The 144179-nt window shown below is 38.1% G+C and overlaps 1 protein-coding gene across 1 annotated transcript; it reads left to right on the forward strand.

The window, feature by feature from the left end:
* The first annotated feature begins 1389 nt into the window (after positions 1-1389).
* On the forward strand, positions 1390-96892 carry Dkk2 (dickkopf WNT signaling pathway inhibitor 2). The gene is made up of 7 exons (XM_048333371.1): positions 1390-1871; positions 2442-2611; positions 2723-2898; positions 2976-3401; positions 93390-93540; positions 94729-94884; positions 95993-96892. The coding sequence occupies exons 1-7, from the start codon at positions 1390-1392 to the stop codon at positions 96241-96243; spliced, it is 1812 nt and encodes a 603-aa protein (XP_048189328.1). The 3' UTR covers positions 96244-96892.
* Positions 96893-144179: the final 47287 nt, after the last annotated feature.

A 144179-nucleotide genomic window follows, 5' to 3' on the forward strand; every position in this document is an offset into this window, starting at 1 on the left:
GCAGCTCAGGAATTAAATTAGATTTTGCCTCCTTTTTAGTCGAAAACATAATTGTGTATGCTTTAGCATTTGACTCCATGTGTGTCATTTTGTTCTAGATGGTAGAATATGCAAGTAAATTTCATGTGAACTTTGATTTTAAACATTTTATAAATCTGCATTTGGAGCATTCAAGGTGTTGTGTTGGCCTCTGAGATTACGTCAGTGTCCAAATGTGCTGTGATTGTTTAAACTTTCTGATTAGCAGCACAGATTATTTTTCCTGTTAGATATTGTTGTATGTGGTATATAATTTGAGTTAGAGGTATTTAAAGAGCTAAGACACAGAACTGGCTAGGCAAAGCATCTTCAAATTTTCTCACTATCTACTTGATTTTTTTCTTGTTTGCTTCAATGTAAGGATCAAAGTCATTGTCTTTTTCAGTGAATGAGTACATGGTGAGTTCTTGCTTATATATTTAGCTATAACTTATCTCTTTTCTTTGCTCTAAGATATTCTTCAAACATATCCAAGTCTTCCAGGCACCAATGGCTCACACTTGTAATCCTAGTTACTCAGGAGACTGAGATCTAAGGATCATGGTTGAAGCAGCCTGAACAGAAAGAGCACATGATACTATTAATTAACTCTTAATTACAAATTACTTCTGGCAAAAGGCCAGAAGTAGATGTGGCTAAAGTGGTAGAACACCAACCCTGAGTGAAAAAGCAAAGGTACCACATCAGGTTCTTAGTTCAGGACCCAGTACACACACACACACACACACACACACACACACACACACACACACACACACAATCTGAACTTGTGAAACGCCCTAACTTAATTTTCTCCATTTTTGTTATTTTCTCTAAATCAAAACAAAACATGCAACCCATTTGTAAAATCGAAGTGCTGAATCTCCCGTCCTTATTTAGAGTATACAGATTGGTTTCTTACTTTTTATTAGAAAATTACCTTGCTTATCCTCCTAAGTTTGTAAATTCTCCGTGTATATGCATAGATGCACATGTATGTACATGCATCTATATTACTGTATAAATTTATATATACATATATATGATTGTGGTAAGAACATTTAATCCTCTAACAAGCTTCAAAGCGTAAACCACATTACTTTTTATTCAAGGTACTCTGTATGTTTGTGAACTACCAGCTCTGAATCCACACTTTAGATCTCAGAGGATGTAGCGTCCTCACCTAGCCCTCTGTTAAATTCAACTCCTAGACAGGCTACTATGAGGCCAGATCTGGTGAGAAAGCAGAGATGTTAGGTCTGAAGATTGGTAAGGATACTCTAGATTCTCCTCCATGCTGCTCTCGACATCATCGTCTAAGCCTGAATCGTGGCTCAGTGCCTCGATTTCTCTGCTGGAAGACATTAGTGCATGGGAAAGAGAAGGGTCCTGGCGATTGAACAGCTGCCCACAATCCTGCACTGCTTTGGAAGCCTGTGGATTGAAGGCCAAACCTCCCCAAGCACAGAGGCCCCCTGGGTCTCTTATCTCCAGCCACATTTCCATCCCCCGCCCTGGGGGAGCCAAGGGCGCCCCCCAGCGCCAGCTGCCCACGCGTGCCAGTGGCTCTTTGTGCCGCCCTCTAAGTTGGAAGAATTGAACCAGACTTGGGGAGCCTCGGGGACTGTGAGAGAAAGGCGTTCCTCGGAATTCGCCGGGGTTAGGAGGCAGAAAGCCAAGGAAGACAGTCTCTCAAAGGCGCCCGGTTCATTCGCGTCTGGGATTTCCTTGCCACAAAGGGGGCATTTGCTTGGCACAGTAAAGATGCCCAGTGGCGCTGTGAGATCCAAACGCTTGGAGCACGCCCGGGATCTCCTCATTTCCTCCCAGTCTGCCAGAGACACAGACGCGTCGTGTGTGTGTGTGCGTGTGTGTGTGTGCATGCATGTGTGGCAGAGTTGAGGATGGGGAAGACTTTTGAAGGGGAAGAATAGCTCCCTCTTTCTCCTTTGGATCTCGTCTCCTGCAACCCACTCCGCTCCTCGGGTTCCTGGGACACCCCGTGGCGCACCTCTGTGGCACTAGCCACACTCTCATGGACAGGACAGCCTAAAACCAAACGAGCGCACACGGAGCACAGATGTTCCTTTCTCTAACGCATCCTCGGGGCTTTGCCAGCCTCCCTTGCCCAGTCCGGAGAAGTCGCCGGCTGAGGATGGGTGGGAGACTAAGAAAGGTTGGTGGCCCTCGCCATGTGTGCTTTGGCTCCCTGTCTGTTTCCTCTGAGCGATGGTCAGGCACCAGGAATCCCCTTGTCCCTCTGGGGTGTGTGTGTGGGGGGTGAGTTCCCCGTTTCCCAGTTGTCGCAGGGGTGGACTGGAGGAGATGCAGGAGCTGCAGCGAGGGGGAGGGGCGGGCAGGGAGGAGGGTGGGGTGGGGGAGAAGAGTTTTCACTCTTTGTCACTCTTGAACTGGGGGCGGAGGAAAACACCCACAGTGGAGAGCTATAAAAAGCAAAGAGGGCTGCAGGAAGAGAGCAGAGCGAGCCAGAGCTGGCGGGTGCCGAGCGCTAGCCGGCTGCCAGGGCATCGCTGCGACTCGGGCAGTGTTGGATGGCCCCATGTGAACGAGGGGACCACGCTTCGGGTCGCGAGTGAGGGGCTCTGCTTGCCTGGGATCTCCAGACTCCCCTCGGGAAGCAAGTCCAGATTCTAGCATCTACCTTGAGAAGAGGGACTGTGTCCTGGAAACGTGGAGGCATAAGGGGCCGAGGGGGCCAAAAAAGTAACCGAGCCCGAAGGCAAAGGAATTGGAACGGACGCCCCGATCTTAAGAGGAGGACTGAACCGAAGAGACTCGGGCCGTGACCACAGAGGTGCGCAGGGAGCACAGCCGCCCGCGGTGCGCGCTCCGCAGCGGACTCGGCGCTCGGCACCCTGGGTCACGCCTCCTTGGCGAGAAGGCCTTTGAGTGCAGAACTTCCTGCCCCGTGCCGAAGCCGGTCCTCGCTTGGGTAGCGCTTGCTCCTGGCTGGACACTTGAGACTGAGTTCAAAAAGTTCCTGGGACCCCCTCGGCGCACCTGGACGGGTTGGGGGAACAGTATCTGCAGGGATCCCTGGCGCCCCGCTTGAGGGGCTGCGTGGTGGGGGGTCTGCCCTCTCCTCTCACATTCACGTCCTTCGGGGGCTTGGCGCCTCTGCGAGACGCTCTCTCCAGGAGACGGCCGCGAGGATGCGGGGCAAGGATTCGTCCCGCTGCCTACTCCTCCTGGCCGCGGTGCTGATGGCGGAGAGCTCCCAGCTCGGCAGCTCGCGGGCCAAACTCAACTCCATCAAGTCCTCTCTGGGCGGGGAGACGCCTGCCCAGGCTGCCAACCGATCTGCGGGCATATACCAAGGACTGGCTTTCGGCGGCAGTAAGAAGGGCAAAAACCTGGGGCAGGTAGGAAAGTCCACCCCTCCACACCACCCCTTGTACTCCAGTATACTCCTCCGCGTTAGAGACCAGCGCTCCTGCGCGCGCTGGGCCTGGGCGCGGGGCAGTGGCGCGCGGTCTCCGCCAGGTGTGCGCGCCGCTCCCCCCGGCAGCGCGGTCCTGCGCGGCGCCGGCGGCGGGGCGCCGGCTGGGAAGGAATGCCTGGGGTGGGCGGGCTGCTTTTCTACTTTTTCTACTTCTCCTTTGTTTGGGAAGTAGGCATGGCACGGGTGGAGACCTCGTGCGTGCCCGCGGGAGAACAGTGGCCGCAATGGTCCGTCCCTGCCAGCTAGGGATGCGATGATGAAGATGTCCACCGCCGCTAACCCTCAGCGAGCGCTCCAGGCGCGCGGCCGCTCCGAGCGCGTTTCCTCTTGTGTAATCCTGCCGACGTTGTAAGATTGGTGCTGTTCTTTCCCATCCTTAAAGGAAGGAAGGAGTAGCAGAGAGATTCGTGATCTTGCAAAAAGGAGCACAACTCTCTCTCTCTCTCTTCTCCCCCCTCCCTTTTCCTTCCTTCCTTCCTTCCTTCCTTCCTTCCTTCCTTCCTTCCTTCCTTCCTTCCTTCCTTCCTTCCTTCCTTCCTTCCTTCCTTCCTTCCTTCCTTCCTTCCTTGTTTAATCGGTGGCAAACTAAGATTTCAGTTTGGGGAGTTAGACCCCCGGTCTTGGGGCGCCCTTTCCGTTTTACAATCTGGAGGCAGGACTCGCCCAAATGTCCAAATGTCGCAGTTCTCCTCTCCCAACCACTTTTCGCAGGCAGCCACCAACTCTTGTAGACGCTTGCGCTTCTCATTCAGGTAGAACTGTAAAGAAATCTTCCAGGAGACTGGAAATAATGAGGTGACAACTGTCTAGGCGCCAAGGGGCGACACCGCAGAGGACAGCAGGGAGGAAACTTGCCGCTGGCGCCTCTGTTTCGGGCAGATGTTTTGACAGCCGTTCGCGCAGGCTTAAAGAGATACACAGCCAGGCTGGCGCGCACACGCTGGGCACCAACTGCGCTCTGGCGGCGCTCTGCGGCCAGGAGAGGGGGCCCTTTGGGCACTGGGAGGCCCCACAGCTCCACCTTCCGCTCCTTTTATGGGTGGCCAAAACCAAAGGCCTGTTTGCCAAACGCCACGCTCACTTCGCCTAAGTGTTAACCCATGGTGGCAGTCCCTGGCCAGCAGACGCAATTTCCATGTTTGCTCAGAGGAGGGGCAGCCCTGGCAGTGCGCGCGCGGGCGCCCACCACACAGCTGCCCAGGGCAGAGGCGGGCAGAGGCGGGCAGAGGCGGGCAGAGGAGGCAGGGAGAAGGTCGACAGGTCAGTCCCGCACGGATCTAGAGCTCCGAGGGATAATTGTGTTCGTTTTGCAGTTGGAAAAAAATGCTTTTCCCAGGGCTTTGAAAGGCCAATCAATAATCATTTTGGCTCTTCCCTCAAGGCATCACAAAGTATGCCATCGCAGGATTTTTTTTTTATAAATTACTCAAGGAATAAATTTTAAAGAGGTACATATCTGTAGCAATGGGGGTGTGCACACATAGCCACGCGCGCAGAGGCGCCTTCCCGATTCCCAATACCTGGACAGCTTCAACAGCGATGCACTCCACAATGTGCTACAAGTCCATCGTGAGTTGGTGCAAGGGTTAGAAATGATGTGTGCTTTTGATCCAAATAGAGGACTAATTTCACGCTCCTGACTTTGACTTCTCCATTGTCAGTGGAAGAGAACTCAAGGTGGGGACCCTCCAAGGACAGAGTTACCAAAGAATCTTTTGAGATTCCTTTGGTACTAACTCTTCTAGGAGTTTCCATGAAGCACTTGTTGATCCTGTTACACTTGTTTCTTTCCTGGTAGCTGATGGTCCTCAGTGAGCTAAGCACTATCCCAAGCTATGTCATTACAGAGAGAGAAAGTGGTCTGCAAGACGTGCGTGGCCCAGAACCTAGCTTGTATTTTGCTAATATACTTGTGTATAAATAGTTACAAAGAATAGGCTTTTAATTTGCCATTCTCCAAATACCGACTTAATTATGCTTCTTAAGGGGACAACAATTCTATGTGCATCTCCTCAAGTTGAAGATTTAGTTTACAAATACCTTGAATTTCTGATATGCTTTCTATAAAGCATAGAAATGTGAACTATGTACTGTACTCAACCACAGTTAGTAGATCCTAAAATTTTGACAGTACAGCAAATTGTATCATATGGAGTTAATGGAACAGCAAGTCCAAATGCTAGGTTGAATACCAAGCGTGCACTTCATGTCTTCTATGTCATACTTTCTCAGTTGTCTAGTAGAAAACCTAAAAAGTTTACTGTTATGAAGAAGCAAATAGATTTACTTTCTAATATATATTCAAATTGCAATTATTTGGTATCTATTATTCTATCTTCTGAGAATATTTAAAGAATTTTTCATTGAATATGGATTCATTGTCCTTTACTCCACCAATTATGTGGTTACTAATATTTTTAGTATCCTTATTTTTCAAAACAGGGTGGAGATTAGAATGAGGTTAAGAGAGAAGATGCCCTTTCTTTTGTAGAGAACTCTCAAGGATTGCACTGAATTTTTATTATCATAATAGCAAAGCGTGATTGGGAAGATTGGATACAAGCACGAAGCAAATCAGACTAGCTAGTTAATATATAAGGCCAACCTATGCCTAATCACTCTGAGTTCCCTCTCCTACCTTTATTCAATACCAGCGATGTTGAAATATATGCCTTTCAGAGATAAAAGAATAAAAAGAACTTTACAGTACAATTTCAGGTGGGCCGATTAGAAACAATCTTGGATCTTCTTTGTCTTAAATGGAAATTTAACAATCTCCTATTTTAATTTTCCAGGATTGAAAATTAAAGTAAAAAATTTATAGTTATTATAGAAGAAAATCATTGAAGAAATTTATTACCTATAAAAGCAAAAAATAAGTTGAAATGTGTGCCATGGTGTACTTGATGAATGACGGCTTGCTTTTATCAGAGAGAACGATTCTTATCTATGGTGATTCTTATTGTCCCATAGCTGGGTGGCTTACATGTAAAATATGCTTAGAAAATGTCCCCTTAACTTTTAAGAACAGTTTTAAAGATGCATAGAATAACACACGGTGCTCAGTCCTCAGAACGTTAGGATTTTCAGTTCTAGATCTGTTTTCCAAGGCACAGCTATAGATTATGGTGAAAACTGATAAAGAAATTGAGAGTGAGCGTAATCAGAGGGCTTGTATGGGATTAACTATTACAATCTTTCTTGCCATTTAACAAAGCACATTACAAATACAGTATTTCTTGATCAGTGTCACCCTTTTCAACATTCTCATCCATCCCTTCCTTAGCCACCCTTTTCACATTCATTTTCATTTGAAGCAATTGCCAGTGGGCTTCATAAGGTAATAAATGTGTGGATAAATATGAGGTAAATTAAGTTGCTGGACTGTTGCTAATATAGGGCATCGATGTGTTTGGATATTTATAGGAGGGAAACATTCTAGTTCATAGCAATTTATATATTTCAGTTCCTTGAGAGAATATTTCATGTTTGAAATCAAAGCAGTTTAAAAAAATCTTCACTATTATTTGGACAAACGTATCTGGATTCGATACACTGTTGTGTGACATTGCATCTGGAGTTTACCATACAGAATTTTATGGTCCATCTTTAAAACAATTTAAAAATAATGCTCAAGCAAAACATCATTAACCTTTTTACAATTCACAAAGTTTGCATATGTGAATAAAAACCCTAGATGCTCAGTGTGTTTGTAAGAATTTTTAAGAATTACCTTGCTGTCCTTACTGAGACCAGCATGTGAATTTAATTTGAATGTTCTGTGTTAGTATTTTGAAATTCTCTCCAAAGTGATGAGTAGAACAGTGACAACTAATTATATTTAAAATGTAGATAAGTTTCTTGGCATGTGTCTCCAACGAGAAGCTGAAACTGGTGGAATATAATTTCAGACTCCATGGGTCTTTATTATAACTTGGACTGGAAGGTCAGGTTTAATTTTAAGTTCCACTGTGAGATTAAACGTCAAGTTGAACTTGAAAGAGTTGGTTTCCAGGGCATTTAGATTTCAGGATTGTATTTTGTTTAACAAGAGGCACTCTCTATTTGCACACACAACAGTCCATGAAGGTACTCCTTGAAATAAATTATATATTCCAGTTTCATAGTAGGCGATCACTTCATTTTCTGAAATTGTCCATGACTTATAAAGCAAAATAAGAGCCCAAATTTCCTGCACTAGAGAGTAAATTAATTATTTCTGGGTAACAGTGGAAAAGGAAATCACTTTTCAGATTACTTTCTCCAAATAGTTAAAAAAAATTTGAGATGGTTTATATTACGATTCTTTTTCTTTTATGATAAATAATAAGAATTGATAGTTGATCCAAGTGGAAGTTTACCTATACTATAGATTTAAACAAAACATTTTTACACTAATCTAAGTATGGGCATCCGTCATTTTATTTTTGGTGCTAGACTAAAAAGAGGAAGAGGATAAGTTGACTTTAACTCGTTCCAGCTGTGGCTCTGACCCTCTTGTAGTCTTTAGTAGTCCCTCAGATACAAACTTTTGCCCTTCTCCCCCTTTTTACCGTATTTCAAGTCCACGGTTTCTAAAGATATTGCAATGTCATAGAACGGTATTTTGTATACTCTGTTTTAGGAAAATATTGTCCCTTGCTCTTCTCTGTGCAATCATGTTAAATGTCCAATGTGAACTCATTTGTAAAGTGGCAGTAGAAACTTGTAATACTTAGTATTTTGACCATTTTAATCATTCTTTGATATTGAGCTAAGGTCAAGATACATTACAATGTTGTTTCTATCTGTGACTCCCTGACAGCCTGTTAAAAGTTATTTTTACATCATTATACCTCAGTTCACTTGTTATTTAAGCAAGAAACCTGCTTCTAGTTATTTTCTGATCACCAAAAAGATTTATGTGATATGTGTGGCTGCAAGAGTATCTTACTAGGTCATTTTAAAACAGAAATCTGAAGTGAGAGCCACAAAGAAATAAGATAAAGAGTAATTAGTATATACTGATTCTTACGTCTGCAGCATTGCATTAAGATGACATAGAAAGATGAAATATGGAATACATAATGAAAATATAGTATTTCCATTTAAGGTAAATAGAAGTCACTGGTCTCTTCCTTCTGGATCTACTCTTGCCAGGAACTAGAACAGGACATCATATTTTTCTCTAATTGTTGGATTTGTTGGGACAAATATAAACCATTCTCTCAAACAGAGGTCAATTGATATAAATTATAGGAGTTTTTTTAATAAGAACATCTGTACACAGGAAGAAAAGTCACCATCCAAATATTTCAAATAGCAGCTTTCCAATGTGTGTCTCATAAAGATGACTTTGGGTCATTGCCCACTTTGGGTTAATACCAATGACAAGACCGTGGATGACACCACTATCCAGTCAGATGTCTTTCTGGAGAGCTTATCCTATGAACTGTTTCTTGTATAATGGTAAACTGAATCAGAGAAACCTCAAGCCAGAAATTTCACCATCATATTGAAATTGTTTCATTTTTAACTCAGAATTGCCATTCTTATTGTTAATCTACAACATCAAACCTGCAGAGCTGGTTATACTTTATTCACTGATTTAGGTTTGTCTGTGATCTACAAACTATAGATATAGAAATATAAATTTAGTAAAAACACAAAAGTAGTGAATTCTAAGAGTTACTGATTTTTCTCACTATCAAATAAAGTGGCTTTTGTACATGAGTTATTCTTTTAAATATTTGGCAGTACCTCTTTTAGTTAATTCACTTGTAAATGTATTGCAATTTGTTACATCTAATAAATTAAATTTGAGTATTTTATAACCATATTAAATTAACATCATTAAGTACATTAGTACATTTAATAGAAAAATGAATAAAGCATCATAATTAAAAGAAGTATCTTCTCAAGATGAGCAATCTGTGAAACTCATCCTAAAAGATGTTAGCTTTATCATGTGAAATAAGATAAAGCACATGTTCTCTCAGGATCGAGAGAATAGAGTTATCTTTTAATGCACTCTTTCCTTTAACTGGCTTACAAAGAGTTCTGGTGCACATTAAATGATAGTAAGAAGTAGTACGGACTGATCACATACTTGGTGTCAAACTGGACTCCAAATGTTTTACACACATTAACTCTTGATGTTTCAGGTGGATTTTTAAGTTAGTCTTCATATTATCCTTACTCTTACAAATGTGTTGAAATATTTAATAAATAATGAAAACAGTCCTAACAAGAACACAGAGAGTTTATGCAATGTGTACAATTCACCTACTAGTAAGTGGGGAAAGCAAAAACACACGATCTAATGGTTGAACACGTCTATTTAACCACTTGAACACGTCTATTTAACCACTAAGCTATGACGCTGCTACACTGTTCTACTGTTCTGGATTTTAGAAGGAATAAGGACTTTTTAAAAAAATCATTCTCTCTTATACCTTGTAACAACCCGGGTTTAACTCTAGCATCATTGAAATTCACAACAAAACACAAAACCTTCTCTTGCTACCAACAATGCTGATGTGTTCTGGAGATTAGTGTGTCACAGACACACAGGCTGGCAGCATATCAGTACATTATTGCCTTCTCTGCCTCTTCTTACCTTCCTGCTATAGAAATTTTTTGTTATCTAGGAAAATATGCACCCAGCTCTCTCCCATAAAATATTGTATTGCCTCAGTAGAGAGTGCTGCTGTTGGAAAAGTTCTACTTTCCTTTTATTTTTTCATGCTGGTAACACTCTCCCCTGCCCCAATATCCCTGAATCTAGCACTGCTATTTGGGCCTTCCCAATGTCTTCTGTATGATTTGCCTGGTATTTCTTATACTGTCATTTCTTAGGGGGACACAGTCCCCGTATATACCTTGTTTTTGCTTTTGGGTCTTCCATATATGCCTTTCCAGAACCAGACAGTATCAACATCATGACACTGTAGTTCCCTATTAGGTCTTAAATACCAGCTTACTATTTACTAATGTAATGTCCTTGGAAAAGTCTCTAGCCTTTTAAAAATTATAAAATAAGTATGATGAGACTCACAACCACTTTTACAGTCAAAAGACTTGAATTACTGTGAAGTGATGAGGATACATATAAACATATAAACATATAAAACTCTCTTGTACCAGGTGCTGGTGGCTCACACCTGTAATCTCAAGAGTCTGAGATGTGAGGGCCACAATTTAAAGCCAGCCTGGGCCGGAAAAATCTTGGAGATTCTTTTCTCCAGTGAATCACCAGAGACAGATGTAGAACTCAAGTGCTAGAGTGCCACCCTTGAGGGGGGAAAAGCTATCCAGGCTGAGTTCAAGCCTCAGTACCAGCATACACACCCATCCATCCTCTCACCCATCCTCAAAGCAGAAAGGACATCTACTGATCAAGCTGATGTCTTCATTGCTGCTGCCATTACTGAAACAAGCAAAGTTCAATGCTCACGGTTTGAAGTTGCTGCTTATTCTTCTCTAAGAATAAGGGAGGGACATTGTGCATGAAGGAAACAAATAAACTCAACTACATTAAAGCTAAGAATAATAAAAACAGAACGAGACAAAATAAACACAGACACACCCATGCTACCATAACTCCCATAGTGTATGTTCATGTGAAGGGGGGGTGGTGTTTTCATGTGTTCTTGTAGAAAATGAACAAAGTAGCACATGAGTGAGTGATTGGTGAAATTAGGGGAAAGACATGGATGTAAGATATTGAAAATACCATTACAGGAAACAGGTGGTAACAACCCCAAGGAACTCAAATACCTAAGCAATATGGGACAGAATGTTGCCAACAACATTCTTCTGATACTTCCCCCACGTCAGCCTGCAGAAGCTGAGCCATGGCTTCCTATGGTAGATCGGAGCCTATGCAGCTTGCTGTGGATTTGGAAGGCTGACTGTGGTCTTTTATGTGTCAGCCATCTCCTCCGGGACTTTGCTATTAGAGGTTTGCTACTTCTATCTTATTCTGTTTATTTTAAAATTTTCATTTTGAAACTTTTTTCATAGTCCACACACCTTGGAAATTTTTTAGTAATGTTAGCCTGAGAGTGAAATTCATCTAAATGAAGTGTGTGATAAATTTCATGTAATGTGTTAGAAACAGATTCCTTTCCTACAAGTGCTTCTATCTGGTAAGAGAATGAAAACTGACATCTAAACAGAAGGCAGAAGGGAAAACGATCACCTAAAATCACCTAAAGTTATGGTCATATTCAAATAGTGGTTTCCACATACCTTCTTGCTCATTCTAACTTCACTTCATTTGAACTCTCTGAATTTTGGTTTGATGGGGGTCCATGTTAGTCTTGAACTCTAAAGTTTGGTTACATAAATCCTCTTCTGGCCTCTACAGTCTTTAGTTTATTCCTTGTGTTTAATTTATCACTTAATTTCTTTAATATTCAATTTCTGTTTTCTTCTCTGGGGCATTTCCCTCCACTGATACCCTTCTAACTATCCACTGGTAAATGCTGGTGTTTCTTCAAGTCCTGTTTTATTTTATTTCTCAATGATTTTTTTTCTTTTTTCTGGAATCCTTTGCCATACAGGCAGCTATCTACATTCAACTTGATAAACTTCCAAAAGCATTTCTTTTCTGGAAACAATAGCAGCAACAACAAAATTCCCTCCATAAAGAAAAGCACAGTTCTTTATGTCTAAGCTCAGATAGTCACAACCAGGCAAGCAAGTCCTTAAGACATTTTATAACAATCAAAACCCCTACAGGTTCGTGCAGGCTATAAGAATCAAGCTTGAGTTTTTTTTCCCCATGCAATGTTCTGTTTCACTAATGAAAGAAAACTCAGTAATTTTCTGTCAAGATTTTTTAACCCTACTTATTAGAAAGTTTGGTGTTTAAAAGACCTACTGTACTTTTTACATGGATAAACCTGTTGTTCAAGAGATGTATGTCTAATTAAAATGTGCAAGTAACTATGACATGAGCACAAAATTTTACATATTACAAAATATGTGGCATACATATTTTGAGACAATCCACACATATTTTAAATACATACAGTATTTATTTTTATAGTTTTAGATTACGTACTAAGAGTCATCTACTTTATAATTTGATACTTATTAAATGACTGCTCATTAGTTTTCAATGTGACAACGCCCTTAAACATTTACTGTCAACTTGATAGACTCTTAAAATGCTTGAATATTTACGAGTGGCACATACCTATAGTCCCTCATAATCACAGGTGAAGGAGGATGATCAGTTGTTCAAGGCAGATCAGAGTCTAAGGCCAGCTTAGACAAAAGCAGAACTAATGCACTAAAAAACCAACTAAAATAAAACTAAAAATGAGCCAAAAGTAAATATGCAAGAGATGTGGCTCAAGGAATAGGCTGCTTGCAGTGGGCCCCCAAGTTTGATCTCTAGTACTGCCCCGAAGTAAATAAGGTGTAACAACTAAGTATGTATGGTGTCTATAACTGTTATTGTTCAAAATGGAAAACTTTATAAATGACCAAGATCACCATTTTATCATCTAATGCTTTAAGGACTTCTACCATAAAACGGACTAAAATAGGCTATTGGATATCACTTGTTTTTTCTGACTTGAGGCCACAAGGACTTAGAGATGTTTCATGTTCTACCAACTGTGCCATAGCTAATGCACAGGAAAAAGGAAATCTCACTTAAACCAGGCTCCTCTGATTCGCCATTCAGCTCTTTCAAATAACCAATGCAACGCTTTCTGTGAAGTCTGTGTTAATAGGGATGTAATAGTGCAAGAATTCAATTGCTTCCAGTTGATTGAAAAGCTGAAGGGAGATAAGTTACATATAGAGCTCTTTGTCAAGTGTGAATTGGTACATGTTCAATTACATTATTAAGATTACAATGTCATGATACCAGTTGCATCAAATTAACAAAGGCAGGTGACTTTGACTGTTGTCCTGGCTCAGTTTCTCAGGCCATACTGTAAGGATGTGACTTGGGAAGAATAGGACAGTGTGCACCAGAATGCTAGAGACACAAAGAAAGGGAAGAGAGTAATGGCGGCTGCTGAGAAGAGAACACAGATTGCTTGACCTTGGTCCAAGCTTTACTAGGATAGAGGCCAATGGCTTTAAAACTTTCCTGCCAGAGACAGAACTACATTTTACATTGTGCTCCAGTACTAACCCCTGTCTCACACGCCTGAAAGAAGTTCCAGAAATAAATGATCTGATGATAGTCAATGCAGTATCTCATTGAAAGATTTTAGTTTGCCTATTCTGCTCTAGGCAATTCTTGTTTCTTCTCTCTCTCTCTTCATCCTTCAAAATGCTGCCATGACTCCATGAATTGTTTGATCAAAATCTATGATTTGAATAAATAACATGGACTTGTAAAACTACTGCTTCTGTATAGCATAGCTTGGAGTGCTGTTTGGGGACTAGCTTTGTTTTTAGGAATATATCAGGGACATTGTGGGTAAGTGGGCATTCAAGGAAAAAAGTATCCATTTTCTCAGAACCCTCCCACTTTCGCTCTGTAATTTTGTCACTGGCCTGGATCTCTTTGCCCCATAATCTGTTCCTCTCTCTGCACTCTACAGTAGAACATGGTGCATTTTTCTTAAAATATTTTTTTGGTGTTTCAGGTGTGTTTTATCTGAATCTGTCACACAATGCTAGTGCTATTTCCCCTGGGCACATGCACTGTGTATCATTCTACTTTGTTTTGAAGAATTTAATGTGGAAGACAGTTACAATTTCTATATAGAACTGTAGATAAATCTGAGAGAGTATTAGGTATAGACTTAGCAGACCTATTCATTCTATTTTAAATGTGCTGAACGTTAAAAAAAATCACTGAACACTTTTACTTTACAGTTTTTTTTTTAAATCATGTTTTAGCCTCGGCAATCTAACTTTTTATGCCTATAAAATTTTTTTATAAAAGTATAAATCTCTTTGTTTTAACATCCTTGAAAGCTATTTTACCAAAAAAAATGTTTTTTCACTCTGAATTTATGGGAACCAAATCTAAACTAGCTAGAATCAACCCAAGAATAATGTATCCTTCTGAAATTGTAAAGATGGTTTGCATATGAGTAGTTATACATTTTTGAAAAATTATAGGCAGAGAGATTGAAAGTGGAAGTATTTGTTTTTTCTTTGTCTTTTTTTGCTTGTTTTGATTTTCTTGAGTTTCTTTTAAAAGTTTAATATCATACTAATACTTTCATATTTCTGAAAACTTGTTTTTATTCTTACAGGCTACAACTGGCCTTCATGCTATTAGACTCTCCTGTTTCTCAGTACTATTGAGAGAGGCTGAAGTGGTAGAGTACCTGCCTAGTGAGGCTGAAGCTCTTGGTTCAAGCCCATGCTGCCAAAAGATTAACAAAATCCTGCCGATGTCATTCAACCTTTTTTTCCCTATTAAGTTGGGGATGTGTTACTTAAATACCATCCTGGAAGATTATGGTAAGGGACTTAGTACAGGAATCAATGTGATTTTAGGGTTGTAAACTGAATTTGAGGATTATATTTTGGAAAAATTGCAGATTATGTGGCTCAAATAGATAAAATTCAGAGAAATGATCAGTTGTAAAGCCAACAATTATTGATGTAAAACCTTAAACTGGGATAGAGGAAATAAGTGGATTTTGTCAAGAACATATCAAGTTCTAAGAATAGGTATTTTTCAAAGCCATTAAAACATTACTTTCTTGAGCTGGAATGTAGCTCAGTGGCAAAGCACTTGCCTAGCAAGGGCAACGTCCTAGGTTTGATCCCCGATACCAAAAAAAAAAAAAAAAAAAGACAAAAAAATCCCCTTGGGGCTGGGGATATGGCCTAGTGGCAAGAGCGCTTGCCTCGTATACTTGAAGCCCTGGGTTCGATTCCCCAGCACCACATATACAGAAAATGGCCAGAAGTGGTGCTGTGACTCAAGTGGCAGAGTGCTAGCCTTGAGCAAAGAGAAGCCAGGGACAGTGCTCAGGCCCTGAGTCCAAGGCACAGGACTGGCAAAAAAAAAAAAAGTCCCCAAAACATCACTTTCTTTCTAAACAAGAATTCCCTAAGTGACAATGTGATAAGTTATTTTCATATTACATGTATAGGAATCTCCAAGGAGAAAATATAGAAGAAATGGTTTGGAGATGACCAGGGTAAAATCACACTCAAAGAATTAGTATCATCTTTTTCTATTAGCCCTAAGTTAATGCTTCTTATCTTTAGGACACTTTTAGGGTTAAAGAAAAATCATGTTAAAAGTTTAAAGTGCCCATAATCCCCCTTACTCATCCCTTTTCAAGTTTCCTGTCATTTATAACGTAAGTTTGTCCAGTATAATTGTGACATAATGGGCCAATATTAACATATTCTTATTAACTGAAATACATTAGAGTTCACATTTTGAACTGTAATTGTGTGTTTTCATAGTGTCTAATTTGTCTGACAAATTGTTTGCATTGCCTTAAAAATCCTACTCATCTCTTCCACCTCTTTAATTTTTTATTTTCTCTTTACTGTCTTTGTTTTTGCTGAGATGTCACAAAATTGAAATTAGAAAGTAAGAGGCCTTTTCTAATTACTTCCCTTCCTCCCCTGTAGCAATATACATTTAAGTTTCCTCCATGTCTTTTTTTGTGTATGAGTCTCATTTTTTAAGCTAAAATTATTTTTCCAAAACAAATCAAGAATCCAAATTTTGTTAAGTTCTGGTGTATTTTTTCATTTCTAGTTTTCTTGGTAAATGAGAAAAAGCTATGAATTTTGTAAATAGTTTTTCTTTAATGAAATGAAGCAAACTTGATTATAATTCCTGGGAAAACTACAACATGGGAGCCTACAGCAGAAAAGAAAAGCAAAATATTATACGTTAAGTGGTTAGATGCTCAAGGAATGATTTACCTGTTTCTTCTAAGGGGTTATAGACACTTGAACATATGTAAGACAAGGAAAACATGTTCAAAATAAAACACATATAAAATTGCTTTCTTATAAAAGTTAGCTTCCTCTTCAAGCCATTTGTCCAATCTAGAAGCATTTTAGTCTCTTTGCTTTCTTTCTCTGCCCCTCAGTCTATTTTGTCATACCCTTTGTTCTAACAGTACCATTATTATTTCTCCATGGAATACTCCAATATTACAAACGTTTTGTACTTCCACAAATCAAGGTCAATAATACTTTTAAACTAAGAATTTTAGGATAAAAGTCTGATTAGTCTATTCTCTCTCACTATGTTATTTTTAAGAGTATGAAGACTAAACTCTCCAACCTGCTGCAAAATTGTATTGTTTCTAAACTTTGTCCCTCAAGGTACATAGTACCTGAGTGGCAGAGACACAATGGCATGGCACCATGTAAGTCCCGGGCCAGAGAAACCATCTGAGCCCTTCCATTGGTTCATTTTAGAATCTGGATGTGATTAAAATTCTCACTAAGCCAATCAACTTGCTAATGGCTTACATCTTAGGGATATAAAGATATACACTTCCACTCACCATTTATTCAACACATAGTCTATGCGGGATCTTTGTTATATGAAACAGTGAAACAATGACAGTATACTTGAGAAAACCAGTTGAAATTTAAAGATTGAAAGAGATGCCCAGAAACTGTCTCATTCATGCTTCTGTCTTACAGAATACTAACGTTGGACAACTTCATGAGTTTTCCTTTTTTAATAAAGATTTCTAAAGATAAAAACACTGTACTTCTTATCTAGCTAACTTTTTGTTAAAATTAAAAGCATTCTGATTGCTACGCCATACTAATAAATGAGTAACACAAAACTAGATGTAATTCTCCTTGCCAAAATCTTGCCTTTCTCATTAAGAAAAATGCAATCAAAGTTATTTTAATTATACTCCCCTGGCTACAGTCTGGCTGGACATTGATGGATTGTCATGATCAATTGCAGGAATAAGATCAGCTCCACACATAGTCATGAAAAGAGCTGATTGCATGGTGATAAAGAAACCAGGTCTGCCTTTTATTATTCAAATGTTCTAGCAAGAATTAAAATTTGAGATTTTTTTTATTTTAAAATAACTTATTGCTCCCTGAGGAAGATTACAAAATTCATAGCTTACCAAGCACTAAAGAAAAACCAGAGGGGAAGAGGTAGGCTTACAAGGAATGAGAAGCATGGGAAGAAATAACAAAGAGGGCATATAGCAGTCATAGCCACTACATTGTGGATTGCTGAAGAGAGTCAGGAGAAGTGGAGAAGATCTCTCACCACTGGGAGGCCCAGGAACAGCTTATGTACTGAAGTATAGCGAAGAAAAATTTGATAAAGACCCAAATCTAAAAAATCACCTTCATATTGTATTTTCCCAATTAGTCACTGCTATATTATAACATAGACTTTTCAGGGCTGTTTTCTGCTTATTTAATTTATATGACTTGTTAAATCATCTTTAAGGAGTTGTACAACAGTTAAAAGTGAACACTTATTGCACTTTTTTCTTACCTAGCTAAATTATTGTTAAAATTAAGAATATTCTGATTGCTACAATGCTTTAGTAAGACATGGTTAACACAAAGCTAGATATAAATTTCAATTATAAGGTCAGCTTCAATTTAGCATGCCAGTTTCTAAGCACGCATCTTGATCAGTGAACTTCTTCCATCTTTCTAGACTTTTGATTTGAAACTAACTTCAGAAATAATTCACATGTTTACTTCTCCTAGACCTATGATCATAAACAACATGATACCTACTGATTAACATACCATATTCAAAATACTTGGATTTTTTTTGTTTTCTTAAACCAAATATTCCACAGAAGATGAAGATATAAAAGAAACATGATGTAGTTTCTCAAAACAACTTCAAAAATGGCAAAAAGAAAAACACCTCCACTTGGAGTCAAAGCAGTGTTGTGATTACAATTTTTCATCTTTCGATGTCTATTACTTTATAGTAGAAACACTCAGTTGGATAGCAAAGCCTTAAAATGAAAAAAAGGAAAGCAACATTTCAAGTCACTTTTTGTTAATCTGGTTGGTTTTCTCCATTGGAAGAAGCCTCAGTTCCTGTTTCTGAGAAACTCTCCAGGCTGCAGAAGCTACTAATAAGTGTGGGCCAGCAATGTGTTCCCCAAACCACACCCCCACTCCTTTCCAGTGCAACTCCCTGCAGTCCAATCTGGTACCATGCAGTACCTCATGTGTGACTTGTTAGTTAAAATCCGTGCATGGAGATGGGAAAAAGCAAAAAAGAAAAACACCCATCACTAGTTATTTTTTAATGCAACATATCTGCTTGAATTTTAGAGAAAAGCCTCAACTTCTTCACTCAAAGAAATTTTTTAAAGTGCAATTGTTCATATTAACACAATGCTTCCAAAATGTTCTTGGAGGGCTGGGAATATGGCCTAGTGGTAAAGTACTCGCCTCATACACATGAAGCCCTGGGTTCAATTCCTCAGCACCACATATATAGAAAAAGCCAGAAGTGGCGCTGTAGCTCAAGTGGTAGAGTGCTAGCCTTGAGCAAAAAGGAGCCAGGGACAGTGCTCAGGCCCTGAGTTCAAGCCCCAGGACTGGCAAAAAAAAAATGCTCTTGGAAAAAGGGATACATTTCCTTGCTTGCCTACTTGCACGACTCTTACCTTTCTCACACTCTTTAGAAGGAAATGGCTTTTTAACAAGAAAAGTCTTTCACTAGGGGTTTCTGGCTACAGCCCCTGCCATGCATTCAAATTGGAATTTAGTCTCCATTGGTTATTGCTGGAAGCGCAAGTGCCAAAAGCATAGGTTTCAGGCCACAGCCACCCCACTGATGGATGATAAATGAAACTGGAGTGTGAGCTGTGGGTTTTCTTGTTACAGAATACAAGCTTTCAATGCAAAAGGAACAAGTGTATATGATGGCCTCTGGCTTACCACTTTGAGCTTTCTTTCTGGTCAATTGGAGATTGGAGGATCTCTTCTCATGAGTAGTGAGGATTACAGGTGTAAGCCATCAGTGCCTGGCTTTTTATGAAGTCCATATCTTGTCAAAACTCAGAGACTAACTGGAGTGATTGCTCTGTTGGTGGGATTGAGGGGTCTTCGATTTTTATTTAAAACATCTTAGGAAACCCAGGGAGAATAGCCAAAGTAATGAACAAATGATAGGTTTGAAATCCATGCTAACAGATTTCAGGGTCAAAATGTGCCCGTGATAGCTTGGTTCAAGGAATGATATTCTTCAGTTCAGATGCCTGGAAAGGGAAGGAAGAAAAGAGCCAATAGGGAGTAGGGAGTAGTGACTCAATCATATGCAAAAGGATAGGATAAATACAAGCCATAGTAATTGTTTACCCATGGATAATGAAATCTGACATTATAGTAGTTTTGCCAGGCTGGGTCAACTAAGAAACCATTTAGTGTGTGTGTGTGTGTGTGTGTGTGTGTGTGTGTGTGTGTGTGTGTGTGTGTGTGTGTAAATAAGATTGTTTCTCCTCTATGTTGGGTTTTCTTTTAATTTGTTTTAGGAAGTTAACAACTATATAGAACTATCTGTAAACTTGTGAAACATTATTCAAGTTCTTTTCTAGGTAGAAGATTCTAAAAGGGGCGTAGGTTGTATCTATTAAAAACAAAGCAAACAAAAATCCCCTTCCAAAGGGCATCCATAAAAAGCATTTTATTTTATTTTATTTATTTTTTTTTTTGGCCAGTCCTGGGCCTTGGACTCAGGGCCTGAGCACTGTCCCTGGCTTCTTCCCGCTCAAGGCTAGCACTCTGCCACTTGAGCCACAGCGCCGCTTCTGGCCGTTTTCTGTATATGTGGTGCTGGGGAATCGAACCTAGGGCCTCGTGTATCCTAGGCAGGCACTCTTGCCACTAGGCTATATCCCCAGCCCCCATAAAAAGCATTTTAAATCTCTAGTAATTATGAAGAGCCACTGAAAGAAAACTTACTCAAGACTTAAAGACTGTTCGTGCAAACTCTAGCCTCCTAACATTTGAAGAAGTGTGAGTTTCTACTTTTCTAGTATCCATTTGGTGGTAGAAAAAAAGGCAACGAGTACTAACTGTTCTACGGAGTCTCCTTTGTCTGCCATGTTTTCTCTGAACAGATTTCCATTGACATGGAAGTGAAGGTGCAAGTCAGATGTCTGCTTGTGTTTTCAGAGAGTTTGAGTAGAGAAAGAGTCCCTTGCTTGTGTGATGGCTGCAAAGCAGCAGCAGGAATACAGAGCATTTTTGGAATGTGCACATGCGCAACACCTGGAATTTTTTTTTTTCAGCATTAGAGTCATACTTCATCCGTCACCAAAGTGAAAAGCCAAATGCTGGTGTGAAGGAGAACTTCTGAAGCAATTCTTCTGGAGCTCACAAGTCTACCCTACTTGTCATCTCTCAGACATAAGCCTTTAATCCCCTCTTCCTAAAATTGTTTATTTTAAAATGTGAGAAAGTTTAAGGATGTCACAGCCGAGTTGTGTGAGCTTTCTCTTTAAAGAATCCCATCTTTCAAACCCATCTTCAGCAAAGAAAGTGGCATGGCATGTGCTGAGCAGATGGTGTTGGGTAACACGGGCCTGCCCTCGTGTGCAGCTGTGGTGGTCTGGCACACAGGTGGCCTGATTTGGATCTTGGTGAAATTCTGACACCACGTTCTCCTCCATTGGGATGCATGACTTGGGTCTACTAAACTGCAGTGACAACAGATATATGGCTTTCACCCTCATAGCTCTGCCCAAGGTGATCACATAACCTTCTGACTCAGAACTGGGACCAAATGCTGGATATAGTTGGCTCTAAGAGTCTGGGCCAGCATTTTGGTTTTGATTTCCCTTTTTATGTGGTGTATTACTCCTCCCTTCACCTCACAGAATTTTGGGTACTTCTCAAGAAGGCTGGGAACGTTGCACAGAGGAAAGCAATGGGGCAGTTTTCAATCAAACCAACCAACAAACAGGCAAAGCTCAAGATGGTACTGAAATTGGGGTGGTGGCATTTCTAATCTAAATATTGAGTGACAACTTGCCAAAGCGAAAGAGGATTTAAAATAAGGTTCGGGGTGTGTGTGTGTGTGTGTGTGTGTGTGTGTGTGTGTGTGTGTGCGCCGTTACTTGGGCTTGAACTGAGAGCCCTGAGCTGTTGATTAGTTTTTATGCTAAAGGCTTGTGTTCTACCACTTGAGCCAACTTTCTAGCTTCAACTTTTTTGCTATTTAATTGGAGACAAAAGTTCTTCAAATTTGTCTGCTGGGCTGGCTTTGAACCATAATCCTTAGATCTTAGCCCCTTGAGTACCTTGGATTGCAGACTTGAGCAGTGGCTCAAGTGGTACCCAGCTATAAGACTTAGTTTTAAATAAGACTATGGAGACAAATTTATTGACTTCTTACAGTACTTGGAAAATAACTACTGTGAAAGTAAAAGGAGATTTTTTTCAATGTAGGCATCAAGAAAGAGACTTAGTTGCTGTTCCTTCTACATAATCTTTTACATAATCATTTCAGTCTTACCAAAAATATTTCCCAGTGCAGAGCCCAGATGTTTTGGAGTTTGGCTTTTTATTTTTCAGAAAGCAATATTTAAGAACTTTCCCATTCCTTTCTATCTTAGTAACAGCTGCTTCTAACAACTGCTTATAATGAATATGGCCAAGTAGAAAAACAATTGTCCACATGTTGAAGGAGAATAATTGTACCACAGTTCATAGCTTGCCATTGTGTTTTGGCCTTTTTGTTGATCCGCTTTCACAAGAACACAAATTTGAAAATTATGTCTCATTTAGGAAAACCTGCTCATCTTCACTCAAATATGCCCCATCGATTGGATTTGCTCTGCCTTTACTTTACCAGTCACAATTACTCAGCTCAATAAGGAACTACACATTTATCATCTTGAAGTATTCCATTATTATTTTATTAACTTAGAAGGAATCAGACACCATTGAAGAGAGATTCTGATATTTGAAATATGGAGGCTTATTCTGGAGAATGAACAACTCGATTCTAGAGCATAATACAAAGAAGATGATAAAATCAAATACACAGAGCAATAGAGATCTCCAAGGTCTCTACATGGAGTTGGGGTTTTGGTGTACTCCTATAATCCCAGCACTCAGAAGGACTAGGCAAAAGAATCTCAAATTCAAGTCCAGCCTGTGCCATACAATAAAAGAAACGACATAGGTTGACCAGAATCAATCATGACAAACAAACTCTCTAATTTCTTGAATCTGGGGACTGGGATCAGTATGATGTTTATTTATTGTGACCTATAATCACTGCTTTTGATGGCTTAATCACCTCCTACTTTAAAGTATTCTAAGCCAATGACACTATATGTATGCAAAAACATGTTGTTGGAACTTTAGTAGTTACTTAACAGTATGTTGCAGTGCTTACTTAACAGTTCTGCCAGGAGGCATTTTGTATTGACCGCACCCAGCTCATCTTTTCCTTTTTCTAAAACCACACAACATGGGTTTCTGGATCCTGGTTGATGATAAGACTATATTTTAAAAATTCCCTACCCCGGGCTGGGGATATAGCCTAGTGGCAAGAGTGCCTGCCTCGGATACACGAGGCCCTAGGTTCGATTCCCCAGCACCACATATACAGAAAACGGCCAGAAGCGGCGCTGTGGCTCAAGTGGCAGAGTGCTAGCCTTGAGCGGGAAGAAGCCAGGGACAGTGCTCAGGCCCTAAGTCCAAGGCCCAGGACTGGCCAAAAAAAAAAAATCCCTACCCCAAAATCTTGGATTTATCTGTAACTTTGCTCTTTCCCTTCAATCCAAATTTAGCTAGTCAGCAAAGATATCAATGGTTTAAGAGGTTTAGCTAAACCCCTCAACTCTGTCTTCAATATAGATACTTATAATAAAAAAATTACTTTAAATTTTATAGTATAAAGATAATATTTCTTACTAAGTGGCAGGAAAGCAAAAGGGATTTAAATTAGAATGAATAAGTATGCATCCAAGGCAAAGCACTTCTTTCTAAGAAGAGAGCATCATATAAATGTAAGAAGCGTCTTTAGAATGTTTACACTAGCATCTGTTTTATTGTCTACATTTAGAACATTTTAAAAATTGGTATTCTAGAAACCAATTAAATCATCAAGTCTGCCACTGCCAGGACAGAAAAACATGATTGAAATAGCATTTGTTAACCATACCCTGTAAAAAGAAAAAAAAATGAAGTATATGTTCTTTGCTTTAGTAAAACTGGGAATTCTCAAACACATTATGTGACTAGACTATGTCAAAACCCATATGAACAGTTTTATTTGTACTTTCATTTTTTCTTTTTTCTTTTCTTTTTTTAGTTTCCCTGTGCCTAAGTAAACTTATATGTAGCATTGAAATGCAACAGATTTTCCATGGTGTTCTCTAATGGTCTTGTGGTAAAATGTTACTTAGCTTCCTAAACCCAGGTTTTCAAATAACTTTACTCTAATTTTATTGGTTGGAGCAAGACTTATATGGTGTTTAGTGTTAAGGAAATATCACACAAGGTGTGCAAGGACATTGTTATATTACGTTATTTATAATAGTTTCCAATTTTTATCATAATTCTTGAATTTTGCTTCTTAAGTCTCATTAATTTTGTCACTATGATGATTGACCTACTACATTGGTATATATATATGTATATATATATACACGCATATATATGAAAAATTGTATTTCAGTTTATCAACTAAGAGCATCTTATTTTGCCCTAATCTCAGGTAATTCTGTGACTCTATTTATAGGAATTGCTATTTGTGCCTTAAAAGAGATGAAAAATAGGAAGGTGGTATTAACATTAATAGAAGAGATTATGAACCTACATATGGATTGTGATGTAGATCCTTGAGGAAAGAAGCCACTGTTTAACAAACAAGGCTTTAGAAATCTGTATCCATGTGAACAATGACATAGCTTTAAAATATTCAACTGTCAACTGCAAATGAAAGTAAGAATACTGGCTTATCTAATGCACCATAAAGAAACTATAAAGAAAGTAGGAAGCAAGCCACTAACTGCAAGGTACAAGGAATATATATATATATAGCCAAACCAAATCTTGTATGAGTACAGATTAGTCTCCATAATGGGCAGCAGGTCTTTATGAATTAATAAGGAATTGACAGAGAGACAAATAATCCAGTAAAAATGGGTAAAGTACATGAACGAGCATTTGACAGAAGATAAAATATGACTAATAAATATTTCATTAGAGACAATCATATCAGAGACAGAGAATGCAAGCAATACATTGATCTTCCAACTTATCACATTAAATTATAACTAGAAATGTTGGCAACAACAAATATATAAGTGCACATGTGGAATGTTAGCCTATGGTTCTTGAGAGTTGAGTCACTACAACCAATTTGGCAGTATCTTGTATGCCTAAATTGGTAAACACTGTGACCTATCAGTTCTTCTAAGAATATAACCTCGAGGAGCAATTGACCAAAAGACATATAAGAAGAGGAAGATGATGGAAGGGTGACACTGATCAAGGTATGTTGTACTCATAAATGGATAAGTTGGCCCATAAATTGACAAGTTGAATTAAATTTCCTTTGTATAAGTACTTAAGGGTAATTTTAAACATAGACATACAGGATAAGGACCATAGTAGTGCTGCTTGTGAATAACAAGACAGGAAACAATCCATATATCCAAGAGACTATGTATAAATGGTGGCAGATGAACATATGGAGTGTTAAGGGGGAACGAAGGTAAATAAATGAACAATGACTCTGAGTATTTTAAATACAATTCCTTTTTAGTTACCCAAGCACGGATAAGGTAAATAATATTGTCACGTTAATTTTGGAATCAGGATAAGGAAGGTATACTAAATAGAGATAAGTTATGGATACTTTTCAAGTTCTTGGATTGGATAATGGGTTCATGGTTGTATTTAATAAGCCAAACAACTTAAGCTTTTAAAAACAGGAGAATGATAGAAAACAAATACCTGAGAATCTCTGGGTGAATTGTTATCTCCATCTGGGTGAGATCATTGAGAGTTGAGAAGTGAATCTTTCTCTGTAAGCACTCTAAATAGCACGCCCTGCCATAACTTTTAAGGCATTTCTAGAAGCCATATGTTAAAATCAGAATGGCACACAGTATGAAAGTTGTGTAAAAGAACTTGGATCTTAGAGAAAATAGTTAAAGATTTTTATGAGTTTTTTTCTCCCTGACCAGAGATAAATCTTTCTCCCACATTCAAATCTCTCTACGTCTGGAGTATCCTCCTGATTTATGAGCCACATTTCCATTTGCTTCTTCTTCTCCAGCTCTGGGGTATTTTCTACCTGTTCCAGAAATAATTTCAAGGTAGAAAAAAACATGCTCTCAGAAACACCTGTTTGTGAGAAGCATGTGTCTATCCCACTATTCTAACTTCCTAGGAGATTGTATAAACATGAAATTACTTAAAATGGATGAGAACAATGAATTCTAAGTTCCCAATATGGGCACTGGCACTGACACATATAGTGGTAACATTTATTTTGATCATATTTAGAAATGATGTAACAGAATTATTCTGCTGCAAATGTAAAAGCTCATTTTTGGCTGGGTTCTTTTCTTATATAAGGTGTATGGTACTTCCTAAGGCATGATGAGACAGGTTGAAATCTATTTAAAAACCTGTTTAAACTTTCCCTCAATGATATGGTGTACATGGAATATAAGTTAGTCTACAAGTTTAGCTTTTGATTACTTTCAATGAGAGGTTATGGCTAAAATGATTTTGTTAAATGCCAAGTTATTATCTGGTTAGGTGCTTCCTCTAATAAATATTGTATTGTTATTTTTAAGTGAAAAGTAAAAAAAATCATGTTTTCTAGAGTATTAAGTACACAGTTGTCTTACACCAAGTAATTTTCAAAGTTTCACAGATTCTTGGGTGTTTCAGGGATTTTTTTTTTCAGGAAAATGAAATGATTAAAACTTTTTACTCACATTAGGAAGTTATCTGCTGCCTTTTCTCACTCTTGATATTTACAAAACAATGTTAGGTTAAATTGCTAAAGCCTTAGCAGAAATCAAGTTCATGGCACTGATTCTACATTCTACATATTGCATTCATCACACAGGATCCTAAAATTTTATACCCGTTCGTGCACTCTCTTTCACTACTTACTCTTAAGAAATATTCTTGTTGAAGCGAGTTTATTATATCTTGATCCCTGAGTATGTATCTTTTAAATGTTTGGTATGATGAATAGGAAGCACCTTTGTCCCATGCATCAAACACTTTTCCTTTTGTTGCATACCGAAATATGATTGTGCAATAACTAAGCACTAAGCCAAGTTGGTGGTTTTTTCCATTAACACCATTTTTGCATGAAAGAATGACTAGCAAACAAGCTATGGCTACCAGACTCGGGTATTTAGCATGTTTGATTTTTTATTTTTTCCCAGAAACCAACAAAGTGAATCCATTGCTTTGAAAACTACTTACAACATTTGTTGCCATCTTGACCTAAGTCTTTCAACCAACAGTTTTGAACTGATCCATGAATGATATTACACAGGGATAGCATGCAGTAGACTGGAGGGTTTAATTGTCAAGAGTAAGAACTGCTCATTGGTTTAGGATTTCATATTGCAATCAATGTTAAAGTAACTTTCTGTCAAGTTTTGGCTTTAGTCTAAAAAGTATATTCACAAATATATATATATGCATATATGTATCTAGGTACACACATATGCACACACACACACACACACGTACCCACAGTATTCAAAGACTCTTCCACGAGCCAAGTATGGAAGTACATGTCTATAATTTCAGCTACTTGGGAGGAGGAGGCAATAGGATTGTTCAAAACCAGCTATCTCAAAACAATAAAAATGACCAGTGATGTAACAATGCAATTGAAATGATAGAATGCTCTGAGTTCAATCTTTAGCACAGTTTTAATAAAAAAGGTAAAGGAACAAACAGAAAAGGAAAACAAAGGAAGAAGATAAAGAAAAAAGAAAAAAATAATCTTTCTTTTCAAACTATGTACCTGTGTGAACTCAGTTTTATTTAAACCAAAACAACACATTAAAAGAGCCTGAATCAGGAAACAGCATCCGATTCTGTTCTAGGAAGTCAGATATTAGCGGATTTTGTTTTCAAAACTATATGAAGAATGTTCTTTTTAGTGCAGTTTTGTTTTTGAAAAAAATGATATTTATCAAAATGCTCATGTTGACATGAAAGTGATTATTATTTTTAATGATTTAATATGTAAATTTTTTTCAGTTTTGACTTCTAACATAGAACTGTGGATCGACAATACACAAACAAAGCTCACTGGAACCTTAATAGTATTTTGTTTTGTTTTGTTTTTTGCCAGTCCTAGAGCTTGAACTCAGGACCTGGGTACTGTCCCTGAGCTTCTTTTGCTCAAGTTTAGCACTCTATCACTTGAGCCACAGTACCACTTCCAGATTTTTCTGTTTTTGTAGTACTAAGGAATCGATTCTTCTTAGTTGGGTATTTTACCTTTTGAGACTTACCTCTTGTTCAAGGTTGGACCGCCACATTTGTTCTTTAGCATTTATTGAGAACGTTTTGTATTTCAGGATTGTCCTAGAGCTAGGACTATGAGAAATAAGTGTCTCCATTTGAAAAAGGCATACTGAAGTTAAATCTTGGATTTGGCTTACATTTAAACCCATAAATGAGTCTATGAAAACACTGAAGTGTCCTTCGGTTATTTCAATGCGCAAAGCAACCACAAAAGTATCTCCTTTTTAATGGCTCTAATGCTTAGGTTTTTTTTTTTTCAATAAAAGGTAAACCTAATTTTGAAAGAGAATCTCTGGGTATTTTAGAGTTTTCAGTTGACAAGGGGCTTGCCCAAGAATCAGGCTTGTAAATCAACTAAAAGCAAACTCCTTGAATACAAATGTCATAGCTTTACTGGTTTTCTATCTTTTAGGAAGGCAAATGAACTAGTAAGTAATTCCACTCATTTAAACAATTTTTTTAAAGCCATGGGCTTTTTGGTAAACTATAAAAAGGCAGCCAATAAGTGATGGTAAACTTCCCAGATGGCCAAATGCTTTGGGGTCCCTAGAGGAAAATAAATTCTTTTGAAGTACAATTTGTGAAATTAAGGAACAGTCACCTGGGCTTACATTCATATTCTGTGTAATTTGAGGAGAATCCCCACAAAATTACAGACATTTTAGCAACAGGTTAGCAAGTACTCACTCAGAGGAAAATCTCTGCTTAGCTAAGATGCCAAAAATTGCCTTTTGCATAACCAAAATGCCTGATTTGACTTTGATATTGATTCAAGAATGTCCATTCCACGACTGTGACAAAGTGAAGCTTTGTGAATTTTATTAAAGTGACTTCCTTAAAAAAATATTGCTGTCCCTTTGCCCTCCCCCAGCTGCAAGTTCCTCTTGTTGAAATATGGTTTCATGCATTTATTCTGAAATAAAACTTTTATTTTTTCCTTTGCTCTACCATTTCCAGCTGCAGATTCCTAGCTGGCTTTTGCAATAATTAATACATACATAGAATAAAAGCTCATCTTCTCCCTCTTTTTCCTCCCACCTGCAGATATCTATCACTTTTGTGTGGTTTGTAAGATTTTCTTTCTTTCTTTCTTTCTTTCTTTCTTTTTTTTTTTTTTGGTTGTAGGGCTTGAATTTAGGGCTGGGGCATTGTCCTGATTCTTTTGCCATAAAAAATAGCATCGGATATAGGGTAGGGAAAGAGAATACTAAAATTGAGAGACAAAGGATAAAAAGACAAATGACTCCAAAAGCAATACTTACAAAACCATTTGGTATACACCAACTGAACATCTCATAGGGGAAGAGGGAAAGGGGGAGGGGCGTAAATGAGGGAGGAGGAAATAAATTGTACAATAAATGTACCCACTGCCTTACATACAAAACTGTAAGTCCTCTGTACATCACTTTGACAATGAGTGATTATTCCAAAAAAAAAAAAAAAAAGAGAGAGAGAGACAAACTAATGCAATAGCAATACCTACAAAACCATATGGTGTAAACCAATGGTACAACTCATGAAGGGAGGAGAGGAAAATGGGGAGGGGGGAGGGGAGGAGGAAATGGGGAGGGGAAGAGGAAATGGGGAGGGGAAGAGGAAATGGGGAGGGGGAGGGGAGGGGAGGGGAGGGGGGAATGAGGGAGGAGGTAACAAGTTGGATAAGAAATATACTCATTGCCTTACATATGAAACTGTAACCCCTTTGTACTTCACTTTGACAACAAAGAAAAAAAATAGTACTCTACTGATTTGAGCCACAGTGTCACTTCCTGTTTTCTAAGAGGCTCACAGACTTTCCTGACTAAGCTTACTTTGAACTGTGATCCTCAGATCTCAGCCTCCCAAGTAGCTAAGATTACAGGCATGAGCCACCAGTACCCCGCAACAATTAAACAGACAAACAAAAAAACTACAATGAGTTTTAGAAGGACAGAGTCTAGATATTCCAAAATAATGTTCTTTGCATCTGATTTCAGCTTGCTATGCAAGATTCTATCGAAGAGCCCTGGGTCCTAGCTAACTTAGACTTTCACAGTTGAGTGGAATCTGAACTAGATGACAGACTGATGTTTGAACTCAAAACCTTATGCTTGCTTTATCCACTGGCTCTCTAGCACTTGAACAACATCTTCAGCCTATATTTTGCTGGTTAATTGGAGATGGAGTCTCACAGACTTTTCTTTTCAAGCTGGCTTTGAACTCTTATCCTCAGATCTCAGCCTCCTGAGTAGCTAGGTTACAGGTATGAGCCACTGGAGACTGGCAGTTTGTAAGAATTTTGTTTGTGGTAACTTCAAAAGCTACAAGGAAGTTCTGATTCTTCAGTTTTTACTTGCAAGCCTACACTGTAGTGGCTGCTCCCAGTGGCTCTGCTGGATGCCAGGGGACAGAAGCACAGACCTTTCCTCAGTTGCCACATTATTTTCACATTCCATTATTTTTTTTGTCAAAACATCCCACATGAGGCTGGACTCCCATGGCTCATACCTAGAATCCTTAGCTACTCAGGAGGTTGAGATCCGAAAAATATCAGTTCAAAACCAGTCCAGGCAGGAAAGTCCATGAGACTCTTATCTCTAATTAGCTACCAAAAAGCTGTGACTCAAATGGTAGAGTGATAACCTGGAGCACAAAAGCTCAGGGACAGGCAACCCAGCCCTGAGTTCAAACTCCAGGACTCGGTTGGGGGTGAGGGTGGGGGAGAAACACAAAAAGTATTATCCCAGGAAGAACATAATATAATTTTCTAGGGTTGAAATTAAGGAAAATTTTCTTTTTGTATCCTTGAAGATGGTAGGACAGTCTGCCTTTTGGATAATCTATAGTAATCTGTAATTCCTTCATTTTAAACATGGAAGTTTAGAAAGATATTACTATTGTTGGGAAACTATACCTTGTTCTGATTATGACAATTTTTATGCTATTTTCATCTGTGCTGTTTTTATTTTGTTTATTATATTTGCAGGCAGAAAATTTCTGTGCTACTTAGCAGTTTATGAGAAGAAATTATGAGTAACCAAATATTTCTGATTGTAGACTGGGGAATTGATAATTCCTCAGTTTGAGTCACATATAGTTCTCATGTTTCTACTTCTGAGTACTGAAAGGCAAATGTATGATACTCTTCCATGTTATCACTACTGCTAGTCATTTTATGTGACTTATAATTTTTATACTATCAAACACTAAAACTTGGATACACATGTAAGCGTATGTAGGTGCTGAATAAATCACTTGATGTGAAAATTCCAATTAATGTATATGTGTGTGTGTGTGTGTGTGCATGTGTGTGAAAGTTTTCTACATGTCTTGGCCTCTCCCTTTCATCTTTATGTTGTGGCTGCAGTGACCTTCCTAAGTGCAAACCTAGTGAGTCTTGCCTCTTTAATCTTTAACATAAGTGTGAACAACATTAGAATTTTTTAGAAGTCCATGATTGCCACAACTCATTATCTTTGCCTAGCACCATGGTAGATTTTGTTTTCCCCAGTACAGATTTTACTAACTCTTACTTATCTTAAAGTCTAAAATCCCAGATTCCTTTCTACTGCACCTTGAATCTATGCTGATTTCTTTTGTTTAGTATCACTCCTCATATCTTCTGTTCCAGCAGATACTCAACAACACTATGGTGTAGCCTTTGCATGCTCACAATTGACACAGGGTAGTTATATCTGAAATACTATTGGGCTAAAGGAAGGATTGACTACTCAGCTGTTAATCTTTTCTTTCTGAACTCTGAGGTAGTGGTTTCATTTTCTAACATAATGCCTACTTAGTGTTTAGTGATGGTGATGAGAGATATCTATTTTCTTTTGACCCTGTTTGTATAGAGGCTGAAATACCATAGGGGCATAACTAGTAGAGAGGATTGCAGTTGAGGCTAACAGTGTTTCCCTAGGACAAGAATACAGGTCAGGGGATGACACAGTGCCCTTAAGGAAGCTTATCTTTAACAGTTCTCATTCTAAGAATGTATATAGCCCAGTGAGCCAGGAAAGCTGTACAATGAGAAGGAATGGGAATCATCTCCGATATCTATCTGAAGTCCTAACAGTAACAAGTACATTACCAAGGTATACATTTATAAATGGCATGGCTTCATCCAATAGGATTTCAGCACCGAGACCTATGTACACAAAGTACCCCCTGACACACAGGCCACACCAGATTTCACCGCTACCCTGTTTGTAATGATGACAATGAAACTGTTCATTTAGAATCACATTCAAATAACTTCTAGCTGTGACTCATGGCACCACAGCACCTATTGTGTTTGATATCCTCTCAAGCTACTTCTCATTTTCTAATGTCGTAGTTTAAAAGTATATTTATATTTTAATACAACCCATTTCCTAATGCTGCTGTCTTAAGTTAAGATGACAAAGAATTTGAAATTCTCATGATGATGTTAATAAAGGAAACAGCCTTCCAGACTCCCAAGTCTGTCTGCACAGAGTGTGTATGAAAGTTCCATACAAGAGATTTAATATAAGCACAAATTTAAGAACCAAAACAATCATCTGTGAAAAACAATAATCACAAGTCTGAGGAGAGCAAACTAGCTATGATAGTTGTTCTTTTGAGATGTAGGTACAAATTTGAAATCCTACTTTGAAGAATGCCCTCTCTTTACATCGGAAACAGTGATGCTTTGAAAACTTCTCTTAATTTTATGGATGACATCAATTTATCATATTACATGATATTATCATTTATCATAGCCACACTCATTATTTTACTTCACTCGGCCTCTCTCAAATAGCTACAATTTATAATTGAGGCAAGTTAAGCTTTTATTCCCAATGTACTTCCCAGTTGAACTTTGAGAATGACACTGGTTCTTCAGTAACAGTTATGCTTTCCTTTGCATCAATAAAGGGCACAAGGCTGTCTTTTCCTCTGACCTTCACCTGAGTCCAACAGATAAGTTTACATGTGGTTGTAAGGAAGGGGAGAGCACAAAGTAAAAAGAAAAAATGCCAGCACCCACCGTAGCTATCAAATGAATCATGTAGAAGTTAACACTTGATAAATACATGCAGTTGCCATGATTTTGCAGTCACTGGAGCTTTTGACTAAATCTGAGAAGTTTGAACTATGTAAACTTTCTCAGTTTCCAAAGATTGTTTACTAAAGCTATTCTTTTTTCTCCCCCAACAGCCATGTGCTGCTAAATATGAAAAGAGGATTAGATATTTGGGAGGACTTCCGCCCTGGGATTTGGTTAGGTATATAAAAAAATAAAGTACTTTAAGATTTTCTTGGAGATGTTGAAATTTTTCCTCCTGAATCATTCTGTAATACTTGAACCCACATTACCAAAATGATATATTAAAACATGATTGTCATTAATAATACAGGAGAAGCTGTTTTTTCCAAGTCATTTTTAATATGAGCCCTCCAAACCATAATCATCTATATCCTTCATTTGGGTTTCCAACTTTATCTTCTAACTTATTAGTTACATTTCGGCTCTTTGATGATCAGCTTGCACTTATATTTTTGCTATTTCCTCAAAGGTGGGAGCTGGTCTCTGAACTCATGGCAGATTTATAACAGAAGGGTGGTAGTTATTTTAAAGTTCAAATGCCATAACAGTCCTAGTTTTAGTGTAATTAAGCTGCTTTCAGACAGGGATAATAGACCTCTCTGAGACTCTAGGGATTCTAGGTGCTTTTGCCAAATGAAGAAATTGACTGTTCTAAAAACAGAAGTGTTTGTGAAATGAAATTGAACAACTTCTAAGCAGGGTCACTAAATCAGTGGGGAAAAAAATAAACTTCATGCAACTCTTTTGTGAATTTTAGAATCTTAATAAACTTTGTAAAATAATAAGTAGATGAGTGCATCAGAAACTTAAAAGAAGATAAAGAATGAATCTCATTTTATATCTCCCTTACAGTTTAAAAAATATTCTTAAAAAGATCTTTAATTTCTAGTTGGGAATAATAAAGTGAATGAGGTACCAGACTGAATTTAAGGCATACTGCACACTGAATGGCACCCAGGGAAGGAAGAATAAAATGACCCTACCTGGTGTCTCCATCTACTTGAGAAGATTGTATTAAAGGCATCCGCAAGGAAGGAGATTTAGATGTTTTTGCTTTTCCTGATTTAAAGAAATTCTACTTTTTCTTTCTATTTCTGCGGAAACAAATGACTCTAAATTTAGTATACATCAAGACATTATCTCACAGTTACGTAGGTCCGAAGGTTGAAACCAATCTCACCTGGATAACAGCATGAGTTAGTAGGATGGAGTTCCTTGCTCAGGGTCCTCTGGGAGAATCTATTTCCTTACTTTTCCCAGGCACCCCACAGTTCTGGCCTCCTGGGCCCCCTTTCTCCTCCTTCAAGGCCAACAGCAGAAGGTTGAATCCTTTTTAAATTCCATCTCCCTAATACTCCTCAGTAACATCTCCTTTTGACAATAGCTTGGGAAATGTTGCCTGTTTGAATGACTCATGATTAGGTTGCCTCTACTCACATATGCCAAACCAGCTTCCCACTAGAATGTCTTTACCTTAATCACATCTGTAACCCTTTTTTGCCATATATGGTAATGTGTTTACAGGATTCAAAAATTGGGATATGAGGGCTGGGAATATGGCCTAATGGCAAGAGCATTTGCCTCATATACATGAAGCCCTGGGTTCGATTCCCCAGCACCACATATATAGAAAACGGCCAGGAGTGGCGCTGTGGCTCAAGTAGCAGAGTACTAGTCTTGAGCAAAAAGAAGCCAGGGACAGTGCTCAGACCTTGAGTCCAAGGCCCAGGACTTGCAAAATAAAAAGAAAAAAAAAAAGAAAATTGGGATATGAACCATCTTCAAGGGCCATCACCTTGCCTTCTATGATATATCAGGCAACTATTTTGTGTACTATACTTTCTAATTTAAGTTGGGTGTGAAATGAAAAGCTGGATCTTCTAGCCATCGCTTCCCCCTGAATGTTCCTCAGGAAAATGTCATATAAAATGACCCAGCAGCCCCACTGTTGGGTATCTATCCAAAAGCCCACAAACAAAATCACAGTAATGCCACCAGCACAACAATGTTCATCGTAGCACAATTTGTCATAGCGAGAAGCTGGAACCAACCCAGATGCCCCTCCATAGATGAATGGATCAGGAAAATGTGGTACATTTACACAATGGAATTTTATGCCTCTATCAGAAAGAATGACATTGTTCCATTTGTAAGGAAATGGAAGGACTTGGAAAAAGTTATACTAAGTGAAGTGAGCCAGACCCAAAGAAACATGGACTCTATGGCCTCCCTTATTGGGAATAATTAGTACAGGTTTAGGCAAGCCATAGCAGAGCATCACAAGGCCCAATAGCTATACCCTTAGAAACACATAAGATGATGCTAAGTGAAATGAACTCCATGTTATGGAAACAAGTGATATATCACAGTTGTAACTACTTTCAACGTCCTATGTGTATGTGTAGTTTCTATTATTGATGATGTTTTGTATCACCTTCCTATGTTTGTACCTACACTATCTCTGTAATCTTATCTGAGTATATTGGAAACCGTGCTTACTGGGATTGGAAATAGGAAATTCAAAGGGAATACCATATTCGAGAGACACAGGGTAAAAAAAGAGAAATAACTACAAAAGCAATACTTGCAAAACTGTTTGGCGTAAGTGAACTGAACACCTGGGGGGGGAGGGAAAGGGGGGAAGGGAGGGGGGCATGAGGGACAAGGCAACAAACAGTACAAGAAATGTATCCAATGCCCAACGTATGATACTGTAACCTCTCTGTACGTCAGTTTGATAATAAAAATTTGAGAAAAAAAATTAAAAAATAAAATTGCATATCATAAATGAAAAAAAAAAATGAAGGCCGAGATCTACAAGGCAGAGCCACCAAAGGTGGCTGGCAAAGCATAGGAACCAGGGAAAAGTGTTGGAAAAACTCCCTCAGAAAGAACCACCCCTACATCAGTTTGATAATAAAAATTTAAAAAAAAGAAATAACCACCCCTAGTTCTATATTTTGATGAAAAATGTTCTTGTAGATTTGAGCCAAAAAAAAAGCTGTGCTTTCAGTCTACTAACAATTCTGCACTAGCTACCATGAACTAGGTACTACTATTAACTATGTATGGAATGTGGCTGCTTATCTGATGTTATGCTCAGTGTTTTGTATATAATAACTAATTTAGTCCTCTTAACAAAGGGGAGCCCTATCCTAATTTTTCCATAATAGGAAATGAAGGAGACATATAATTATATATGTATATATGTGTGTGTATATCCATATATGTATATATGTGTATATACACACACATATGATGTGTTCAAGGGCACAGAATTCCTAAGGGGCACAGCTAAATTCACAAATACCATTTCAGGACCAGCACCATCAATCACTAGAGCATTACATAGACCCAGAATTACAGGTCAGCAGACATAATATCAAATTGTTTTAAATTCTTTTTCTTTCTTTTTCTACCTTTTTTAACCTACACCGCATCATTTGATTTTCACTCAACACTTAGTGACTAGTGGTTTTAATTTCTCTTTTCTCTGTCTCTGTCTCTGTCTCTCTGTCTCTGTCTCTGTCTCTCTCTCTTTCTCTCTCTCTCTCTCTCTCTCTCTCTCTCTCTCTCTCTCTCTCTCTCTCTCTCTCTCTCTCTCAGCTGAAGAATTCATGGAGCCAGCAAAGCAAAGGCATGTGAAGCCCTGCTTTGATAAACATTTTCCATTCACATTTTGAAGAGAATAAAAAATCCAAATAAAAGAACCCAAATGGCAAGCACTGCAAAGCCATTCCTCCATAAAAATAAATTTTCGGTGAAGAGGTCTTTCATTTGGAAATTAGATCCAGCTTCTGCTTATGGAAAAAACAAGTAAAAGGGAGAGACAACCAGTAGGTCTGCTAACTATATAGCCTCATAGTGATACTTAGGGATTCAGCAATACTGAAATGAAGACTTACAAAGATTTATGCAATTTGTTTGCATATCTATGCACTGTGAAACCAGGCATTATGAAGGATCCATCTCGCAGGGAGTTCAGAATGATATAATTCAGGACAGATTTTCTCCCCCTTCTAACACATGGTTTTAAAATAGAAAATTTCTTTTCTTTTCTTTGAAGGAAGATGGAAAAGTCATTATGTTCCAAGTGCAAAAAATTAAGTTCAGAGTAAGTTTGGCATGGAATGTAATATGTCACTTCCTCCTTAACTTTGATTGGGTGAATGTATTTCTTGTCAGTAAAAGAAAGGGTTGAGGTGTTGTTGGGTGATGGAAATGTAATGATGTAACTTTCACTTCCCCCAGAATGATGAGTTATGCCTGTTGTGAATTCTAAATATGTTTGTTTCCTAATTAGTCAAGAAATAGTTGTTGTCAGGTGCTGGTGGCTCAGGCCTGCAATTCTAACTACTTAGGAGGCTGAGATCTGAAGATATCAGTTCAAAACTAGCCCAGGCAGGGAAGTCTGTAAGACTCTTATCTCCAATTAACCACCAGAAAACCAGAAGTGGTTCTGTGACTCACTAACCTTGAGCAGAAGAGCTGAGGGACAGCGCCCAAGCTCTGTTTGGTGCAGATGTTAGTATGTATTAGTCAGGCAATGTACTGAATGACTGAGAGATGGTAGACCATGGGCCTTGCTTCTAGGACTTTCAGATCTGCAAATAATCTGGTCAATGGGGTGAAAAATAGGAAGAAAATTAACTTTACTGGGCATTATATACCTCCCAGGCTGAGGGCTAAGGGCTTTAAATATATTATATTTATTGAATATGATATAACTTAGTTGAGCTAAACTCTTAGTTCTGTCACCTCAAAAAAAAAAACTTTCCTTAATTGAAATCTGGAAGTAGGAATAGTTTCATATGAGAATTAGATTGTTTATTTAGACAATTCTTAGGGGCATGGCATGATGGTGTATGCCTTCCATTCCAGCTGCTTGGGAGGTAAAGATGGGAAAATCACAGTTCAAGACCAGCCCAGGCAAAACATTAGTGAGACCCTATATCAAAACCAAGCTGAACGTGGTAACACATAGCTGTAGCCTTGCTACTTGGTGTTGAAAGTGGAAGAATCAAGGTCTGAAGCTCTCCCACAACAAAAAGCCTTGGATCCTTTTGGAGTACAATTTAAAACAAAAAGGGAGGGTTGGGAAGGTGGCCTCTAGTCACAGAATGCTTGTTGAACCAGTACAAAGCCCTGAGTGCAAACCCCAGGGTAACACAAGCAAATTGATAGAAAAGGTTGGAAGATTATTAAAACTCCTATAATTTTTATAGAGAAACTGTAAGAAAGCACCACAAACCAAGGAGCTGAAACAATAGAAATGTTTTCTCCCATGGGTGTGGAGAAGTCTGAAACCAGGGCCCTTGCTTGTTTCTTCCTGGCCCTTGATGGTTAGTGGTAAGGTTGACATTGCCTGGAATTTCATGTGCCTTTGTATGTTTATACATTTGTGATTCTGGAAAGTTATAGTGCCTGGTGTCACTGAGACTTTCTGTGTGTTGGGCAAGAGGGTGAGTGTGAGTGTGTGTGTGTGTGTGTGTGTGATAACTGAATAAAGCTCTCTCCTGGTAATACGGTGAGAAGTGAATGGAGGTCAGTCCACAGGCCAGCCATACCTACCTACCATTTCCCTCCCAGGAACATTAGAACCAGTAGCAGTTAGTGTAGTTGCGAATTTGAGAATATTTACCTCAACTCGTGGGAGTTTCAAAGGTAGTAAACTCCGAAGTTGCCATTTGTGACTGTGAAACAGAACTTCACATTTCAGGCTCTTCATCTGTAATACGGAGACAAAATCCCTAGCATGAAATTTTCAGAGATGATGTGCTGCACAGTTTGACATCAACCCCAGTACATAATGGGCTGACAGCTTGTTTCCTTTCTTTACCTTCTGACCTAGGTGGGTACCCTACATTTGAAGGGGTTATAATTTACAATCCTAAGGAAGCGCCTTTGATTCACTGATAGGATCAGAGAAACAGTAAAAGGAAGAAAAGGGTTAGCATAGAATGATCCTGAGCTGTTACTAAATGCTTATAACACGCTGAGGTAGAAAACCCCAAAATTAAAAAGTAATGTTTCAGGTGCTCAGATTTCAATGGTGAGTATGATAAACTAGATGCTACAAATTGTGCTTATCTTGAAAACTCGTAATCATGTTGTCCAAATGTTGTAAACAACATTCTTTATTCTAACTGAAATAAGTGCTTGGCTGTGCATGAATTCAACAGAAACATTGCAATTTAATCTCCAGTACTGACATCATCTCCCAACTAGTCAGCGTTTTTCACTCAATTAATACCAACAAAGAGGAAGCCATAGTCAAAGCAAAAAATACCATCAGTAAGGAAAAAGGTTGATTAAAAGTGAGAAGGTATTAGATTTGTAACAAATTTTAGGCCTAATGAATACTTTTGGTGCTTTTAAAAAAATCATAGACTGATGATAAATCTATACATTGTTTGAAATGTTGCCTTACTACTGTTTATGCTTCTATTTTATCATTCTCTTACACTCTTCCTCCAATTAGTCACTCACTTATCACTCCATTCAGTATTTCTTTACACAGGACATGCTTTATTATCCCATTTATTCATTTTTATAGTGATAAGATTTCAGTCTCCTTCCTTTCAGAGGCGGTTCTTGTTACCACAGTTCTTGGAATATTAGAATCTTACATTTTAAATATTCTAGTTAGCTCTGGAAGTTTACATTCTATATGACCATAGATACATCAAAAATTAAAGCAATGAAAAAATAGAAACATTTGATTTTTAAAAGTGGCAATTTGTGTTGTTGTGTCATTTTGCTCCTTCTAATAAAGCAAACTTTGGATTACAAAAGAGAATGTACTTGGGCTGATTGTGCAAATACATACCTATACCCTAGCTAATCAAAGAAGAAGAGATAGAAAGATTAGGGTTTGGGGCCAGCTTGGTAAAAAGTCTAACCACAAACCCAAAGCAAGGAAAAGTCTAGGAGCACTGTTCAAGGGATAGAGTTCTTACCTAGCAAACATGAAGAACTGAGTTCAAGCTCCAGGGCTGCAAAATGATCACACACACACACACACACACACACACACACACACACACACACACACACTATCATCTTCTTTCATTATTTCTTTTTCCATCTTTCCTTTCTCATTCTTTTATTTTTGGTGATACTAGGATTTGAAGTTAGGGATTCGTTCTTGATAGGTAAGAGCTCTACAACCGGATCGATCCATGCTCCCAGGCATTTTGCTTTTTTTTTTTTTTTTTTTTTAAAATCTCTACTTTTTTTTTTTTTTTTTTTTTTGAGATAGGGTATCCTTTTGCTAGCCTGGGCTTCCATTCTCCTATTTATGCTTCCTCTGATACCTGCCATGACAGGCATGTGTCACCATGCCCAGCCTTTTCTGTTGAGATGGGGTCCTGAAAACATTTTACCCAGACTAGCTCCAAACTTTGATCCTCTGGTCTCAGTCTCTCACATAGCTGTGATGATTGTGGGCCACATTATTGGTTTTGGTGGTGCCTCACAAATGGTTTTCCTGGACTAGCTTTGAACTATGGTCTCCTGATTAGCTAGGAATACAAGCATGAGACAATAGCACCTGGATATCAACCACTTCTTATGCCCATTTCAGAGTTTGCTTTTAGAAGGAACTTTAATAAGTTGTCCTTACTGGATACAAATATACATTCATGGCCTTGAGTGATCAAAGTGTTTACAACAATTTGACTAAGAACTGTGGATGCACTTATATTCTCTTTCTAAAGGGAATTTAATCACCATTACTTGTTTGAGGGTCAGATTGAGGAATGTCACATTTTAAGGCAGAAACAGGAAGGATTTGAGGAACAAAACCCAGTACATTCAAGATAGATTAGAAAAATATGATTCATTTATTTTATGGAAAACCAGGATGTCTTGGCAACAGAGAAAAAGATGGAGAAGGCCTTTTGCTTGGGCATTGTAAGCACTCAGGGCCAGTTTCTCAACATCCGGATCCCTCACCTGTTTTGATGTTCATAGGAGGGGCGTTTCATATGCCCAGAGAGCTCTGGCTCTCCTGGCTCTTGAGTAGTTTTGACAGCTTTAAAACTGTAATTCTAGAAACAGGAGCCTGATGTTAAGCATCTGCACGTGTTCTCCATTATTCTCCACCAGAAGCAAACAATACTTGGGTAAGATTACACTCTAATGGAATCCATTTTCACTAAATAGGTACATTTAGTCCGTTGTAATTTGGTAGACCATAAAAGAGGAAAAGAAGAAGCTATTTAAAATGAGGAAGGCAAGTGTAAGCCTATTAAAAAAAACGTTTCTGAGTAACTGATTGCAAACACATGCACAATTATAGATCTGAACATTGATTTAGATACACCTGAAGTTTTGGAGATGGTTGAAAAAAATTCAGTATTTAAGGTACCAAGATCTTTATGGTGATACTTTGGTTTGTAATCTTACTGTTTCCTATACCAGTTCACATTTTTAAAAATGAAATTAAAAATGAAATTGCAAGGAAAATTTTCAGTTGATATGGTAAAAGAAGACTTGAATTGTGAAAGATTTTTGAAAAAAAGTTTGAGTGCCTAAAATGTTGGTTGACCATACACTATCTTGTTGACATTATTGATGCTTTCCTGCATTTTGGGAAGAATTTAATCCATTTTCATATCGAAAGAACAGGCATAAGTATTTATATGATCCATATATTTCAGGCATGTGATCTATACATTTCACAAACACACAAAGCACTTGCTTGACAAAACATCTGACAGTCATTTCATAGGATGAATTTCATTTCAGAAAATTTAAACTTGTTAACCAGGAAAGAATAGCAACATTCTAAGCACTAATATGAAACATTCCTTCCTTCCTTCTTCCTTCCTTTCTTTTTTCCTTCTCTCCTTCCATCTTTCCTTACTTCCTCTTTCCCTTACTTTCCTCCCTTCCTCCTGCTCACCCTCCCTCCCTCCCTCCCTTCCTTTTCCTTCACTCATTCATTGCATAGCCACTTATTCAGAGGTTACTCTGTGTTGGGCTCTCTATATAGAACAAGCTCCTACTTAGCCTTATTAATATGATAAGAATATTAAGTTTTATCTCCATTTATTTGCAAGGTAGTCTAATTTACTTCTACCTAAATTAAGGTTAGATTTTTCATGATCAACCTTAGACTTCTGAAAAAGGTTAAACCAGGTATAAGACATCTTTCAGAGAAGCAGGAAAATGACACCTCTGGTTTAATTCCTGTCACATTCCCTTAGAAGGGAATTTTATGCAGCTGTCTTTTCCTTGCCCTGCTAATTTTTAGACCAGAAAAACAATCTCCAAGAAAATGATGAAAACCTGCCTCCATCCCATGACCTTGTGATTTTGTGCATGAGGTTAATAACCAGGTGTTACTTTTTCTTTGATGCTTTAGGGCACAAGAATAGCTGCGGCATTTGAGTCTCCTTAGCTTCCAAATCTACCTGCTTTGATAGAGTTTACCCAGAACTCTGGGCTCAACAGACTTGCATCCAAAACCCTTCTTGGTTACACACTAACTTTACAATGTGCTATCAACCAGGCACATCTTACCATGCATACCAAGACACAGAATGAAATTCCGATCAGAACACATTAAACAAAATATGCCCAAATGTGTACAGTGATTTTTTTGTTTTGAATTGCATATTCTCTATCTTCCATAAATTGCACTGACATCATTTTTACAATCTGATCATTATAAGTACAGACAGATGTGTATCTGAATACAATCTCAAGGACTTTCTTGCCCGGGAAAATCTCAGCCTTCTAGCAGCTAGGATGATAGGTTAGTGCCACCAGGCCCCCATTTGTTTCTGTTTGAAACAGGTTTCAGATGTATCCCAGGCTGGCCTCTAACTCACTATCTTCCCACCTCAGTCTCTCAAATACTGGGATTATAGGCATGTGCCTCTTACTCTTAATGCAGTCTTCAACAATACTAAGTTCTAGAAATAGTTAAAAGGAACCAAATTGGATTAGGGAAAATTACAATGGAAAGTAACAGTTCTAGGATTATATATAGTTAATATTTGTCTTGTTGTTTACAACCTGGGTACCCATAATTTTATAAAATAATGTGACTGCCCTGGAAAGTTTTTTGTGGTTTATTTCCCTGCCAAAATACATAGGACATTAGTCTTACTAAGTCCCTGAAAGTATTGGAATAGAGTTAGCTGCCTGTGCCCTATGTTCTAATCTCACAGAGACCTTGGGGTGCTTCTGTAGTATCAGGTGTGTAGCAAAGTCCAGGCATCTTAGAACTCCCAGGTAGAGTCACTGAGTTCCAGACATGCCAGCATTGGCAGTGAAGGGGTTAATTGACAAGTTTCTTCCCAGCTCCTAGTTGCTCTACCTTGGTATACTATCCTGTTATTTGTCCTGGTATCAGATTCTAAAAGTCTTCCACAAACTCCTTTCTTCAATAACCAATTCTTTGACTTTTTGGTGGGGGTAAAGAAGTACTGGGATTTGAAATGGGTACCCCATGCTTGCCAAGAGGTGTTCTATGGCTTGAAAGATGCCTCCCCCAACATTTTTTTTTTTACTTTATTTTTCAGGTAGAGTGTTAGATTTCCTGGGTTCAGCTTCAGGTCAGATTCTTCTTATCAATACCTCTCATTTCCCTGGGGTCACAGGGGAACTCCATCATGCTTGGTTTATTTTGTGAGATGGGGTCTCAGTAATAATTTGTGTCAGTCTCCAACTGCTTCTCAAGTAGCTGGATTTACAGGTGTGATCCTTCATGTCCAATATGCAATTTTTTTAATTAGAATTTTTTTCTTTCCTTTTTTTTTCATGGTACTTGAGTTTTGAGCTCAGGGCTTCCTCCTGAGTCACATTTTTAGCACCTCCATTCTTTAATTATAACAATAATTATAATAAACTGAAAGTTTGAACTTGTCCCAAGGATCTGTGTGTGTGTGTGTGTGTGTGTGTGTGTGTGTGTGTGTGTGTGTGCGCACATCATTATTTTGTAAGATTTCTTTTGGAGAAAAGAAGGATGGTTCTGTCTAAATCATGAACTGACTTTACACAAACTGTAAAAAATGATCAAATGTATACAATCAAAAATTTTACATAACATCTTTTTCAGAAATAGTGCATGAACATAGCATGCTAGCTCTGAGAGTTTGGATTTGTCTTCAAGAAGTCATTGTCATTGCCAGGTTTGTCTAAAAACTCAGGGGGGGGGAGAGAGAGAGAGAGAGAGAGAGAGAGAGAGAGAGAGAGAGAGAGAGAGAGAGAGATGGGGAGCCCGAGCCCTCAGTGGCCCTAGTTGGTGAGAAGAGAGGATGCATGTGAATCTACTGATAGAGATCCTACCAAGGCATCTGTTGGTAATTGACACAAATAAAAAAATGCACTTTAAGTTCTTCAAACTAACTTTTACTTCGACCACTAGATAAGGTTACAGTGCATGACATTTTTCTGCGGCAGGCTTCTCCCCCCTCCAAGTTAATATCGTTGTTTGGATTTTGGCTGGGGAAGTTCCTTTGTTGGTCAGCCACAACATTTCCATTAACTCACATGAATTCCTCATCTCCCAGCCCATGCCAGCTTTCTCCCCACCCAAACAGGATAGATAACATTAGCAGTGTGGCGTGAAACAGCTAAAGTTAAAATCACTTTTCCCACAGCTTCCGACCACTGCATTGTGAATAACTCCAGTATAATTTACAGTGTTCATAACCCAAGCAATGAACTTAGGAAACACTTTTGATTTCCAGTAGGAAGTAGCCCTCCCTATGTTATATTAGACATTACTTAAAGGTATTTTTTAAACCAAAGAACAGAGGACCAGAGCCAGTTCAGAGGTGGCTTTCTAATAGTGTGGGATTTATTTTTTATTTGGGATACCCAATGCACTGACCTCAGTCAGCTCATGTGGGTTCTCCCGTCCATCCCTCATGGACTGGAATTATCCATTAGGCCTCAAGGGACCTAATCCTGCTCTCTAAGCCACAGGTGTGACACCCATTTGTCCTTGTAGATACTACAGCAGTAGCTTTATGGGTAATATCACTTTGTATTTCACAATTTGAATAAATCAGCCTTAGCCAGGAGACTGTATTTATTAAACATTTTACTACAGGGGCTGGGAATATGGTCTAGTGGCAAGAGTGCTTGCCTGGTATACATGAAGCCCTAGGTTCGATTCCCCAGCACCACATATATAGAAAAAGCCAGAAGGGGCGCTGTGGCTCAAGTCGCAGAGTGCTAGCCTTGAGCAAAAGAAGCCAGGGACAGTGCTCAGGCCCTGAGTTCAAGCCCCAGGACTGGCAAAAAAAAAAAGAAAAGAAACATTTTACTACATAGAAGGCATGAACATGAACATAAGTAATTCCCAAACATTATCTCTTTAATTCCTGATAACAACCAATGGACAGAAATTTAATTATTCAAATTTTACCTAGTTGTAGCTACTGTGAATAATTGGCCTAATAGAAACTCCTCTCACTAATAGAAAAGCAAGATGAAAGCAAGATCAGTCCACATTAATCATGGAACAAATTCTCCACACAGATAACTGATTATTGTTTTCTTATCTCAGAAATAAGCTGGTGTCAGCTGCGTTGCTCCGGCTGCCTGGTGCAATCAATTCAGTTTCACCCCAGCGGCCATTTTCTTCTCTAGATGTAGAAGGCACAGAGATACTTCTGAATTGTTCTTTGCTATCTTGAGCCCTGAGTAGCTTTTCTCTTACCCTTTTTGCGCCTTCTCCATCCAGTTCAGTGCCCCAAGGGCTGAGTTGTAGGAAGAATCTCAGAGATTCCCACGCCTCTGATAACCAGGGGACCTTGACTAACAGAAGCTTCTAGCAGGAGACTGGATGGCAGCAGGAGAAGATGGTGATACTGCTCAGAGAGTCATTTTTTAATATCTTCCCCACAGTCTGTTTTCAGTGACATGCTGTTTGGTTATCATCAACCACTCCTGAAGAATGTATATTGTGGACATGAACAAATGCTATAAATCAGGATTTTTTTTCTTCTTTATTGTCAAAGTGCAAATCAGGACTTTTTGTTTTCACTTTTGTAAAGTCATAGTTCCCAAAAGCCAGTGGAGGAGCCCAGTTCTAGTCACTTAATTTTTAGTTCTCTCTGTTCTTGGCCATCTAAGTTGGTTGGATTTCTTAGGCTAAGAGGTAAGAGTGGGTCTTTAATATGTAACACTCTTTGGACTTCTATAACCAGAGGCAGGAGATCTTGGTCCTCTGCCCTGCTGTGTCAGGCTACAATTCCCACTGTTTTGTTTCTCTATCCTGTGCCATCTAATACTGTAGCCACTAGCTTCAAGTGTTATTGATGATGCGACTATCACAATAGCATGACTGTAAAAGTTTATATTCTACTTGTATAAGATTAATTAATAAAAATTTTAAATTTAAAAAGTAGTTTTGCTGTACTAAAAGCATGTGTCCATAAAGCACAACTCTGGTGTTCAGATAACACTACATTTTACTTCAAGATTTATTAATAGAAAGGAGTATTTGAGCTTATTAGTTGAATAAATACAGTATTTGAGCTATAAATGTAAGATGTTCCCCAAATTCCAGGTCTTCACATTAAGAAAAAGGAAAGAAATCTCATTTATAACTTTTTAATACTCATTTCCTGCTAAATAGTATTTTGGATATGTTGGGTTATACTAAATGTATCATTAAGATTAATTTAACTTATTTCTTTAAACCAGACAAATTTAAATTACTATGTGTTTCCCTGTATTAGAGAGTCCAACTTTAAACTCTATCCAGATTCCTCTTAAGAACCCTTTATTACACTCTCCTCAAATACCCAGTGGGACTAAGCTAGCAGTACCCTTCTGCGACACTAGCTAAGACCACCAAAACCAAAGCCAAATGGAACATTTTACTGTGACTAATTCATTTCACTCTTTTTGAGCTATTTTTAAAGAGAAGGGAAACAGACACATTTTCTTGGGTACACTGAATGTAGACTATTGGCTAAGCAATATTTGGCTTCTTATGGCATTTTCAAACAATTGGTAGGGGAAAAAAATCCTCAAAAATATTTCCTGAATGGGCTAGGCTGGTACTACCTCTCTGTAATCTGAGCTTTGAAGAAGGCAGAAATCAAGAGAATCACAGGACCATGCCAGCCTGAGCAAAAAGCCATAAACTACATGTGGTAGCATGTACCTGTGATTCCACCTAAAGAGAGACAGACAGAGAAGGATTGTGATCCAAGGCAGGCCCTGGGCAAAACCACAAGAATCTACCTCAAAAATAGCTCAAACCTAGCTAAACCAAGGGCAGGCTAGAAGTATGGCTTCAGTGAAACAATGCCTGGCATGTGTGTTCAAACCCCAGCGCTGTCAAAAATAATTCTGGGATGGAAGGAAATATTAACATTATGAAGTGCCATCATATATCAGATAATCCTTGAATATCCCATTTCATCCCAAGGCATAAATTGGCTAATGAGATATCTTCACTTTACAAACTAGAGAATCAAGACCCTGAGACATTAATTGAGTCAAACAGCTAGTGGACATAGAGAGAGGTCCAAATCAAGACCAGGTTTTCTCTGGTTTACTGCTGGGGATATTTTTGGAATACCACACAATGAGTATTCCTTACTTGTAGGTATTTGAAACAAAACTTACGGAGAAAGTCATTGACTTTACTGGATATTGATTCTAAAACTTTTCTTGATATGTACATGGTCTTTAGCTCTTCTCCCTTCACATCTCGGTCCACATTCCACTTCTTCCTTGGTCCCAGGAGAGACTGAAATATACCTAGCAACATCTACAGCTCACTGACAATACTACACGAGAAGTTTCTTCCAGAGCAGTCAAGTTAGGTCATTTCCCGGAAGACTACAGGTTCAGTAGACTCAGCCTAAGAGGATGCATAGCCTGCATTGAGCCAGGCTAGCCCCAACCCCAGGTGCAGCCTTATCCCACCCTGGCCTCTATTTCTAACCTCCGTGCTGCATGGGTCATTGTTCAGAGATGAAAACAGATACTCAAACATATAAACTGTACGCAAGTAACAAATGAGGTGAAAGTTCTTGACCTTAGGGTGGAAGACTTCACTCATGCTCTTATTTTGAATCTAGACATCATTTGGTCCTTCTATGTTTGACTCTACCTTACTAATGTAGTTCCTCATGTGAGTTTAAAAATGATGTTTGCATGCATATTAGCACTCTTTCACTGGCTTTTGATATCTTCTCTTACTGCCTGGGTGGGAAATGGGAATATTTATTATATTTTTCATGCAAGTGGGCTCTGTACTTCAACCCTTTATACTTGGAGTTGTTCACACTGTGTGACACTAAACATTAAATGAAAAAGATAAGCTTAGATGTCACTGCAAAACTGACTCTGGTTTTGGATTAAGTGCCTAAGAGGTACTGAATGTAACAAAGCAAGCTAAGTGTGTACTCTACTGATTTTTAAAAGTACTGGTCTGTGGCTAACTTGATATGCTATCATTGGAACTCTTGATACTAGAAACAGAGTCAATGTTAATTGGAGTTTGAAAGAAAAAACATGAAACCAGAGCTGATTTAGCTGTGTTCTATTACTGTGTGTTAGCTTCTTTATCTTACTACATTTCAGATTCCTCATCTGCAAGAACAGACTGTAAGGTTTATTAAAGTAAGTAGCCGATAAAGGTGAACACCATGCAATATTCAGGCAGGAGAGAAAAGTGTATTCCTGAACTGCTGGCCTGTGGCTGAGATGATACATGGCCAGAGAGAAGGGCTGAACCACCAAAGGGCCATGCCTTATCTAGGTCAGGGGCAGGAGGTATGGCCAGTTGGACTGGATGTGAACTTAGAGAAGGGGGAGGCAACTGCCTCCTGCCAATTACCTAGGTAACTCAGGGACTGAGCTAAGACTTAAACAGGAGAGGGGTATCTGCATGTAGCCCTCCCCGGGGTGGACCTTACACAGACTAACACAGTTAGGGTTTTTTAAATGTGGGCAATAGATATAAATCCTTAAACAATGAATAGGTTTTTGTGTTTGTTTTGTGCCAGTCCAGAGGTGCTATCCCTGAGCTTTTGTGCTCAAGGCTAGTGTTCTCCTAGCCTTGCTCTTGAGCAATATTTCTACTTCCACCTTTTTGGTAGCCAATTGGAGATAAGAGTCTCATGTACTTTCTTCCCAGGCTAGTTTCTAACTATGATCCTCAGATCTCATCCTCCTGAGTAGCTAGGATTATAGATATGCACCACCAGTGCCCAGTAGCATGGAGTATTCTTAAAGGTTAATTGTTTACAAGCATATGAGATAAGGGAATCAAATAAAGAACAGAACTGACCTTAGAAAGATATTAGGCCATGGATCTATAGTATTGTAGAGAACCAGAATGTGTTAGCAATGTTAAGGCAGCACAAATATAATGCTGGTCCAATTCTATCCCTGTATCTCTACTTAAAATGTATATTTGGCAGGAAGAGTCTGATTGGCTAGTTGGAGTCCTTCAAGGTTTCAAGGTTCTCTTGGTCATGGAAAATTGGGACAAGGTAGTATCTCCATTGATGACCCCAATCAAAATGTAGTCAGGTCTGGTGACTTTAATTTTTTATTTCAAATAAAATATGAAGAGGTATAACCAAACAAAGGTATTACTGTTTGAGAGTTAGATTACCAGGGTCTGATGGATTCATGGTCATGCCAAAGAAAATTCAGGGGCAGACCCACAGAAGAATTTTATAAAGCGATATTTATTAGTAACAAGGTTAAAAGCAGAGGAAATTGATGGCAGGCTGTGGGACCAAGCTGCTGGGTGTGTTAGGCAATGTTAGGGTGGCAGGTGATGAGACACATTGAGTTTTGTTGTATAAATGCGAAATATTCTGAGAAATGTAAAGGTTTTTCCCTGGAAATATTAGCTAGGGAAGAGACTGTTCTCTAAAATCTGTTTCCTGCCAAGACAATGATTTGTAAGGCAGTATACACATAAAACCACAGCTTTAATTACATGTAATGAAATTTCTAGCAGAATTTTGTACAGTCTTGTGTAGAGACTGAACACATATGAAAAAAACCCCACAGAGTGGTGGGTGTACAGAGCTAACAAGTGACAGGATGCAGCACAAAGGTGTGATACCAGGATGTGGGTAGAACATAGCACTAGAGTGAGCCATTGAAGCTATAGGTGTTTCCTGTGCAGAGCTACTGTAGGGCTGATTCTGTCTTCCTGTCTGAGGCCCTCTGAAAGAGACATGGATTCTGGTACAAACCAGAAAAATAAAAGTGTTTTACAGACTCCTGAAAGTCAGTTCTAATGAAATAATCAACATAGGCAAACTTTCAAGCTATTGAGAAAGGTAATTTTAAAACATTACAAAGAGCTCATACTTGTACTGTTTATTTTTCTCTTAACAATGATCCCACCTTCAAAGAGGTTATTTTATGCCCACATATAAGTATGAAAACCATTTATTTTCAGAACATTCTCACAGATTTCACTTAAAATTTTATGAAGAAAGCATTTCAACAATTTGCTGTCTAACTAGACAGAGATAGATGGAAAACAAAATGAGTAATAATTACATCCCAAATAGTTAGCATGCAAATATTTAATTAAAAAATCTGCCTTTGTTATTTCAAACATAAGCCAACAATAAATCTCACACCATCTATTTTAGTTATGGTAAATCATAGTCATATGTGGTCATGATTATGTCTAATTGTGGGATAAAAGGTTTAATTTTAGAATATGAATGAAATATGCTCTTGGTGACATTTTATGCATGACAGTCTTGGAATAATAGGAGGAAAGCTAGCAGCTATGTGATATAAATCCCATACAGAGAAAATTATAAGGAACCTTTAAATCAAGCATTTTGAATTTTTAATGATCATTTTTAGGAGCCGTGGGTTCTCCATATTTAGAACTTGGAGAGGCTATAAAATCTTCTGACACAAATTCAGTGATGATGATGATACTTGGTGTGTGATAAGTTATTACTGCTGTGTATAAACAGAAATCTAGAACAATTCCCTGAACAATTATTTTACACAGGAATATATCATCTGCTGAACTCTCCACTAAGATTGTTAATCTACATTAAAATGCATGATTTTTCAAGGAACAGGAAGAGAGACTGCCATTAAGCACTTGATCTGAAGTTGCTTACAGACTGCATGACAACAACCAGAACTGAAAAGGAGCCAACTCTGTATTAAAAAAAAGCCAAACAGCAACAGCAACAAAACAACAATAAAAACTGCTTTTCCTTCACAGAAATGTCTTTCATTAAAATGAAATGTTTAGTTTAGCCCTCTCTAAGTCAGGACTTAAACAATTAAAGTTACATTCCAAGTAATTCACTTCCTCAGAAATCTTTAGTAAAAAGTATATTTATAAAATATAAAAGGAGCTTGAGTTTGCTTGTGCTTCCATCATGCATCTCAACTCGGAGAAAGGCCAAGCACCTGAAGTTGGCAATTGGCCTGAAGATACGGTGGCTATAAAATCTTTCAGAGGATTCTTTAAATGAACAGGTGTTCTTACCCATCTGTGTCACATTCTTTCCACCTCAGAAATAGCTTAGTGTTTAAACAGTGGATCCGGGCCACCATCTGGGGGGTGATGTGGAGAGGGTTTAACTGATGGCTGGGATCTAACAGTTTCCTTCCTTCCTTCCATCTTTCCTTCCTTCCTCTCTCCCTCCCTTCCTCCCTCCCTCTCTCCTTTCCTCCCTTCATCCCTCCCTCGCTCCCTTCCTTCCCTCCTTCATTCCTTCATTCCTTCTTTCTGTTCTTCCTTCCCTCTTTCCCTCTCTCCTTATCCTTTCTTCCTTCTTTTCTTCTTTCCTTCCTTCCTCCATCCAAATTTTCTTAGTTATAGTTAGATATTTTGTCTCAATATAATTGTAAATTAATATGTAAGTTAACACAGAGTTCTGATGTGCCAATTTTCCCCATTGGTAACATCTTGCAGAACCATAGGATGTAGGAGAGTATACCAACTAGAAAAATAGACAGTGTTATGAGGTGGGACGTATTTCTGCAAGCAGTCTCTTTGCATCATTTGCCTTCTGTCTAATTGGGTTAGACTCTTCCTTTTTCTTGGGTTTTGGAAGTTATTTACAAAGTGGTATTACCAAGAGCATTTCCTACGTTGCCATTCATCATCATTCTCTTCTCTCCTACCCTTGTCTTGTCCTTTTGAATGTCCTATAAATGGAGCCAGGTGGTCTTTTGGGATTGTCTTTTCTCAGTCAGAATTTTCCTGGCAGTTGCAGGCAGTGGAGTGTCTCAATTGTGTATGGCTTTAACTTGCAAAGTAGCATTCCATGTGGTAGATGTGCCAGTTTACTTAATCACTCACATGTTCAAGGACATCTGGGTTTGTTTTTACTTTTATTTTTGTTCATTAAAAATAAAATTGCTACAGCATCGGTGTTCAAATAGTATGTTTGTTTGTTTGTGTTTTTGAGACAAGATTGTTTTGTAGCCAAGGCTGGCCTGTAGCTTACAATCTTCTTGCATCAGTGGCTGGATAATAGGCATGTGTCACCATGCTTGGCTTCATAATAGCACTACCTACACTAACCAAAAATCAAAACAAACAAAATATCTCTTGGAAGGTGAATGGACAAACAATATAACAACATGTAGATAACTGTATATGTGTATTCTAAATATAGCAAATATAATTCTTATATATTTATATATATTTAAAATATATCTAGAATATTCCTCAGCCCTGAAAATCTGACACATGGTATAAGACAGATGAACCTCACAAACATTGTGCTAAGTAGAACAAGTCAGACATATCCAGACACATATTATATGATTCCATTCAGTCATATGACATACCTAGAGAAAGCAAGTTACTAAAAAAAACTCAGACTTAGATAAAATGTAATGTTTTATAGGAAAAACATTGTTCTCAGTCATAGGCTAGAAATGTTTATTTGCAGGGTGTCAACATGAAATTGGAAATAGTAATGGTCATTTCTTTATTCTCTTGTATTTAATCACTCTTTCAAGTATACATAGGGCACAGTTATGCCTTACTCCCATTTTATCCGCTGCCCCATGTAGGCTGGTCTCTGATAATTAAATAGCAAAGGAAAACAATACTTGAAATGATCTTAAAAGAATATTAAGGAAAGAAGGCCAACAATGGAGAGAGGAAGAGTGGGCAAATTCAGTCATTATATTCAAGGTCCATATGTGATAATGCACCCAGGTAACTTGAAGGGTTGTCGGTGCAGGAAGAGATGGGGGAGAATGAAGGAAGGGGTGACATTGATCATAAGGCATTGGACTTACAACCTGCCTTGTTGAGTTAAAATGCTGAGTACAACTACTTAAAAATTTCTAAAGAGGCTATTGCAGATGTTAGGGGACTCTCTATGGGGTTGCATCCTGATGAGCCCATATTAACATAAAGCAGAAAATGTATTCATAAGGCTTCCCTCCCAGCACCCTAGCTTAGCAAACCAATATTCTAGAGTATCAGTTATTTCCCTCTTGTGATCTCATAGCTGATTATGGGCAGCTGTTTGCCATTGCCACCACTGCTAGGAGAGCACAGCATCCCTCTGTTAGTACAAGGAAAGGTCAAAACTCCACGTGTGCTTTCCACCAAATGTGCCATGGTGCCAAAGGTACAATCACATACAGGATTGATGCCAATGTATCTACAGACGAATCCTCAATAAACAACGACATAGTCTAAATTGAATTGCCTAATTCTGGGGTTTCAGAATTTGTTGTTTCAAATTACATTGGTAGAATAAACCAGGGTATGGTAGAACAAGACAAACGTTGTCCCGCCATACAACAAATATCTGATTAAAGTTAAGATCTTCAAGTTATTTCATGTATCCTCTAAGGAAGAAACTGTAGAACATAGACCAGTAGAACATGAACGATTATGCAGAGATGGAATTTTATATGTAGATTTTTTGGTTGAGTAACTTCACACTTAAGGGCAGTAGGGTATTTGAAGTGCCTTGCATCATGAATTGTCCCCACGTGATTTTATCTGGTTGTTTATAAAGGTTTTCTAGGGATAAGGTCAAGATTGAACTAGCAAACACATGGAAACTGTGACATGTGCATAGAACACAGGTGCACCTGTGCTGGGAGCCAGGATCTGAGGAAGCCAGTAATAAGACTGTTAGCCCAAGCAGCAGCACTGCATCTGCACACTTAGAGAACAATCCGGAACATGTGCAGGCCCTCATGGTTTTGGCCATAGTCAGCCGAGCTGTCTAACAGTGATATGAGGCTCCTTCTAGGATAACTCATGACTATGTAATTTACCATGGAGGAGCCTATTTATGAGACACTGGGGGATACCTTGCTGCTTTCTCCCCAAAGTGAGTAAATCTTAGTGGCAGTTAAAATCCAAGATACAGTATGACTTTGTGCACAGTGACAAAATGCTTCCTATACACTTCCTGTCTGAAAAAAAAAGAAAGAAAAAGCAATATTAAGGGGTTTGAGTAGAAGTTAGGACATGGAAAAGAATGTGAATTTTGAATGTGATGCATTTGTCTGCCAATCCCAGCTCCTTGTTTTCACCTTTGGTAGTGTACTTAAAAAAATTAGTGTATCATTTTACATAATAGACCAAAACCGTTGTGCCTTATTTTATCATTCAGAGTATTCAATGGTATGATGTATACAAATGTGCTTGTGGAACACTCCAGATCTATTCAGGGGATTATGCATTCCCTCTCCCTCCAATTCCACACTCTACTCTCAATTTCCTTCTTCCATGGAGATGTGAACAAAAGCATTTCAGGTTTGTAAATTCTAAAATAAGAAAGCGTTAAAAAAAAAAACTTCATGTGGGCTGGGAATATGGCCTAGTGGCAAGAGTGCTTGCCTCGTATACGTGAAGCCCTGGGTTTGATTCCTCAGCACCACATATACAGAAAATGGCCAGAAGTGGCGCTGTGGCTCAAGTGGCAGAGTGCTAGCCTTGAGCAAAAAAGAAGCCAGGGACAGTGCTCAGGCCCTGAATTCACGGCCTAGGACTGGAAAAAAAACAACAAAACAAAACAAAAAAACTTCATGTGCATGTGTGAAAACAAATCATTGTTTGTTGAGAATGGTTTGGGAAAACTGGGGATGAAAGAAGGTGATAAAGGCTTGAGTTTGATCCAGGTACACTGTATGCATATATAGACACATCAAAATGGAGTCCTCCAACCCCTGTGTACAACTAACTGATGCTATTAAAAACATACAAAATAATCCAAATGCTGGTGGCGCACATCTGTAATCCTAGTTATTCAGAGGCTGAGATCTGAGGATCGCAATTCAAAGCCAGCCAGAACAAGAAATTCCATGAGACTCTGACCTCCAATCCATCATAGAAAAAGCTAGAAATGCAGATGTGACTAGTCTTGAACAAAAGGAACCTACGGATAGCTCCTAGACCCAGAGTTCAAGCCCCAGGACCACCACCACCAAAAAGTAAAAAGTAAGATAAACATGGAAACTTTGAATGCTTTCTTATGGAAGATTCATGCTATTTCACATGGTAAGAATAAATAATTTCCCCTCATATATCAGTACCTATGGGAAATAAGCCAGCTATGGTTCTAAGAACTTTACATGTGGGGGTTTAATCCTTATACTGATAAGAATCGTATTTGGTATTATTTGGAATCCTATTTGGTATATTATTATAAGCATTTTGCAGAGACATTTCCTAGTTATCACAAGGGGAAAACTATCAGCTTACTTATACTGGCTTTACAGTAAGAATGTAAACCTTACAATAATAAGACAGCTTAGTGTCCTTGTATTTTAACAGTACCTTACTTTGCACTTCCTAAGTAGTTGAGAAATATTAGCACAGGTTTTTTTTTATTCTTTTTGTACAGGGTATAATATTTCATGCCTGTAATTTCAGCTATTTAAAAGGCAGAGATGAGAGAATCATGGTTAAAGGCTAACCTGGGACAAAATTTAGTACATTATCTCAAAGAAAAAAGTCTGTCATGGAGGTATATGTTTGTGCAAATATTCAGGAGACAGGCTGATACAAGTAAAAATGTGACAGCATATCTGAAAAATAAACAAAAGGGCTGGAGTTGTGGCTTAAATGCTAGAGCTTTGGTCTAGCTAGTGAAAAGCCCTAAGTTAAAACTTCAATAGTACTATCAAAAAAGAGGAAAGGAAGGAGAAGGAAGGAAGGAAGGAAGGAAGGAAGGAAGGAAGGAAGGAAGGAAGGAAGGAAGGAAGGAAGGGAGAACAAAACAAAAAGGAATATCGATGGCAGATTTTTTTCTTGATGATTTCATCAAAAAACTATATTTTGTAATGACACTCTTGAGACTCCTTTGAACTAAGCATTAATCAAGCTCAGCAGTTAACATCTATCTAGGTAAACATACAAAAGCAAGAGTGTGGATTTGTAATTTGTGAATAACCTAGATAAATTAATTTATGCAGATCAATTACTTATTTGTGTAAACATGAAGGGTAGGGAAGAAACATAAGTAGGGAAGAAGAAAGGAGAAAGAGAAAAAGACTTAAGTTTCAGATATGGCATATGATCATTCAAAGGATGAGACTGAGTTTCAGTCAGTTGCACTGGAAAAGATACGTAAAGAAAAATATATTACATACAGGTCTAGGATAGTCATAGCAGAAGATCACAATAGCTCAATAGCTATGTATATATGAACACATAAGATGATGCTAAGTGAAATGAACTCCAAGTTATGGAAATAAGTGGTTTATTGTTGTTGTTCTTATTTTCAACATGCCATGTGAAATTATGCCTTTTTCGTTTGTCTTTCTTCCCCATGGCTTTACCCCTGATGTCACTGTAACTGATTTTGGTACTGTGGGTATTGTATGTATGTTTATCATAACTAGGGAAGGGGAACATCAAAATGGAGAGACAAGGGGTAAAAGGCAAACCAATGCAACAGCAATACTTAGAAGACAATATGTTACATACCAACTGTACAATTCATGAGGGAGGGGGTTGGGGAGGGGGGACATGGAGGAGGTAACAAGTTTGGAAAGAAATGTACTCATGGCCTTACATATGAAACTGTAACCCCTCTGTACATCACTTTGACAATAAATAAATTAATTAATTTAAAGAAAAAATGTATTACAGTATTAGCAACCCAAGGCCCTTCCTTCTGTGAACCCATTTGTGTTCTAAAGAAATTGATGATCTGCTACAATGGACCACAAGTAGTACAGCAAGTGGTTTCATGTTACCACATCTGGATTATTTTCAGTGGTGGAAAAATCAAATAACAATGATGCCAACTGGGCCACCCACTGCAAAATGTGGGTGACCACGTGAGCCAACAGCCTCTCTAATGAGTATTTACTCCCAAGGACTCTATGTGTAAACTACTTCCAGACTGATGTGGTGCCAAGCTTAGAAGATTAAGTCTGTCCATGGCTTTTGTTGATCAGTAGCCAGGCCATCTAGGAACACAGGAGAGGTCTCCTTATTAAACATATCAAGAATATTGCTTTCAGACAAGAATGCCAAGCATAGATCACAGAATGCTATAAAATAGTTGGAAGACAGTAGAAATAAGTAATAACAGTATCACCCTGCTCTGGTGGTGCAGTGATTTTGTTTAGTTAAGGCATTGTTGTTGGGGTTTGTTTTTTTTGCAGAAGACATGAAAGCTTTGCTTAGTACTTTTGTGGTCTGGTCTACATTATAGGTAGCTGCATGCTTGTCTGTAGTTTGATGTTACTAGGGGGAGGGGGAAGGTATTTCTCTGCTTTACTCTTATTCTCATAATTCTTTTCCTTTTCCTTACTAAGGAGGGTATGTGAGGCTGAACACTAGATTTTGAACTATATTATAGTTATATAAGTTTTCAGATATGTTATCTAACGTATTTGAAAAATATTGGAGAGACCACAAGAGTCAGAGCCACCTAATTCTTAAAATACTTCTGTAACATTATAATTCTGAATAATAATTATAATTCAGGCTGGGCACTGGTGGCTCATACCTGTAATCCCAACTACTCAGGAGGCTGGGAAGTGAGAATCACTTTCTGAGTACTTTTGAGTCTGAGTTTCTAACGTGGCCAGTAAGGCTTCTGTGAAATGCAAAGAGTTCCTGTGGAGGGAGATGAATCTGAGCACGCATCTGGGGGCAGTTTCTTTTTACCTTCTCTCCTGTGGGTGAGTGAGTGATGGTAACTCCTCTCCTCCTGAATTGAAGGGACTTTGCAAGAGCCAGATCTTCAGTTTTCTGGAAGCTCCATGTGTGACACCAGCTCAGAAATGTGCCAACACTTTGAAAGCCAGCCTGTGTACTGAAGCCCATAAATTCTTATTTCCAATTAACCACCCAACAAAGCCAGAAGTGGAGCTTTGGCTCAAGTGGTAGAGTGTAGGCTTGAGCACAAAAGCTCAGGGATGGTACCCAGGCCCTGAGTTCAAGCCCCAGGACTGGAACAAAAAAATGTAATTCTGTATGCTTAGCACAAGGAAGAATATAATGTACTTTTCTTTTAGGAGATATAGAGAAATTACATTTCTAGGGAATAGTTTAGTATCATTTAGAAAGTTAGTGTCTTGAGTTTATCCTGACTCATGGATCTGTATATATCTCAGGCTAATCAGATTCCCAAAGCAAGGCAAATGAAAGGACACAGCAAAAATCACATTCTGTATATATTTACCCAGAGAGAATACAAAGCCAAAAAGTATTTATATATTGTGACACAAGTCATTGCTACACTGGATTTTAAGATGAGTACTTCAAAATATGTTTACTTCAGTAAAGCAAAGCCTAGGCAAATAAGACAAAATCTAATTTAGTATACTTTAAAAGAAAACAGCAGTTGTTTGATTTTTTTCTATTTCCAAAAGTTTTTCCAATAGTTAGACAGTTTTCCATAATGCTTATTTTCTATAGGCCCAACAAGCCCTTTATAGATAGATATATCCAGAAACTAGACCACAGCAGTAGCAGTGAGGTGAGATTTTAGCCAGAAGCTATGAAACACCTACCAGTTAGGTCAAACAATGTCTCGGATTCTATAGTAGCAAAGGGACCGCCAATGGAGATTCATGTGAATTGTGCTATGAAAAAAGGAAATGTCCCCAAAGCATCCAAATAATGATAATGGTATTAACAGAACAGGGCAAATTGCCTAAACACTCCTGAAAGACTTGGCTGATGCTCTACCACTTGAACCATGCATTCAACTGTGTTTCTGCTATTTATTTTGGAAGTAGAGTCTCAGGGACTTTTATGCTTACACTGATTTTAAACCATAATTCTGCAGATCTCACCTTCCTGAAGGTCTATGATCACAGGCATGGTTCACCAGCACCAGGCAAGAGCTAATCTTGAGAGGAGAGCCTAGAAAAATAATCATGGATAGGTAAACATGTGGGAAGACCCCAGAGATATATGAGACTGGAGAGGGGAGAAAGGTCCTCAACTGGAGTCTTAAAAATCGAGTGAAAGCAGAGCCAATGGAAATCCAGTTTCAATTCTGAACAAAGATCATAAAACTGCTTCTTGGAGGCAATTGGCTCCAAAATTAAAAACACAACAAAACAAGAAGCACAAATCAATCTTGTTCTCCAGGAACCTAGCATTCAGCTTAATTCCAGAAAGGAGCAGAGATTTCTTTGAGGTTAAGTGCTAACATGCCTTTCTGAGTACTTTTGAGTCTGAGTTTCTAACTTGACCAGTTAGGCTTCTGTGAAATGCAAAGAGGACCTTTGGAGGGAGATGAATCTGAGCACGCATCTGGGGGCAGTTTCTTTTTACCTTCTCTCCTGTGGGTGAGTGAGTGATGGTAACTCCTCTCCTCCTAATTGAAGGGACTTTGCAAGAGCCAGATCTTCAGTTTTCTGGAAGCTCCATGTGTGACACCAGCTCAGAAATGTGCCAACACTTTGAAAGACAAACCATGCCCAGAAAACTGTCCAGACATTTTATCTAAGACATTTTAGACATAAATAAAATAGCTATTCCGTATTGGGTATGCTTTCAGATTAACTTTAGTAAAAATGAGAGTAATATTTGAATTCATTTAAAAAGGATATGAAGCACCAGGTGCTGGTGGCTCACGCCTGTGATCCTAACTATGCAGGAGGCTGAGATCAGAGGATTGTGGTTCAAACCCAGTATGGGTGAGAAAGTCTGTGTGACTATCATCTCTAAATAACGACCAAAAAATGCCCGAAGTAGAGCTATGGCTCAAGTGGTAGAGCAGTAGCATTGAGCACAAAAGCTCAAGGACAGCACTCAGGCCCTAAGTTCAAGCCACTGGAATAGTACACACACACACACACACACACACACACACACACACACACACACAGAATATATGCATATATATATATATTCCCTGATATATACCTGTAAATTTCTATATATCTATATTGACCGATCAACATAGATAGAGAGAGATCTATATTCTGGTCTTACTATGTTGACTCTTATTTTAAATTGATCACAAAACATCTATCAGAAATTCTGTCATCTCTCTTTCATACACATATGCTAATATGCTAGAGAGAGGTGCAGTGTGAGAGCTGGTTGTATCATTTCAGGCAAGTTTCTTAATTCACTGGAGTTTATTATCCTTGTCTATAAAAATAGTACTGGCAACCAAAATAAGTTTCCTTGTGAAGCTCTGGAAAAATGTTTGAGGAGCCAAGCAATAGATATAGGCTTTATTTAATTTAGAAAACTCTAGAGCTTACTTATATATACCCATGTCTACCAATGCCAGGTTTGCTTGCTTCCATTGCTGCCTTCTTACTTCCTCCTTTCCTGCTTCTCTTTCTTCCTATTTTCTTTCCTTTCTAAAGAATTAATCACCTCTTGTGTAACAGGCAGTGTGCTACAAACCAGATTGAACACACTGGGGGTATAGCTCTACACTGGGGGTAGAGCATTTGACTGACTGCAGATTGAACACACATATAGACACACAGACACACAGACACACACAGACACACACAGACACACACACCACAGCCTAGGATCCTGTCCCTGCCCTCCTTAAAATCCTACTGTAACTTCCTCTTTCTTCCAGGGTAGACGGAATTAGGATGTGGCTGAGTAGGGCTGATCTCACACGGGCTTCTCCTTGCCCTCCTCCCTCTAGCACTTTTCCTCTTTCCAGCCATGCTGTCTCCAGTCTCAGGGACTTTCCACGAGCCATTTTCAGTTTCTGAAACTTGTTCTCAGCCCATCAGTTGGTTAGCTCCTAGGACATCCTTCATGTCTTAGCTCAGCTTTTACTTCTTCAGAAAAATCTGTCTGTGATCCTTAAGCAGCATTAGATTTTTTTTCCTCTGTGCCACATTTACACAGAGAGACCCCCTGTACATTTTATTTATTCATGTTTTATTATGTTCCATTTACTCCACAAAAGAGTAATACCAGATGTTGTGTTTGTCATCTCTCATCATAATATAGCTAATGTCTGACGCCCTGCCTGACTCACTCATAATAAATGCCCAATGTTTATTGGTTGACTGACTGACGGAATAGTGAATGAGTGAGTGGCTGAATGGATGGATGAATGGCGGAGTAACTGAGTGCTGGCTGGCTAGCTGGATGCCTGAGTGGATGGGTTAATGGCTGAGACGGTGGATGGACACATGGATGGACTGATGGGTGAGTGGATGGGTGGATAGATGGATGAATTGAACTACTGAGGAAATTTATTGCCACCAATTCTTTTTCCTATTAGTAGTGGAGAAGCTCTCAATAAAGTAGTTCTTCGCTTCAAATTAAAAACTTAAAAAAAAATCTTGTGGGCTTCTGTAATACACAAACAGACTGTAGTAATAAAGATAATTCTTTGAGGGCAGTTCCTAGTTGTACTCTTTCATAAACTAGCAACTTCTACCACAAAGGCCTGGAAGCTGCAAGACAGCCTCGGAGGAATTAGGACTCCCAAGCCCTTCATTAGGATGCATATTGTTTAAAGAAAGAAAGGGCCCAGAGGCTTACAATAAGCTCTTTCAAACATGACTATTTATGAACAATGGTCAAGACGTTTTGTTTACTTCCTCACAAATGAGATTTCAATAAATAACACAGGGATGTCCTTGGGAAAAATAGAATGGTTAAAAATTAGAAAGGATGGAGAGATGGCTCCTAAGGAGAAACCTGGAGAAAATCAATGAAGCTGGGATTTTGTTGCAGCCATGGGGGTTAACGTTTAGAGTAATTACTACATAAATTTTTTCCTATGGGATGAATTTGTATGTGAATTCTATTATGGGAAAGGTACTGAAGGTTCTTCCCTTAATGCAGTCAGATCCCAAAGGGAGAAATATTTGTCACTCTCCTTTAGTGAGGCCTGTTACATCACCAAGCTCCTGTTTTGCTAGACTCATTTAAATAGCTACTGGTTAGTTATTCTGTAAGAATTAATTCTGTAAGAATTAATCGTCTTTGACTTATTGCAAACACTGAGACCCGAGATCATTTGAAAAGAAAATTGTGTTAAAAAATGTACCCAAATTATGATTTAACTCATATTCAGTGACCCCCTAGGTTGTCACTGGAATTTAAATGCAACCAAAAACATCTCAGAACAACTAATATGGTTTGGGATGAGCCTAGAAGAATTCTATAAAAGATTAAAAATAATTGAGGTGGGTTACATATGTTAAAATCTTATTGGTGTGGCATTGTACCTGCTATTGCCTCTTAATTGGGAAGAATTGTGTAGTGCTTGGCTTTGACATTTGGGGAGAAGCATTTCTGCCAAACATTTAGAAATAACTCATCAAAAGATGATGTTGTTATAGTTTTAACGCAATGGCTGTTATTAGCTATTTGATGAAATATGATATATTAATTCTCTGAGTATTTGTAGAACAAGGGTACTTCTATTTTGTGTCTTCAAAATTGCCATCTTAGCTTATATCTATAGATAAAGAAATAATATGTATACTATATAAAGAACGTAACAGTACAATAAAAATGCAGGAAAAGTCTATTTTTATTTTACCCTTATTTAAAATCTAATATTTTTGTAACTATTTTTAATTTTTGTACTTATACCTGAAGTCAGGGCCTCCAGAATCCTAGGCAAATACTCTACTACTAACACCTCATTTTCAACCTTTCTGTTTTTATACTTATTTTTTTAAAGATAAATCTCAATAAATGCCAGGCTGGCCTATAACTCAGCATCTCCCTGCCTCTGCCTCCAGAAGAACTGAGATTCCATGTGTGTGCACCATCATGTTCAGCTCTGTCTCAAACTGTATTAATATTTTGTTCCTTTTCAGCCATTCCTTCTTAAACTTCTACAATATGCAAACTTAAAAAACTCTGGTACCTAGGGCTAGGGATATGGCCTAGTGGCAAGAGTGCTCGCCTAGTATACATGAAGCCCTATGAAGCCCTATGAAGCCCTGTGCTCAATTCCCCAGCACCACATATACAGAAAATGGCCAGAGGTGGCGCTGTGGCTCAAGTGGTAGAGTGCTAGCCTTGAGCAAAAAGAAGCCAGGGACAGTGCTCAGGCCCCGAGTCCAAGCCCCAGGACTGGCAAACAAACAAACAAACAAACAAACAAACAAACAAACAAAAACTCTGGTACCTGTGAGACTTTTATCTTTACCTTCCTTAGTTTATTATCTTAATCATTTTCTTCTCTCCTGGCAAATCCTCCTAGAATTCAGAGGGAAGAGCATTATAAAAATCAGTAGGATGGGGCCCAGAAGGGTGGCTCACACTTGTAAACCCAGATACTCAGGAGGCATTCAGGAGGACCTCAGTTCCAGACTCAACGGTACAGAAAGGTAGGAAGACCTCATCTTGACAAACTGGGTATGGTAGGACAGGTCTTCAATCTCAGCTGCTAGGGAGGTAGAGGTAGAGGCATCGTGGTCCAAGACCAGCTTGAGAAAAATGAAAGGACCTATACTAAAATCAACTTAGCAGGGCATCGGTGGCTCATGCCTGTAATCCTAGCTTCCCAGGAGACTGAGATTTGAGGATCATGGTTCAAAGTCAGCATGGTCAGGAAATTCCATAAGACTCTAATCTCCAATTAACCACTGGAAAACCAGAAGTGGCACTCTGGCTCAAATGGTAGAGCACTAGTCTTGAGCAAAAGAGGGTCAGGGACAGCACCCAGGCCCGGAGTTCAAGCTCCACAACCAACCAAAAAACGAAAACAAAAACCCAAAACCAATTAAAGCAAAACGTAATGGCTGTAATTGTAGAGGGCTTACTGCACAAGTAGAAGGCTCTGATTTCAAATCCTATCCTGGAAAAAAATCAAGGTCATTAGGTCAAGTACAATAGGGCATGTTGGCAGTGCGGTATAGCTTAGGCTTTTGGTTGTCATAAATAACACTTGCATTAATGACTAAAACTACCATCAGCTCCACTTACACTGAAATGCATCTAGCCAAGTTTGTGATGGAGCAAGTCATGTATATATTTATTCATGTCCTAAATACCAAAAATGAGCCATAGCTTTAATAGTGACTATAACTTTAAGATGGTGATGAGTGGAAACAATATTTTGAGATTCAGAAAGAATCTGAATGAGACGTAGATACATCTGTTGTTGACAATATCACAGATACAGCTAATACCATGGTGACTCCACCGCATACATCCCCAGTCGGAAGACAGGTCCTTACCATTAAAGAAAAATAAAGATATCATGTCCAGTCAGGACTAGGGACTTCTGGTTGAGAATCTGTCGAATGTTTGATGAGAAAATAAATGATGGTTTGAGTAAGGGAGACTTGAAGATTCTCTGCAGACTTACTTTCTTAAGCCACGCTCTAATGACAAGAAGAATAAAAGCGGGAACTAATGTTTAGAGCACTCTGCTCTGTATGTCAGCAAACTCACAAAACCTCTGCGTGGTCAGATTTCATAGACACAACAGTGAAGTGAAACAAAGCCTGGAGTCAATAAGCAAGTAGCACGTGTGTCATTGAGTACGTAACGGGCTGCTGTTTCTTTCTTTTTTTTTTTTTTTCTTGTCTTCTTAAATGGTACAAAAACGGACAAATAAATATAAATTGACAGAAGAGCAGGGTTATATAAGTAATAATTTTAGGAGCAAAAAATCATGAAGATTATTTTGAATGTTGATAAATCTGCAGAAGGTGTTTATTTTTATCTACCTAACTTACAAATGATTGCAATTAAATTGTGGCTATCAGCAGCACTCGAAAGAGAAAGCCCATCAACATGTGCTTGCTAAGAAATTTGATTCACTATTTTTCAGCTCTGAAAAATTTGCAAAAGAGCTAACCCATAACATGCACCAACTTTTCAACAGTCAAAACACTTGTTTTGCCTCCCCTGAAAGATTTAATGAGTTTTGAATTGTTATTTTAGAGCAGGCAGTTTAACTAACTTGCAGTTTCCAGAGAAAAGAGCAGAAAGTCATGAGTAGCATGTACATAGAGTTAAAGCCAAAATTATTTTTTTTAACATTCTTTTATATAAACATTCTCCTTGATTAAAGTATTAGTTAATCTCAAAGAAAAGTTTAAATATTAAGATAAATTCTTGAAAATTAACTTATTTATATATTAACTTATAAAAGAGGAAATTAAAATTCAAATGGATAGATTTTCCTAAGATGGTATAATTGTAATGAATCATAAATGTATAATTATCATGTCTTATTTAACCCTGTTCTTTCTCTAGAACAGGCCTCTAGAAATAAGTTGAATAAGACAAGCAGAAAGAAAAAAGTAGGAAAGTAAGAAAGTCCACTTCATATTCATTTACAGATTTCTCACTGCTATTGTTGAAGATTGATTGTTTTAGAAAAAAATTCTGCTACATAATTATTTCTCCTAATTATAAATTATAACCAATACAAAGGGAAATACATACTTTTGACAGTATGAATGAAACATAAAACATTCTGATATTTCAAGCTTTGTGTTTTAATACTGTGTGATTTTTTGAAATATAAACCATTATTCATAAAATAAATTTATAATAGATACCTAGATATTCAGGTTTTTCATTCTTTGCAAAATTAATTTTACCTTTTTTTTGTTTAAGCTAGCGCCTTCCTAGTTTAGTTTTTGTGACACAGAAAATTATATCAGAAATTGAATTTATTACCCATAACTTTTTTAAATTACACTTTACTGTGTAAGATTTATAATTGTAGACTTGCTCATGTTTTGGGTTTTTACTATATTCCTTTCTCACAAACATTGACGTTGTCAGAAACGTCTGACTGTTTTGTTTCAGAAGTGGAGTTATTGGGGGAATTTTATAAATGGAGAATCAGACTCAATCTCTGTATCTTCTTAGGAAAAGGAAATACATGTTAAACAGGCATAAAGAAGCTGAGCACCATTGGCTCACACCTATCATCTTAACTATTGAGGAGACTGAGATCTGAAGATTGTTTAAAGCAAGCCCAGGCAGGAAAGTCCATCCACGAGACTCTTTTCTTCAGTTGACAAAAAGGAAAAATCTGGAAGTGGAGCTGTGGCTTAAGTGGTAGAATGCTAATTTTGAGTGAAAAAATTTCAGGGATAGTGACCCAGCCCTGAGTTTAAGCCCCAAGATTGGCACAAAAAAAAAAAAAAAAAAAAAGGATGGGCATAAAGAATCTAGTTGACTTCCCAAGTAAAGGAAAAAAAATGGTCTTGGAATGTGGCTTAGTGGTAGAGTGCTTGCCTAGCATGCATGAAGTACTGGGTTCGATTCCTCAGTACCACATAAACAGAAAAGGCTACTAGTAGTGCTGTGGCTCAAGTGGTAGAGTGCTAGCCTTGAGCAAAAATAAGCTCAGGGACAGTGCCAGAGCCCTAAGTTCAAGTCCCAGGACTGGCAAAACAAACAAACAAAAAAAAAAGGAAAAAAAATTACATGGAAGGTAAAGAAGTAATTTTCTTGCACTGAAAACAACATTATATGGTGTGTATGCTAATAAGAAGGCTTGAACTTAGAGCCTGGGCACTGTCGTTTACATTTTTCACTCAAGGCTGATGCTTTACTATGTGACCAGCTCTACTTCCATCTTTTTGCTGATTAATTGGAGATAAGAGTCCCATGGACTTTCATGTCCAGCCTGGTTTTGAACTGTGATCCTCATATCTCAGCCTCCTGAGTAGCTAGGATTACAAGTTTGAGGCAATGGCACCTACTCAAGCTATTTCTTTTTCCTTGTGATATAGGAACTTGGGAAATATCATTCCTATTACACTAGGAATACCTTTTTATATGTTTGGAATATTTTCCCATGCAGGAAAATAAAATATTTTTAGAAGGTCAAACATAGCAATAGAGTTTCTGTTTTTCAAAATACCATGTTCTTGATTTGAGTAACTATGAAGAAAAGAAATTTAAGCAAGTCTCTGTTTAATGTTCTTCTATCTCTTAAGTTCTTAATTATAACTCATTATATATATGAACTCATTATATGTTATATATTATTCTATTTAAGCTAGGAGAAAACACTAGAAAAAATTGGATGTGTTTAGAATGAGGGCAGATGGTTGAACTGGATACTAAGAAATGACAAGTGCTTGTGCTCTGCTATGCAGGTTTTATCCTCCTTGATTAGTTAAGATTTTTAACAACTGCATCTGTTGAAAATGTGAATAGGTATGTGACCATGAATTTAGACTTGTCTCTCAGCACCTACCATGTATTCACTACAGGTAGCCTTTTATTACTATTATTTCGTTTCTATGGGGTAGAGAGAAATTATAACAGTTTCACTCTTGTTTCCTAGAAACAAATGCAAATTGTGTAGATTATAATAGATATTTCATTCAGGTATATTTTTATATAGCCCAGCTTTCCATCTACTTTTGAGTGATTTGCTTAGAAAAGATTGTGCCCAGGATTTATAATTGAAGTAGGGATAGTTAGTAGCTAGTTAATAAAACACTAAACAAAGAAAAGATAGAAAACAGACCATCCTACGATCCTATAGAACAATCTCTACATAACACAGCTTTACATATACAGTATCTTCTCACTAACAGTGTCACTTATAGATCAAAGAAATGGCAAAAATAATTTGCAAAGGAAACAGTTCTAAATAGTTCTCTTACTTCAATAAATGTGGCCAGGTAAACATTTGAAGACCTTGTAATATCTTGTAAGATTTGACTTGAACATCATCTTAAGAAAGATGAACTATGTTTTCTTACTCCTTTGATTAAATTATTGTTGGAGTGCAGAATTCTTGTTTTCAGTCAATAGCCATTCACCCATTATTCTTTTCTCTGCAGTAGCGGAAACCAGTTTGCATTCATGGGCAGCAATGAGCTAGATAACTTAAGTGTAGTTAGGGAATATGGTACATGTTTGAGTAGAATCTGGTAAATGTTACAGGAAGAAGAAAGTCCTTGTTCAATGTACACAGAAATGAGAGAACTCTTTCTGGAGTTGGGGTGCAGAAGGAAGGCATGGAGGAAAGGATTCTAGTAATAGTCACTAAATTCTCTACCAGGCTATATTATGGCTTAAATGTAGGATTTTTACTTCTACCAGGAGTTTAACAAAAATAGTTCCCCTGTAAAGACCTGCTTTTCATTTGCTTTCCTTATTTATTTATGATGACAAATAAAACCATTTGGTAGATTCAACTGCAGCTGTAATTTTGGCAAAGGTTTCTGTGACATATAGTATCTTTATTGGGCGTCAGAAAAGAAGGATAAGGTGATTTTACCTTTTTATTGTGAGGTGTGAAAAGACCAAATGTGGGGAGTCCAAATATCATCTTCTAAAATATATTTCGAGAGAGTCCCTGGAAGGAAAATCATTGTCCCGTGGACCCACCATGTAGTGGAGGTATTTGCCAAGCCCAGTGACTCCCATTCCTGGAATAATACATTACTTTATTCTGGTTCCAGAGAATTTTGACCATATGATATTTTTTTTACTTCAGTTGCATAGAGGAAAAAATATAGGCAAAAATGGTATGAAAAAGCTATCTGCCAAGCACCAGTGGCTCACATTTCTCATCCTAACTCTTCAGGAGGCTGAGATCTGAGGACTGTGGTTATAAGTCATCTCAGGAAAGAAAGTTTGTGAGACTCTTATCTTCAATTACACACACACACACACACACACACACACACACACACACACACACACAGCCAGAAGTGGAGCAGTGACTCAAGTGGTAGAGCATAAGCCCTGAACAAAAATGCTCAGAGGAAGATTCTAGGCCTTTAGTTCAAGCCCCAGGACCAGCACAAAAATATTAATAAATAAAATAAAAATCTACCAGCCTGCAGCTTTGGGGAAAGGTATCAGTAACAATTAAAATAGAAAACAACACCCTAATACATTTCCAGTAAGTTGTTATTTTTAAGATTATTGCCATGAAAACCTAGCACAGTATGTCTTGTTCTTATTGCTTAATTTATGAATGAAACAAATTTCCATTGAGAAGACATGTGAAGTTGCCCCACTGAGCAATTTCTCAAGGCTCTTAATTGAAGCAGTGTTATTAATTATGAAGTTGCAAGGTCACAGTCCACAATGGGAAACCCCTCTATTGTCCAGAAAAGTTTCTATTGTGGTCCCAGCAACCATGGACTTCTATTTAACACTGAAGGTGGTTTCTGTATACCATAAACAACCAATAACCTGCTTTCCTCTGTCACAAAGTAATGGACAGTTTTTGACATCTGATTTAGGCTTTCCATTGAAGTAATTAAGTAATTAATAAAGTAGAGAATGTACTGTCTCTTGATTAAAATGCAACCACCAATTCCCTTTCCTTGTTTTCTGTGAGAAAATAAATTTTTTGATCATCTTAAAGTAAAAGCATCAGCAAGTAATAATAGTATCAGCTGAGGAAAGAATAAATCAATAAATAAACCAACTCAAAACCTTTGAAATCAATATGCATAGCCTTAAAGAACCTCTTACCTCAGAGGCCTTCAGAATTTTCTGTGAGAAATCTTAGCTGCAAAGCAATGATCTGAGAGGAGATAATTTTTCACTACCCAAGCTATTTTCTGTTCTAAGGCTTTATGCAAAGCAATGAAAATAGTAAATGCTTTTATACTCCACAATGCACTTTGAATCACACATGATTCCATTTGATTCCTCCACGGTAAATAGAAGAATAGTCATTATTATATTCACTATATGTTTGTGAAATACTAAGGTGATCCTGAAAATTGGTAAGAGATGGAACTCAGTCTAACTGAACACCTGGGCTTTCTTTTCCACAGCACATAGCAGGGCTATATGAAGAACTACATGACAGGAGCTTATAGTTGTTTAGCATCAGAAAGTAAGACAGTAGAGATCTGGAGGTCAGGATATTTTATTTTGCTACCTGCAAATGATTTGAAATATATTACATTACCATAACCTCAATATCCTAGGATAGTGTGGTATTAGAATGTCAATAGTTTCTCTTTCCTGTAATAAATCTCACAGATTATATTATATAGCTACAGAAAACTATCTTTCAGTGGCCTCTATGCTTCAAGGAGACAGGAATTAAAAATAGGAAGTCTTCAAACCTTTCCCTTTTCTTCTACTGCACCTAGAACCTTGAAAATGTAATCACCAATCAAATGTAACCCATCCTCTGAGTCCTAATGGTTACAGCCTTGTCTATCCCCTATTCTTACTGAACACTTCTTTTTACATAGAGCAGAAAGTAAGAGAGGGTAGGAAGAGGCTTGCACAAGAAGGACATTCCAGACTACTTTAAAACGTATGCTGTTTGTCTGTTTCATTTCCATAAAGAAAGGTAAAGTTCCATTTCCCTTTTGGAGCTGGGAACACAGAGATGGGGAAGGCCAGCACTTCATGCCAGTTGCCATGGTAACAGCATCTCAAATCTTCCACTAACATCTGGTGTTCTTAAGCTCAACAGCTGGTTGTCTACAGAAAATTCAAGCAAGGAGTTGAAACACTAATGGGAATACCACAAAATAAAAGTGGTTACCTAGGAGGAACCCTGAGAAATAACTAAGCTAAAGCAGGAAATTAGATGCAACTTGCAAGAGACAGAAATATATCAGGGATTAAAAAATAGATAAAAGACAATCTCTGCCCCAAAGTATAAGATGAAGACAGTGCTTTAAGTTTTTGCATGATTATTAATTTTTAAAAGCAAGTCAACCACCACATGTTAGGAAATGGAAAGATTAAGTTTAGAGAGAATTTAGACTTGCAAAATTAGACTTTTTTTGGAGTCTCTTCAAATTCTATCACAGGTGGTAACTGTATTAGTAGCTCTGTTGTGGTTCTTGACCACTCGTGAGACGATGTTGGCAAATTAGAAACTTCGCATACCTTTTGGGTTTGGTGGATCATGCCTGTAATTTCAGTAACTGGGGAGGCAGAGATTGTGCTTTGAGGACAGCTGAGGGAAAGAGTGAAGCCTCATCTAAATAACAACAACAGCAAAGCCAGGTTTGGTGTTCTAGGCCTGTGATGCCAACTATTGAGAATTAAAGATAGGATGATGGTGGTCCGGTACCAAAAAATGTGACATTCTACCTGAAACATAACTAAAGTATTAAAAGATTAGAGAATTAACTTAAGTGGTAGAGCTTCTGCCCCCAAAGTGAAAGATTTTGAGTTCAAACTCCAGCATAGAAAAATATAAATAAATAAAAATTTGTACGCTGTTCTTTCCTCAGAAGAAATTGACCATTAAGTTTTATTTTCTACTCATGAAATGAAAGACACTATGCTTATACTTTTAAGGATTTTAGGCTTGTTTTCTTTTTGAGAAGGTGGTTTTTACTTTATGGATTCAATAAATACATATTGGAGTAGCACCCATTTGAAATCATTATCTTAATACAAATTGAATTTTTGGCTTTGATATAGCTTATCATTTAAAAGAATGTGAAATTATCAGTTATGAAAATTTAGAGAGGCACAGTATAGTTTCTTAATGTTCATTTCTTTTAAGTTGTAATGTTTATTAATTTGGGCAGCTAAAAATTTCCTGATTGTGGGCATGGCTCAAGAGGGAGATCACCTGCCTAGTATGTTTGTGGCTCTGTTTTCCAACCCAGTACCATTAAAAACAATCCTGATCTATTTATTTTCACAGTGGATGATATAATAACAACTGAAATAGAAGTACTTTCTTATGATCAGAACTAAGAGGATGTTTGCTTTTAGTTTAAGATAAGCCTAAAGATTTAACTCACTGACAGTTATAATAAACCTTTGGACTAATAAGCATATAAGACTTACTGTGAGTAAATCTGCTGAGAAGAACCAGGAAAACCTGATAAGAATGAGCCTTTTACTACTATACACAGAAAAAAGCAATTTACTTCTGAAATGGAGTGGGCAATTCCTAGAGTTCATGACGTCTTCCTTAAATCAAGATGAGATGACCACATACCAAAGACACAGAGTCTATTAATGATTGTTGTCCAGTAAAATACTAGGCACAACTCACATCCAAATCTGAGATTTTTTAAATTGTTGGTTAGTCAATGCTATACCAAATGTAGTCATATCCAAATATGTGTAAACATTTAATGACTTTAAAATAAATAAGCAATTTGTCTGCACTACTTTTTCTTTAACATGAATGATTTTCTAGATTGGGAGCATGCCAATTATATCTTTTCTTATGATACATATTTTTGAGAACATTTAAAATACTACAAATTTAAAAGAATAATGAAGTCCCTAATCTTCATCAATAGAACAAAGAACTTGTAATAGTCTTCCATATTTGCTTGGAAAAATAAAGCTTTTATAAGCCCAAGGTAAAAGCTTAACATGTTTATCATTGAGAATATGCTGAACAAAATGTCCCTTTTCGCCCTGCAATCCCATCCCTATAACTTCAGCTACAGCCTTTGTAGGTACCTTTTTATTTTTATTTATTTATTTATTTTTTGGCTGGTCCTGGGGCTTGCACTCGGGGCCTGGGCACTGTCCCTGAGCTTTTGTATTTAAGGATAATGTTCTACCACTTTAAGCCACAGCTTCAGGTATCTTTTAAAATCTTTCAAGCCCTCCCCTCTTTCTATCTTTTTAGAACAATGAGAGACATCAGAAAGTTGTGAGGAAGATGTGCCTTTGACTGAATCCTAGTGAGTGTGCATTACTGAATCCTAGTAAGTGTGCCTGACAACATGTGGCATTTGGAATGCCAGGGGCCTTCCAGTGGCCAATAGGAATGGTCTTGAGTCTCAGGGGGACAAGTTATAATCATTCTTGTTTTAAATGTCATCTGTATCACATATACAAAGCCATAGGAGTGGATGGAATTCAGGAGTAAAATGTTTTATAGCAACATAAGAAACTAGAGCCAGAGCTTCCGAGAATTGTTGTTAGGAAAGTGAAAGAAGGTGAAGGATTTCTTATGACAAAGGTGATGGCCAGAGTGGCATGCCCAAAAAGAGGGGAAATGATTGCCCATAAAGGGAATTATGTCAAAATACAGAGAACAAACCAGTCAAAGATAATCCTTTGCCTTTAGTCTCATTTAAATATACTGAGTATATATATTTTTTCTGAAGTCCTGGATTCCAGACGAGTACCAAGTTATATGATTTCAGTAATGTGGAAAGAAAAGTAGATTCATGATCATGAGATCCCAGGGAATATAAGATTTTTTTAGTTAAATGAGATAGCTTGGGGAGAAAAAACCAGCCCTAATATTTAAAAAGCAGAGCTTTGTTTATAGATGAAAAATGAGACACATACAATTATTAACTGATGTGTGCCAAGTAAACTTACTAGTTGTTATCCTTCTGAACTTGAACCCAATATCCTGTCTTTTAGCACACAGCCACCTTGACCACAAAATCTTTCTAACTTGAATCCATGTTACACTATCTATACAAGGGTTCTGTGTGTTTGCAAGGAACTGCTTGTATATACTTAAGAGTCATGAAGGCTGTCTTCCCATGATGATTTGTGCCTTTATTTGATGTACGGGAAGCAAATAGTAGAAATCAGAGCAATGTGACCAGACCTATCATATTTTTTTTCACAAGGTCAAAATCAAAACTGCCACCCACACACAGAGCTGAGATCTAGCAATGTGTCAGTAATTCAAGTCACCTGGTACCAAGGATGTAGCAGGTGTTTGTAACACAGATGCCTTTACTGGAGAATGGTTTCCTGGTGTGGCCTTGAGTCCCAGTGTCACTGCCCAGAGAAGGAAATCTCAAACTTCAAAGGTGGAAAGATTAAAGGATCCCAGCACATTAGAAATAAGACTTGTCAGCCCTACTGTGTTAACTCTTCTGTTATGCTCCACCTCACCCAAGTTCAAACTCAATGGCCAGGGGGGCACGCACAGATCTGGTGGGCAGATGTTGGCTCTTTGACAGGTTTGTCTATACACATGTATGAGAAGAAAGAGGAATGGTTTTGAACTGTTGCTAAAACATCAACGTCAACTCCTACAACAGAGATTGAGGAGGGGAGTCACAGATAATGTGATCTATGCATTTAAGACAACTTTTTAGTATAGTGAGATTAGGAATCTGACCTGGAACCAACTTTGATAAGGTTGAACCAACAGATAAATCTCTGTGCATAGGTAGAGTTTTGTAGTAAGTTTCCCAACATTGTATTTTTTTTTCTTTTTGGCAGTACTGGAGTTTGAACTCAGGACTTTGAGCTTTCTAGAAAGACACTCTATTAGTGACTTCTATCCATTCTCCAACCATGTATTTGGAAGTACTTCAAAGTAATGCCAAAAAGGTTCTTTTACCTTTAAAAAATAATTTTATTGTCAAGATGATGTACAGAAGGGTTACAGCTACATACATAATTTAGGGAGTACATTTCTTCTCATACTTGTTGCTGCCTCCCTCATTTTTCTCCCACTTTCCCTCCCCCACAGTCCTCCCCCCTTGAGTTGTATAGTTAATTTCCAACATATTGTCTTCCGAGTATCGCTGTTACATAGGTTCACCCTTTATCCTTTGGCTCACCATTTTGTTGTTCCCTTTCCCTTCCCTAATTCAGTTAAATGTATATGCAATACCCAGGGTACCAAAATCAAATACAGTGACAACAGAGGATAAACCACAGTAAAGAAAAATGAAAGGAAAAAGAAATAATTTTACATAGTACATTAACAATAACAACAACAACGAAAACGTCTTGTTTCCATACCTTAGAGTTCATTTTGCTTAGCTTCATCTTAGGTGTTTATATATACATAGTTACTGAGCTATTGCAATCTTCTGCTAAGACTAGCCTAGACATAAACTAATTATTACCAATGAGGGAAACCATGGAATCTATGTTTCTTTGGGTCTGGCTCACTTCACTTAATAGGATTTTTTCCAAGTCTTTCCATTTCCTTATGAATGGAGCGATGTCATTCTTTCTGATGGAAGCATAGAATTCCATTATGTACATACACCACATTTTCTTGATCCATTCATCTACTGAGGAGCATCTGGGTTGGCTCCATATTTTAGCTATGGTAAATAATGCTGCAATGAACATGGTTGTGCTGGTAGTTTTAGTAAGTCCCCCCAAAACAAATCCTCAAAGAAATAACTGTCCCATCGATAAGTGGGCTAAAGACTTAAAGAGAGACTCTTCTGAAGAACAATAAGAACGGCCAATATACCTATGAAGAAATGTTCAACATCTCTGGCCATGAAGGAAATGCAAGTCAAAACAACACTGAGATCCCACCTCACCCCATTTAGAATGGCCATTATCAAGAAAACTAGTAACAACAGATGCTGGTGGAATATGGCCAAAAGGGAATGCTACTACACTGCTGGTAGGAGTGTAAACTTGCTCAACCACTCTGGAAAGCAATATGGAGGTCCCTCAAAAGACTAAATATAGAGTTCTATGACCCAGCAACCCCACTTCTGGTCTTTTACTCAAAGGATCACAAACAAAGCCCTTTTACCTTTAAAATTGTTATTTCAACAGACAGTTAATGATCAATATATGCCAGTCATGCTCTCAATACTACTAGAGCAAATAACCACCACCTCTTGCCTACAGATATTCACTATCTACCAGGTGTTTTTTTTCAGACATTTCAAAAACAAGTGCTGATCTTTGTCAGAGAATAAGATTCTAATCCATATGATCATTTTTAATCTGAAAAAGAACTTTCACATACATGATCTCAATTTCTTAGTGATTTGGCCCTAAGAAACCTATGACATAGAGAAAGAATGTGCCTCTTATAAGTTAACTTTGAGCATGTAAACTTCTGACAGTGGTTCTAAACAGCCTTAGAGATTGTGTTAGAACTGCACATGCTCAGATCTCATTACATACTGATTGAATCAGAGGCTTTGAAGGTGAAAGGCTGCAATCTGTTTGACATATCTGCCATAGGCTTGCCATGGAGACTAATGTTTGAGACTCTGTCATCTGATAGTGGATTTTGAATTAGGAAACCCAGGTTCTCTGTATAGCTCCAACATACACTCACAATTTGTCATTTAATGGCTTTTTCACCCATAAGCATGAAGTTCACAATGCCCACCCAACTACCTTGTGACCACTGGGTTCTATGTCTTAGAGGCAGACATTAGTGTCTCACACAAGTAATCCTAGCTACTCAAGAGGCTAAGACCTGAGGATTGCAGTTCAAAACCAGCCTGAGCAGGAAAGTCCATGAGACTCATCTCCAACTAATCACACACACACAAAAGGTGGAAGTAGAGCCGAGGCTCTAATAATGCTCAAGGACAGTGCCCAGGCCCTGAGTTCAAACCCCAGGACTGACACACACACACACACACACACACACACACACACACACACATACACACACGTATTAGCATTGAACAGAGGAAGTAGCTGTTCAACTGTGGGTGTGTGGATATATTAAATGCCACTGAACAATTCATTTTAAATATGGCTAACTTTGTTATACGAAGTTGATGTCTATAAATATTTTAAAAGGCCAACTCAATTTGCTTTCCAAATGTGTGTGAAGGCTCTTGGCCATTCAAAGGCTCTATTTAGATGTGAGTTTATGAGAAAGATGTTCTGAAAGAAACTGCCCTTGGTAATTTTAAGGTTTTTGGAAACCAATGAACTCTATCATTTCATTTAAAGAGAGATTTAGGAAAGGTGGTCAGTATGGTGGCATTTTAAAGCAAGCACTAGCTATGTTTGTAGTACTTCTAGATACTGTCACAGAATAAAGACGGGGAGGGGGAAGACAGCAATGGCGACAAGGGGCATCATGCTCATAATGTTGGTCTGTACCTTCAGCTCATATTCCAATTGTTTCAAGAACAAAAGATCTTTAAAAGCTAACGATTCCAGAAGGGCACTGATGGCTCATGCCTGTAATCCAACTGTTCAGGGGGTTGAGATCTGAGGATCAAACTGCAAAGCCAGTCTGGGCTGGAAAGTCTGTGAGACTTATCTCCAAAGCTGGAAGTGGAGGTCTGGCACAAGTAGTATAGTGCTAGCTCAGGGACAGTGTTCAGGTCCTGAGTTCAAGTCTTAGGACTGGTGTATGTGTGTGAATTCCCCCCGCCCCCCCCCCCATTAACAAGACACTCCATATACATAGAAATGTTACACTCAATTTGATACACCAGTTCTCTATGATCCATGTTTTCTCTCTGCAGCATACTGCAATTCTGGTGTAACCCTCTAGACAGATGGGTTAAAGGCATCCTATCACCATTTTGCTTGTGACTACTTATATCAGTAATTTTGTATTCTACCAACCTAGAAGGTGGTGACCACATCTTTTTTTAACTCTGCTAAGAAGCCTGGGTGAGTTAGTCCTTCAGAAAAACAGCAAACAGGTCCTATTGCTTAGGAGAAGGGCTATCTTCTGATTGGCTCAGGATAATTTCACCTTTAGGGATTTGAAGAACGTAGGATGGAGTACCAAACAGTGAACTGGGAACACTGCAGTTTGTGGATGCAGAGACATTGGTAGAGGGCCTAATTTTGTGAGCTCTCTCATATTTAGTCTGCAGGTTCAACAAGTTTTAGCTCATCTTGTTTCATCCACATTTTTCAACTTACCCTTACCTCCCAAGAAGCATAGTAAAATGAATCCGGATAACATTACAATAATATATGTTTTATTTCATTTATCATTATTTATTTTAACATTTATCCTCTATGATTGTTTATTTTACCTTATTTTATCCATGTATGTTTCTTAAACAAAATTAGAAAAAGTAACTGCTAGGGTGGGAATGTGGCTTAGTGGTAGAATGCTTGCCTACCATGCTTTGAAGCCCTGGGTTTGATTCCTCAGTACCATATAAACAGGAAAAGCCAGAAGCAACACTGTGGCTCAAATGCTTTGGTGATCACCTTGAGCAAGGAGCAGCTCACGGACAGTACCCACACCCTGAGTTCAAGCCCCAGGACTGGAAAAAACAAAATAACTGCTATACCACTCCCTAGCAATAACATCATAATACATGTAAATGATACCTCAAATCAATTTTTATAGAAGCACTATTCATAATAAACAAACCACAGACTTGCCTATGTATTCATGAACGTATGAATAAAAAGTGGCATCTATGGGCTGGGAATATAGCTTAATGTAAAGTGCTTGTCTTGTACACATGAAGCCCTGGGTTCAATTCCTCAGCACCACATATATAGAAAAAGCCGGAAGTGGCACTGTGGCTCAAGCTGTAGAGTGCTAGCTTTGAGCAAAAAGAAGCCAGGGACAGTGCTCAAGCACTGAGTTCAAGCCCTAGGACTGGCAAAAAAAAAAAGTGGCATCTATATATATGCAATGGAGACTTATTCAGCCGTACATAAGAATTGAATTTTGTATTTTGCAGGAAAAAGGAGGGAACTGGAAATCATCATGTTACATAAAATAACCCACAGCAGAAAGGATGAATATCATATCATATTCAGAATCTACACCTAAAAATTAAAAAAAAAGAAGTCATCATAGCCAGGTGCCAGTGACTCATGCATGTAATCTTAGTTACTGAGGCTGAGGGAGATAGGAGGATTGTGCTTTGAAGCCAGCCTGAGCAGTAAAGTCTGTGAGACATCTTTATAACCTACTAGGAAAAAGCTGAAAATGGGGGTGGCTTCTGTGGTAGAGTGCTAGTCTTGAGCACAAGTAGCTTAGGGACCATGGTGGAGCCATGAGTTAAATCTCCAGGCCAGACACCACACACACACACACACACACACACACACACACAGTGTAAAATGGTGGCACATCAGGGGAGGACTGAAAGGATTAAGAAGAGGTTAAAGGTTAATGAATGAGAAAATAGTATAATGAAAATTGTCAAAGTTATTCTAAAAGGAGGTGATGAAGTAGAGTAACAGAATGGGTAAATTTGATCAAGTACATATTCATTGGGAAATATCCCAATGAAAAGCCCTTATACAATTAATTTGTGCTCTCTAAAAAAGATAGCTAAAAAGACCACCAAAATTAAGAATTAGTAACAACTCCTTGTGTATCATTATCTATCCAGTGAAGGAGACTTCCTGACTTTTGACAGGGTTGGAAATCACCAAGGAAAAGTGGCTGCAGTTAAAATTTGTAGATTGTCACAAAGACCAGTGGTTCATCTGTATTCCTCTGGCATGTAACACCAAAATAAATCAATAGCTAAAGTGCCTAGGCACATTGTGAAATCCTTTTGTAACAGGCGCAGCTGCAAAGTATCTGCAGTTTCCAGGAGCCTATTATTTCCAGGATCTCATGGAAATCTGTGCAGTCTGTAGCAAGGCGTGGGCAGCAGGGGCATCTGTTCAGTAGGAGGAGTCTTTTTTGGCTGGTGTGATGGTGAATTTCAGGATCCATGGCTGGGCCGAGCTGATGTATAGCAGTACTGAGCAGTAGGGAGAAATATGTGAAGCTCATCTTGACCACACCCAGGTTATGCACCCAAATTCCCAGACAGTTTGTCTTCCTCAATGAAAACCATACCCGCTCTATCACTCAGAACATATTTTTGCCTTTGATTGGGTATTGGTTGAAGAGTCAGTAGTGAGCCAGCCAGGCACTGAGATGTGAATGTGTGTTGTTTCCCCCATCCAAGCATGTCTGCCTATCATGGAAAGATGCCTTTGCAGACATGACGGGACACAGGGACATGTAAGTTCTTAGAACATCCTAGAGCTCTCCAAACATGTGTTGGATGTGGGAGACAGAGTTCATTCGTTAATGTTTTGAATGCACAAAGGTTTCTATAAATTGTGGTTAAATATTAATAATTACTATTATATAATTGGAATTGATTCCCCCTCTAAGTAAAGCATCCTGCGAATCTGTTTTGAAAATCCTTGGTTGTGGGTTTGTTTTGGAAAGGTTCTCTAAGAAGGACTAGACTTTGGAGTGACTCTGCTGATCTTTATCTTATTTCAGGAAATAAACATTACAGAAAAAAACATTTTAATGTCTCCTGGAAGCATCATTTGCAAGTTGTAAATGGTTTTCAGCGTGTCACTGATAGTAGTACAGCTCCAATTCTATCTTATTGCAAGGGCTGATTCTTGCCTATTGAAACCATCCTACTTAAAACAGCAGGCAGCATTTCATCTGCATGTATTAGTCAGTGCTGTGCTCCAGGGGGGCAGATGAAAAGCAACACATGTCATGCTTTTGATCTGGTCTTAGACAGGAGCCTGGCGAACCCTGGTTTCTGTAATGAAAAGCATTTCATTTAATCTTAATGTGGAAATGACTTTTTGTGTGCATAAAGTTCTGGTGTTCTCATTTAAACCCAGGAAATGTTTTAGTCAGATTGTAATCCATCCCATCTGATACCTGTTCTGCCCAGGTGTGGCTGTGTCTTTCTGCTGTCTAAGGTACAAAGAAATCTAAGAACTCTATCTCTACTTTCAGCAGCAAAACTGCTCAGCAACCTTACAAGTAACATCTTTGCTTGAAATAAATACATGTAACAAATATGGAATTTAAGGCATTTAACCAACAAAACAAAGTTCTTATTTCTCGCCTTTTGCACAGTATAATGGTTCATATAATATCTTCAGATATCAAATATGAACTCAGATTAGGCTGAAAAAATTTTGACAAATTTCTGTGGACTTTTCAATTTATTTAAATTGTTTAGTTTTATTTTTTGGGTGCTGGAGATTGAACCCAGGGCCTTCGGGATTGAGCTACATCCTCAGTCCAAATTTTTGTAAGATCTCAAACCTTCACACAGGGCCTGAAAGTGGATAGAACTGTCTAAAATTTCAGCAAATGTGGGCTAATTACAGTTGTTGCATAGGTGTTTACAGCAATTACAGACAATATTTGAAATGAAATGCGTTAAAACAAAAGTACTATCTATATTATTTTTTGTGAAAATTGACACATAAGAGATTTAACTAGCTGAGCACTGGTAGCTGACACCTCCAATCCTAGCTACTTAGGAGGCTGAGATCTGAGGATCTTCTTAGTAATATACCTTCTTCCCTTAGTTAAAATAAACGTATCAGGGTAGATTTCATATAGCAAAAATCTACTTGCAGTTACATTTATGTTTGATATGGTGTATAATTTTTTTGAAGAGTACAGGACTTTAGAATGATTCTAGCAAAGTTGTCTCAAAACTCCATTTGCTAATAAGTTTCTGTTCACTCTGCCTAGCCTCCCTCTTAATGAAGAGTTTAGTCAGAGCATCCATATCAATCTCAAACTCTGAGAAGGAAGCTTCACTTTGTGACTATTCTTCACTTCTTTTCCCCATTCTTCTTTTTCTAGCTCACATTTTAAAGACATATATTTACTAGAAAGGTTGCTGGGATGGGAGGTCAGAATGGAGGTATCAACTAAAACCAATGCCTGGATATCTGGAGATCCTTGATAATGCATGAAGGCCCATAAAAGAGGCATCAGAAATGCAGAGGAGTATAATCCTTGCACAGGTAGGAAAGACCAATGGGATGAAAGAAAAGTAACATCTCCAAGACATGGTTTCATCCTTTCCCCCCATCTAGTAACAAATCATTTGACCCCTCTTGCACTTGTGAGACTGTGCTGATCACCACACCAAAGCAAATGGAGAAAGATGTGGGTGACGGAGGGAACCAACCTCTTCAATGTGTTCTCTTTGCGATAACTAACACATTGAGTGTTTCATCACAAGATGGACTGCATTTCCAAGGCTGATATTTGAAAACAATGCTCCCACACACCAAAACATCTATCATCTGGCTCATAATTTCCTCCTTCCCCAGTCCTCCAGCAAAGCATTTATAGGGAATATTTTGATTGAAATTGCTTTTACAATGACTGATGTCTTTATATCAAGTTGCTCACCAGACACAGATTTTCTCATTCTTGTTTGCTGCCCTTTCCTTTCCTTTTCCTTCCCAGTATAAATTTAAATGGGTTCATAGGAGTAGTAGGCTGAGAAGAAATTTGTTCCTGTGTGTACTGAGATAGCAATGATTTCTTTTGGAAAAATATTTTTATTTTAATAAACAACATATGGCCATGTTTTGTGTTATCAAGCAGAAACTAAAACTCAAAATATTTTCCTTGCTAAGGCTCTTCTACTCAATCATCTTGAAAATGTCTGAAATAAATGAGTAGCCTTGGCCATTGTAAAGTTTCATTTGTCAAGAAGTTAAGCACCTCTTCCACTGGGATGCTTTGACCCTGTCCTTAGGTTGAGGCTCTGGGATTGGTTTGAATTTTCTGTTTCCTGACTTTTGGAACCTAGAAATGATTACCTTGACTATACAATGATATTTAGACTGCTCTTTGCAGACATTGCTATGTGTGATTGCCTTTTACTACTGGCCACATTCCACATACAGGAGAACAAAGCACAGCAATTGAGCTCAGATTCCAACTTACTGTAGGTTAGATAAGCATAGGCTTGGGATTCCCTAGAAATTCAGAAATCGAACTGAAGAATGGGGAGAAAAATAAGGATGATCAAATTATGGATCAGCTAATATCCTCTTATTAACTTACAAATGTCTTCTTCTATTCTTAAGAGTTAAAGTCTTTGTACTGCTGCAGTTATAACTTGAAGTCCTTCTATAGATCAGAGATGTAATGATTATGGTGCCAAAGTGTTCACGAGCTTACTTGTAATGGAACTGTGAACTACCCTTTTGTCCCGCACTGTTAATCTAAAAGTTCTTAGTTCAATCTCTTTTGAGTAAAACAGATCTATCTGAAACTCTAATCATATAGGGCCAGCTTTTTCTCAAGCCATTACATTCCTCTTCATACACACACACACACACACACACACACACACACACACACACACACACGGGTAAAACATTGCCTTGCTTCCTGTTTACCTTTAAGATCAAATGAGAATATTTTCTAATTTTCAGGTAATGTTTACCTGTGGCTTAAAATATCTTAAGGAGGGCTGGGGATATGGCCTAGTGGCAAGAGTGCCTGCCTCATATACACGAGGCCCTGGGTTCGATTCCCCAGCACCACATATACAGAAAATGGCCAGAAGTGGCGCTGTGGCTCAAGTGGCAGAGTGCTAGCCTTGAGCAAAAAGAAGCCAGGGACAGTGCTCAGGCCCTGAGTCCAAGCCCCAGGACTGGCCAAAAAAAAAAAAAAAAAAAAAATCTTAAGGAGAAATTCAAAGCTCTTTCACTGAAGAATCAATATTGAGAATTATATTTTGCTGGGCTTGCCCTCTGCCAATCTTCTCGACTATAATAAGGCAGTCTTTTAAATTTTATCGGCTTCCATCATCTGTTTCCTCAAAATCAGAATAAGAAGTGGCCAGTGACCACTTGACTATTAGTCTGGCCTAATTCTTAAAGGAAATGAAAGAGAATGAAATAAGATTAGAGAATTGTTTCAGTGAATGTTCTATTCTAAGAGAAATCAGCCAAGACAGTAAACATTAGCTCAGTTAAGTAATCAGTAGCAATATATTCTTTGTGTGTATATTTATCTTTTGTGCAATAACTTTATCACACTAATAAAATTACATTTATGAAACAAATCATAATCTTTTAATGAGAGACTTTAAGCAGGGTGTGGATACTTCTTGTGAAAAGGGTATAATCTAGGGAAACCATGTTCATACAAGCTTTCTTAGTGCAAGACCATAGGTACTAATTACCAGGAAATAAATCACACATTGTCTCTTATAATTACTTCTTAGAATTTGTATTTATTTTAGCTGGTGATACATGCATCCAGTACAAATTTCAATAAGAAATCATATGTAAGTGAAATTTCTCTTTTCTAGTCTCAATAACAATATATATGTTCCCATGCAAACTCCATTGCATATTTCTTCAATTTGTTTATAGAGATGTCTTTAAGCACACATTCATACACACACCCCCAAACACACAAGGATCTCACATGCTTATTTGTAAATCTATGAACTCAAAAACCATTTAAAACAAGCATTTGCATTTGTGTCACAAAAATCTTTAGCAACTGTGGCCTATCACATAAAGATACTCTTTTTATTTAAGCAGTACTTAGAATAGTCTAAGTTTTTATACCTATGTTTTTGAATTTAAAATGCATTTGAATTTAAAAGTAAGTGCTATGCAAGGTGTATCAGTGAATAAAAAATGCACATCAAGGTAACAAACAGTACAAGAAATGTATCCAATGCCTAATGTATGAAACTGTAACCTCTCTGTACATCAGTTTGATAATAAAAATTTGAAAAAAAATATAAAAAAATAAATAAAAAATGCACATCAAGTATTTATCCCATTTGGTATGGAGAGGAAAAGCATGTTTTGGAAGATTCACAGGATATAAGTGGAAAAGAAAACAGCAAATTAGGCACTGCCAATATGACACAGGTGTATTCCACATGTGGAAAGAAAGCAATCCAGGCATAATGCACATGCTGACAGCTCAGAGTCCACAGTGGATTCATCCCAAAGTGCACTGGTTGTTTGTTATGTGTTGTTTTACTTTTTCATACAGCTTTAGGAATTCTCAAACCCTCCCTAAACGTAGTGGCTAACAGGAATGAAGATGAACCTTCCGGGAAAATAGTTGTGGTCTCTGACTCTCTTAGATTTGTGTTGTCAGGAAACCAATCTCCCACTTAGATCCATGTCTATCTGGAGATAATATTGAGTCTCTGTCTTACATGAACCAGCACAATGTGTATGACATATGCACAAGAGGCATCATTCATCTTTACAACAAGGATTTAAATCAGTATTTATCTGACCTGGTTGTCTGTTCATCAGGGGAAAAATGTTACTAAAATACAGATTCCTGGATCTCATCCAGAGTTATGAAAATAGAATCTCTAGGAAAAGCGTGTGTAAGTAAGTCATTTTAAAAGACATTGTATAGAATTTTCATGATTAGCTAAGTAGGAAACTGTTGCCAAATTTAGAAATTTTATATCCATTTTATCAAGGAAGAAACAGACTAACTTAGCTTAGGCTCACAAAACAAAGTAGATTCCATGGTATAATTCAAATTATAGTATCACACCCAAATTTGTCCTATCATGTGAACCCTTTGAATATCATGACCTCAGGTAAATTTGTAATGCTACAATGAAAACTGGATGTTACAGAGATTCCTAGATTTATAAGAAACTTTTGAATTGGAGCAGTTTCTTCTTCTGTTTAAATTAGAGCAGTTACATTCAACCAGTCACAAAACTGTTAGTGACTTCACGGTCCCATATTAATTATAAAGGTTCCCAACAATAATGTAAATCCTGAGCTATTTCTTTTTGAGCAATGGTAGAGTGGTGCTTTGTCCTATGTATTTTAAATTGGGGAGGATGGGTTAAAAAATAAACAAAATAATCAAGAGCCAGGTAAACCACATCCTGTAGATTTCTCTCTGTACTGCAACCATATGGAAAAGGTTAGCTGTCTGCATTTACTTCATGATCAATAGCAGTAATGTACAGGTCAGAGTTGAGAATGCGGGCCATGTTCAAAGTAGAGAATTCCCTAGAATCTTTTTTTTTTTCTGCTTAATGACATACAGAGAACAGGGTGGAACAGCCAAAGCCAGGGAATACTGTGCCCATATTTCATAGAGTTATTATTTCCTAAGTCTTAAGATAAGCTTTATAACTACATTAGGAAAGCTAATGGCTCACCAGAAGAAACTTATTAATACTAATTTATAATCCAGATTGTGTTGGTGGATATTTGTTTGGCTTTGAACATGTGTATCAAAAATGCATTAGCTCATATCTGTAATTCTAGCTATTTGGGAGACTCAGATCTTTGGAACATTGTTTGAAGCCAGTCCAGGCCAAAAAAGAGAAAAGTTCATGAGTTTCATTTCCATTTAGCCACCCCCCCCCAAAAAAAAAGAGAAAAAGAAATGGAGATGTGGCTCAAGTGGTAGAGCACAGCATTAAACAAATAATGTCAAATGAGGGTGTGAGGTCCTGAGTTCAAGCCCTTATACTGGCATGTACACACACACACACACACACACAGGTGTGCACACACATATAAATGAATACATTTCTAATGACCTTACAATTAAAATGAATATGTGCCAATTTTTCTCAAAGATTTTCTATGAGGTGCACAGTAAGATATGTTTGAACAGAATGAAATTCCAGATCCTCAACTTTCATGAATTTTTCTTCTTAAAATGATTCCCTTATTATTCATGTTGTGATCATTCTTCTGCTATTTTATGCACTGTGGGAAAAGGGCAAAACTAAAACAACAAAAGAACATTGTGGATGACAGACAAAAATAAAACTTGAAATGATTTTAACAATGATGTCTTCAAAACTCTTTTCATGTCTTTCCCTTAATTCTTGTGAAGCATAACTCACTGAAAATTCTGGACGAACCTGGAGCTGTACCATCCTCACATCATGAAATAGCTGTAGTTTCTCCCTTATAGAGAGCACAGCCCTCCAGGCCTGGTATTCATGAAGCTTCAAAGATGCTAATACTCTCCAACCCCTAGAGGTGAATTGTGGACAAAGGTAAGACTGTGATAGCACAGCCTGTGGCCAGGAGTGCACACTGCGCACAGCCTGATTGTGTTACAGGTTCCTGCATCCTCTACTGTTTGATTTTGAAATGAGTATCCTAAGAGTAGTGTTCCTTGTGCATTCATGTGATATAGACCTATTCTATACTTCCCTACTCGAGGAAATGAATCTTTTCTCGAAGGCAGGAGGGCATCAGTCTCTGTTTTCCCCAAAGTAATTGCCAACCTTCTCCTCTGGCCCCGGATGTATTACGATTCCCAGCCCTTCTCAGTTCCTCCCTCTCTCCACTCGAATGGTTTTATTCCCACAGCTGGATCTTCCCCTGCAGGCTTTCTTCTGCCTGCTCAGCTGACCATGTTTTCCTGGCTCCAGAAAACTTCCCAGATTGTTACAAACAGTGCTTGCGGGGACAAAGGACTGTCCCCATTGAACAACAACAACAACAAAACTAGGACAGTCTCGCAAGAATCCGGCTGGGTGGTCATTCCACATGAACACTCTATGATGTTTCTCTTTCTCTCTCTTTCTCTTACTCCTTCTTGTTAAACAGAAGTGATATCAATATCTTTAAAACTAGGCAATCAAACTGAGGTTTTGATTGTGGCTAAAGTTCTATTCAATGGTTGATGTTGCTCTGATACACATTATTCCTAGAAACAGATAGGTTGAATTGATTGAGTTGCATTTATTCATGTTTCAAAAGATGGGAATGTTTTTTCTTTAAATAAGAATACATTCAACCCTAAACATAAAGCTTGAATTCATAAACTTTTAATCCCTGCATTATTGAGAATAATTGAGGATGTTAGATAAAACTCAGTTCAACAGTATTTTGTTTTAGTTGACATGTCAGAATACATTTAATTATCCTTATTTGCATGGTGGGGTTCTGTTTATAGTGATGATTTACATTGGGTTCAAATGGAATGAAATGGAATGAGAAAATGGAATGAGAAAATGTGTTTACAGCTTTGTCAGTGTTTCCTGCCAGCTCTCTGGCTTTCCAACAGCTGCAGTAGGACATGTTGCTGGTGTTAAAAAGAAAGGTGGCCAAGTTTATTTTCCTAATCTCTGAATTCAGCACAGAGATGACTAGTAAATCACCTTGTCCATGTGTGCATCAGATCTCAGGATGACTTATGCACTCAATCATGACATGTCACTGTGGGGCCTGAATACAGGGCAGGTCCTACATTCCCACAATTCACTGCCACTGAGCACACTATGTATTTTCAAAGGTTACTCTCTCCTCATGTGACTGCTAGAACAGTAGAAAAGGATTCCACGCCAGCACAGAAAAAAATAGATTTAGAAATGCTCTTTATGCATGTATGAACCTTCTTTATAACACACATGTATACTACTTTCTGATATACTTGATTTCTACACCATGCTCAAAGCATTCTTTCTTTATTTTATTCAGGTTCTAGTTGTAATGATCATGAGGATTACGACTTCTGGAAATCATTCTATTTTTAGCTTAGAACGCTGGGGGTGTGGGAGAAATATTGAGCAAATGCTGTTTTGGGGTTTGTTTTTTTGGCTTGATCTTGAATAGCTCTGATACATTCTTAATTTATAATGAGTCATTTGTAATCATTAGGAGTTCCATACTGATTTACCACCTAATTGTGGTTGTGGTTTAGTGAATGATTCTCCATGAAGCTGAGACTCCCTAGATACTTATAAAATCTAATTTCAGGATCAATTGTGGAAACTTTAGTAGGACAGATGTATTAACTAGGTCTTACCTTAATTTCTTCACTTGATTTTCTGTCTTCTACAAAATCTGGCTCTGATTCTTACATAAATGAGAGAAGTTAGTCTGTTCACTGGAAGGCCAAGAGAATAAGGAGCTATAAAAATTCATTAGTAATAACTCCCCATAGTGACTTTTTAAAACTAACCTTTTAATTTACTTTTAAATTATATAGCAGGTAAGCACATTATTGATTTTGTTAAATGGAAATGTATCCTAAAGTATTCAAATTTGCATTACTTCTCCTTTGGTGTTTTCTGGTGCTGTAGATAGTTTCTGGGGACCTTCCTTACACATGATAAGAAAGAGATCTACCAGGGAGCTACAAGCCTACCCCACTGTCTGTTACTTTATTTTGAGACATGATCTAACTATGTAACCTACAGGACTGGCCTCAAACTCACTATCCTCCTTTTTCTGCCTCCAGAATATTGGGTATGTACTCCCACTCTTGGCTTCAAAAACCATTTTTCATTTGCCACAAAGTTATCCTCAAATGTGACCAAGAAACAGCCTTTGGAGGCCAAAGTGAATTGGAAATAAAGATTTCTAGGAAACGGGGCTGGAATATGGCCTAGTGGCAAGAGTGCTTGCCTCCTACACATGAAGCTCTCGGTTCGATTCCCCAGCACCACATATATGGAAAAAGGCCAGAAGGGGCGCTGTGGCTCAGGTGGCAGAGTGTTAGCCTTGAGCGGGAAGAAGCCAGGGACAGTAGCTCATGCCCTGAGATCAAGGCCCAGGACTGGCCAAAAATATATATATATATTTCTAGGAAACAATTTTATTAATGTACAGAATACTCACCAACCACTCATTTACTGCCACTGTCAACTCTTCGTCCAAGTCTCTCAGCAGTGCGATGAGCCTCATGCCTGCTATTTCTAGCTTGGTCTGTCCATAGCTCGCTTTCTTTTCTACTGCAGTACTATTCCAAGACACTTTAAAGGAATTAATGGTAGAAAAATGACATCATACAGAGCCATCCTATTTAAGGTTAAAATGCTTTGTTTAAAATTCTTTACCAAGAAAAAATGTATTACTGCTGAAGCCGTGAGAACTGAGAATTGTTATGAACGGGTTACAAGCATATTTTCTCATCTTCTATGTTTTCATGCTAATGGTGAGGCCACGGAAAGCTTTGTGGCTGAGTAAATCAGTACAGGAAGCAGCAATGTGAGGCAAGGCTTGCCTCCAAATCCCACTGCCTTCCCTCAAACTTGCTCCAATCAATTTACTTTATCCCTTCCTGATTGTATTCATATGGAAAGGTTGTTTACTGGAACCAAAAGTTTCATAAGCAAACTAGAAGCTAGGCAGTATAAATTAGCATTTAGCTAATTACATTTTCTGTTGAGTAAATTTCTTTATTATTGATTGTAGATTTTTTTTAATTTAATGTTACAGTCAAGGTGATGTATAGAGGGGTTACAGTTACATTTGTAAGGCAGTGAGTACATTTCTTCTCAAACTTGTTACCTCTGCCCTCATTTTTCTCCTACTTTCCCTCCTCCCCTACTCCCCCCCCCCCAGGTTGTACAGTTAGTTTACAACATATTGTCTTGTAAGTATCGTTGTTGCATTAGTTCACCCTTTATCCTTTCTCTTACCATTTTGTTGTTCCCCTTCCCTTCTCCAATTCAGATAAATGTATATACAATACCCAGGGTACCAAAATCAAAAACAGGGACAATAGGGGCTACATTTTATTTTTAAAAATCCCCTAAGTATTCCTCCCAGAATTTATGTCCTGGGATTCAACTCCAAGTATAAGTTCAGTACTCATAGCTTTCATATTCTAAAAAGTTCCTACATATTTTCTTAGCTTGCATCATTCCCACTTCAAGCTAATTAAAAGTTATACTGGCCCTAATAAAACTACATATTCTTTAATGGATTTTTGTCTTTGATAAAATGTGTTTCCTTCTTAAAATTTGTAAGGAGGACATAATGTGATTGAATTAAAATGGACTATTCTGTATACCACTTCTAATATTGTCTGCCTAAATTAATTATTCGTTATTTTAATATTTCCCACTTCCCATCAATGAAAATGGGGAAAAGGTGATGTAACTTCTACCATTTTTCCCCATGAAAAAATATCCACTTTTAGTCAATGACTTGCTCTCTACCACTTAGGCTAATTTTTTTAGAGACAAAACTAAGTGTTATTCTATATTCAGAATCATTTAGAGATTTATTGTTTGAGTTGTAAATAGCACACGATGTTTTAGGTGACACATGTTTATTTCCGCTGAAAGGACATGTCCTATTTTTGAAGAAGGGAAAGAAATTTGTAAGACATCAAATGTTTCTTGCGAAACAATTTCATGAAATAGATGTAAATGAATCAGAAACATGTGAATTGAATTTCAATGAAAATTAATGGGTTGAAATATGAAAGGGAGACAGTGCTGTGGGGAAGGAGTGTGGTAAGGCCGGAAGTGACATTTGCTTTGTTTTCATCAGTCTTGGGTTGTTGAAAAATGGCTTGCTACTCAGAATTCAACTCTGTCCAGATTCTCTGTAGCCTAGTGATGGAAATGCAGAGTGGGACAACAACATGGAAATTTATCTTACAGCTTGATCTGGCTTCAATTACAATGTGTGCATTAAACATTGCCACTGTGCAACCCGTTAAAAAAGTCACTTTCCATCTGAAGCTCGTGGTTTTTCCATGCCATTCTTTCAAGGGTAAACAACACATTGTATGTGCTCCTAAAATATATAAGTTTCACTTTTATATCTTCTTCCTAACTGAGGATGACCAGACATAAATGAAAACATGTGAGGGCTGCTGTATATATACACACATGCTTGGACTGCGCAAGGGGGAAAACAATGTTGGAGGAATGGAAAGAAAAGGCATGGAGAAGAAAAGAAGGAGAGGAAAGAAATAAATATTGTATGCAGAGTTAGGCCATCTGATGCCATTTCAAAAGCAAACACCCAAACCACATTAATTATCTGAAAATCACAAAGACTTTAACTCATTTACATACTTGTATCATTCAAGATTAATTATGCAGAGTACATAAAATATCTGCAAGTAGCCAAGTGCCCATAGCTTATATCTGTATTTCTAGTTACTCAGGAAGCTGAGATCTGAGGCTCACAGTTCCAAGCCAGCATAGGCAGGACAATCCATGAGACTTTTATCTCCAATTAAGTACCAAAAAGAGCTAGAAATGGATCTGTGTTTCAAGTAGTAGAGTACTAGTTTACTAGCTTTGAGATAAAAAACAACAACAACAACAGAAAAACCTCAGGGACAGCACCCAGGCATTGAGTTTAAGCCCCAGGATTGGTATAACAAATCTGTAAACAAATATGGATCTTATAAAAATGTATATATTTGGCTGGGAATATGTCCTGGTGGCAAGAGTGCTTGGCTCATATACATGAAGCCCTCGATTCCTCAGCACCACATACATAAGAAAGGTCAGAAGAGGCACTGTGGCTCAAGTGGCAGAGTGCTAGCCTTGAGCAAAAAGAAGCCAGGGACAGTGCTCAGGCCCTGAGTTCAAGTCCCAGGACGGGCCAAAAAAAAATGTATATACTATGCTGCTATCAATTTAAAAATAATCATGTTACTGTAAAAAATGTCAGAACAAAAAATAAGTAATGAAAGGTTTGTAAATAAGTCTCCCTGCTCCAAAATATTAGTATTTTAGATATGTGGTAAGAGAGCTCAGTCTCTCAAAGCAAGAGCATTTTAAATGTTCCAGAAACTGCCATCCAAACTGGGGTATGTATTCTTTATATGTATATTTTGAGATAATATCTGTTAAATTGCTTATGTAGCTTTCAGAAAATAGCATTCGGTAGAGGAGCATGTGAAGAGCATTATCTGTATTAGTTGAAGGTGTAGTTGCTGCTGGGCTGTTGTGGTACAATGGCTGGGATAAGTAGAATCCAGTGTCTCTGGGGTTATTCGGAGCTCAACAGAAGCAGGCAGAGGAGGTCGGCTGCCGCTCGTTGGGTTTATTTGTGCCAAATATTTCATTCCTTACTACTCTGGAAAAGTTTCTCCTCCTTGCTTTTATGCAGGCCAGAAGTTCTAGAATTGCTCTTAGAATACTTATTTCATAATTGGACAGGGGATAAGATTTTGGGAGGGAGCTCTGTAAGTAGTTGTACAGGGGGCTTCACTTCAACATGTCAATTCATGGTCAATGTCAAGGAGATAAGTTTTAACTTCTGACATAGCTCTTGTTCACGGAAACTGGAGTGTCTAGGATCTGTTTTATGAATACTTTGAATAGTGACAATACAACAGTTGCAACTGTTGCTGAGCTCTCTAAGTCACTCTGTGTGTGTGCTCATGAGAGAGAGAGAGAGAGAGAGAGAGAGAGAGAGAGAGAGAGGGAGAGGGAGAGGGAGAGAGAGAAAGAGAGTCAGTCTCCTGGGGCAAGAACTGTCTCTGAGTGTTTATGCTCAAGGCTAGTGCTCTATCACTTGAGCTAAAGCTCCACTTCTGGATTTTGGTAGTTAATTGGAGATAAGAGTCCCACAGATTTTCCTCCCTGGGTTGGCTTTCAACCACTCTCTCCAGAACTCAGGCTCCTACATAGCTAGATTTATAAGTGTGATCCACCAACACCTGGATTCAAAGTCACCCTTCAGGTTTTGCTAATTATCAGCAACAACATTCATACACAGTGTTGACTGCACCTTTATCACCAGCAACAATCACTGTCTCTAAAGTCCTCAGCAAAGTGCCACTGTGAAACATGTAAACTCAGAGTGTTGGTGTAATAGTGCAGCTTCTTTTGGAAGGGCACCTGTTTCTTCATGTCTATCACGGTTTGCTGGAGTATGATCTCTCTCTGAAGTGTAACAGGACCTCATCCTTTGCTTTTATGTCTTGTCCCACTCCACCACAGGCCTATCCTTGTAGCAGTGACAAGGAATGTGAAGTGGGAAGATACTGCCATAGTCCCCACCAAGGATCATCAGCCTGCATGGTGTGCCGGAGGAAAAAGAAGCGCTGCCACAGAGACGGCATGTGCTGCCCTGGGAACCGCTGTAATAACGGTGAGAGACGCTGCTGTGTGGTCACGGGCCTCCTTCCCCATGCAGGAAGCCTGTCCACAAGTTAGTCTAACTTCTCACTCAGTCTCTTGAGATTGGGAAGGAATGGGACCATGTTTTATGTAGCATGGAATCACCTGAATTACCTCTCAAACTTTAGTTTTCCTGGGCTCTGAACACCTTCTGTCTTTTCTATTTTTTTTTTTTTTGGTACTGGGGATCGAACCCAGGACGTTGCACTTGCTAGGCAAGCGCTTTGCCACTGAGCTACATCCCAGCCCTCTGACCACTTTCTGTGTTTTATGCTGTACATTAATCCCAAAATGCTGCAAACACGTAAGATCGTGCCTAAGTGAGGGATACATAAGTGAATGTATGCAAAAGAGCCAAAGACAGGAACCAGCTGTGACTCATTAATGAAGCCCTGAGTCCTTTTCTCAATCCAGTTCCATAGCAGGTTTATATTTAATTTCTTATATTTAAGATGTCCTGTGGCACCCTCATCTGGTGATGGGGTGATTGGTTCTTGATGTAAGCCCCCAGCCTGGCTTCACTAATCTCAGTAAATGCAAGCAGATGACTCAGCATTCATGATGATGTGGAGAATCATAGGCAATTTACAATAGAAACCCTACTTGCAGAGGTGATAATGAAGACATATTATTTAGTCATACAAAGGAATGTAATGAGGCTTGTATTCATGCCAACTGTGAGTATCTTGGACAAGATGTGAAAGGAAGATGAACTTCTCCCACCTTCAAGGAGGTGTGCAGTGTAGACTAAATGGTGCTGTTAGTGAACCAGAACCATGGATCGTAAGAATAGATGTCTGCTCACATGTTTTTAAAACTCAACAGCTAACTTTAATTCTATATACAGTCACTATTCTAAGCACTTCATTTATAGTGACCATAACTCAATGTGGTTAATTCTCTTTATTCCCAATTTTATTTCTTTGCCTAAAAGTCCTTTGATTTTTTTTGAAAGAAATAAGATTCAAATTAAGGAAGGTGAGCTTCAGAACAAAAGTATTTTATACTCTCAGTAAGTAATTCGATGAATAAATAGATGGAGAGAGAGAGAGAGACAGTAGGCTTACAAAGAGACAAACAGATAAATGGTTTGCTATCTTACATCAGAATGTGGTTTACAGAAATGAGCTGGTTTGGTTGCTTATATCCCCATCTCTAGGAATCTGCATTCCAGTCACAGAGAGCATCCTCACCCCTCACATCCCGGCTCTGGATGGTACTCGGCACAGAGATAGAAGCCACGGTCATTTCTCCAACCATGACTTGGGATGGCAGAATCTAGGGAGACCACACACCAAGATAACACACATCAAAGGTAGTACTATTTATGTTTCTAGGTTTCTTTCCTTTTATCTTCTTCTTTTTTCATTAGTAGTAGCAGGGTTGAATCTCTGGAAGCTTCAGCTTCTTCCAAATAGGCCTATGAGAATGAATTCCAACTTTGCATAATGACTCCATCCTTGGATGCTTATGTCACCTGCTGCTCTGGTCCTCCAGCCTAAATGTGATACTGGCTTTTCACCTTTCTCTGCTAATTCTTTTTTTTTTTTTTTGGCCAGTCCTGGGCCTTGGACTCAGGGCCTGAGCACTGTCCCTGGCTTCTTCCAGCTCAAGGCTAGCACTCTGCCACTTGAGCCACAGCGCCGCTTCTGGCCGTTTTCTGTGTATGTGGTGCTGGGGAATCGAACCTAGGGCCTCGTGTATCCGAGGCAGGCACTCTTGCCACTAGGCTATATCCCCAGCCCCTCTCTGCTAATTCTTAGTTCAACCTTTACCCATTTCTTTTCTGTTTTCCTGGCTGGACTCTGATATCTGATCTTAAATGTCCCCAAGAATTTCTACTTTCTCTTTGAATCCAAAGTTTATTTAGATCTTCCCCAAAGGGAACACATTAATTTGTTTTAAGTCAAACTTCATTCATTCAATAGAGAAAAGGACAACAAGTAGGGAACTAGCACGAGAACATAAAGATAAGACGTAGCATAGTCTTGCTATTTATTCAATTTTGATGCAGAAGAGAGAAAGCCAGGGTGAATGCATTCATAATATTCAATGTACATATGTGAAAAGAGAACAAGGAAAATTGAAAGTATAGTGGAGATGAGACAGATGATGAAAGGGGTGACATTGACAAGAATGCATTATACAAAAATTCATAAACTGACATGGTGACCCAGGTGTACAATTCCTTAAAGAAAGCAAAAACTAGAAATTTTAAAAAGACACTTGACAGTCAGATGGTACCACATGGAAACTTACCACGATGGACTTTTCCTGACTAAGAGGAGAGTCAATTGGTACAAATCCTATGCTTTGTATTATACATGGTAAAAGCCCATAAGATAGTGTGAGTGAAAGTGTTGGCCATACTTCTGGTCACAAATGGTAACAATTTCTAGTGTCTTTGGTCATGTTCTCCACAGGGCATGAAGGAGACCCCTGCCTGCGATCATCAGACTGCATTGAAGGGTTTTGCTGTGCTCGTCATTTCTGGACCAAAATCTGCAAGCCAGTGCTGCACCAAGGGGAAGTCTGCACCAAACAGCGCAAAAAGGGCTCTCACGGGCTGGAAATCTTCCAGCGGTGTGACTGTGCGAAGGGTCTGACTTGCAAAGTATGGAAAGATGCCACTTACTCTTCCAAAGCCAGACTCCACGTGTGTCAGAAAATCTGATCACCACTGGGGGAAAAATCCTCAGTAACAGACTGTGAATCTGTGTATTTAATGCATTACGGCATGGTGGAAAACAAGGTTGGGAATGCAGAGGAATGGCTCTGGGGAGGAATAGGATGAGAATAGAGATCACAGAAAGATAAAGGAAAGGATAACTCAAAGGAATAGAATGGGAGTCTTTCCATTATGCAATTTCTTTCTGTAAATAATGTACACATTTGTGAAAATGCTATTATTGAAAAAAGCACACAGTGGAAATTACTGACAAATACCATGTGCCTTTCCAGGAGCTTAGGGTGTGCCAGAAAAGCAAGTTTCTTTAGATTGCTGATTACCTATACAAATAATCTAAACGCTATATTCCCATTCAGAGTTATAGTTTCACAAAATAACTCCACTGTTCCTTGATATCAAATAAGCTAAAACATGATGAGCTGATAAAGAGGAAGTGAAAAATACAACATAGTTAATTTGCATAGTGAATGTGAAACTCTTCTCTGACCGCTCAATTAAAGGCCTTGAAGAGACAAAACTGAAAAAAGTCAGTCAGTATTTTCCAAATAATGTTAAAATCATGGCAGAAGTTTTTCAAGTCATTTAAAGGAAATCAAACTTGCTTTTCCATGAATTGCTTGGTTCCATTTTTAATATTCTTTATAAAACGTCACCTGTAATTCATAAGGAACCCTTTGAAGACAAAAACAGATCCTTAATTCTGAAGGCATAACATTGTATTTATGCTGATTGGATGTGATTCCTACTGTGAATACATATGTTTTCCTTTCTAAACCTTACACATTAATTGTGACTAGTGCAATCTATGCACAGTGCAGAATTTTCAGAGATTGCAAAAAATATTAAAGATGTCCAAAGTGTGTGGGAAGGAAAGCTATTTTTAAACAGCTTTGATGTACCCTACATCTTATAAAAGTAGACTGGCAAATACATTTAAGTTTTACATGCTCTCCAGCAGAGTAGGATGAAACAAATTACAGATACTCGGGCAATAGATAGATGCACCATGAAGAAGCACAGCAGGGAAATGAGGGAAGTTGTCGATTGCTCAGGCTTTGGCAACTCTCAGATCCTTTGTCTGAAGCACAAGCTGACTTCTTAGCTTTGAAAACAGAAGCAACACAACCTAAAATGGAAGTTCTCCATTGGGGTTTGCTATTGGAGGATTTACTGTCCAGAAGAGCTCCGTGTGAGGGCACTTATCCCTCCCAATCTCATATTTTCAAGGTTGTAAAATAACCTAGGAGGTTTTGCAAATTGGACTCGCAAGGTGGGTAACATAAGATGTCTCACTGTCTCTTTAAGCATTTATATTTTTTTCATCTAAAATAAAATTTATTTTTTCTTTAAAAATACTATGCACATAATTAAGAGATTTAGCATAGTTCACAGAAAGACACAGAAGGTCTGTCAAAATCAACCAAATGACCAAAGTAAAGGCAAAGCCATTTTGCACCTGTCTCACTAATGTTTAACATATTGACTCTTAACATGTTTCAAATTATTAAGTACAAATTATTAGAGATATTCTATCACATAAAGAAGCTTGTGAAAACATAGCAAAGGGAAAGAAATCTAGAAATTTCAGTAGAGTTTCCTATCCTGTAAATAAATTTGAATATTTTAATGTAACTTAATGAATTTGCCAGAAGTCTTGCAGCAAGACGAGTCATTTCTTGTTAAATTCAGTTATGAATAAAATACTTAGTTATAGATGTTCTTTATAAAGAAGAAAATCTTCCTTAAGCATTTAAATGATCACTAGTACCATCTGACTTTACTGATCTCTCCCTGCAAGCAGCTATTTTATTGTCAAGGATACAGTTACCATTTTCTGTAGCCATTGAGGTTAAAAAGTAATAATTTGTAAAATCTAAGTATTGCTAATCTATAGATACCATGTTCTAAATTTAAAAAACTCATTTGACTTTAAAAAATTATCTCAGTGCTACTATTCCTAGAACATAATAAAAGTTATCTTGTTGCTGTTCCTTTTTAATTGTTTGAGATCACAGTCCACTCTTCTTCTACTTAAGCCCCATCTGAGGTCTCAAATTCACATTCTCTCAGTTGGACACTGAATCTGGGTTCTACATATCTATTCAAAATTTCAGCTTTTCCACACACACACATTCACCAGGATAATTATGATATTATGTTTTTCATACCTGTATGCAAAAACAAAATTGAAATCTAAGTTTATCCAAGACCAACGATTTGTGCAAGCAAGTGGTGTAAATTTGTTGAGATGAAAACTGAACACTTCAGTGAAATATTTCCTTAGGACAATTACATTTGCAATCTGTTTTCCACATTACTTCCCTTATATCCATCCTTTCAAAAGTTATTATTTGAAGTAATTTATTTACAGGAAATGTTAATGAGATGTATTTTCTTATAGAGTTATTTCTTACAGAAAGCTTTGTAGCAGAATATATTTGCAGCTGTTGACTTTGTAATTTAGGGGAAATGTATAATAAGATAAAATATATTAAATGTCTCTCTTCCAAAAATTGAATTTGATTTTCCATGTGTTTTGCTTATGGGAAAGGCATTTATTGAATCACAGGTTCTCAGAATGCAAGTGGATTTTGTCTGAATTTTGCAGATTGGGTTGGAGTTCTTCAAATGATAGCTCCACAAGTTCCAAGGCATTTTCCTATTGATGAGGCAGCTCATTTCATGGTAGGACAGCTGTAACTGTTAATAGTTATATTTTTATGAAACTGAAGTACTCTGGATTGCAATTTCCAGCAATTTATTCTTCCTTTGCCTTTTTGGAATGTCTTAGAAAAAGACACTTCAAATTTCTTCAATTTGACGTCTGGTAGCATATCCTCACGATCTTCTCTCTTGGTGGAAATTTTCCAGCACAGATGTGCCAGCAGGCTTCTGGGAGTGTTGCAATTCCATATGGCACAAAGCTAAAGATGTCTATCTATAGATGTTAATTGAGCACATTGCCAGGGCCCCGTGACCTCAAATCTACTTTCGGAGAAGTGTGTCTTTCCTCTGCTTTCTAAATTATGAGTATTCGACCAAGTGTACTCATCAGCCATGAGACTAGGGATGGCTGTAAAAGTTCACATTGTGTTAAGATGTGAATGAGCTGGAAATGTAGCAAGTATTCATCCTAGGACATAGGAGGGTGGATGAAATGTAGCCAGAGTAATTAACTGAAGCCAGGACAGTCCCAGAACTAGAGGTAAGAGCTGCAGATGCCTCTAGTCCTGCTGAATAAATTTCACATCAGTTTAATTAGTCATATGGGGAAACTCCTAGTTAACCATTCCTTTCCATTGAAATGTTTGTATCTCTTGTTAGATGTGTTTGTTTAACAGCTTAACAACCAGAAGGGTGATAGTTCTCTTTTCCAGCACACCCAGTGACATACTCTGAGAAGTGACAAACTGTCCTTACTTCCCTCTTAAGCCCAAAGCGAAAGAAACCAAATACCTAATTGTTGCCAGTCTTTCAGGTGGAAAATACAACTGCACTTTCCTTTTCTTTTCTTTTTTCATTTGAATTCAGGCCATTTAAAAAAAGAGATTTTTTTAAAAGGCCGGATGATGGATTACTCTGTTGCAGATGAAACTAATATTAAAGACTGTAGCATAGATCCGTGGACAAGGGCCAATCCTGATACTGAACACAAGAAATAAGTTCTGATAGTGACAAGAAGCTCTATCAGTTCTACCCTATTTTAAAATGTACAACATCAACAGGCAGAACAGAAATATTTTTTCCAGTAGTTGGCACCAAAGAAAGTGGATTGGACTGAGGGGAAGATTGGACTATACAATTAACATTCAAGAAGTGTGTGTGTGTGTGTGTGTGTGTGTGTGTGTGTGTGTGCGCGCGCGCGCGCGCACGCGTGCTGGTACTGAACTTGAACTCAGGACCTGAATGATTTTTCACTGAAGGTTAGTGCTCTACCAATTGAGTCACTGCTCCACTTCTGGTCTTTTGTTGGTTAATAGGAGACAAGAGTCTCATAGATTTCTTGTTAGGATTTCCTCAGAATGTCTCCTAAGTAGCTAGTATTACAAGTGTTAATCATGGTACCCATCTTTCTTCAAGAATCTTACTCAACAACAGTCTCAAACTAGACAATTCATATTATGTAACAAGAATGGGTGAGAGAAGTAAAGAGACAAATATTTTGATTCTATTAACATTAACATAATCCCTGAAGACACATTCCCCAGATTATTATACAGGGTAGATATAGGCTTAAAAACAAACCCTGAGCTGGGCACCAGTGGCTCACACCTATAATCCTAGCTACTCAGGAGGCTGAGATCTGAGGATCATGGTTCAAAGCCAGTTTGGGCAGGAATGTCTGTGTGAGTCTTATCTCCAATTAACCACCAGAAAACCAGAAGTGGAACTGTGGCTCAAAGTGGTAGAGCTCTAGCCTTCAGTGAAAAAGCTCAGGGACAAAGCCCAGGCCCTGAGTTCAAGCCCTATGACTGACAAAAAAAAAAGTAATCTTGGAAATAGTGTTACTTTCCTAAACACGATACAACTCACACATATGTTACCCTTCAAAGAACTCTCTGTCCTTAATTGTCTTTTTTGCTACATGTGAATATTTTACAAAACCTCATTGAGAAACAGTGAGATTGGAAAGTTTAATTAAACAAGTATTTTCCAGAAACTGTAACAGAATCTGAATGAACAAAGAGAGATGTAGAAAAATCTTTATCTTTACTTTTTTTTTATTGGTATTTAACAGAGTATTTATATGAGAAATGGAGACTAGAACATTATCAATGGAGCCATTCCATTCAAATCTGAATTTCCCTATCTTGATTAGTTTTATTAAATGAATCAACAGAGATGATTTTTTCTATGATGTACTTTTAAACACTTCCTTTTTTTTTCTCAAATTTTTATTATCAAACTGACGTACAGAGAGTATCATACGTTGGGCATTGGATACATTTCTTTTACTGTTTGTTGCCTTGTCCCTCATGCCCCCCTCCCTCCCCCCCTTTCCCTCCCCCCCCAGGTGTTCAGTTCACTTACACCAAACAGTTTTGCAAGTATTGCTTTTGTAGTTATTTCTCTTTTTTTACCCTGTGTCTCTCGAATTTGGTATTCCCTTTGAATTTCCTACTTCCAATACCAGTTACTTTTAAAAGTGCTAAACCTAGTTTAGAGTGACTGGAACTCATAACATGTTAATGAATTTAAACTTCCTTGGGAAAAAATGTCCCATCAAGAAGTTAGATTTGGCAGCATATTTGAACACATAGAAGGGTGGGAGAAGCACCCACCAGTTATTCAGTCTTCTTTTATAGACTAAGTGGTGCTTTGGGCATTGTCCTTCACGTGTCAATCTGGTCAAGGTTAGAGATTTGCCACTGTAAAGCCTCATAGGACTCCTTTCTTATGCACATAGCACATCCAAAGCACAGGAGTTTTATTTGAGAATTGGCTCTGTCCAAGGATGTCACCCCGAAGTCTCTTTGGGGCAGGCCTTTTGAGAGTCATGTTGAGGTTTTATTGCTTTGTGCTTCACCTTTGCAAATGCTCTAATTGGAGGAACATATCAAAGATTCCTGAAATAAAATTGGCATAGATGCTTTGGAAATTATCTTAGCAGAAAGTTCAAATACTTAAGATCCCAGAAGATGCCCTGCTACACTTTAGCTATATTTGTATTCCATTGTTGGGAACTTAGGCTCAAGAGTGGTGGTAGAACATTAAGGGGTGAAGATTGGTAGGATAGCCTTAGGTCATGGGGTGAGCATGACCCTCAAAGGGAGTATTGGTCATTTCTTGTTCATTTCTGTATCAAAATGGGACCATACATCCTGACAAGCTCTCATGCCATCTGCCATTCTCCACGAAGTCTTTATCAAAACATTACCAAATGCAAGCACAATGCTGTTGACGGGCCCAAACTTGCACTACACATTTTCCCTCATCAAAGTTAGAGCCTACTGAATTTCATTGTAGTCATGCATAACTGACTAATCCAACTCCAACTTACCATATTCCTCAAGAGCTGACCATTTGCTCCATGGTTTTGTGGGCCCAGACAACTGAGCAGAGAATCAAACCAATGAAGTCTACACTCTCACTTTGACATTTCAGTTGTTGTTTTAGTGTCATGAATAGAGAGCAGAAAACTAAACAGCTTGATATTAGAAAAGGAAAGTTGAGCAAGAATAAAACTGAAGCAGAATGAAGAAAAAGAAGAGGGAATTGATTTGTGTTGTTTTAGAGTCTGTAGTCAAGGAGATAATCTTAGAAAAGACAGCATTTAAGCATATACCAGAGTCAGTCAAAGGACTGGTAATGAAAAAGTCTAGAGAAACATCAAGTTAGAGGAAGAAAAAATGGAAGCACTGAAAATTGGAAGGAGATGATGGTATGAAGAGCAAAAGACAGAAGACAAGGCTAGAGAGGGGACTGAAACAGACTGTACAGAACCTTATCAACCATGATAAATTTTATATTAAAAAGATACAGAGTTTTGGAGTAGAGAAGCAGCGTACATTGATTTATATTTTCCAAGGATTTCTTAGGCTGCTTTGTGGATGGCATTCGGGCAGAAAATTCTGGAGGTTTGGAATTGTGAGAGAAGGTAGAGGTTCAGAGAAGAGGCTGGGCTTTAGGTGAGAGGCAGAGCCATGGCATTTGGTCTGGATGAAGGATGTTAAGGAAAGCTATCTTGCTGTGTCAAGTGGTTCATGCCTGTAGGCCTAGTTAAACAGGAGGCTGAGATCTAAGGATCATGATTCCAAGACAATCAGGGCAGAAAACTCCCTGAGACTTGTATGCCCAATTAACCACCAGGAAATCTGGAAGGGGAGTTGTAACTCAAGTAGTCCAGCACTGGCCTCCAGTGAAAAATCTGAGGAATAGCACCCAGTCCCTGAGTTCAAACCCCAGTAACAACAGGAAGGAAGGAAGGGAGGGAGGGAGGGAGGGAGGGAGGGAGGGAGGGAGGGGAAAGAAGGAAGGAGGGAGGGAAGAAAACTGAAGGAAAAAATAAAAAAGAAAGAAAATCTCTTTAAGTCTGGCAAGACAATCAAGAGCACAGAAAGCAACTGCTGTCAAGAAAAGTTTGAAAATTCCTCTCTTCCACCTGGGGCCCTTGTCTTTAGGATATAGAAAAGAATTGCTGGGCAATACTTTCAAAAGTGATCCTTTATAGGTCTCTCACCAGTCATTTTGAGATCCTAAGAAAAACTAAATAAGGGAGAGGCTGCATCAACAGAAAGCTTTGTTGAATGCACTGTGGAAGTGGTTGAGGACAAATGCGGGGAAGGCAGGATGATCCAGAGCCAGCAAGAGACTGAGGTTACAGCACAAGCACTGGGTGGTTACGAGTGAGAGTGCGGGAAGGATGCATCTAGTCAAGTGATGGGAATTCTTAAAGGTGTTAATAGGAAGCTTCAATGTGATACATATGTCAAAGGGTGTCAAAGAAAACTTACAGGAAGAAAATAGTTGACTCACAGCAGTAGGTTTAGAAAATTACTTTAACAAAGGGTGTAGCTCAGGCAACACTTCCATTGACATCAGGCCAATGAATTGCATTAAAGGCCAATTTGTCAAAGTAACTCAAGAGTTCTCTTTGAGTATTAAGTAATCGTAGTAGAGTGCAGGGCCTGGGAATTCTAAAGGAATAACAATATGCAAGTAATTGAAGTACTTTCAGGAGAAATCCACTTGCCATTATGCCTCTCACACATACGTCATGAATACCACAGCACGCAACCTTTTAAAATTTCCGGGAGGGTCAGTGTTTCTTATAGATGCCATGGACTTGTTTTATTTGTTCCACACCTTCCCACTTCACTGCACCTGCTACACCAGTCATCATTCTGTGTTTAATGGCCAGTCAGCCTCCAGGGCCCTGTAACAGATGGAGAACATCAGATCAGCTAGCACATGTAAGATATTCTAAGATCTATTTAAGCTTTTCAGACAGAACTGGAAATTAAGATCATTTTGTCTTCCCTTGCATTTTTGACCCACCGTCTATCATTTCTTCCAGCTGTGCTCTCGTCTGTTCCTGCAGCCGTTGATTCTATGCCCAATTGTATGCCATTGTTAAAGTAACAGTAAGACAGAATAATATTCAAGCTGTTAAGCACACCCTGATGCCTTAAAACTCTCCAACTTGCAAATATGGTGACATATTTGCTGCAGAGCAAAACACAGAGATTCTAATTTTACATGTTTCAAGGGATTCTTAATTCTCTATGAGAAAATACTCCAATATAATGTCACTATGGCATTCATTTTGAGAGAGCCAAATACTATTGAAATACTTCGTGACTCATGCACACATTTGAAAATAGAAAAATGGAACTGTTAAACCGTTTAAAAAGAGGGAAGAAAGAATAATAGGTGAATTTCATTAGAGTATATGGCTGCATTGAAATATCACAATGCAATTCTTTTGTTTGCATAATTTATACATGGGATGTAAAAAGGAAGTGTTTCTTTTCTTAAAGGAAAGCAACAACATAAAGAATCAATTTCAGAAAAACAAAACTACATATTCACTTTCCTTTTCCAACAATATGCAACTTTAAACAGAAACTGACAGTTTATATGTTAATCAGTTTAAACTGGTTTCTATAAAAGTGGTTCAAGTTGAAAAGATCTTTAGTGCTTACTAGATCAATATAATTCTTAAAGGTTATAATCGCTGACATTACTTAAAAATAAAGTGAATGTCATATATGGAAAAACAATGATGATACCTGATTGTATTGAATAGTGCATCTTTCACATGTAGATTGATTGATAAACTGCTTCAGGAGTCTGAGTTTTTAGTGCATCTTGAGCTTCTTGCTGGGTTGGACCATAGGAAGACAGTTAAGAAAGTTCTAACCATGAGGGACAGAGAACATGTCCTCTTGGCTCTTGCCCTAATCTAACTGATACCGTTTGCCGGTGGCTCTTTCTAGCACTTAGATGGATTTTTCTCTGGGTTTCAGGGATGGCTCCTCTAGCCCAGTGATGATACCTATGACCTAGACCTGTTTCTTTGGCAGTTTTTGTTGTCTCTCCCTAACCCTGCTCACACCATTACATTAAAAAAGTAGTCTTTCCATCACTGGTTCTTCATCCATGCCATTTGTGCCTTTTAGTTATTTTCTACCCTAATCTGACCTGATCTGACCTGCCATTCTTTCTCTCTGCTCTTTTCTACAATCTATGAAAGTCAATATGGTAACATTATAAGAATGATAAATGAACAAAACCAGGGCTTCATTTGGCTTCCAAACATGTTTAGTTTTGTCTACAAGTGCTGGCTTATATGTTGATGCTAGAACAATTGGCATTATTTGCCAACATTTAGAAAATCGAAAAATGATTCCACAAAATATTGACTTTATATTCTCTTGCAAAGCAAAGCAAAGCAAAAAAAAATCTGAGCTACAGGAAAATTCTGAGCCTGGCCTGATGTCTAATAAATATGAGAGTTATCTCACTCTTTTTACTTCTCATCACTCCTTGCTATTTTGAATATTCATTTTCCTTTATAAAATGATGAATGATGTGGACCTGTTATTAATTTTGAACATTAGAGGAAAATTACCACACCATTCCTCATTTACGAATACCTCCAAGTCTCTCATACCTCTGTGAAGATGGGTCTTTCTCAAAATCCAGTTTCTTGACGAGGCTTCCTATCCCTTCCTTTCTCCATTCCAGCCAAGATTATGGTATTTCTGTTCCTTGAACTTACCCACTTGGTTTAATCACATCCATTCCTTTTCTAGTCTTTCAGCCTGATTATCAGTTCCACATATATGTCCTCACTAGAATTACATGGCCTGCTCTCCTCATTACATAGAGGATCACTCAGTGTTACCTTAAAAAACAAAAAACAAACAAACAAAAAAAAACCTTCCTCTAGAGCCTGAAGGCCTCCATTCTGAGGGGAAAATCTATTGCCTTGTCTCACTTTTCTTTTTTCTAGTTTCAATCTTTCTTTACTTTAAGCTCCAGCACAGCTACTTCCCAGCCTCATTCACTAGTAAATCCAGACCTTGTAATAGCAAGTGAATGAATCCTGAATAACCGCTATATGGTTCAGATTGTGAATGCTGCTTCATCGCAAGGATTAAGAGGTATAAGAGTTATTCCACAGTATGAAAACCAGATGGTATTATTTCAATTAGAGTAATAAGTGTTTGTCATCAAGAAAAGCTCACTAACATAGTTGGAATATACCATCGTGATCATTAACAAATAGACAAAGAATTGCAAAGCCATTACTTTAGCCTTAAATTTTTTTGCTGTAGAAAAATCTGTTTCCATTACCATGTACTTGTAAACATTTTCCAAAATTTCTTTCACAATCTTTCAGTTCTTTCAATGATGAGGCAAAATGTAGCTATGACTTAAAAAGTATATAAACATAGAGATTTGATCCTTCATTTCTGTGTGTGTGTGTGTGTGTGTGTGTGTGTGTGTGTGTGTGTGTGTGTGTGTTTTCTATGTGTAGAAGCTGTGTTTTCCTCAGAAATAAATAAATAAAAGAGAAATCCTCCCTTTGGAACCATTACCCTCAAAAGATTCCTACGAGAAAAGTGAAATTTAATTTGGGAAGGATGAATGGAACAATCTGGTCCCCTAAGTAGTGCAATATACTTAGCTCCACTCCAATCATTTTAATAACTCACACCCACTCCTGATCCATTTCACTCGTCTGTGTTTTTAGCACTTCCATGTACATCTCTAGAGACCTAAGCATTCTTTCCATGTTTCTGACACTTGTGTTTAGACAGATTGGAGCTGCTCTTCTCTCCTCCATTAGATTTTAAATTTACGGTACACCAAGAACTTTATAACTCTCCATTCCACTTAGTAGCCCCACAGTTGAGCATTTGCCTCCCTGCCCCCAACCTTTCCTTAGACCCTTCTGACCCCAGTGAGGCTTTCCTTCTCCAAATCCATATAGAAGTTTTTACTGTGTCACACACTCTGCAGATTTGCTGTAAGAACAATTACTGAACACTTGTTCTATGACACACACCCTCTCTAGAAATGTCCTTGCTTCTCACAGTAACTCTATGCATGAGGCACCAGAGGACACATTTAAATGCTTGTGCAAACTATATGTTTAATAATGTTAGTTCCTGCCTAACTTTCTGAATTTGAATTTTTTAATTCAAAAATTGTACTATTATCTTTAAGTAGTTATACAGAGATTTCAATTTAGCACATCAGTTTATTAATAAAATACCTCTTTTTAAAAGTAATTATTTATTGTCAAAGTGATGTACAAAGGGATTACAGTTTCATATGTAAGGCAGTGGGTACATTTCTTGTATAATTTGTTACCTCCTCCCTCATTTTCTCCCTCTCCCCTGCCCCTTTTCCTCTCCCCACCATGAGTTGTTCAGTTGGTTTACACCAAATAGTTTTGTAAGTATTGCTTTCGGAGTCGTTTGTCTTTTTAGTCTTTGTCTCTCGATTTGATATTCCCTTTCCCTTCCCTAATTCTAATACCAGTATATACAGTATCCAACCCTTTCATTACTTTCCCTCATCTTTCCCAATCCCATTCCTCCTCTCAAGTTACCCTCATTCCATTTTTACATATGTAATACTGTGACTGTGTTTGCCAGCCCTTCCATTTTCCTATTTTCTGCCCTCCCCCAGCCACTGACAAAACATGTTTTGGCTTCCTGGTATACTTTAGCCAATTTATTTGTGTGTATGCATATGACCCTATGTACGTTTTCATGTATGATTGTAATTTAGATCCAACTTCCACATATGAGAGAAAACCAGAGCCATTTGTTTCTCTGAGACTGAGTAACTTCTCTTAATATATTTTTCCAAGTCTCTCCATTTCCCTGCAAATGATAAATTATTCTTTCTGATGAATAAAATTCACATATATACATATATACACACCTACGTATCTAGCTAGCTCTCACATGTAATCAATCTATCATCTACCTATCAATCTATCTATCTATCTATCTATCTATCTATCTATCTATCTATCTATCTATCTATCTCACATTTATTTTGTGGATCCATTCATTTATTGTAGAGCACCTGGGCTATGCCCAGAACTTGGCTATCGTGAATGGTGCAGTGAAAAAATGGATGTGCAAGTGTCTTTACTGTGCCTTGGCTTCTAATCTTTTGGATTACAAGAATTAAAGTAATGTATCATTTCTCTACTTAAGGCATTCCCACTTTGTCATGGTGAGAAAGCCACTTGCCTTCCTTTACGAATTGTTTATTTTCTCCCAGCTAGTGATATTTGGTATCATAAATAGAGGGACAGACAGAAAGACAGATTTAATTATGTTAAACTCATGCCAGGTGATTGCAGATCTCAGTCAGTTACACAATCATTGCTGAGGGGCAACCAATATGGTACTGGGTGCTTACTGGGTTGCTGAGCTATGATGGAGAGTAGGTGTTTAACTTGCAATGGTGTATTGGTCCTAACCCCATCATTAGTTCAGTAGCCTCAGTGTATGCACTGTGTATTTTCAATCATAATATATACCCTAAATTAGTTGAGTCTCAGCCAAATATCATACTGTAGTCAAATAGCCACTGTAATGCCCAGATCTCTACTCTAGGAGATACTCAATAAATACATCTTAGTGAATTTAGAAGCTGTCAAACCTTAGGGGTATCCCAGAAATGAATTTATGCTATGCCATTGGCATGACTACTTTGGGACTCTAATAAAGGAAAGGTGAGCCAGCCAAACCTTCCATAGGCCAGCATGATCAGACACAAAAATTCCTTTCTGCTGCAGAAGAAACTGTAGAAGAATGAGAAATGTGTCATCTTAATTCATGCCAGGGTAGAGAATACAAGAAGGTGACACCATTTATTATCATCTCTCTTGCTGCCTAATTTTACCTGGTGCTTTAATCTTTGAAAGCTGTGTTTTAGAACAATGTAGGTGAATCAAGTAACTCAGTGTGACTTTGTTTTTATGAATGAATTCTCAGAGACACTCAAATCTTGTAATTGGAACTGTTTTCCCGTTTGTTTTTGGCTTTTGGAAAGCTGAGATCCAAGTGTAACACTCCCTCTGGAAAACAGTCTACTTGATGAGAGTGTTAACTACTACCCATTCTAATTCCATACTTTATTTCCTCTTCTCTTGACTTTTATTGTATGTTTAGTTCATTGGGCTATATTGTGTGCATATTTGCAGATCCCCTTAAATGCTTTGGGGAGTAAGATAGAACTTAGTATTTAAATAAACAATAACCAACAACAATAATAACAAAAAGATTTGAATCACCATAAAATCCTGAGATTGAGACAATATTTCTTAAATTAATTTAATCTGGAATTTCTTTTGTGTTTTTTCTCTCCCCCCCCCCACATTTTTGGTTTTTTATTTCTTATATCATTTATTTTTATAACTTTAAGTATACAAAATGTTATACAGCATGTCAGTTTATGAATGCAATGGTCAAGATGCATTGTATTTTGGATTTTCTAAGTGCATGGTCATGAAATTATTAGAACATCTGTGACTTTCAGCACCTAAAAACCTATACAATGCTATAATTCTAAAGTGAGCTGTTTCTGTCAAACTCTTACAGAGAAGTGGTACAGTAATTTTTTTCTTTTATTTCTCTCAACTATGAGTTGTAGACTTTAAAAAGACTCATTTAGTCTTTGCTATACATATTATCTTGGTAGAAATACAAGTTATTTTATCAAACTTTTATTGTTAATTCAATAACTATTTTGATAATTCTCCTACTCCAATGAGCCACAACACCATTTTTCTGAGGTTAGTTTATAATGGCTATTATTAAATTTATGAGAATGAATGAATGAAAGAGAGGGAAACACAAGTAACCAGTACCTATATCTAGTTCCTCTCTGGCAGCAAAATAACTTACCTTTCACTTTGTGACTGGTAGCTTTCTCTCCCTGTCAGTAGCCCATTGTTAAAGATAAATATTTGAAAATACAAGATTTCTCCCATGTAATCATAAATCGGTATCTGTGGTATTGTCTGACCTGTATTGTGGGAATGGGCCTGACATCACCATCTGAAAATTATGACTTCTCTCAACCCCAAACCAGGATGCAGAGGATGATGAAGACAAATTTCTCTTTTGTATTCAGGCAAATGTCACAACTGTGGCTAATTCTGTTACCCATGTTGAGAGGCAAAATGGACTTGGGGTTTACAATCCTTTAATCAGAGTTATCTCATAGGCGATGTCATGCTTTATGTGTTCACTAAAGCAATTGACCTGAACCCTTCCATCCCCTCCAGCAAATCCAGAGCTGGAGAATACAAATGTCAACACTATAATATTATAAGTCATGGAAACAACCCAGAAAAGAGGATTTTCATCCAAGGGTTCAAATGAAATCCATATTTCTAGGTCCCCAATCACTTTCCCATGTTCTTTCACCCAACACTTCCAGTGTACCTCACACCTTATTGGGAATAGTTTTTAAATTCCACTTGTCAAAATGACATGATGCAAATGTTGTGTTTTCTGGTAAGAAACTAAACTGCCACCTACTTATCTGTACACCCTTCTCTCAGTCCCTGAGAACACCCTACAAGAAGGTACTCTTGCCTTAGTCATCCACCCTCTTTTCTTGACATTTGAGCATTTGTTGGAGACAGTGACATCATGCACTAACCTTTCCCTGTAGAAGAATGTACAACACCTTGCAGGCAAGGTGCTTGGAGCAATGTTAAGCATGAATCTCATCTCTTTGCTGATTATGGCTAACTGTGTCTACAGCACCACAGAGAAGCTGGCTTAGTGAAGATCACCTCATGATCTGATGGGATAGCTGGAAATAGATGCCATAAGTATAAAGTATCCTAACTAGAAAATTCTCAGCTTCTTTCTTCAGGGAAAAAAAGCATTCTCTGGAAAGAGACCAAGGATTTGGCAGAGGTAAACATGGTCAGGGTGTTGGAGTTCCAAGTGAGCACCCTAACAGGTACTTGCAGGAAAGTCTTTGGGCAGGTGTGTTTTTTTCTGTCAGTATTATTTCTAAATTTTTAATTGTTATTATAAAGGTGATGTACAGAGGGGTGACAGTAACATAAGGCAGGTGAAGAATACTTGTCTTTTAGACAATATCACCTTTTCCCTTACTCTCTCTCTTTCTCTGTCAGTATTTTATCAGCACAAGACAATGCCTCTTCATGTTTGATAATTGTGCAGGGTCAGCATTCACATTTTCAAATGTATGTCAAAAAATCTAGAGAAAGGCTCCCTTGTCTATAAATTACTCTTTGTCCTATAAAACATATAAAAAATAAATGATTCAACAAAAAAAACCAAGTAGATTTTTTTCTGTCACCACCTGGCAAAAATATGTTCACTTTTTAGTAGTTAACAAATTTTGTTGCTTTAAATTAAGTTGGGACTGGAAAATTGGAAGATTTTGAACTTTTTTAGGCCACAGAATCTAAAAGCTTCAGTGAACAACTCTTGTGTCTATCAATTCTTCATCAGCCAGCTGAGCATCAATTGGCAGAAGAGACTTAATTTGTTTTCCATCTGTATTACTAGCATAAATGAGTTCCTAATTAATATTTATTAACTATAATAAAAATTGCTGTCAACATCATCCATGCCTATGAAGGATCATCATTTGCTAAGCTCATTTTGTGGGGCGGAAATGAGCCATTGTAAAGAAATGAGGAACTACTTGATAATATCTGTAGAATATTTTGAGATTGCTCATGCAGATATAAAGGTTGATATGGCATTTAATGTGTCATAAATCTGTGTTTCCTGTTTTGTGTAATTATTACTTATTGAGACTGCTCTATTTGCCAAGGAGCCACTATGCCCATTTAATTTTTGTTTTCAAAAAGACAAGTCTCAAAGGAAGAATCAGAAATTTTCCATGTACAGTATATATTGAATATATATTTATATAAATGGATATGTACATATATATTCAAAATATTCAGTGTGGGGGCTGGGGATATGGCCTAGTGGCAAGAATGCTTGCCTCATATACATGAGGCCCTGGGTTCGATTCCCCAGCACCACATATACAGAAAATGGCCGGAAGGGGTGCTGTGGCTCAAGTGGCAGAGTGCTAGCCTTGAGCAAAGAGAAGCCAGGGACAGTGCTCAGGCCCTGAGTCCAAGCCCCAGGACTGGCCAAAAAAAAATATTCAGTGTGAAACTCAGATTTATATATATTCAGTTTTCCAAATACATATTCAATATGAGCATCAGATTTTAATGTAACACATATTTTCTTATTTATTAGATTTTCTAGACACTAAATTCTCTTAAATAATGTGTAAAAATTTCAAGTTAAATACTGAAAAGATATAAAGATAGACAAACAACCAGTAGCCTAGAATCCAGTACAGAGTGACATATGAACTTGTCTTAAGGAAGTGTAAAACACAACTTAATTACTAGCCCAATGAGAAGGGGTTAGAGTGGGAAAAGAAAAAAACAAAAAAACTCCAAGCAATTTTTAAGTTAGTAACCTTTCACCTGACTCGTGTTGGTTAGAATCCAGGACTGACCACGGGGACTGAAGCGCGTTCTGATGATGTGATGGTAAAGAGTCATGAGTTCAATGTGTCTGGTGGTCTTGGCATTATTCCCAGAGAACTCCAGTTCCCAGCCTAGAAGGAAAGGAGCTCAACTTTGGTCCAAACACAGTCTTTGTTCTATTAAAGAAAAAAAGAGTCAGTGTGGAAACAGGCTCCAGGGACGTATTTTTTCCTTCTTACTGACAGACTTCAGCTCTGGATGAGTGGAAGGGACTCCACGGTCACCTTTGGAGAAGTAGTGGCCAGGACCACTATTCTCACTTTGACCAGGAGGTGATGGCTCAGAGCTTGAAGGCATCCTTCTCAAGGCCTAATGATATCTTTGGGGGAACATAAAGACACATAAAATTTATCATTGAGAAAAATAGAATGATTGCATGTGCTGCCTTCGTATCAGAGTCCTCAAGGAGATATGATGAATAAGCTGAGAAATTATATTCAGCAGATCTATTCCTTTGGGTATAGGGAAGAGCGAGCCACAGTCATCTTTATTAGAAATGATGCCCCTGAAGTCTCCCAGACAGAGTGAGAGACAATGTGCAACCTCACTTTACAAAGCTGCTAGAAACCTTTAGAATGCATTAGTGCATTCATGCACGGGGGTTTAATTCTGATTGTCTGATATGGACATCCCAGCAGCTCATCTTTAATAGAGTAATATTTTTTACTGTGAAGTACTTTCCTGCACCCCTCCACACACCAGTTTTCCTCTTTTAATTCATGGTATTCATCTAAAGACATTGTGTAATCCCCATGGCTTCTAAAATTACTAAAGGAAGAAATGCCCCTGAAGTCTCTGCAAATGTTTAAAGTAAATGGCTTTTGCTTGTAGACAAAGCTAACTTTCTAAACAAAGATAAGAAGATGTTTTATCTCTATCTCCCTAAGTATCCTTATTTCTTTCGATCTGTCTATCTCTACAAATCTCTATCTCTATCTCTACTTATCAAGCTGGATTCTGGCGAAGTGATCTTGGTCAATAAGGTTATATCAGTCAGTACAATACTTTGGGGTGAGGTTCAATCCTAGTATGAAAAAGGAGACAAGCAAATCTGAAAACAAATCACAAGACAAAATCTATAATACAATAAAGTCTATAATAAATGAAGCCCATTGTGTAAAGATCCCCTGGAAAATTGTCATGAAAGAAAAAGTTACACACATTGAACTGGCAGACACATGATGGAAATTTAGTCAGGTCCTTCAACCTGTGTCTTATGTGATCATGGGTACAATATGATGTGATGTTTCAGCCTTCTGCCTTCAATTCTATTACACTAATCTCTCTTTTGGCTTTCAATTCCATGTGCTTGATGCTTCTTGCTTGGTTAGGAACCTGTTAGATGCTTGCCTCAGAAATCCAAATTAAAACAAATGATTTTTCTTAGGATTAAAAAAGAAAATTTACTGGCTCGCACAGCTGAAAAATCTAGGCAGAAATTCAGCATATTTATTCATTTAATGATCTGTTTTTTACTAAGGAATAACTAAAAGCCAAACAATCAAAACTAATGAAGCAGACTTCCCTTTATTAATCCTTCAAATATCAATATGGATTCTACTTCTTTCTGGAAATAATTGAGAATCTCATCTCTGATAGTCTTCTCTATAATTCACCCAAGCACAGCACACTAGTCAGTATATCCTATGAATCAATGAATAAATATACTCTCATTTTAACTTCTTCATAGTTAAAAGCTTTAATCAGATCACATCAAACACACATTTCAGAAAAAAAATCTGTTTTTGTTATTTTTGATTGTTTAAGCGTTATGGAAAATTTCTAGAAACCAATGCATAGGAGTTATTTCAAAGACTGATTTAAAACTCTAAAGAAATAGAAGAGAAAATGAGAAAAGAGTTATGACAGTGTGGGCCAATATTTTCAATATATCATGATAGGCAAATTCCCATTTTGTTCTTTATGGTTCAATTGGGAGAGAAGAAATGCAATGAGCATAGTGGGTAATTTATGATAGCCATCTCTTATAGTCAATTGTGAGAAACAATGAAGGTGTATGAGGTGGGATGAAAGGCAGGTCATCCAGCAGCCATCATGGTACCATGCACTGGGAGGAAGCTTGTAATGAGATTCATGGACAGATTTTACTCTTCACAAATCCAGCCTCTGGGGAGTCACATACTGTTGACCCAAAACCATTTTGTTCAGCAGGACTCAAAGTGGTGTAGATAATGAACCCAGAGCAAAGACAGCATACACAGGACCTTAGGGGCATCCTGAAATCTGACCTTCACTGTACTTGATGGAGACCTGCTTATTTCTGCTTTCTACAGGCTAGTGAAGTTTCTCTTTCAGGCTCTTCTAACTTGGACCCATTCATGAAAGGAGATTCTAGAAAACACATTTCCCAGCCAGCTTTAAAAGTTTGCCCAGTATCAGCCCGTGAGTGCCAAAGGCTTTCTTTAGATGCTGGAGACTTGTGTGGTCTTACTCACTCCTGAGCCTTGAAGCTGGAAAAGAGAAGATTCTTTTGACAGATCACCTTGTAGTCATAACCATATAGTGGGTGAATGAGAAGTTTAAATAAACTCACAGTACATGGGAGCAAAATCGTGTTTGTTTGTTTGTTTGTTTGTTTGTGTGCGTGTGTGTTTTGTTGTTATTATTTATGCCAGTACTGAGGTTTGAACTCAGAGCCTTGGGTTCTCTTCTAGCTTTTGGGATCACACTAGGCCTCTATACTTGAGCTACACTTCTAGTTCCAGCTTTTGTCTCCTTGTTTCTTTTCTGGTTAATTGAAGATTAGACCCTCCCACTTTTGTCTGCTTGGCCTGCTTTGTAACCAAAATCTTCAGCTCTCAGCCTCCTGAGTAGCCAGGTTTATAGGCATGAGCCACTTGCAACCAGCTAGTGATCTACTCTTAAATACAAGTTTTGGGCCATGATGGCCACTAAGACACAAAGAACAACAATGGTTAGGTTGAATTTCCCTTGTACTTAGAAAATATAATGCAATGTGTTAGAATTTTTTTTTTGCATGCTGCAAATTGAACCAAGTGTCTTGTGAAATCTAGGCAATTGTTTCACCACTGAGTTGTATCAACTCAAGTAAGAAATTTTGCATTGATTTACTTATATGAAAATAGAATCATGAAACCCATTATAATGTTATAAAATAGAGGGGCTAAAGATGGTACAGCCATCAGTGGTATAGCATCTATCTAGGAAGCATGAATCCCTGAGTTCAAACACTAGTATCACAAGTGTTAAAAGAGGAAGCTGATAAGGAAACCAGCATTGTGCCCTCACTAGCCTAGCTACCTTCCTAGTTGAATATATTGCTTGATTTCTAACTTGATCTTGCTTTCTTGGTTCTAAATGTCTCATGTAGCTTCAATGGCCTCTTGCTAGAAGATACTGGAAAGATCACTAACATAAAATACTCCCTCCCTCCACAAACACTATGCCTCCCAGCCACAAGCATTTGTATGGTCTTTCAAATGTCTCCAAGGACTTAGTCTTTCAACACACACACACACACACAAATAGTAAATGGACCCACCAATGAACAGTCAGAAGGCCACATTGCTAGGCACAGATGTGGCAGACACCTGTAATCCTAGCTACTCAGGAGGCTGAGATCTGAGCATCATGGTTTGACACCAGCCTGGGCAGGAAAGTGTGCGAGTTTCTTATGTGTAATTAACCAGTAAAAAGCTGGAAGTGGAGCTGTGACTCAAGTGGTTAAGTGGTCAAGGGACAACTTTCAGGCCCTGAATTCAAGCCCTAGAACCTCTAGGCACACACACACACAGACACACAGACACACACACATGCACATGTGCATACACTCGTACACATGAAAAATAAACAAAGAAAATCATCATTTTGAATATAATTTCTACCACTCCCTCTTTAAAATTATGCAATGGCAATTTGGGGCAATTTTGTAACAGTCAGTTTTTCCTGACAGTCAGCCAATAAAACTTCAGATATATTGAGTTACAGTCTCAGAAATATGTAATAGGTATATGATCGAATTGAAATGTTATTCTCATGATGAAGTTATATCGATGTTTTCCAGTGAGCTCTTTCCTTTTGCCTGGTAGAAACTTCATCTATATTACCTAGGAAGATATTTCTTGAATAGATGAAAACTTCACCTCTCTCACTTCCAAAACAAAGGTGAGAAGCTTAATGCTTTCTCCAGTTCATTTCCACAACCAGGGTTCTACATCTCACCCTGAAGATACCCCCCACTTGCGCATGCTATACCATTTCAAACAAACTGGCTCCATTACTCTCACTTCGTTGTGTGTCAGAGTCCTTCTTGTCCTTTCTGCTTCCTGGCACTTACAGTGTAAGTGTCAGAGTAGAAGATTCTGGAGAGGAGAGATCTTCCCTACCACAGATCATTAATTAATGCCAACTCATCAACAAGTCCAGCAACTTTGCACTCTTTTACTGTAATTAATTTTTAATAGAACTAAGCAACTGTGCTGGGATGCATCATTGGCAGTGATGTTGCAGACTTAGTGTGCCAGGAAAGGGTGCTCGTCTTTTCCCCAGGGCAGACATTAGAGGATCTCACCACAGACTTCTTAAACCTATTTAAAGGTACAACAATCTGGTAAGCAAGTTCTGTATACAATTGTATACAGTTAACCTAGTTAACCCATTTTAGCCCAGTTAACCCATTTTTGGTTAATACGTGCGCGCGCGCGTGTGTGTATGTGTGTGTGTGTGTGTGTGTTTGCTATTACTGAGGCTTGAACTCAGTCAGGGTCTTAGCTTTTTCACTCAAGGCTAGTATTCTACCATAGAGGCTGAGCTCCCTTCTCAATTTTTGGAGGTTAATTGGAGAAAAGAATCTCATAGACCTTTCTTCCCTGGTTGTCTTAAAACTTCAATCCGGGGGCTGGGAATATGGCTTATAGAGTGCTTGCCTAGCATGCATGAAGCCCTCAGTTCGATCCCTCAGCATCAAGCATACGGAAAAAAACCAAAGTGAGCACGGTGGCTCAAGTGGTAGAGTGTTTGCCTTGAACAAAAGGAAGCCAGGAACAGTGCTCAGGCCCTGTGTTCAAGCCTCAGAACTGGCCAAACAATAACAACAACAGCAAAAAACCTTCAATCCTCAGCCTTCTGAGAAGCTAGGATTACAGTCATGAGCCTTCAGTGTCCAGTTGGGAGATAAATTTGAGCAGTGAACTTCAAGCTAGGATTTTCCCTATAATAGTTGGGAAACAGTGAAGGATATTCATTGTCAATTTTTTTTAAATTATAGAATTCATAGCTTTATAACAGCTTAAATTCTTTATCTTAAACATCGTTTTTAAACTATTACTTGATACCTCAGTATGGAGGAGAGAATTTGTCTGCCTTGTGTGGGTAGCTGATATACATTACTCGAAAAAATTAGGATTAAAGTTACGGTACAGGGATAAAGGCCATAATACCTAGAAATTGCGTTTTCCTGATTTCCACTAAAGTCAAATACCATCTTTGGACAAATGTCAATTCTAGAAACTGGTTTAAGGGGAGGAAAAATAAAATGTATAGTACTTTTAAACTATTAATGTATCTGAAATGGAAAGAGTAATTCAAAATATATCAGAGTTGTAACACACACATATACAGACAGGGAGAGTGCTATAGCTAATAATATTGAAAAGAGTATTCACAAAACGAAGTAAAACTCACAACCCACACATGTGCATCTGAAACAGGCGTAGTTTATTTGCATGAACTTGTTACGTTGGCATGCATGAAGATTTCCTGCTCTAAAGTAAATTTGAAAAGATGTGCACTGTGTATTCTAGCATCCTCATTCTAGGGGGCTTCGATTACATATTCTTGACATTGCTTTTGAGGTAATAATAATGTTAAGTTTAACTTCAGGATTCAGGGAAATCAGATCCTGCAGGTAATAGGATGCTAAGTGTTTATCCAGTAGAGGGCGATGGTGCATGCTAACCGCTCAGCTCTGTCTGCAGGAGTGAAGTCCCCACTCTGGTAGAAGAATCTGTGCAGACAACATGGAAATAGCAATCTACTTAGAACTGATTGTCAACATCCTCAAGGTTTGAGAATAATGGGAGAGAAGGCATTCAAGCCCATCAAAGGGTTTTTGAGATGTTGGTAAAAGCCCAAGAAGAAGGGAGGAGTAGGGAGACCAACTTCTGAAAATCTCTAATGTCAAATTAATCCTACAATCAGCCAGCTTCACACTGGTGGAAATGTCTGGGGGTTTTTTCCCCTCTTTTTAATCCTTTCATTTCTAACTTTTTCACTTAACATGATTAAAATCACGTTATATGCTACAATAAAATGGCACTAACTCCTATTGCTGGAGTAGTTACAATTTTATTAGATACACTTACTGTAGTAATACATTCATATTTTCAATACCTTTATGACAGTATTTTCTTTTCATAGCTGAAAAAACAGAGGTGAAGGAACGTCTGTGCATCTGATTGTTTTTCAGATTGCTACCTACCTCCAATACATTCCATGCACGTGTTATTTTATTATAGAGGTACAGTTTGCCTCCCATCTCCCACTATGCAATCTCAACTACAACAAACCCACTCAGGTTTTCTTCCTGTCTAAAATACGTACTATGAACTACTTGTCCTCGTGTATCATTATTCAATCTAAAATATAGCAGTACTCAATTTCACTAAGAACTGAGTTTCCTTCCAGACTGGATACATGGATACAGAGGGAATTATTCCTTTATCATGTTCTCAATCTTTCATATTTGAATATATATTTCAAATGTATTCATTAATTCGTACTTTTCTAATTTCTTTTTCTCTTTAATCATGTGTTTTAAAATGTAATTTTATTGTCAAAGTGATGTACAGAGGGATTACAGTTGCATATGCAAGGTAATGAGTACATTTCTTGTCAAACATTGTTACCCCCTTCCTCATTTTTCTCCAACTTTCTTTCCTGTCCAATCCCCCCACAAGTTGTAAGCTCAATTCCAACATATTGTCTTGTGAGTATCGCTGTTGTATTGCTTCACCCTTTGCCATGGTTTCTCATTGCCATTTTTTCATTTCTAGCTAGCTATGTTATGTTAACCATTTGAAGTTCAAATAATTATTCTTGATGAGTATAGTTTTCACCTTCAAATTTATATTTATTATTTTTATTATCTTTAAGTAGTTTTACAAAGGGATTTCAGTTCAACACATCAGTTCATGAGTACAATGCATAATGATCAATATTGCACCTTTCATCTTTTTCCCCATCTCTTGCATTTTATTTGTCCCAATTTTTCTAGTCCATATTACATACATACATTATGAAGGTATTTGCTCCCACATTCTCCCTTTATTCCTATACCCTAAATTCTTAACCCCTCTCCCCAGTACCTCCAGTTCCACCTTCTTGGCATTCATTTTGTTAGAATACAAGTTGTTCAAAGGATTTACACCCTTGGAATTAGACTTCAGTTAATACATTTATGTATATATACTTATAACATTGTGTATATTTACATATATTTAGAAACTAAACCTAACATATGGGACTGGTTTATTTTCATAGATCTTTATCCAGGTCTATTATTTTTTTGCAAATGATGTAACATTCTTCCTGACACACACACATACACACACACACACACACACACACACACACACACAATTTTTGATCCATTCATCCACGGAAGGGCATTTGGGCTGTTTTCATAACTTAGCTGTGGAAAATAATGCAGCAACAAACATGGTTGTACAAGTGACTTTACTGTATCCTGACTTGCAATCTTTTGAGTAAATGCCCAAGAGTGGTATCACTGGGTCACAAAATAGTTCTATGTTTAGTTTTTTGAGGAATCTCCAAACTGCTTTCCACTGTGGATGCACAAGTTTCCGTTACCACCAACGGTGCCTTTCCCCCCAACATCCAAACCAGCACATGTTGTTATTCTTTTTTTTTTTTTTTTTTTTTTGGCCAGTCCTGGGGCTTGGACTCAGGGCCTGAGCACTGTCCCTGGCTTCTTTTTGCTCAAGGCTAGCACTCTGCCACTTGAGCCGCAGCGCCACTTCTGGCCATTTTCTGTATATGTGGTGCTGGGGAATTGAACCCAGGGCCTCATGTATACGAGGCAAGCACTCTTGCCACTAGGCCATATTCCCAGCCCCACATGTTGTTATTCTTGACAAGGGACATTCTTACTGAGGTGAGATAGAATCTCAGGATGCTCTTTTTTTTTTTAATTTTTATTGTCTTTATGATCAGAGATTTTGACTGTTTCTTCATGTGTCTATTGGCTCTTTTTACATCTTCCTCTAAGAAGTATCTATTTAGCTCTTTTGCCCATTTATTAATTGGGTTGAGTCTTTTTTTAGTTTTAATTAAAGACTACCATAATCTTGAAGTTACAAATTTTACTTTTAAAGAGTACTATTTTTACTTTTAAAGTAAAGTCTACTTTTTTTTTTTTTTTTTTTTTGCCAGTCCTGGGCCTTGGACTCAGGGTCTGAGGACTGTCCCTGGCTTCTTTTTGCTCAGGGCTAGCACTCTGCCACTTGAGCCACAGCGCCGCTTCTGGCCGTTTTCTATATATGTGGTGCTGGGGAATTGAACCCAGGGCTTTATGTATACGAGGCAAGCACTCTTGCCACTAGGCCATATCCCCAGCCCCGAGTCTACTTTTTAAAAGTAATTTTTGTCTACTAGTCTATAGTTTTACTTTTCACTTTTAGGTCTCAAAAGATGTGAACTCTTGCTAGGCTCTGCCTGTAATCCTAGCTACACAAGAGGCTGAGATCTGAGGACCATAATTCAAAGCCAGCCTAGGCAAGAAAGTTCATGAGATTCTTATCTCCAATTAAGCAACAAAACAGCCAATAGGGGAACTGTGGCTTAAGCAATAGAGTGCTAACCTTGAGCAAAGAAACTCAGAGACAGTGCCCAGGATTGGAGTTTCAGCCCCAGGACTGGCACAACAGAACAGAACAAAACAAAAGATGTGAAATCCATTTTTATAAAAAGCATAATGATTGAGATAGGCTACCACTTAAAAGTGGCATGAGGATTGTGGCATGAGGATTGCTGGGAGTGGTGACTCATGCCTGTAATCCAAGCTATTCAGGGAGAAGAGATTTGGAGGACTGCAAACTAAAATGATCCCTAGGTTTAGGAGACTGATTCAACCGAAAAGCTGGATGTGGTGGCACAGAACTGTGATCACGGCTACCAAGGACAGCATAAGTTGACTGCAGTTGGAGTCTCGTCCTGGGCAAAACAAAAGATACTGTACAAAAGAAGTGTCAGCTATGCCATGTTCTTTTCTGGGAGAGTTCTCAAACTCTGCAAGAAATATACAGTGATAGATGGAAATTACAGTTTACATTGTGGATCATCCCAAAGATATTGGCTTTTACTCTCAAAGAGCCAGGAGCCATAGGAAGTTTCCTGAAGTGGGATGAGAATCTTCTTTCCATATTAAACTCCACTTGTTGAGTGATGAGTGCAGACTATAAGTTCAAGAGAGGAAGCCAGGGGAACAATGAGCAGGCAATCAAGTAATCATTGGTGAATTGCATCACGGTTACTGCAGAGCAGGTGGTGAAACAGGATTGGATTGCAAGTACATTTTTAAGATGGTGCGAACAGCTTCTATGATAGATCTAGGACTGCGAGTGAGAGGAAAGGAGAAGGGCACACACTTCCATGTTGTGGGATAACACTGGTGTTAGGGTTCAAGGATTTCAATCAGGTAAGTTTGTGAATCTCACTAATCAACTAGATTTCCACATCAGGAGACATGTATGCTGAAGGTACATATAATTGTGGATATTACATACTGTGGGTAACACACTGTAAATAGCTGTGGGTATCACTGTAACATTTCTTCATGCCCTTTCATTCTCTTTTTCTCTATTGACTTGCTCTTCAGAGAAGCATTTTCCTCATGGTAGCAACAATGAGTCTGGGCACCCACAAGTTTATAGTACTTATTTAATTCACATTCTTACTTGGATATAAGAAGGAGTCCTATTATCAGAATGTGGTAGGTGGGAAAACAATAGACAATGTATGTGGAGCTCTTCTTTGGGACAAATGACATAAGGGTAAAAGGCTAGATGTGGGTTTCCCCAGGGAATCTTGGAAGCAAACTTCTAGAGAATATGAACCTTGGGAACTCCAGAGGGGGGTTGTTATCATTCCAGAAGAAAGTGCCAGTGTACAACATGAGAAATGATGCTAGCACAAGCCTAGAGAGGCAGCAACTTCCAATTATGGAGGGTAAAAAAGTAAAATTAGTTTATTCTACCACAGTACAATGTAGTAGCGTATTTGGGGCCAGAAGCATAGCTCTTCATTTCCACTGTGGTTTTACCACTTTCTAACTATGTAACAATGAATTTGTCACTTCACATTTTCCTCCTTGGCAGAAGATAGAGCATAACAATAGCACCAACCTCAAAATCTTGAAAGGAAAGAAGGAAATAACTCAAGTGCCTGACATGTACTAATTACATAATACATGTATCACTTGCAATATAACAAGAAGACAAAAGAGCCACAGCTCTCCTAACAGTGTTAACTTTTTATGGCACTTAAACCTTATATGAAACACAAAAAATTAAGCCAACTCATATATCTTACCATTCAAAATTCATGACTGAATGCCAAATAGGGTATAGTCTGATTTCCAAAAGGAAATACTCACAAGGTACACTTTTCATTATTGAAAAGTTCCAAAAACTACACTTCGTTAATGTTTCAAAAGTTACCATAAACAAAGCTCCTAGAAGAAGAAAATATGATAAAGGAGTGTCAAGAAGCCTGCAATGATGGATCAAGCCTATAATCCCAGCTACATGGGAAGCAAGGATCCAGAGGAGGACATTTGAGGCATTCTAAGCAAAGAGTTTGTGAAGCTCCATCTCAACCAATAAAAGCTGAGAGCAATAGCATGAGCCTATTTTTTCACCTGAGCTGGAAGAATGCATAGGGTTGCAGTGTAGACCAGCCTGGGTATAAACACAAGACCATATTTCAAAAATTACTCAGGAAAAACTGGGCTGGGGATATAGCCTAGTGGCAAGAGTGCCTGCCTCATATACACGAGGCCCTAGGTTCGATTCCCCAGCACCACATATACAGAAAACGGCCAGAAGCGGCGCTGTGGCTCAAGTGGCAGAGTGCTAGCCTTGAGCGGGAAGAAGCCAGGGACAGTTCTCAGGCCCTGAGTCCAAGGCCCAGGACTGGCCAAAAAAAAAAAAAAAAATTACTCAGGAAAAATGGACTGGAAGTGTTGCCTCAAGTGTTAGGGTGCCTGTCACAAGCATAGGACCCAAATTCAATCCTACTATTGCTCCTCCAACAAGGTATCAAGAAAGTAACAATGTAATAGTGTCTACACTTCTATTGCTGATTCATTAAGCCTTTGTTGTTGGACTGTCAAGGTGTAATCTATCACCTCTTAGTTATTACTGTATTCCAGGGTTTTTAACCATTTTTACTCCAGAAAGTATTTCCATATGCTGAAGACCTTTCACATTTTTATCAGTTCATTTATTGTTTGTCCAGCATTTTATTCTTGCCATACTTTAACCAATATGGCATAGATTTTATTGAACAAAATCTGAGAACAGATGATGTTGATATCAAAGCAGTTTTCAAAAAGATGGGAAGTCCACATATCAGCAGATACATCTCTTACCAGTATTTAGGCAGGAAAATCAGAAAGAAAAGTGAGGCTGTGACCATCTCCAGTTTTTATCTTTGTTCCTGGGCCAATCAAAAGGCATGTGGTTTCTCCCACCTGCATGAGTGAAGTTCACCTCGCTTCTCAGTCAGTCCTTGGTGTAGTCATTGGTCTTTACTCTCACTGTATGCTGTCCTTCCATTAGTACCTACAACAGGCCCAGACCCATTGGGTTTTATTTTTTTGGCATAGCTTCAAGATTCAAAGCTTTTCTCACTGCTGGCTTGCTGCAGGCTGATCAAGGGCTCCCTGGTGGACATGGATCTCGATGCCTGTTTAACTTCTGTCCTCAGCATTTCAAAATTATTAGTCAGGATCTGGACCAAGGCCAAAAGAATATGAATATTTCTAAGATGCACACTTACTCCCATACTTTCCTTACCCCCTGCATCTGGAAGACAGATAATGACTCCCCCAGAGTTTTGCTTTTCCATACTCCATATTAATTTTAGTTATGATCCTAAGTTAATAGCTCATTCCTGGCTATTAAGTTCAGGAAAGCTCCAGTAGATCTGGAGACTTCTGGCAAGTGGAGTTACCACAAAGTGGCTTTGGACATTAGAGAGAGGCCGGTGGAACTGAAGGCTTGTGCCATGGAAGGCATCCCCCAGGCATTCCTCCACGTTCATTGGCTCTGCCATTTCATTCCCATACTGTGGGATGTCTGTGACAGCTTGGATTAACCATAAGATAAGTGCAGTTTCAAGCCAATTTATTTTCGGTGGGAGCTTCCATTCTTAAAACCCACTCAGTCCCCAGATATTTGTGCTGCCAGCTGCATCCTTATAAATACGAGGTCCTCCCTCCAGAGGCAAACAACTGGTAAACTCATCTTCAGGTACACACTGCCTTGTGGAAGTCTTGTCTCCCCATGGAATTCCTTTAATTTCTCTGGTCTCAAGTATTTTCTCTGTGGAGCAAGGTAAGCCTGATCTCATAGACTTTCATTTTCTAGGGATATCAGGACAATGAGCTGAATCTGTGGCTAAAGTAAGGATGAGCAGTAATCACTTCTCAGTCAGGGGTTGAATTGTGCCATGCCTTATTCTTTCCTTTCATTTCTTACCACTCCCTAGCATTTTCCTACATTTCCTCCTCGGATCACTGGATGGACTTCTTTCCCTTATCATACCTTGCCTTTTCTGTTGTCACCTAACTTTATTCTTCACTATTCTCCTTTTTTGTTTGAATATTTGGTGGTACTATGTTTTGGACTCCGTGCCTCATACTCATGTGATTTCTTGATCAGTTGGTGCTCTACCATTTGAGATATGCCCCCACCATGCTTTTTTGATGGTTAATTTGAAAATGGAGGCTGTGGACTTTTATGCCCAGGTTACTTTTAAACCATTATCCTTCAGATCTCAGCCTCTCAAGCAGCTAGGATTACAGGCATGAGGGGCTCGCATCTCTTTAGGTAGCTCCCACTAGGCTAGATCTTTGAGAACAATAAAAATACTGACATGAAGAGAAATTATTTCTAGACTTTCAGAACTTTTCAAAATTTGACTCAGGCCAATGCCACATTCTTTTGAGGAAAGCAGAGTCATTACAGTGCATTCAGTTGTACAATAAGCCATGAGAGAAAAATCTCTCCCTGCCTCCAACTGACCAAATCATCACTCAGACGAGAGGAATTGACACTCTTCATATTTTTCTTTCTAGAGTGATGACTGAAATTTACATAAAGCTATTTTGCAGCTTTTCAAAAGAATCCTCTCATGTGTCAAAGTGTAGAAAATCAATTTAGCATGGTGAAAAGAACAATGTCATTGTGATTTTGTATGATAGTTTGGGTTGAAGTATTGACAACAATTAGCACTTGCATAAAAATTTAAGTCCTGAGTCATGCTCAAATACTTTGTTGTCTTCCATCTCACTCACTCAACAAATATGGATTGATCATCTGCCAATATATGCTGGAACTACAGCAAAGAACACAGCACAAGTCCCTCCCCATAGGGAACACACAGCTCTCACAGTCACCCTTGGAACTTACAAGGAAAAGCATCATGCCGATGTAACAGATGAGGAAACTGGGTCTCTGTGACATTACATGATTTAACAAAGGCACACAGTCAATAAATTTGGAAACTAAGCTTTGAAGGCTGTTCAATGTACTTTTTTTTTGTAGTCCAACACCCATCCTCCAAACCTCTTGAAGCATGTTGCTCTCAGAGTATTTTTTTGGTAAATTTGAGGAATAGTGTTGGAGGAAAAATTTCAGATCATGCTGCATAACTTACTCAGAAATTTTAGGACTCTCTGGTGACCATCAGGAGTGAAAAAGTTGAGCAAGCTGAGGGGAGGAGGAAGGAAGAACAATTCTAGCCTCTGACTATTAGCAGGTACGTCAGGGAGATCATTGATGCCTACGTATCACCAAGAACAGGAAACAGACGATAGGGCAATCTGCTATCTCAATACCTCTTAAGTGTTTCTAAGTTATCATTTCCCCATAATGTTTGAAAGAGAGACAGAAAGAGTGAAAAAGAAGGAAAGAATGAAGGGAGGAAGAGAAAAGAGGAAGGAGAGAAAGCAAGCAAGTAAGCAAGGAGAAAGAAAGGAAGGAAGGAAAGCAGAAAGAAAGAAAGAAAGAAAGAAAGAAAGAAAGAAAGAAAGAAAGAAAGAAAGAAAGAAAGAAAGAAAGAAAGAAAGAAAGAAAAAGAAAAAGGAAAGAAGGAAGGAAGAAGAAAGGAAGAATGAGGGCATATATGTACTGTCATTTTTTTCATATTTTTAATGTCAGATCTCCTTAGAGAGCTAAGTTGCTTCATTCTCTGAATTAAATTCCTTTTCTTTTTTCTTTTTTATCATGGAATCATCCTTGAAGACTCCTTTCACAAATGTGTTGTGGCTTGATCTTCAAAACTGAGTATTGAAAGAATAGCAGGGTAGCTGGAGAGTCATTGGGAAATTCAGTTCTCTGTGAAAAAGTTAAGCTTCATACTAAGCCATAGGGTCATTGGGAAAATTACCTTAAACCCTATGACATTTTCAGCTTTTAAAATATCATGTATCAGAGCTAAAATTAAACCCAATTACGGTTTCAGGGCTGGCCTCTTGTTTCTTGCTAATAGATGGATCTTCTAATTTTTCAAGTGGGTTTTGTTGCTCTTCTCCCCAGTGCTGAAGGTGTTTGTCACATAGCAATCCTTGTTTGATGTACAAGGATTTCATCTCAGAAATACTGCTATCCCCCCCCCCCCCAGGAGGATTTCTTTTGGGTCCTGATCTGTATTAGGTCTTTCTCTCTGAGTTCTGTAGAAGAAAAATCTGAGTGTCTGGAAATTCTCTGAGTTCCTGCAGCTTCCTCTGACTTCATTTTCTCGGGATAGGTCAAATTTGGTCTTTGACAATTTCTCATGCTTTCTTGACTCTTCTCACTAGCTTTTTTTCACTCACAGCATCTGCCCAAGTAAATGATGGGGTTCTATTTGTCTTCTGAAGCATCAGCCTTCCTTAGGTACAAAGCAATGTGATTTCCTTGTAACTTAGCTTTATGATAAGTATAAATGTTTGTTTGGTTTTGAGGGTGTTGTTTGGTTTCTCTATGTTTGTTTAGAACTTGTTATTGTTGTTTTCAGATGACTTGTGTGGGTTTTATTTTGTTGTCTGCTTTTGATATAAGAGGGGGTTCTTCTCAGCTTTTATATCTTAATTGAAAGGCACAATTCTAGAACTGTTTCTTTTTTTTCTTTGAAAGACCATTACTAAATTAGTGGTACATCTTAAAATTGAAGCTATGGAGAGTAAAGTAATGAACTAAACTGGTGGTTAGAATTCTAGAAGGCTGGCATATCATTTTTAACCCAGTGCGAACATTGTTAGCTCTTCTGTCCTTGTGAGTAGGGGTTGGGGAAGAGGTTTGTTATTTTCTTGTGGGACCTAGGTCAGTATGACTATGGTCACCCTCAGTGGTGATTTTTGAATTGAGGAAATACGATAACTTAATAACTATTTGGTACTTCTAATTACAAATGAAGCCCCCAGAGGTGACTGTCTTATAATATGCTTGAGTTATACAGAGTTAAGCTGTCAGACAGAATGACAGCCATGCCACAACTTAATTTCCCATTGTAATATGTATAATGCAGTTTTTAAGTGATTTCTAAAATGTGTTTTGAATTGAGAAATTACAGCTCTTTCAAGTACTTCAATAAAAGTGCCTTGATTTTCTTTGAACAGTTGCAAGAGGCAGACTTTCAAAGAAACTTCAAAGAGAATGAAAAAGTGCAATGCATACACACACAAAGAAACTTGAACATTTTAGTTTCTTCCAGAATTTTCTTTATCTCTAAGAATCCTAGTCCATGTTGACCATTAAGTTCAGCTTCCTTGTCTCATTTTCTGCCCTTTGCCCTCCTTTGAACACTTATGGTCAGAAAATAAGCACTGTAAATTTTCAAAGGTCAGAAAATTTTGTCTAGCCAACCTATTGTCTTTTCACTCATTTTCTCCTGTGATACTATATTAAAGGTTTTCTGCTCTCTTCAGACACAATATGAAATACTTGACAACGTTTTTCTTTCAGAACACTTTTCTTCTGGATTTTACAGGAGGTCATTTTCAGAATTGACTATTAACTCTATTTCATCAAGATTTTAAAAAATGTTTTCTTGTGGTTAGTTCTTTAAAATATATCATAAATTTATATTTATCTGTCATGTGACTTGTTAAGCTAATAAGGACAAAAAGGTCTTTTCATGCTTATTCCTCAAATGTTAATTGTAATGAAATAAATAACTGCATGAGAAGTACAGATGTGGTGCTAATAACTGTCACATAATATGAATTACATTAAGAAAAATAACCACAGATGATCATAGATGTTTGCCTCCTCCAAATAATTCTGGTTGATAATCCTTTTCCTTCTCTGGGAAAACCTCCTTCATAAGCATGCAATTTTTGAAATAATTTTTCTGTGTTTTTCATTATCTCCTTAGCCTTTTTGTGTGAGCTTCCTGCCCAATCATACATTCCAGGCCCACTTCGTATAACCTGCCTCTTTCTCACATATGGTTTTCACTTGATTTCAGGACATTTGGCAGATTTTTCTCTTGGGAAAGTTAAACTAATTAAATGAAGTCAAATGAAGCAAATGATATAGTTTGGGGGAAAAAAAAGGGACATCTGCTTTCCTTTTGGACCCCAAATTTTCTCTAGTCATCTTCCTCTAGCCACTTAACTATTTTCTGGCTACGTAGGTAGAGCTAAGCAAAAGAGTGTCATTTCTTGACCATTTTAAGGAGCTCATATCCATTTAAATGAATCCCATGTGTAAGGATCTTAATGTGGTATCAGGTATAAGATGTTTACCCCTCCCCCAAAAGAGAAAAGTGATCATTTATGAAATTACAAAGTTCCTCTCTCTCATTGAACTTTGAACAGTCTTTTATTTGGATCTAGCAAATAATTTTTTCCCCCAACTTCAGTAGTTGGATCTCTTGCTAATTAAAAAATAATGTTTCTGCGGTTAGCTGGTATTCCAGTCATGCAGCAGATGCCTATCATGCACAAAGAAGCCAAGACTGCCTGGGACAGCAAGTTTCGTGGCTTCCTCCCTCCAGCACTTAGTGCCATCATCTGACAGATTTTTCCCTAAGCAACACTGAAGATAACAGGTGTTGATAGTCGTTCATGCTGACAAAAGATGTTGCTTGCATGTGTTTTACATATTTTAAGTAGTCATGAAGGAAAAGTATGGTGTTTATAGAGATCCTTGCCCATATGGTGAACAACTGGAATTCACACAGAGGCTTTCTAAGTGTAAACAATCATCGAAATAATGAAATTGACTATTTTAGTCCTCGGTTGCTTTGTGAATCAGAACAAGCAATTAATCATTTCCTCCATCCTCATTAAGAAAACTGCACTGAAACTTGGAATTTCTAAATTATCTACATGGTGTCATTATTCCCTAGCAGACATAGCTGAAACATTTGCAGCATGAACAAGATCGCTTAAAAACTAATAGAGTCAGGTTCCAGTGGCTCACTCCTGTAATCCTAGCTGCTCAGGAGGCTGAGATAAGAGGATCCTGGTTTGAAGCCAGCCCAGGCAGGAAAGTCTCCATGAGTCTCTTATCTCCAATTAATCACTCAAAGACTAAAAATGGCACTGTGGCTCCAGTGGTAGAGTGCTAGCACTAAGCACAGAGTCTTAGTGACAGCACCCAGGCCCTGGGCTCAAGCCCCACAACTGACCAAACCACCCCCTTCCCCCCAAAAAACTAATGGATGCACAAGCAATCTTCTACTACTCTAAGAAGGCCTGCAATAATGAAAAGCTTATTCATGTAGCTTCTCATGCCACTGAATTTATATTTCTATTACAATTTAACTTCTAAGGAAGCTGATGATGGCAGAATGGTTTGTGTCCAAATTCAAAAGCAATGAGAAAAATAAAAAAAAAAAGGAATGCTTAGAGAGTTTCTTTTCTACTATCATCCTGAAACTAAGTTTTTAAAACTCAAAAGGATAAAAAGGCATTAAATTTTATTTTCAATAAAATAAAAGTATGCATACAATCTACACTAAAAAAAAAATGCCTCAGAAGTCTGTCAATGCACCTGAGATCAGGGAAAAGATATTTAAATTGAAGTAAAAAGAAAAATCTCTTGAGAATTCTGGTAAGCCCCAACCTTATCAATTGATGAAAAGTATTTGCCATAAAAATGTTTCTACAAAGATGAATCTTTTGATTTTTTTCTGTTCCAAAATTAAAATGAATTCTTTTTCTTTTAAAAAAACAAACAAAAGAAACACTCAGGAAATAAAGAGAACGCGATCAACAAGATCAGTCAGAGCATAAAGATGTGAGCAGGTAAAACTCAAATCAAAAGTCCCAGTATTGGAAATAACTAGAATACTCTAAGAAACAAGATACAGTTAAAAGCACACAAAGACAGCTGAGCATGGAAATGAGAAGATGAATTTTATTATTATTTTTTCTTCTTAAGACAGGTTCTTATTGTATTGTTTAGACTACCTTACAAATTTCAGTCTTCCTACCTCAGCTTCCAGGGTGCGTTTCCTGAGTAAAACGAGTTAACCACCACAACAAAAACAACTAAACATAGCTTTCTAACACTAGAGAGGAAATGGTGGGGTACAAGATAGAAAGCATAAGACTGTGCATGCGCTGTTTCTTTGAATAAGACATATATCTAAAAAATACATTTAAAAACTTCACTGAAATAAGAATCCAAATTTTCCAACTTAAAAAGCACAGTGTATGCCAGAGAAAACAATAATAAAAAATTAGGAAGTAGAAAGATACTCTAATGGGAAAAAAAAATCAAACCATAAGAAAACATAGCCTTTATATTATAAGCAACACCCAAAGAAATGAGACAAAATATGATTTAAGATCTGACCACCAAGCCACAGAAAACCTTTAAAGTAAAAAGAAATCAAACTTCTGAATATGAGAAATACAGAAAAATGGTTTGCTACTGTTCTCTTTTTGAGAGAAATTCTAGCAAAACAAGAAATAACTGCAGAACAAAGTAAAGACCTGGGATGAAAATTGAATATATTTACTGCATAACTAAGACCTTAACTCTTAATATGAAATTAATGTTTCTTGAAAATATTGTCCAAGTGATGAAACTATTGGATTTCAAAAGTGGAGTAATTTGAAAACTGGTATGTGCTATAAATTGAATTTCTGGAATTGAAAGTTATTATTTATAATTAATACAATAATGTTCATTACTACAAAAATCAGTGGTAAGAAAGAAAACCCAATCAACAACATAGAATAAATACATAAGGAAGAAAATGATATAGAGACCTCCCCATAATATAATTCTGCAAAAAGTGAGAAGATGTAGCATTATCTATTATAATCACATTTTGTGCAAAAAGAAGGTGAAATAAAAACAATTAATTGAGCTTTTTGGCTACAAGATTTTGGTTTTGATGGAGGAAATACTTTTCAGTTTGGAGACATGTGGGAGAGAAATTTTTATATATACAAAATATTTGGATATGCTATTCTTCAGAAAGTTAAATGAGGAAGAAGAAATGTCATTTGTATTTCTAGGATTGGCATAATGTGAAAGTTGAAAGACCTGATTAGGAAGTTATGATGACATATAGTAGAACATTTTCTCTTAGGACATCTATTGGACTTGTATAATCAGAAAATATTATCTATTTATCTATCTATCTACCTATCTATCTAATCTAATTGATCATCCAGTAAAATGTACAATTTCTATCACTTCCTTACTCTAAAGTGAAGTCACTTCTCAGGCTCAATGTCAAACTGAAGAAGGGATTAAATCATCCTGGGGTATAAACAACTGTCCTTCTCCCTGGATTTTCTGTTACAGCTTGTAAACAGTCACTGGAATCATTATGCACCAGGGGAAGGGCAATATACAAGTCGGGTTGTTAGGGGCAGTAGGATACAGAATATTCTATTATATTTGTATTACAGATGTGAATGTCCTCATGCTCCATGTAGCATCACCTATGGGGAAGGAGATTGATTTACAAAATCTACAACATCCACAGACTCACTATGCTCAATTGCTGAAACCCAAATACATAACCGTGATGTCTATTTCACTACAGACATAAGGTTAGCATGGGTTCTTTGATTAATGGAGTAAAAATCATGGTGGAAGAAGCCAATTGAAAACCATTGGAATATTCATTTCCCCCCAAAATAATGTCAGAAGAAAAGGAACATCTTGCACCGAATGATCAAGATTAGTGCCATCCTTCCCGTCTTGGGTGGGAATCCTTACCATATCTCCACTCAGTTTATCTGAATAGTCTCAATGAAAAAGATAACCACGTTCTTACCCAATTCAAATGTCAGTTCTTATGCTTGCTATATTAGTTTTCTAAGGTTGTTATAGCAAACTATCCCAATCCTTGGATATCCAAGACCAATATGAATTTGTTCCTACACAGTATTAGAAGTTAGAAGTCCCAAATCAAAGTACTAGAGGACAAGGAACAGGCAGCAAAATTCCTCTGAGACTGTCTAGAAGCCTTCTTTGTTCTTCCCAGCTTCTGGTGGTAGCCACCAACTCTTGGCCATTCTTTATCTTCTAGCTTTATAGTTCTACTTTCAGTCACTGTCATCATATGACATTTCCTCAGCGTGTCAGTATCTTTTTATAAGGACATGAGTCATACTGGATAAGAGCCCATCCTAATGAGCTCATCTCAGTATGTTCACATCTGCAAAGACACTATTTCCTGAGAAAGTAACATTGAGAGGTACTGGGGGTAGGACCTCCATATATCAACATAGGTGTCACAATTCAACACATAGCATGTGGTATCTTTACCGGGAAACAGAAACTTGACCTGGGAAACTTGACATGTATGTAATCTGATGAGTCAGTTATTTTCCATTACCTTCTCTAGGAGGATCAAAAGTAGATTGTCTTTCTATGGGAGGAACAAGAGCATATTTTCTACTTCTTGCCATAAAATGGTTAACACTCCGGCTATTTGTCACAATATTCTGCAGAGACCTTGTTTTCTTTGATAGTCCACAGATTACCATGCTGTTTCAATATGTTTATGACATCATCCTAATCAGACTGGATGTATAATGCTATAGTTTTGATCTTGAGTGTCTCTCAAAGGCCCATGTGTTGAATGCTTGGCCAGTTCAACAGTGGGTGCTATTAGGAGGTGATGGAATCCTTTTGAGGTGAGCCTTGGTGGAAGTATGTCCTTGAAAGGGATTGTGGATCCCCAGATATTGCTCTTTCTTGTTCTCATTGCTTCCTGGCTGATAAAATGGGTGCATCTACCACATATGCTCACTAAGATGGTGGTATCTCATTTCAAGCTCTGAACAGCAGGGTGGAATTAAACCTCCAAGATCGTGAGTCCCAAATCAATCCTTTCCCCATTCTAAGTTGATTGTCTGAGATATTTGTTACAGTAGGAAGTTGTCTTAATATTCTAGTATGACATGGATGCAAGAGAGACACTCTACAGAGTTTCAAGGACCTACCACATCTTGGATGTTTTAGACATCTAATACTCTGGGGCACTGTGACTTCTCCTTTAAATAAAAGGCCACTTGTTGCAACTTAACATTTCCTAGCTTTCAAGAAATCCTTTTGATGCATATCTTAGCTTTTCTGGGAATATATACATACTTGCAAGTGTTACTTGTTATTAAAATAGGTCGAGGAAGGCTCTTAGACCTAGTGAAAAACAAGGTTCTGTGCTAGACTGAGGCTTTGGTGAAACTGTCTTGCCACTTCTATAATGGAACCCAGCAGCTGTAACTACGTTAGTGTTTCTTAAACATTTCCCCTTTGAAGCACATGACCAAGAATCAAGACAACTTTTCATGTTAATGGCTCAGTTGTAACCTGTCCTCCGACAACTTTCCTCTATGTGGAGTCTTATCATATCCCTTCTCAGTGGGAATTTCCTTGCATTCTTGTTCTTTCCATTCACTATGAACTAAGTGGCTATTACTACAGGTAGCACTGGTGCACCTCCAATTGTCCAGTGAGCTCATCCGTGTACCAGATCTTCATTTCTTGTATCCTCCATATGCAAAAGTAATAGAACAAATTCCACTGGGTCCAGAAGAGTAAGACAAGGAAAGGCACTGATTGGTTCAGAAAAAGTAGATACTTGTTAATTGGGGCCAGCTCCTCCTGTGATTTACTTGGGCCCTCCAGATTTGGAAGGATCCAATTCCCCAAATATTTTCCCATTTTCTGTTGTCTTGCTGCTTCAGTGACATTATGTCTGGGTAGATTTGCTATTACTCGGTTCATAACAGGCTGCTACATTCCTTTTACATCATTATCAGTCATCCAGTCTTTCCTAATACATAGCCCATAGACATCAGAAAGGAAGTTTTGTATGAAGACAGAATCTATCAGTGTGGTGTGGACAGGAAAAGCATATATTTTTATGTGGTCACCAAATGGGTAGTTTCAAAGCCACATCATTAAGCAAAGTGACCAAGCTGAGAATTCTGCAATGGGAAATAGCATCTGCGTATGTATCTTATACAGTCCTGGTTCCCTTCACAATTTGCCTGTTTTGGAACCAACCCGAATCAGCTGTAAATCTGGATATTTATCAGCATGTTAGTCCAAAGGAATGCATTAGCAGGCAAGGGCAGTAATCAGAGATATATAGGCACTCTCAGATTCACTAACACTTCAACCATACTAAGTACTCATTTTTATTGCCTGGAAAGGAGCACATAAGATTGAACTGACTATGTTCAAGTACTGGTTTTACTTTATGAATCACAGAATTAGAAGATCAAGAAAGAAGACTAATACTTATTGTAAAAGACTATATTCTCTGAGCTGTGGGTTTAGTATTTGGTGTGCCAATTAGCTTCCTTCTCAATTAGGTAAAAAAAAAAAAGAAATCTCTAGAAGTAGACTGTCTTATTCAAAATTATATTCTCCTCAATAGATTGCCAGTGTAGTAGTCTTGACAGTGATGCTGAAATATCTTCCAGTGCTTATGAATGATAAACTCCCTGTAAAATGGCCAGTATTTTTTTTTGCTCATACAGTATTTATTGAGAATCTACCACACACAATGTGAGAACATTGACGTGTACATAGTCATTAGTTGTCTATTGTTTTGACACTGCCCCTCTACTCTGGCCTGTCCATACTATACTTTCTATGAATCAATAGTGCCGAGGGATTCCATATACTTTTCTAGAGAAAAATGAATCACAGAAGAAATGGCTTTTATGGACTTGCGCATCAATCAGAAAACTTCTAGAAAAAGACCCTCTCGGGGCTGGGAATATGGCTTATTATTTTTTAATACTTATTTATTGTCAAAGTGATGTGCAGAGAGGGTATTTCTTACCATAAAAGAATCAAACTTGTGGTCATTTCTACTTTCAATTAAACTAAACAAGAGCTAAGTTGAATAAATAAGTAAAGTTAAATAAGATACCTAAAGAAAGATGCAGCACAAGTGAAAACAGCAAAGTAATCATGCCATATATAATTAAATACCTCATTAAAGAATGTGAAAGAGCATTTCAGTTCCCTAAAATAGCTAAAAAAAGATTTGCAAAAGTTCTGTGTATAAATCCTAATGAGACTGTTGTTTTGCTAATTATTGAACCTTAGAGAAATTCTTAGATAATATAAAACATTAGTATCTCATTATTCTATGAAATTTAGTCACATAGATGTGAATTTTAGGATATAAGGTTAGTTGAATATACTAATCTCAGAAATTGTCAAAATAATGTGTTTCCATGGTAGCTATAGTTTATTTTCTGCCCAAATAATTGCTCTTGAAGTAGTCACTTTAAAACAGGTTCCTAGCTCATATATATGATTTTCTTCTTCCTCAGTTATGTAAATTTTAGAATGTGTGGATGATTTCATAAAAAATGTAATCTAACTATCTTCAAAAATAAAACCTCTCAGTCCTGTAATTCCTTTGCTTTCATAAAACCAATTGTAATTCATAAACTGACAATAAGCCAACACGGTTACTGGAAGACACAAAATTTATATATCTGCTTTTAATAATAGTAATAATACTTGTCTAATAAATCAGCAGTTTCACGACCCCCACGCCCACAATTTAAATGTATGCAGTACTCTAGTTCTAGAAACATAGATAAGAATGTACAATCATGTAGGTAACTTAACATTCTAGTTGTTGGATATCTTTGAGGAAAGACCAAGAGACTTGAACTTTAAAAAGTGACTCAGTAAATAACCCGAACAATTGCTTTCTAAGCTGTTCAAAATATGATGTTAAAATAAGCACTGCTTGTATGCTTGTATTCTTAGCATAGATTTTTCCAAATGTCCCAAAAAATAATTAGGGACATCATCTGTAAACAATGCTGTCATAATCCTTCTTCTGTACATGCAGAAAACCTGGCTTTTAAAGGTCACAGCAGGGGCTGGGGATATAGCCTAGTGGCAAGAGTGCCTGCCTCGGATACACGAGGCCCTAGGTTCGATTCCCCAGCACCACATATACAGAAAACGGCCAGAAGCGGCGCTGTGGCTCAAGTGGCAGAGTGCTAGCCTTGAGCGGGAAGAAGCCAGGGACAGTGCTCAGGCCCTGAGTCCAAGGCCCAGGACTGGCAAAAAAAAAAAAAAAAAAAAAAAAAAGGTCACAGCAGTCTCCTTGAGAAACCATGGTATAGAAACTTATTGAGGGACTGGGAATATGGCTTAGCGGTAGAGTGTTGCCTAGCATGCATGAAGCCTTGAGTTTGATTCGCCCGCACCACATAAACAGGAAAGGCCAGAAGTGGTGCTGTGGCTCAAGTGGTAGTTTGTCAGTCTTCAGCAAAAAGAAGCCAAGGACAGTGCTCAGGTCCTGAGTCTAAGCCCCACAACTGGAAGGGGAAAAAAAAGAAACCTATTGATTTTGGACTTAATAAATATTTGACATCATTTTTTAACTCTTAACTCATACCTAGTTTTCTATCGATATGACAAAAATTAAAAATAAAACCAAATATTTTGTATTCACAGTATATTAACGGAATTTCTTTAGGCATGTCATGGGTGATAGCTAAATAAATAAGGTAAGCTGATTTGTAAATATCTTTTCAAAACATACCTCACCATTGCCCTCTAAGTAAAAACATGGAAATTCATAGTGGGAAAGTCATAGGGGGAAAATGTACTTGATATAAGATTTAGAAAGTTCTCATATGTTCATTTTTCTGGCAATTTTAGTAAAATATGCCTCTGAATATTTGCATATAATTTACATTAAAAAACGAAGAGACATTATCTTGTAGTCTTTAAGATTAGACTCTAGCACTAGATTTCCTACTTCAAATAAGGAAATGGCAAATCAATAGTTCCTATGCACAAGACACCTCTCAATGCTTTGTGTCTCCATTCCTTTACCTTCAGCATACCAGTAGGACTAGCCTCTACACAATGATGCTGTTAAATAGTATACCTTAACCTCTGTGGTGTTCTATGCCTTGTTCTATCAGTTGAAGCCTAAATAAAACAGAAAGACTGGCCTTACCTGGGAGGAGGGAATTCATTTGCTCACAGCCTTTACACTGGAACTACACGGCCAACCCTCCCAGGCTCCAGACACTTAGCCTTTGGATAATGACTACACTATCATCTTCACTGAATCTTCACCTTGTGGGCCCATTGCATTCTAAATGGAGCTTTCAAAATTCTAAAGCAGCTTTCAGGATCAAATGAACTAATCCCTTATAATAAATCTCCTTCTGTAATATATGTATTTTCGTTTTCTATTTCTCTAGAAAATCAAAACACAGATATCAATATCTGTCTTAGCCTGTAGGGGTACATGACACATTACCACACACTGGGTAACTTAAACAGCAAAGACATCTTTTGTTGTGGTTCTGAAGGTCAGACGTCCAAGATCAAGATAGTGTCTGGGTTGGCTACTGTGAGCCCTAGATTTCTAGGGGTTACAGACAGACATTTGTCAGTGTCACCGTGTCTTCACATGGATCCTGGTACACACACACACAGAAAGAGAGAGGGGGAAAAATCTGATATTCCTTCCTCTTAAAAATAACAACCCCTTGGGCTGGGGATATAGCCTAGCGGCAAGAGTGCCTGCCTCGGATACACGAGGCCCTAGGTTCGATTCCCCAGCACCACATATACAGAAAATGGCCAGAAGCGGCGCTGTGGCTCAAGTGGCAGAGTGCTAACCTTGAGCGGGAAGAAGCCAGGGACAGTGCTCAGGCCCTGAGTCCAAGGCCCAGGACTGGCCAAAAATAATAATAATAATAAAAAAATAAAAAAAATAACAACTCCATCTCCATTGAGTTATAGTTCCACCCATGTGTCTCTTTTTATTTCCTAAAAGACTCTATCTCTAAATACAATCATAATGGGAGATAGACTTCTACTTATGAATTATTGGAAGACATAATTGAGTCCATAATTAATGGAAGCCAGAGAGAGGTCCTATGTTTCTAATTATTGAGGCATTGACAGAGTGAGATACAATCCTAAGAAGAAAAATAAGAAATGTGGGATGTAAGTGCTTCATGTGGCCAACAAGAGATTTGCTCTTCCAGAAATACTCTTCAATACTCTTTAATGTCTCCAGACATTACTTCACAGACATGAAGCATATGAGGATTCCAGACACGATAATCCAGCCTAATCACAACACATCTATCGAACTGCAGCCACATTTGAAAGGACATAATTCACCTTCTCCAGAAATCATAAATAATTATTCTCAGAAGTTTGGTGATTCATCCTGATTGACTGTGATATTTGTCTTGTAATGCTTGAAATCCCAATTACTTTTGCCAGGGAAGGTAGTAAATTAATAGGAGAGGATGGTGATAATAAGAGGAAATTATGAAGAAAATAAACTAATGATCTGTGAAGAAAGATTTACTATTTAAAAACTCCTTTGATTAAATGACTGGGCTGGTAGTAATGGAAATGCTTAATTCTATTATTCTTTCTAAAATAACTTAAGTAAAATGATATTCTTTTATATGAAAAACGTATCTTAATCTTTTAGAAACTTTTTGTAACTTGCATTGTCTTTGAGATATTAGCATTCAACTATTCCATACATTAGAACAAAATATAAATCAAGCAGATGAAACTGAAGAATTCACTCTTCTCAAATTAGTCTTCAGAACCTAGACTACTTAATACATTTTTAATATCCTGAGAGTAAAGTGATAATGAATAAAAGTCACATATACACTCTACTTTTTATTCCACAGGTAAGTGAGCATAACTTTAATTTTCTCTCTGGCTATAGTTTCCTCTGATAAGAGTTTTGCTCCTATATTATATAATTATGACTAAGAACTGGTAAATATATTTTAGGGTCATAAGATCTCTCCCATACATTTGATTTTAAACACAACTCAGCAGCTTCCATTTTATGTACTAAATATAAACTGAACAATACAAAAATGTAGACAAAAGCTCATGTAATTAGAATGTAATCAGGTAATCTAGGCCAGAAGACCAACTCTAGGGTCCAATGTTTCAGCTCCCGTGTGCACAGGAAAAGTATGCCTATCTAGGAATGTATGGCAACTATGCATAATTATTAAGTAGCCATGATCAGAGAGGGTCACAGTGCTTGACCCTGTGGACACAAGTATGGGCCAGTGGAGCATCATCTGAGCATCCTCAGATGGGGCCTGATCACAAGAGAAAGTCATTGGTGACTGGGGGATTTCTGCTTTTTCACCAGATATTATCAGCCAATCCTGTCCTTCCTGGACTCTAAAGTAGCTTCAAGGTGAATGGCTCAGAGCAAAGACAGAGGGAAGTGGGTGGGGGAGCGGGGCAAATGTGTCATGTTCCTTCCATTTAACTTGCAGGTCCATGTACAAAATAAAAATAGTTTCCTCTTTTCTTTCTTCCACCCCTTTCCTTTTTGTCCCTCTTCTTTTTGAAATCAGAAGTCCTTGTTTTTTAACTCAAGGCCTTATGCTTTCAAGTACTGGCCTGCTTAAGCCATGCACCCAGCCCTTTCTGTGTTTGTTTGGTTTTCAGATAGAGTCTTGCTTTTTCCTCACTGCCAGCCTCAGATCCCCCCCCCCCCCCCCCAGAATCAGACTCGGCCTTTTATGTTCTTCTCCCTTGTCCATGCCTGGAGTGTGTGTGTGTGTGTGTTTGTGTGTGTGTGTGTGTGTGTGTGTGTGTGTGTGTTTGTGTCTGTGACTTGGTCTCTGTTATCCAGTTTTGAAGTTATTCAGTTCCACTACCATGACCATGACAGTACCCCATCCTGATTTCCTGCAAATCGTCGACCATCACAGAAGATCCATTTCTAAAAGTTCACAACATGAATTTGAACTGTTGGGATTCCCAAGAAACAAAGCCACACAATTGCAGGCAATTGTCTGAAAGTTCCCTTTAGATTTGGAGTTACTATCAGTCCATGTTTCCATGTCTTCCTTATTATCTTTAAGGTTTAAACTACATGGCATGACCTGGAAGCGTTGTCTGTATCCTTGCTGCTGCTGCTCCACTTGCACCCAGCGCTGGTCCTTTGCATCCTTTTCCTTTCCTGAAAGTCACTGTCCTGTGGCATTCAGAAATTCCCTTGCTTAGCAGAAGCTGGATTGGGCAATAGTAGCCCATAGGACTCTCAATCACTTTGAGTCTGTATTCTCAGGAACTTCCCATCTGGACACCAATCGTCCTCCACCTTGCCACACATCTACATCACCTGGAAGTGTTCAAAAATGACCAAACACCAGACCAATGAAATCCAGGTTTTCTCTTGTTTCCTCAGCCACTGTCGAGCGCAACCAGGCTGCAGACCACACAGGCATCCTTTGCAGAGCCAAGCTCTTGCTTGCAAGCCCCATGAATGGAACAAGGAAAGGGATTTTCTTTTCTTAGAAAAAGGCACAGTATACTTCCTCTAAAGATTCGGACTGCTGTTGGGGAGGCATTGATTATCTGAGGTTATCTAGAGTCATAACCTTGGCAAAGCAGGCAGAGTTTCGGGCTTTGGCAGCTGCCTCCAGCAACAACAACAACAACAGCAACAAAAATGCCCGGATGCCCATGAATACAAGCTTCCTATACAACAGCACCAGATGTATCCCATTATGAGGACTTAGAAATGTCTGAGCAGAAACCAGCAAATGGGTCAGAAGGACTATCAGAAGGACTTACCACTTCTCACAGCCACTGAAAACCACATTGCCCCTTTCTACATTGTGGAAAGAACTTGCCACAGACACAGCTTCCTTCCTCCGTTTCCCTAACTACAGGTCCAGGATCAGATCTGCATTATTATTCCTCCTGCTTAGTTCCTGGGAACAATTTTCTGTTTTTAGGATTGGAACTTAATTATACTGTGCAAGATTTAGGTTAGCCCCTTTTAAAGGTTTTGTGCTAATTTTTCCATATAATGCCAAGGGGCTACATAGTATAGGGGCAGACCTTTGTTCATTTAGACTGGAAAGAGATTGGGCCAACTACATTCTTAAATGACTTAACGAAATTATCAAAACAGAGTAACTAGCTTTGTGTAATGATAGTTTTAAGAAATAAAGTTGACTGGGAATATGGCCTAGTGGCAAAAGTGCTTGCCTCCCTACACATGAAGCCCTGGGTTCGATTCCCCAGCACCACATATACAGAATATGGCCAGAAGTAGTGCTGTGACTCAAGTGGCAGAGTGGTAGCCTTGAGCAAAAAGAAGCCGGGGACAGTGCTCATGTTTGGCACTTTACCACTTGCCTCCAGTCTGGATTTTTTTCTTTTTGCACATTAATTGGAAATAGAGTTTATGTAAATTTCTCTGTCTAGGCTAGCTTCAAACTGAGATGTCTAGATTTTAGCTAGGATTATAGATATGAGCCACCAGTTCCCAGCATATTATTAAGATGGCAATTCTACCCAAAATGATATACAAATTTGATCAAAATATCAACTCCTTTTTCCAAATGGGAAATCTATTTCTCATATTCATATGAAATACTAAAGGTCATGAATTTGTAAAATAATGTGTAAAAAGAACCAAAAACAAGTATTTATATTTCCCAATTTCAAATAATACAGTAAGCAAATCAATGTGGTACTGACATTATGCTAAACATATTGACCAATGAAATACAATTTAAAGTCTAGAAATAAGCCCTTATTTCTGTGACTATTTATTTCACATTCCATAGGAGAAAATACTTTTTATTTTGTTTTCTTTTATAACAAATCCTACTATTTGGATAATTACAAATAAAAGTAGACCTGTTATGACAGAAAAAAACCATAAATAAATCAAGCAACAAAAGAAAAAAGTAGAATTTGACATAATAAAAATTAAAAACCTTTTTGTATCAAAAGATGCCAGTGATTCATACTTGTTATCCTAGCTATTTAGGAGACTGAGATGTGAGGATCAATCATACTTGGAAGCTAACAAAGGCAGCAAAGCTCATGAGACTCTTATCTACAATTAGCCACACACATGCGCGCACACACACATGCACACACACATACACACACATTTAAAAAAAAAACAGAAATGTGTCTTAATTTGTGCTATCGTTGAGCAAAATAACCTCAAGGAAAGTACCTATTCCCTGAATTCAAGTACTAGATGTCCTAGGACCAGCATAGACACACACACACACACACACACACGCACACACATGCACACACACACACACAAATACAAACACAATCAGGATATAAAATTAAATTAAATTCAAAAAGAGAAAACAAAGATTATCAGAAAATTGAAAGAATAAACTACAGGATAAAACTAAAGCTTTATGAGTCTCCAGTGAGGTGCTAGTACAGAATATATAAAAGAATTTTTTAATCTAACAATGAAAGTCTAACAACCTAAGTTGTTACTGGAATAGATATTTCTCCAAAGAAGATATTCAAGTGCCAAATAGTCACATGAACAGATGCTCATGGTCATTAGCCTTGAGAGAAAGCTAAATCAAAATCATAGGGACATACCATTTAATACTAGACTGTCTATAAAAGAGATGATAAGTCATAATGTGAGTCAGAATGTGGAGAAATAAAAGCCTTCCCACATTGCTGATAGGAATGTATAATAGTACTAACTTTGGTAATTTTACAATATGTTAGCATAGAACCACAATATATCTCAGAATTCCACTACTAGAGCTGAAAACAGGTATTCAAATAAATACTTTTATGAATGTTTACAGAACATCCAAATGCCCATCAAC

Source organism: Perognathus longimembris, chromosome 24, assembly GCF_023159225.1.
Source record: "Perognathus longimembris pacificus isolate PPM17 chromosome 24, ASM2315922v1, whole genome shotgun sequence".
Classification (NCBI taxonomy): domain Eukaryota; kingdom Metazoa; phylum Chordata; class Mammalia; order Rodentia; family Heteromyidae; genus Perognathus; species Perognathus longimembris.

Bases quoted from the DNA above. Each gene is read 5' to 3' on its own strand.
- Dkk2 (XM_048333371.1), top strand. From the start codon at position 1,390: ATGGGAAAGAGAAGGGTCCTGGCGATTGAACAGCTGCCCACAATCCTG. The intron at 2,899-2,975 runs GTCACGCCTCCT...TCGCTTGGGTAG, and splicing joins CTCGGCGCTCGGCACCCTGG to CGCTTGCTCCTGGCTGGACA. The intron at 3,402-93,389 runs GTAGGAAAGTCC...ACTCCACCACAG, and splicing joins AGGGCAAAAACCTGGGGCAG to GCCTATCCTTGTAGCAGTGA.